This window comes from Sebastes umbrosus, chromosome 5 (assembly GCF_015220745.1).
Source record: "Sebastes umbrosus isolate fSebUmb1 chromosome 5, fSebUmb1.pri, whole genome shotgun sequence".
Taxonomy (NCBI): Eukaryota; Metazoa; Chordata; class Actinopteri; order Perciformes; family Sebastidae; genus Sebastes; species Sebastes umbrosus.
The window spans coordinates 14,527,781-14,671,959 of NC_051273.1; the positions used below are offsets into that span (position 1 = coordinate 14,527,781).

The window sequence follows — 144,179 nt, forward strand, 5'->3', positions numbered from 1 at the left end:
AATTGGTCAAGACTTGTTATACGATTAAGAAGCTAAAATTAACAAATACATTTAATGCCGGTTTACTATCTGTCCTTTCTGATATAGCAGCTTATTTATTGTTTCCCACTTACAGCAACTGATGCAATCATCCCTCCCTATCTGTGTGGGTTTCTCCATATAGCCCTGAGGTAAATCTGATAACGCAAAGTTATGTTACCCTCATTCAGTCTCCTCATTCACAAGCCTTGCTGTATGCAACTTCATAACATTGTTTTTCCTTCACAAAAGACTCCTCTAAAGGGATTTATGTAAGTCGCCGTGTCTGGAGTAGTCTTAGATTGGATCCCATCTGATTAAATATGAACACATATTTTATTATACTTGAAACTACATTCTCTTATCTGTGTCACTTGATTTCAACGGGAACCTACTCTGTAATTCAATACAGCAATGTCACCCAGGGGAGAAAAAACACTGGGAACATTTTAGGAAGTGAAAAAGTTAAATAAATCTATTTTCTGTAGTCTTTCGTGTTTGTACGGTGCTGTTTTATCCAATACAGAAATGCCCTCTAGTGGAAGTGATTCATATCTATGCACCTCCAGATTGCTGAGTTTCTTCTTTGCATACAAAATGAGTAAAAGGCACAGCTGCGAAAGAGAAACTAAATGTCCACAGAAGATTACAACAAGGCAATTTATTAATGGTTCAGTAGGCAAACACATGATATCATTAATACTATAAATGTTGCATCCAAACAAAATGGTCAAAGAGAAGATGTTGATACGTGTACAAGCTCCTCCAGTACAGAAATGTGCAGACTATTGTGTAGTTTAGTAGATTAGGTTGTTTCTTCCCACACTTTCTGTTGTGGAATAATGACATAATTAATATTTTCGCTCCCCGGGAGGGTAGATGTAGTGGGAAGCCTCCCAGCATGCACAAGGGCAACAGATTTATGGACATAAGTATTTGTTTCTGCAGGTTCCTGCAGCGCTACTATTATCATTGTTTTCGACATTTTGTCCTACATTTCATCTGTTGTTATTTCAGTCAGTATTAAGGGCAAAAGGGTTAGACTGTGAGTGCTATTGTCTGTAGGTTTGGTGGAAATACAAACATAATCTACCACTGTGCAGATGCTTTGGCCTGAGAGGCTAATAAAACACAGTGAAGAACTACAATTTTGTCTGTTAGCGTTCTTCTGAAAGGTAACCCCAGGTGGCTCCAATGTGAACAAATAATATGAGTAAAAACACACAAAAAAATGAAATCAAGAGGATAAAAGACCACAATGAAGGAAATGTAAATTTTGATTTTAATAACAATCTATAACAATAATAGGGATATATTGAATAATACTGATATACTGAATAAAAGATAAAAGATAAAGACACTGATGATAATAGTAATATATAAACTAAATTGCTCATGGAGATCTCAGAAAATTGTGGTATTTTTTTTAACAAAATACAAAGTTCAATTTGCAGTGTTTGTAGTTATTCTCTGATATACTGTACAGAGATGTTTATTCCATCTTTATTCAGTAACTAGGAGGTTAAAGTGCTGACTTTGCTGTTTTAAAGGTACAGTGTATAGGATTTGATGGCATCTAGTGGTGTGGTTGCAGATTGAAACCAACTGAGTACCCCTCCACTCACTCCTCCCTTTCCAAGACTGCGGTAACGTGAGCTGCCGAGTGCAAAACTGTTTTGACGCAGTTCGCCTCACTCAGAGGCCATCCTCACCATAATAACACTACTTTAGGAGCAACGGAAGTCAGACGGCGGCTGACGGTACCACAGTTTTGCAGTTTCAAAAGCGTGTCAGAGAATTACGGTGGCCTTCAGGTAACGTAAAAACGTGAAAGCCTCTCTCTAGAGCCAGTGTGTGGTTTGTCCATTCTGGGCTACTGTAGAAACATTGTGGAGCAACATGGCGGACTTCGTGAAGAGGACCCGCTCCCTATGTAGATATGAAGCGCTCATTCTAAGCTAACGAAAACACAACGATTCTTAGTTTCAGGTGATTGTACACTAATGAAAACAGTAAATAATATTATATTCCATTTGTACTAGACAGATCCCCTGAAATGTTACACACTTTTCCTTTAAGGCAGGTCTAAGATGTCGCCATTGTCGTGACTCATAGCCCCTTTTACCTTTTAAGTACCTTTTTAGTTCCTTTTTAGTTTATATGAAAAGGACCACACTGTTACAATTAAACCTAAATGAAAGTTGACACTTAACCTCATAGTTACTGTTCAGTGTCATAGTCATTATTCTGCTTTACCATATTTTAAGGGCATACAGCAGGCAAACAGTTTCTACTAATTTTAGTTTTTGAATCTGTTATTATCTCTCACAAGCATGCACTAACTCACACATATGTTCACACACTGGGTTAATGAATCTGGCCTACTGTTCTCTTCCTGTGCTACTGTCTTTGTGCTAAGGCCTAATTAATGTATTTAACCTTTAGTTATCAGGCACACAACTCTACCAAACACAAGTTCCAGACCCCTCCACCCTGCCACTTCATGAATGGTCCTTGTTTAGCTATAAAGCTCCATTTTGACCTTTTGGAAAGAGTGCAGTAATTTCATCATAAGATAAGAAGATAGAGTACCACTGATGATGAAAAAATAAAGCTGTAATACATAACTTGAGCAGAAGAAACAAGCCCGTACATTTTATTCAATCTACTAGTGTGTCATATAAGTTGCAGACAGGTGTTCATCAATTCTAGATTGTGTTAGATAAAGTTTCCTAAGCTCCTCTCGTTTCTGTGAATGAGACAGAATTTGAAGTCTCGTGGATCTCTGTCTCCCTCTGCTGTAAGAGGGTGTTTGTTGCGGCCAAATTGCCTGATTTTAATCATAACAAGTCAAACAGATTTACAGGAAGACGTTTTTTAATCATTGTCATATAACACATTATTATGCTTACAAAAATTTACATTTATTTTTCATAAATCTTTTATAGCAAAAAAGAAAATCCAGATGAGGCATTTCCACATAATATGTACAGCCTGCTACATCAGCAACATGATAATATTAAGAATATATAACATTACTTTTATTGATATTTGACTAAGGGCTGTCAAAGTTAATGCAATAATAACGTGTTAACGCAAATTTGTTTTAACGCCACTAATTTCTTTAACGTTTTAACGCAACTTGTGATATCGATCTTTTGGAGGTTGTAGCAGTTTTAAAGCTAGAGAAAAGATCATGACATCATATAAAACGAGAAAACCTAAGGAATCCATTGGTACCAACCATGTCATACTAGCTTGTCCAGAAGAAGGCTAAATAACGCTCCAAATCTACACTCAATTTTGGCGAAAAACTTGCATGGCCAATATCAAAGGGGTGCCTTGACCTCTGACCTCAAGATATGTGAATGATAATGAGTTCTCTGGGTACCCACGAGTCTCCCCTTTACAGACATGCCTACTTTATGATAATCACATGCAGTTTGGGGCAAGTCATAGTCAAGTCAGCACACTGACACACTGACAGCTGTTGCTGCCTGTTGGGCTTGAGTTTGCCATGTTATGATTGGAACATATTTTTTATGCTAAATGCAGTACCTGGGAGGGTTTCTGGACAATATTTGTCATTGTTTTGTGTTGTTAATTGATTTACAATAATAAATATGTACATACATTTGCATAAATCAAGCATATTTGTCCACTCCTATGTTGACAAGAGTATTAAATACTTGACAAATATCCCTTTAAGGTTCATTTTGAACAAATGTGTGATTAATTTGCAATTAAATGTGATTAACTATGGACAATCATGAGATTAATTTCGATGAAATATTTTTATCCATTGACAGCCCTAATTTGACAATTTTTTTTGCTAATATTACATTTTAGCCTTTATATAAGCAAATACAGCGTTCAGCATCTTACCTAAGGATCATATAGGTCATATGGCTGCTAATGTGCTCATTTACCATCAAACAAGTGAGCTTTGTCTAAAGTGTTGTTGTTCTTTAAAGTACCTCAGTCTCTGCCTCTACCTCTTGTAGAGGCCTGAGTATGACCTCTCTCCTATAGGAGAAGTGGGTGAGTTTGACCGTCTGGCTCGTCCTCTCCCTGTGTTGCAGCAGGCGGTAAATAGACAGGGTGAACTTAGCCAGCACCACTGTGCAGGTGATCTCCACCAGCAGCAGTGCGGTGTAGATCATCATCTGAGATTTGCACCCCTGAACTTTGTTTCTGTACTGATGCATGAAGGAAGGCGATAGCTCCTGAGTGACCGGCTCCGTGGGGCAGGTGAAGATCACTGCAGTGGTTTGTGGAGGAGGCGTCGTTGTTTTGGTGGTGGTCGGTTGGGTAGTCGTGAGGGTGGTGGTTGTGGGCGTAGTTGTTGAAGGTGTAGTTGTGGTCATAGTTGTTGTGGGCGTAGTTGTTGAGGTGGTGGTGGTGGGTGCAGTTGTTGTTAGAGTTGTGGTGGGTGCAGTTGTTGTTAGAGTGGTCGTGGGTGCAGTTGTCGTTAAAGTGGTCGTGGGTGCGGTTGTCGTTAGAGTGGTTGTGGGTGCGGTTGTTATAGTGGTTGTGGGTGCAGTTGTTGTTAGAGTGGTGGTGGGTGTGGTTGATGTTGTGGTTGTGGGTGCGGTTGTCGTTAGAGTGGTTGTGGGTGCAGTTGTTGTTGGAGTGGTCGTGGGTGTGGTTGTTGTTGTTGTTGTGGGTGCAGTTGTTGTTGGAGTTGTTGTGGGTGCAGTTGTTGTTGGAGTGGTGGTGGGTGCAGTTGTTGTTAGAGTGGTGGTGGGTGCAGTTGTTGGAGTGGTGGTGGGTGCAGTTGTTGTTATAGTGGTGGTGGGTGCAGTTGTTGTTGGAGTGGTGGTGGGTGCAATTGTTGGAGTGGTGGTGGGTGCAGTTGTTGTTATAGTGGTGGTGGGTGCAGTTGTTGTTGGAGTGGTGGTGGGTGCAGTTGTTGGAGTGGTGGTGGGTGCAGTTGTTGTTGGAGTGGTGGTGGGTGCAGTTGTTATAGTGGTGGTGGGTGCAGTTGTTGTCGTGGTTGTGGGTGTTGTGGCTAGTGGTGTGCTGGTTGTAGTTGTCAAAGTGGTTGATGGTGTTGTTGTTGGGAGTGTTGTGGGGGGAAGGGTGGGGCAAATAAATTGCTCCTCTATTAGTGATTTGATTTCGTGTCCTTTTAAATCTTCTGGATACTCACAGACAGCAGGAGCCTGAATCTTGTCAGAGTTTGCCTTCATCCAGATGTGAAGATCTATCAGATTACAGTCACAGCGCCAAGGATTGTCATTGAGGTAAAGCTTTTTCAGTTTTGTTAAAGGCTCAAAAATATCCCCAGGAAGCGTCTGGAGGTCGTTGTGAGCCAGCCTGAGTGTCATCAGTGATTGTAACCCTTCAAGCACATCTGCGTCCAGCGACTTTATCTCGTTGTATTGTAGATTCAGATCTGTGAGCTCCTCAGGGCCTTCAAAGTACTCAGCATACAAGGTGACAAAGTGATTATTAGACAGATCTAACTTCTTGATTTTCTTCAGAGGGCTGAATATTCCTATAGGAAGAGTGCTGAGATTGTTTTGACTGAGGCTTAATACTGTCAATTTAGGCATTTCTCCAAAAAGCACAGGTGGTAGACTAGTCAGTTGATTCTTCTGTAGGGTCAGCGTTTTAAGCTGAGGGAAGCCAACAAAGAATCCTTGAGGTAAACTAGTCAGAAGATTACTATCCAAAAACAGCTTCATTAGTTTGTCTTTATGTGGAAATAGATTAGGTGACAATTCTGCTATTTTGTTTCCATACAAGCCAATTTCTCTCAAGTTCGGTAAATTCTGAAAAATCTCATCAGGAATGGTGGTCAGCTGATTCTCGTAAAGCCGCAGTGTCTGCAGTTTCTTTAGATGTGAGAACAAGTCGGCAGATACAGCGGTGAGATTGTTTTTACCTAAATGGAGCATTTCAAGGTTCTCGAGACCATCAAAGATCCCGTCTTCAATCGATTCGATCTCGTTCATATGTAAATATAGCTTGTTTACTTTATCAAGGCCGTCAAACAAGCCTTTCTCCAAATTACGGAGCTTGTTTATCTTTAGTGTAATCGTCTCCAGCTTGCTGAGGTCTTTGAAGACTCCCACTGGGATGGACATCAATGGAGTGGTGGAGATCTCAATAAACTTGAGGTCTACCAAACCTTCAAAAGCTCCCGGCTCAATAGATGTCGTGTTGGTGTTCATGAACTCCACCTTTTCAAGCAGTGGGTTTTCAACAAAGGCTGCTCTGGGGATTGTTTTAATCTGGCTACCCACAAAGAAAACCTCCGTCACACCTGGTCTCAGGAGGCGTGGGATTTCTGTCGTAGATGAACTGAAGACATCCTGGTTTTCTTTGGGGCAGTCTGTCTCCGTTGTACATGGTTTGTTTTGAGTCAATGAAGACTCAAACAGCAAAGATAGAAAAAAAACGATGACTTTTCCTCTTGACATGCTTATTCACTATAACAAAAGAAACGAAAAATGTGATAACGTACAACTTATAAAATTGAATAGATTCAACTTAGACCTTGTACACGGTTTAAAAAGTAGTTTAAAGGGATAGCTTGGGTGTTTTGAAGTGGGGTTGTATGAGGAACTTATCCATAGCCAGTGTATTGCCTTCAGTAGCAAGCAACGTACTGCTGTGGATGGGGCCGGCAGCCAAATGTATTTTAGCCACCTAAAAGAAAGGCCCACCTAAAAAAATCGATAACCATTTAAGTGTACGTCATATTTAGAATATTTTCACCACTTTATCTTGCCATCAGATAGCCCTTTCCAAAGAGCAACTGAACTGAAAGGGAAATTAACTTTGCTCTCTTCAAAGCCAGCAGACTCTGTTGACAAAAACAGTAGAGATACATACGTATCTCTTTCAGTTCAGCTCCCCATCAGAAGATATTCTAAATATAGCGTACACTTAAACTGATATTGTTTTTTTAGGTGAGCCTTTCGTTCGTCCACAGCAGTACATTGCTTTACCCCGGTACCAGTACTTCTGGCTGGGGGGTGCGCCGACCAACATTTACTGTAGGCAATACACTGACTATGGATAAGTACCACCAAACTATCCATTTAATGTAATTTATTCTCTTTCTTGTGATAGTATATGAGTGGTCAAGTAACAATAATAACACCATAAAAACCTTTGCTATGTCAAGTTATCATTAAATCTATGTGCTGTTACAAACAAATGCCAAAACCTACCTTATTATTTCTTGTCCCAGGATGAAACAGGTTGTTACAGCAGTGAACAGCCACAAACAAGCTCAGTCTCATTAGTTGTCTTCTGTATCGATGTTGGCCAGCAGACCTCGAGTGTTTTGCATCTTATGTGAGGTGTGGTGTAACACACTTCTGCAGCTTGAGATAAGAGCAAGGGCGGAAGGTTTTTAATATTTCAGCCAGTTACTGAAATTTCTTATTTCTATCACTGACATTTCAACAACATCCACAAACTCTTTGTTTTCAATTTTCAGAATATTCTAGATTAAAGTAGAGTTCAAAACAGCACCTTCTGACATCACTGCATACAAAAGAATTAAATAGTAATTTTAAATTTGATGGATAATTAAGTTTTCACTACTGAATCCAAGACTGCAGTACCTACTATCTAATGTGCTATGTAAAGTATGTTATTCAGTAGCGTTATCAACAGATAAAAGCTTGAATATTCATCACTCATGCATATGCTTTAAACATTACCATACTTTGTGGATTATAAACATTTAGTCATTTTGAACATATGCTTCTGTTCCCACATCAGGAAAAGCAGAAACCTCCGTTTCACATGCCTTTAACTCCAGTTTGATGATTATGTTTTGTTTTAAATTCCTTCCCAGAACATTGTTATTGTCAGGCAATAATAAGACATACATACTTTACATCATTTGTGACTTATTTGTTTTGTCTGGCATCTATATTTGCAGGCAAAGCAGAGGGTGGAGTATTTGGATTTTATCTAAATAATTTCAAACATTATTCTGACTTCCTTCATAAGCTAGATAGGTTGGCTGTAGTTATTACCAGTGGTAAATGTACACCATCGCTTCATTATCACTCCATTACAAAAAAAAAGTGCTTTTACTGCTTTTTCCCTTTCCTTTAGCGTTTTATATATTTTTTTGTGCATGTAAAAGGTCTGCAAAGATACAAAGCCCAAAGTCCAGGCCAAAGGGAGTTACTCTCCCCCACAGAAACACTGATCCTAATCTGCCTGAAACGCCTTGCTTGAAGTCCCGCCTTTTCTTCTGTAACGTGGTGATGTCACCAAGTAACGCATAATACCTGCCTAGGGGCTAGTTTGGCACACACTCAAAAAAAGCTGGTTGGAGCGGAGCTGGAGCGGAGTCCGAAGAGTTTGGTTTGGTTGACCAATCACGACAGTGGGCCAGCTGCCCAATCAGAGCAGACGGGGCTTTTCGGGAGGGTGCTGCAGGAGCTCAAACAGAGTGTTTCAGACAGAGTGAAAAGAGGTGCTGCAGCACAGCTGGTATGACAAAAGCAAAGTCTTTTGTGAACAATAAAGCATGTAAACATGTTCTAGTAGAAACCCAAAATACAAGTATGCACCTGAAAATAAGCATTATAGGTCCTTTTTAACCTTAATTACTGGGTAAGCTAATTTTCAGAAGCCTTTAATTGGAGTTTTATCCTCCCATACACTCCTGAATAATGTGTAGATAACAGATAACTTGCTATCAGATTCAGGGAGGCGAAACTTCCATCTAGTACCACTTAGTTCGGTAAATGATTACCACAAAGTAAGATTGCTCCCACTAAAAGTAGTGCATTTATTCAAAATATACATGTAGTAGCATGTTGCATCGTAAGTGTGGAAACCATGGGATGAATTGTGTTACAGTGGAGTCAAAATAACACGTTATGATTTTTCATGGATAGCCATTTTGCAAAAAACGTAAAGCTGTCTCCTAAATGTATTGTTGTTAGCACAAAAAGCCATTGTCAAACTGCAATTACTAATACTGAAAAATGGAAAACAAAATATTGAATGCAGTCTTAATTCTACTATAAGAAGTACACAGTTCAGTGCATCTTAGCTTACATTCAACAAAGTGTCCAGTTTGCCCACAAGATGGCAATGTGGGTGTTTTTACCGTTAGTACATACAATGTCTGTTCTCTTTTTACAGCACACATGAAGAGGAATACTGGCTGGTAAATTTGATCATTAAAAATGTAACTTTGTTCTAGCTGGTACATCTGAATAGAGCTGAAGCGGTTCTTTCTGTTGCCTTTGAGGCACCAAAATCAACTCTGGGCTTCACATTTTCCGAGTAAACCACAGTAATCACTGAGCATTTTCCCTTGGCTTTAAAAGTTCTTGGGATGCTAATATTGTGTGGTCTGATCTACAGCACAGAGTTCTTATTTCTGCGGCCTATATTTCCCCTGCCTTTCTTGTTCCTCCTCCAGCACACACAGCTGATGATGACAGTGCTGATGATGACAGTGGCCACTACTGCGATGATGATGAGGGTGATCGAAGTATCATTAGAAACTGTTCCCTTCTCCCCTTGGCCACCACTGGTGACCTCCTCATGCTCTGCAGTTGGGGGGGTGGTCTTGACAGCAGGCGAGGAAGTGCTTCGTCTCGTTGGAGGAGTGGGAGGTTTCCTCCTCTTCTCCGTTGAGGTCAACACAGGAGGCTCCTTTGTAGTGCTGAGAGGCAGGAAGTTCTCGTCTGCCAGCAGAGCAATCACCTCACCGTTCAGACTGAAAGGTGTTTCACAGACCACAAGAGTTTGGTTGACCTTGGATGGGTGCTGTGTCAGCCAGTCTCTAAGTGGCAGAATATCCTTGTCACACCTCCAGGGGTTCTGCTGCAAGAGGACTTCCTTTGCTACAGTGAGGGCATCTAGACTCTCCTGTGGCAGGTTGGGAAGGGAGTTATTTCGCAGGTCTATCTGTCCCAGGTTGCTCAGGCCCTGGAGAAAACCCAAAGGAAGGGAGCTGATGTCATTGTGCTCCAAGGAAATGTTGACCAGACTGGGCAGACCTTGGAAAGTCCCCGTTTGCAGGGTTGTGAGCCGATTGGTGTGAAGTGATACCTCTCCCAGCTGCTCCAACCCTCCAAAGGCATTGGTGGATACAGAGCTGATCTGGTTGCGACTGAGCACCAGGAGACGTAACTGAGTCAGGTTCCTGAACGTGTCGTCCTCTACGCGGTTCAGCTTGTTATCATACAGCCACAACTCTTGCAGGGCCATGGGCCCAAACACTCCTGGTCCCAGACTCTCCAACTGGTTTTCATACAGGGAGATCTGGGAAAGGAGGGGCAGGTTTAAGAAGATCCCTTGGGGAAGAGTTGTGAACCTGTTGTTGGAGAGGAACAGCTTCTGGAGTTTCAAAGTATTGGAGAACAGGTCATGGTGGAGATGAGTGATTAGATTGTCATGTAGGGATAGTTCCTCCAGGTCTCCAAGGTCGTCCAAACTGCCAAGGGGGAGTTCCTGTAGCAAGTTTTTGTTAAGCCGTAAGGTTTTCAGCTTAGAGAGACCCTTGAATGTCTCACTAGGTAGTTGACTGATATTGTTTCCAGAAAGCAAAAGGTATTGCAGCTCAGTAAGAGGGTGAAAAGATTCCACAGGTACAGAAGTGAAAAGGTTCTTACTGAGGTCAAGGACTTTCAGCCCTGCCAGCCGGGAAAACCAGTTAGGGCGGAGAACCAAGAGCTTGTTGCTCTTCAGATTCAGAGACTCAAGCTTTTGAAGATTTTGGAACAAGGCGTCGGGGAGATCTTGCAGCTCGGTGTTAGTAAACCCCAAGGCTCCTATGTTCGGAGTGGAATCAAATGTGCCGGCACGCACTTCCCTCAAAACAGTGTCTTTAATCACAAAGATGCCAAGAGCATTAGAGAAATCAGTCAGGTCCTCTGGTTTCAGGAAGTAGATACTGCAATTGAAGAAGTAGAGGGTGGTGGTAGATGAGAGCATAGCTGTGGGGAAGTCTGAGAGGCCACTGCAGAGGATTTTGGTTCCTTGACATTTGCATCCATCCGGACACGCCCAAACAACAGCGTTAAGAGAACAGAGAAGTAAGAGCACAGGAAGGCTCAGGGGCAGGTCCATTATTTAACCTGGAACAAAAGAAATGTTACAGTGAAGATTGGTTATCAATCTTGTATCAGATTTACACAGGTGGCAAAGGGCTTTGTAAACATATCATGGTCATTACATACTAAATCCCCCTGTTTTTGTCCTTGAAGGTACAGTGGGTAGGATTTGGTGGCATCTAGTGGTGTGGTTGCAGATTGCAACCAACTGAGTACCCCCCTGCAAAGACTGCGGTAACGTGAGCCGCCGAGTGCAAAACCGTGGTAACACCATTCGCCTCGCTCAGAGGCCACCCTTACCATAATAACACTACTTTAAGAGCAACAGAAGCCAGATGGAGGCTGGCGGTACCATGGTTTGGCACTCTGCAGCTCACATTACCGCAGTTTCACAAGCATGTCGGAGAACTATTGTGGTCTTCAGGTAACGTAAAAAGCGAAAAGGATCTCTCTTGAGCCAGTGTTTGGTTTGTCCGTTCTGTGTTACTGTAGAAACATGGCGGACTCTGTGAAGAGGACCCGCTTCTTATGTAGATATGAAGGGCTCATTCTAAGCTCACGAAAACACAATGATTAGTTCAGGTTTCAGGTGATTATACACTAATGAAAACATAGTTATGAATGTTATATTCCATTTCTGCTAATAGATCCCCTAAAATGTTACACACTGTTTCTTCAAATGGGCACTTCACCAATTTTACACATCAAAGTCAGTTAACTAGTCACTGGGAGTACTTTCACTCAGCCTGTGAATGTTTTTCAGTGTCCTCTGTGACTCTGGAGGACTGGAGTAAAGTCCAAGAAAAGTCCAGGAACACAAAACAATAGAGATAAAGCACTGCAATTTACTACAAAACATAAATGTTTGCAGCTCTGAAAAGCAATTCCCATTTAAATTTGAAATTGTTGGCTGTGTATAAATTAGGGCTGTCAATCGATTAAAATATTTATCATGATTTATCGCATGATTGTCCAGAATTAATAAAGAATAATCAGAAAGTATCGCACATTTTTTATCTGTTCAAAAAGTACCTTAAAGGGAAATCTGTCAAGTATTTAATACTCTTATCAACATGGGAGTGGACAAATATTCTTGCTTTATGCAAATGTATATATATATGTATTATTGGAAATCAATTAACAACACAAGACAATGACAAATATTGTCCAGAAACCCTCACAGGTACTGCATTCAGCATAAAATATATGCTCAAATCATAACATGGCAAACTGAAGCCCAACAGGCAACAACAGCTGTCAGTGTGTCAGTGTGCTGACTTGACTATGACTTGCCCCAAACTGCATGTGATTATCATAAAGTAGGCATGTCTGTAAAGGGGAGACTCGTGGGTACCCATAAAACCCATTTTCATTCACATATCTTGAGGTCAGAGGTCAAGGGACCCCTTTGAAAATGGCCATGCCAGTTTTTCCTCAATAAAATTTAGCGCAAGTTTGGAGCGTTATTTAACCTCCTTGGCGACAAGATAGTAGGACATGGTTGGTACCAATGGATTCCTTAGTTTTTTTTAGTTTCATATGATACCAGTTTGACTGACAACCTCATAGGGTCTACTCTTGCTCATGAACTGCTCCACTCTAAACATTTATTGTGTTTGTTGTTTTCACTTCACTGCACTACTCTCTGAGATTTGATGTGCAATAGTTGTTAGTTTCCAGGACAGCAAAGGAAGAGACTGTGGTCTGTTTTTTTCTTCTCTCACTGAAAGAACAGCCACAAAGGGGATTCTCTGCATTTTAAATCATCACCATAATAAGGCAGTTATACTGAAGGCAACTCTAATTAGTAACAGTGCCTACATGTTGCAGCCTCAGCATTCTTGTTTAAACCAAAAAAGGAGACATTTGCATAAATTGATCCAGTGTTGTACTTTGTTGCCTGTGGCTAGGAGCGTTGCCCGTCAGCATTGCCAACAGGGTTGGCTGGTAACTCACCATGCTTACAGCCTTTTGGCATTAAAACCATTTATTTAGGATTTGCATTCAACAGCATTTTTTGGAGCTCAAATATAAAGTTTGCTGCAGTATGTTTTTAGAAGTAAATCCCCAAACTGCAGAGTATGTTCTCAATGAATGTGGACCCTGTGTTTGGTTTGCTGCCACGTGCAGAATGATTTCTTTGTTGTTTCTACGGTGCATCTAAATATGACAGACTGCCTGCTCATGTTTGAGGCTGTGCTTGCTGTTTGTTATGGCGCAGGAGGCTCCGAAGGCAAAGCTGTGCCAACATAATGACCTGCTTCTCCATACAAATCCATTTAAAGTTAAGGTTGGCAAGCTTGAGTTGTTTCTCTGTGGCTGAGGTGTATTAGGGTGCAGAGAGAGTCTTTCCTAGGAAGTAACTTTCTAAAGAGACCCGAATGAGCTCAGCCACAGAGGTACCAGATTTATTTACTTTCTTTCTTTCTTTTCTTTTCTTTTCTTCTCTTTCTCTAGAGGGTCATAAAATACTTCCTGGTGCATCACAGCTGTTTCCATTTTCAATAAATTTTGTACTCCTGTCTGCTTTCATTCAAGAGGTGGGGTGCTTGGTCCCTGTTGTGAAAGGGAAAATAATGTTTTCCTTGTTAATTAAGAATAAACTATTTTAAAATTGTTTATTCTTTAATCCCACCCTACCAGTACTCCTACTTTACCAGCACTCCTTACTTGTATTAGCCCTAACCCTTAGTAATATTAGCTATACCTTTTTATCATTTGTTTGAATTAGGTTATTGTGTAGGGCAACTCCCACTGCTTTTCTCACTAGCACCACTGCCCTTTTCTTTACTGCTGTGAATGTGAAACATCAAAGTTCACTTTTAAGTCAGGGATGTGTATCTGATTACGCAACTGCTGGAAAACTAAAGGGTCAGATATCCATATTGTGTTATCTGTATAGAGTTCCCCTTCCCTTGAATGTGCTGCAGTGGAAAACATTAGTACATACAAAAACACTGTTAGCAACAATGGATTTAATCAGCTTTAGTAGCTTTCAGACACATGACCCATTCTAGCATCACTGCTTCTAGACATAAAACCTGACAGCTTAACCATGCTTCCTCTCTGGTATATATTATAACATCCCAGTCCAACCAAAACCACCACTGTCTGCTCCAGACTGGGTCAGACTGGAATGCTCTGCAGGACGGTGTAATGGCTAAAACATTTCCAGCTCACCATTAATTGCTTTGATTTTTTCCCCCTTTTGCCATAGCTGAAAGATCAGCACTTTGTCTGTCATGAAAAGACTGAACTAGCAAAGTGGGCATCTGTCCTGCCAGAGACCAGCAGTCAAGCCAGTCAAGTTAATTCATGTTTTATATAAAAGGTTTTTAATTACCACTTTATCTAACGTAGTGTTATTCAAAATAAACCACATTTTCTTTCAAAAAACGTCACTAAATTCAGGGAAAACTAAGAATCCTATGTGCAGTATTGTAGTTTTCACATAAATACACAAAGTATTTAACAAAATAAAAGTTGAATTATGTACTCAAGGTTGTATTTTCAAGATAAAAGTAGCATAGATTACACAGACTTGTTGCTTTTATAACTTATTGATCATTATCCTTATCTTATTTAGGTTCAGATTCATTTCATCCTGCCTCATTATCCTTGACAATCATGTCACAAGTAGCTATCAGCGCTCTGTTAACCAGGACAGGTTGCCGTTTTGCAGAACTTACCTCCCGTGGTGGCAGACGATGCGAGTGAACAGAGACAATGAGGTTGGTTATCTTTTATGCACGTCCTCCCGTCCTCCTCAGCTTCACAAATCCTCTGATGAAACTTTCCAGCACCGTCTGAACTCTCACACCATCACATTTTCCTGCTCTTCGTCATCACTCGATTCCCCCTCACCAACCAGTTTTTTGTTGAGCTCATGAGATCTGTAGGTCCTTTTTCTGAGGCTTCGGTGGCACTGACTGTTCAGACTGTACCCCCTGCCCCCTCTGCTCCTCTCACACACTCACGCTCACATTTTTGGCTAAATGTGGTGGGGGTGAAGCCCCACCCTCTGGAGATTTGTATTTATGGGTGTCTGTGCTTGTTTGAATGCATGTAAGGGGATGTGTGAGCTGTACTTCAACTTAGGGGATCCATATGTTTTCAATAATGTAAATACATGCTTCTTTTGTGTTGGAGGTTAGGGCTATAAGGAGGGTGACAATTTGGTTAAAGTCAATGAAGCTGGTGTCCTGTTTTGGTTTGTGACATTGTTTCTTGTGTACGTACCCTCTTGTTTGGGTGTGTAAATTTAAGTGTCAGCTGCGCATATCTTTGGCATGACGTCCCCGGTATGCTTGTAAGCCAATGGTTTATTGGGCAGTTGGCAGTTTTGGACATTCACAAATCCACTAGGGAATTACTATTTGCAAGATGATACAAATGAACCCTTTTGCAATCATGTTCTGGAAAATGCAGCTTTGAGAGTCGTATAATTCTGGATTAAATTATTTCCCGGTGTTGTGGAGAGCTTCTGTTTGTGTGCATGTACAGTATGTGGGTGTATAAGACTGACTGAAGCATGAATATCTAGATTGAAATCAAGTTATCAAGCAGTATGACAGAAACATGACAGTACATTGCCTCTGAAGGAAATAGTATGAGTGTTTTTCTCAACCTGTTCATGTAAATTCAGTGGGATTTGGTGGCTGCTAAAACGTGGACTAGTATGTTCTTAAATAAACCAGTGGGGGAAAACAAAAGGCTGAGCAGCGAGTGTTCTGCTGCGTTTAACATTCCTGAGTTGCCGTAAGTACATCCATCTGTTTTCAGTAACATGACAAACAAACTCCTCACCACAGAAAACCGATAGCGAGGGTGGAGTTAACGTACAGACAGTCAGTTGCTGCAGCGCACAACAATCACACTGGAAACATGGTGGTTTTCTGGTTTACTGTAAAGATACAGGAAGATAACATAGAAGAGAACATATAGTAATAACTGCTGCGACAGGTCATACTGCACCAGCCACAGCTATTCTTCAACAAAATCATCTGTCTTTTAATCATTAAACTGGCTCTCATTTCAACATTTCCCCTCTCCACTTTCCAAACGTCACTTCTGATATTTATCCTCATTGGACCATAACTTCACTGATAAACTGGGCATACTGGATCAGACTGGGTGACTGGGTGATTGGGTGTTTTGAAGTGGGGTTGTATGAGGTACTTATCCATAGTAGGTGTATTACCTACAGTAGAAGCAGACAGGAGTTGCCGCACGGAACCAAAACAATGTACTACTGTGGACGGGGCCGGCAGCAAAACTTATTTTAACCACCTAATAGAAAAGCCTGCCTAAAAAAAATCAATATCAGTTTGAGTGTATGCTATATTTACAATATTTTCACCAGTTTATGTTGCTGTCAGACAGCTATACAGTCTATGTGTCGGACGGGGAATTGAAGCCGTTATCTCTGCTCTCGCCAAAGCCACCAGACTCCATTGAAAAAAACAGTAATTTTACTTTGTAGAACACGGACGTTGCTGATCTACCGCTGCGTTGATCGGTTCATGTTTTTGGTTGGTTATTGTGTGACTTTGGTTAGTTCTGATTCACCAAAGTTACACAATAGCCAAACAAACTAACCAATCGAAGCAGCGGTAGATCAGCAACTCCAATGTTCTGCGAGGTAAAATTACTGTTTTTTTCCCATGGAGTCTGGTGGCTTTCGCGAGAGCATAGATGGATATAACGGCTTCAGTTCCTCGTCGGAAAGGGCTGTCTGACGGCAAGGTAAACTGGTGAAAATATTCTAGATATAACATATACTTAAACTGATATTAATTTTTTCTGGTGGGCCTTTCTTTTAGGAGCTAAAATATGTTTTGCTGCCATCCCCTTCCAGAGCAGTACATTGCTTTGCTCCCGTGCAGTAACTCCTGTCTCCTTCTCAAAGCTGGGGGCGTGCCGACCGTCATCTACTGTAGGTAATACACTGACTATGGATAAGTACCCTATACTACCACACTTCAAAACACCCAAACTATCCCTTTAAGAGTTACTGTTTTGTTATGAGTGTGTCATTCAACATGCTCTCAGCTCGGACATTGTAAAGTCATGTCAGCTACTTATGACTTATGATTTATGTGAGAAAGCCTTCCTGTGATTTGCGTCAGAAGACCTTGTTGTATTTCCTGGTTGGTGAAACCAGAGAACGCCTTGCAGTCTTACACAAGTTCATGTTCCTTGTCCTCATCTGAGTGAGGTCAAAAGGTCAGATGAAGAAAGTTGTAATAATGTAGTATACCTGACTTAATGTCTTTGACAAAAAGAGAGTTTAGTGTCTGAGTTCCCATGCTTCCCATGTACGTATTCATCCCCTCACATCTGAGGAGCTTTTCAACAGCTAAAAATCACTCCAGGAGTGTTGCAACTAGACAAGCAAGAGTCACGGATTGAAGGTAGTAATGGCTCTAGATTGGTGAGTTTACAAGGGTTACAGTCTTAAAGATTATGATTAATTACATAGTTAAATTGGGCATGACTAAACTTAGAACTCTGTTTTATGACAAAACAGCTCCAGTGACATGAGAACCAGTTGGAGACCAAAGAGAAACACATTACATTAATGTTGTTGTAGCTCTCTCGGGCAAAATGTTTGGCTAGAATTATATTTAGTTCATTCCAAAATGCTTTCTAACAGTTAATTATTGGACATAAGAGGATTATCACTTTACTCTTACAGCTAAGAGTCTGCTAAGAGCGGAGTTACAAATGTGCTGTGGAAAATCACTCCGAATACCACGTTAAAATAAATTCCTCGCAGACAAATAAAGGCTGGATTAAAAAAAACTCCCCTGTTTTGCACTGTGGTCAAATATTCCCGTGACCCCATCAGTATGATTTCCTCACACCATGCTCACTCTCTCTCTCACTCTCTGTGGGTGCGTGTGTGTGTGTGTCTGCCCACTGTTGTGTGAGCTCAGCGTACTGGAAAGGCTTAATCACCCGTTGCCATAGCAATGAACTTGGGTGCTGTTCACCAATTCATCCCCTTTTGTTTGCTGTTTGTTTTAAAGTCCAATCACTTCTCGTGGAATTTGTGGCATCCGCTGTCATTTTGTGCAGGTTTGAAAAAGCTTTGAAAGCTTTGCCTCCAAAGAATAATGTTATTATTATCATTAAAAACATTTGTATGAAAACTTTAGGATTAAATTAAAATTAAATTAAATTAAATAGAAATTATGTTTTTTCAGGCCTTTTCTACGCTTATACTATTATGTCATGTTATGTCATGTTATGTTATGTTATGTTATGTTATGTTATGTTATGTCATGTTATGTTATGTTATACTATGTTATGTTGTGTTATGTTATGTTATGTTATGTTGTGTTATGTTATGTTATGTTGTGTTATGTTGTGTTATGTTGTTATGTTATGTTATGTTGTGTTATGTTGTGTTATGTTATGTTATGTTGTGTTATGTTGTGTTGTGTTTTGTTATGATATGTTATGCTATGTTATGATATGTTATGTTATGTTGTGTTATGTTATATGTTATGTTATGTTATGTTATGTTATGTTGTGTTATGTTGTGTTATGTTGTGTTTTGTTATGATATGTTATGTTATGTTATGTTATGTTGTGTTATGTTGTGTTTTGTTATGATATGTTATGTTGTGTTATGTTATGTTATGATATGTTGTGTTATGTTGTGTTGTGTTGTGTTATGTTGTGTTGTGTTGTGTTATGTTATATGTTATATGTTGTGTTATGTTGTGTGATGTTATATGTTTTGTTATGTTATGTTATGTTATGTTATGTTATATTATGTTATGTTATGTTATGTTATGTTGTGTTATGTTATGTTATGTTGTGTTATGTTATGTTATGTTGTGTTATGTTGTGTTATGTTATGTTATGTTATGTTATGTTGTGTTATGTTATATGTTTTGTTATATTATGTTATATTATGTTATGTTGTGTTATGTTATATGTTTTGTTATATTATGTTATGTTATGTTATGTTGTGTTATGTTATATGTTTTGTTATATTATGTTATGTTATGTTATGTTGTGTTATGTTATATGTTTTGTTATATTATGTTATGTTATGTTATGTTGTGTTATGTTATATGTTTTGTTATATTATGTTATGTTATGTTGTGTTATGTTGTGTTATGTTATGTTATGTTATGTTGTGTTATGTTATGTTATGTTATGTTGTGTTATGTTGTGTTGTGTTATGTTGTGTTATGTTATGTTATGTTATGTTGTGTTATGTTGTGTTATGTTGTGTTATGTTATGTTGTGTTATGTTGTGTTGTGTTATGTTATGTTGTGTTACGTTATGTTATGTTATGTTATGTTATGTTATATTATGTTATGTTGTGTTGTGTTATGTTGTGTTTTGTTATGATATGTAATGTTATGTTATGATATGTGGTGTTATAAATAGGATAGTATTTATATGTAATACTTGGACACACTGTTCTTTGACCACTCAAAAAAGGGCATCGTACAAACTGTAACCGTGTACACATTGTTGTGGTTCTGTTTCATAATGGAGGCTTGTGAAATTACAGGGGCACTGTTTTCCAAAAGAGTCATCTCAACAGTTATTCTGCTCCACGACCTTGTGAAATCTGAAAGATCACTGAATCAGAGCTTCCTGTTTTGAACGATGTTACAGAGATGATGATGTTATACTTCCCACTATCCAAGATGACTAATTTTGGGAATTCACATTTCTCAAAAAGAAACTCAGATAAGAGGGATGTTTACAGAAGCAGCATTTTCAAATATGACTGGTGCCCTGACACAGGTTTATGAAACAACACACTTCAAATATGTGTCAACATTGATTTATTGGTGCATGTCAGCTATGTGATCACAGCAGTGGGCAAGAAAACACACTGCAATGCTGGACCAGGTTACATAAGAGTAAGGTTTTGTAAATATACTTTTAATTTTACTGGTTATATTATATATTTTACAAAATCTGAAAAAAAGAAAGAAAGACATTTCCAAATAAAGCAATTTACTCAGACTAATTACGCAAAAGTTACAGTAAACAATGTTTTTAAGTTGTGATGTCTCTTCATGCAGTTTGAAGCTTTCACCACTAGAGGGAAACAAATCACTTGTGATCACTTCTAACTACTTTGGCTTAAGGTTGCATTATGAAGCTTAACATTGCACTCTACATAAGACAAACAGATACAAATAAAATAAAAATAAAATGTGGAAAACTTAGACATACTGATACTATTCACATTAGTATGAATCACATTATGCATGCAACCTTAAGACAAGGAGATCGCAAAGCAAGGATGACAGAAAGAGTTTTATTTTATGTTTATCTTAAAACTTAAATCTAAGGCAACTAACCATTGTTTTCATTACTGATTAATCTATGAAATATAAAAAAGTAGCGAAACACACTCCAAAAGCCCAAAGTGACGTCTTCAAATTGCTTGATTTGTCCGACCAACAGTCCAAAACCTGAAGCTATTTGATTTACTATCCTATAAGACAAAGAAAGGCAGCAAATCTTCACATTTGAAAACCTGATTGAAAAATTCTCAAAATAGTTATGATTAATATTTTTTGATTGACTTATTGATTAACTGACCAATCCTTACAGCTCTACATAAATTATGTAAAATTATGAACAAACAAGATGAAAAATATAATCTTTACACCAGTTTTTGAAGCTTACATTCTGCATTATATAATATTCAATACTGTATTATCGTACAGTAATTCTTTGCTATCCTAAAATAACTTCTTATTAAACTTGATCAGAATATTTTAAATCCCATATTCCAATTGCTTTTATATAAACATAGAGAAATGTATGAAAATAGAAATAAATGAGTATGTACCATGAAAATTATGTTCATAATGCTATATAACACAGTATATGTAGAGAAACATAAGTAAATAATAAAAATAATAAGAAATATTTGCATTAAGACATACAATATATAACCACAGTGCAAATAAGTAAATGCAAAATGCTGAGAAGTGTTAAAGTAACACTTAAAGATACAACTTAACACAACATCTAGAAAAGCTGCACCCAAGAGGGATCTTTTATGAACTGCAACCTCTGGGAGAGGACCGTTATCTTGGTCTGTTGTACACCAGGCGGGCCTGATAACATGTTCTGTTACGCTGGAGGAAGTGCTCACTCAGCTTTCAGCTCATCCACAATCTTGTTGAGGCGATACATGCAAAACATGGCAGCAAGAATGAGGAACAAGCCTGCGGCCACGAGAAGGATGTGGCAAAACATGAGGAGCCCGGTCAAGGCCGCATCCGAGGGAAGAAACCACACGTACACCAAGCCCTTGTGAAGGTTGTGGTGAACAAACTCGGGCCCCTGTTCAACCACCAGTGTGTCGTAGAAAGTAGGTGACTTGTGATAAGGCGAGAGAGTCTCATTGGCGAAGAGAAACTCTTTGTTGGTGGGAGTTTCGGGAGTTGTTGGTAGGATCGTGGTACGAAAGGAAGATGGTTTTGTAGTTGGAGTGGTGGTTGAGATGATGACTTGCTGGGTGGCTCCTTGTGTGGTGGTTGATGTTGTTGTGGGCGGTGTGGTTGTTGAGATGATGACTTGCTGGGTGGCTCCTTGTGTGGTGGTTGATGTTGTTGTGGGCGGTGTGGTTGTTGAGATGATGACTTGCTGGGTGGCTCCTTGTGTGGTGGTTGATGTTGTTGTGAGCGGTGTGGTTGTTGAGATGATGACTAGCTGGGTGGCTCCTTGAGTGGTGGTTAATGTTGTTGTGGGCGGTATGGTTGTTGAACTTACAGCTGGTGTTTGTCCGCTGGTTGAAATGGTGTTGAATGGTTTCGTTGGCTCATGTGTAGAAAAATAACTTGGCGTGACTCTCGTAGCGTCGCAAAAGTCAAACTCCTCGTCACGCAGGGAGCCAACGGTGCGGAGCATTTGGTACACTGGACTATCACACGTCACATCCTGTCTGTCAACAACCACATGCTCATTATGTCTTATCCATTTGGCAATACCTCTGATACTACAAGTACAGTCCCAGGGGTTGCCACTCAGATTAAGAGCTTTCAAAACTGTATTTGACAAGAAAATATCTCCTGGAAGAGTCTTGAGGCTATTGTTCCTCAAATCAACGGACGAAACCCCTACAAGGCCCTGAAAGATGTTATCTGGTAGGCTCTGCAGCTTGTTGTTATTGAGAATCAGCGTGCCCAGCGTGGTTAGTCCGGAGAACAACTGAGGATGTAGATAATGGAGGTCGTTGTATTTCAATGAGAGCTTCTCAAGCTTGGGAACGCAGCAGAAGAGGTCTGAGGGCAACTCCCTCAGCTTGGCATTTAAATGGAAGTTAAGCGTCTGGAGTCCAGACATGTTGGCGAACAAATTTCCAGGAACAGTGTTGAGGTTAGTGTAATACAGATAAAAGACCGTTATGTTAGGCATGTGACCCATTAGCTGGTCTGGTAGAGATAATAGCGGGTTGTTGTAAATGGTTAGCTGGATCAGTTTGGGCATGTTGTAGAAGCTCTTCTCTGGGATAGTCTGTAGTTTGTTGGAGGACAGCGTCAGGATAATTAGGTTCCTCAGTGACCAGAACACCTGAGGTGGAAGGCTCCTGATTTGGTTTGAATGTATTTTTAGCTCATGAAGGTTGACAAGTTCATCAAAAATCCCAGCTTCTAGCACCTCTAGCTTGTTTTTATAGAGCAAGAGCTTGCAAAGATTAGTCAAGGTGTGAAAGATGGTTGGTGGAAGCTTCTTTATGAAGTTACTGCCAAGGTTCAGAAAGGTGAGGTTGGTCAGTCCGTTGAAAACATCTGAAGATAGATTACTCAGTTTGTTCTGGGTCAGGTCCAGTACCTGCAACTCAACAAGTCCTTTAAACATATCCGGAGCTATGGTCTCCAGCTGGTTCCCATCTAAATACAGCTGATCCAGAGTGGTCAGTGGACTGAAAACCCGAGCAGGGAGGGTAGAGAGATCATTGGACGACAGCTTGACTGATTTGAGCTGTGGCGCAACATTGAAGGCGTTGGGATGGATAGTGTGTAGTTGGCTGTAAGTCAGCATGAAACGCAACAGGAGGTTCAGGTTTGCCAAGCTCTGTTCGTTTATGACGTTTATGTTTGTGGCTTTAAGCTCCAGCTTGTATGTGTGGTCAGGTAGCCGCTTTGGTATATCTGTGATGGTGACGCCAGAACACCGGACAGCACCAGTAACGTCACATGTGCAGCTGCTGGGGCAGAACATGCTGCAGGTGAGGTGTGGCAGTGTGGAGAAGATGAGTATCATCCACAAGGTACCTGCAAAGCACATTTTGACACAAGATATGAATTAAGTAGTTCTCATTAATATCACCCCAAATAGCAAGGTAATGATCTTTCACTGTTCATCCGAAATGCCAACATTTTTCTTCAACTCAAATTCTATTAGGTCAGTTTTTAATGCCAAATCTGGAATTCAATTCTTGACAAAGTTCTCAAAGAATAATTTTAAAAAGATAAAGAAAAACATTTAAGATATTTTTTTTTCTCTTCTAATAACAGTAAAAAGACCAAACCTGACTTGGGGTAAAAAACAAAACAAGTCAAATATTCTACCAACCTCTGAAGTGAGAATCCATCATTGTCCGTTGTCACTGTGATCTGTGCTGCTCTTCTCTCTAGGGCTGTCTTAAAGAGCTGTATCAAGTGCCTGCCCTCTGCTCCGCCAAAATGCCCGCCCAAAAGTCCTCCACATGGTCATTCATCACACTACACCCCTCAAGATGCCCAACCATTGACCTTAACCCACCTACCGTGGACGTAGAAAAATATGACGATATTGGATACATGCGATGACTTATTTCATTAAGCTGCTTTAAGCTTAATATTGTAAATTCTACATTAATATTGGACCCATTATAATCTTATTGTAGGATTACAATTACTCTGTTTTTATATTTTTTGTGTCTTTTTATTAAATAACATTTGTAATTGCTGTCCAGTGACAGACTCAGGCTGTTTGAGGTGCAGGGGCAAAAAATATAAAAAGGGCACCAGCTGCATGCAGTGAGGGCAACCAGCCCACAGAAGGTTTTCTAGCATGTAGGGCAGCCTATATATGGCACTGCATCATGTTTTCTCCATTTAAGGGCATCGGTTAGTGCACTACATCTCTTCTTCTCCATTTAAGGGCACCCTGGAGGGGCACTTTATCATGTTTTATCTACCATAGGGGGCATCCAAGAGGGCATTTTATACCTTTTTCTCCACTAGAAGAGCACCATAGAGGGCACTTTTTCATGTTTTCTCTACTGGAAGGGCACCCTAGGGCACTTTATCACGTTTTCCCCAGTAGAAGAGCACCCTATTGGGCACTTTATCACGTTTTCTCCCCTGGAAGGGCACCCTAGATGGTTTTTGATCATGTTTTCTGGGCTGGAAGGACACCCTAGAGGGCACTTTATCATGTTTTATCTATCATAGGGGCATCCAAGAGGGCACTTTTGCTGTGTTTATTTCGAACATGGAGGCACCCCAGCCCTGAGTCCACCAGTGCTGGCGCCACACGAAGAAGATCTTTGAATTGTCTTTCCTATGGTTTCATCAGTTCTACTTTCCCTATGGCTAAGGTTTTTTTTTATATTTCTCGGCTTGGGCTGTGTCGGAAATGGTTAAGCCTTTGGCAAATATTATTGCTTACTACTATGAGTGACACAGGGGATGCTGGCTCAGTTCCTGTGGACTTATCTCAACAGGTCTGACTCTGCCTGCTCTCCAGTTTATGGACTGAACTGAAACAGATAACACTCATTTCTGTATCGTTGCAGTTATAGGGTGTTTTGTGTCTGTTGCTTGTAGTGTGACAGACAACTTTGACAACTACAGAAGCACTTCTTCAGTGTGTCACCTCTCAGCATGTGGCGTGTGTGTAGGGAGACAACGAAAGTGTTTGTGATTAATTGGCCTCTCCCACTGAGCGTCACAGTTAAACTGAGTACCAGGCAGTGATGATGAACAGGTTTACAGAAGCATCCTATTTTAGCCGAGTTTGTCCAAATGTTGTGGATGATTGTTGAGTCATCTTACACCCCCTTGCAGTTAGGGGCAAAATAATGTCAGCAATAATGCAAAAATAATCTGCATTGTTAACTTGGGACAGATTTTTCAGTCAGAGTGAATTGCAATTGGTTGCTTATTAGTTTTTTAAGTTACTGTTAAGTTTTCCTCATAGTATTTTTTTTCTTTTCTGTCACTTTAAAGTCCTCCGAGAGCTGACAGCGATGGGGACAAAGTGTGTCTTGCTGTAAGCTGCTGAACCGAGGTAGTAAAACCGGATACAATTAAACATAATCCTCTATTTGAAAAAAAAAGTTAATTTTCCTTTTCAATTAATCTTACTGGCTATTATCTTGCAACATGTCATGCAGGAGCAGATAGAGTGTCAAAACAAATACTATAGTAATAATGAGTTATATATGAATTACACTGAATGATTGAAAAATACAAAACAGAAAATAAATTATTTAGGCCTATATATGCCTATATGTAATGAACCACCACAGAGTCGTCTATTGCAGTGTTTCCAAAACTATTTTTCTAGGCCTAATACTGTATCTATAAATCACGACAAGAGCGAATTTGTGCGTAAATGAACGTTCCTGACCATTTTTACTGTCATTTCAGCATCGCTTTATATTGTCTTGAATAGGTAAACCAGCCATTTCGAAGTTTCAAGGTTTTAAGCATGTGTTATTGAAAACATATACATGTTTAATACTTTATAAATGAGACCAAACAAATGCATTTACGCTGTCGTTTGTTTCCTCTTATCAGTAAAACAAACAGAATGTAAGCTAGCCTTTCATATTAGATTCAATGTTATAAGTCGGCTACAATTATCAGAACAATACGGACATTCAGGCTCCCTCATGTGGCACAAAGGTATACTGCAAATATAGATGTTAAATAAAAGACTGGAAGAAATTCTGCTAATTTATTTTGGCGACCCGAATAAAATCTCCTGCGACCCACCTGTGGGTCCCGACCCAGTCTTTGGGAATGACTGCTCTACTGTACCAGAATTGGTTCTTTGTTTCTTTAATTTCAATATCTGAAATAAAAAATAGGAAAATGTGCACATTTATTCATGAAGCACTTACTGATCAAATTATTTTGCCTTCTTACACAGAAGAATGTGTTACCATCCCTCTACTGTAGATATTTATTTATAGGTTATACCATAAAGCACTTGTTAGTTCGTGTGCATGTGTCTATTTTTGTGTCGCAAGTGCATTAATAATCTCTGACTCACTGGTTCAAAGCAAAAGTCAACACTTTTCTTTGAGGCTGCTGTGAATGCAGCTGAGCGTCACATTCAGTCTGGTTTCCCTGAAACCTCCTCTGTTCATCATTCATCCTCTGTGTGATTCACATCTTTTCACAGCAGCTCTCCCATTATTCAGACTAAAGCCTGTGACGCAGCTTCGCCCCCCTCCTCCGAAAGATCCACTCAAATGAACTCCACCGTGCAACATGTGCCACATTCCTTCACTTAGACGTTTATTTTCACTGTTCATGACGTGATATCTGAACTAAATAAAGAATAAAAGAAGGTTTGAGGGAGTATTGACATGTTATTTTGTAATATTTTGTCCTTTTTTGATGGGAAAATAATGCAAATAATTGTCTCCTTTTCAAACCTCTATAAAGAATCCATTCAGTGATCAAGTTATCTTCAATCATTTTCATTTAAATTTTAAAAAAGTACAGATTCACTTTATAATTGTATTTATTTTGTAAAATTAACAGCAGTGCATTTCTAAAAGCAGTGACAGATGTAATGTTTGTTGGCAGCAGTACAAAATATTTTTGTGCCCAATTCTGCCACAAGAGAGCGACATAAACAACAGCAGTAAGCAAATGAAATCCCTGCGAAAAAAAATAATAACATGTTTTTGCAGTCAAGTACATTTTTCATATCTGACCCTCAAGTATTTCCAGTGAGTAGCTGATTATTTACAGATTAAATATGTACAGCCGCAGTCCTTAGATCTCTCATGAGACCACCTCAGTGCGGTGGAAATAATGTTTATTGATGACTTTGATTATGGTACAACTCTATATTGCTGGGATAAATACAGTGTGATTATATAACTGGTGTTGTGAGTCTTAAGGCTATGTTGGGCTTTGCAGCAAAATTTCACAGTGGTCCTCCTCCTCCTGCATCCGTGTCAGACGCAGTACTTCCAGAAGCAAGCTGAAAGGAGATAAAGGCATCTTAACATGCAGAATATTTATTCAGTAACTACAAATATTAATGAGTTTGTATGTTACATTCCAGTCCAAAGTACTGAATTTAACTCACGTTCACCCCTCTTCCTATTTATGGATTTGCCTTCTGCCAAATTGGCTGTGATCTCCCTCTCCAGCTCCAGGTCCTCCCTCAGCGCCCGCAGCTATGAGCAGAGATCAGAGTGATTAAACGCACAGTCACCTCAGTATCCATACACTATCTACTCAATGACTTCTGTAAGGAAGTAGTGGAACAGGTTTTCAAACAGAGCCTCATGTCTGCTTAGAATCGATTCACATTTTTTGAGAAAATAACAAGATGCAAACACCACATAAGTACACTGTGGGACATCATTTTATCCAAAGTTGCATCAAGGTGAATCTGTAGATATTCTTACCTCCTCTAATTCAGCTAATTTATTGGCCAGCTCGAGACCTGCAGATAGAAAAAACAGTCATTGTCAAAGCAAGGAAATGCATTTGTGTTATTTATATTATCTTCATCCTTTTATGTTATTTCTCACCTAGAGGATCATCCTTTTCAACAGAAACTAAGCTCTTGTGTAGCAACAGTGCTAGGAGCTTGCTCTGAGGATCTGTGTCTTCTTTTGGATTAAAAACATGGGTTTCTGCACATACAAAGCAAATAAAAATGCAACTTTAAACACCCTGAATATCACAAAACATAAACAGAAAAAATGTCACATCCATTTCATTCCATAGTCAGGCATCATCTCTTCTTAACCTGAATCATTAAACCAAAAATGGCACTAATTTAAGGGGTGCGGTTGCATGCAACATCCTCAACATTTATCATATATATATATATATATACCTAAAACAATGCCATTTTTACACACTTACCAGGGTTAAATATGCTCCGTCCCTCCACATGTAGCACTCCCTGCAGTAGTAACATACCCAGGAGTCCCAAGCAGTAGTTGACAACTGTAACCCTATCCATAGTACTCATTGTAAGGTCCCAAACTATTGCTGCACTATGACCACTCCCTCAAGCAAGACAAGCAATCCACTGCCTTCAGTCCATCCCGTCAATATATTTATCCTCTCAGGGGCCGGGGGGAGGGGCCACTCAGCCCCTTGCGTACTAAATCAATCGCTAGTCGTCGTGGGTTTCGTCAATAGGCCACCTCTTCACATGGGCCGCGTCAAGTCTGAGTGAAATACGGTGATGTGACGTAGGCGAGGCCAGTAACCCTACATCACTCTGACATCGGGCAAATCAAACCAAGAGAGGAAGCTATCAATCAGCCTGTTGGTTTATGAGAGACCAGAATCAGATGTTCTTGGCACTTGCAAGTCTTTTTCTTTTACATTAATTGCTTCTTTAAATAGATACATGGGAGTGTGTTGGTCGGGGGGCAAGTAGATTGAATCAGTCTCTAAGTGCATCATAGCCGGAGATGAGCTCCTCAGTCTTGGCTAGAAGACTGATTTGAAGGAACATCCATCAGCGCGGCCCGGGCCAAGTACCCAACACCTCCCAAGTCACTATTTTGTGCATCAAGGAAATCACCTCTCATACCTCTGCCACTGTGCTTGAGCAATGTTAGGGGAAATGAGCCGGCTGGCATCTACTGAATTTGGCTGGTGAGGGTCTCATAAAAGCCGCCATACACCCATTCAGACTTGACTTAAAGAGCCCAGTGACGTCTGGTGTCTCGCATCCAAGATCCTTTCAGGAATCCATTACTTTAGTCGCTCAGCTTTTGAATACGCAGCAGCTCAAGGGGATTGATGAAGACTAAAACCAGCAATATGGAGCAACCTGAAAGAGTCTTGGGGATCGAATCACAAATTTTTAGTTTTAGACATATAAGGTCTAATTAAATGTACTGACACCTGAAACAGTTATGTCACAACTAGACGTAATTAGCAATGGTAATCAAGTAAATGTCAGCTGGCATGCACCAAGGCCTTACTTGTTCTCTAAATGATACAGCAATATAAACTGGGAAAAAAAAAAACTTGTGTTTGGTGGATTATTTCTCTGTTGTTACAATGCTAATTGGCATTGTATTTTACATCGTTGGAAAGCCTCTTTATTTACCTTCACAATGATGAAGGTACCAAACTTTTTTTTAGATCAAAAGATTTTGCAAATAATTGAACTAGGGCTATCAATCGATTACAATATTTATTTGCGATTAATCGCATATTTTTTCTGTTCAAAATGTACCTTAAAGGGAGATCTGTCAAGTATTTAATACTCTTATCAGCATGAGAGTGGGCAAACGTGTATAACGTAGCATAAAGTGAGACTCGTTGGTACCCATAGAACCCATTTTCATTCACATATCTTGAGGTCAGAGGTCAAGGGGACCCCTTTGATAATGGCCATGCCAGTTTTTCCTCGCCACAATTTAGCGTAAGTTTGGAGAGTTATATAACCTCCTTCGTGACAAGCTATTATGACATGGCTGGTACCAATGGATTCCTTAGTTTTTTCTAGTTTCATATGATGCCAGTATCTTCACTCCAGCTTTAAAACTGAGCCCGCTGCAACCTAAAAATCCCAAGTTGCATTAATGCTTTGAAGAAATTAGTGACATTAAAACAAATTTGCGTTCACGCGTTATTATCACGTTAACTTTGACAGCCCTAAATTGAACCAATTTGAGTTTCTATTAATGTGTGAGAAATGGATTGGCCGAAGCCTTGTAGTCATCGATCCTGTTTCTGCTCCCAACCGGTCCGCTGCATCACTAATGAAGGAGGTCAGGGCCACGTTGACCTCATATATAATACGTCACTGAAAAATAAACAGCAAGACTAATTCAGCGTTAAGTATGGACACTAAGTATGCACACTTGGCGTCTACTTATGGTGTTATTGACTGGGCCAGTAAATGAACCACTAACACCAGTTCATTATAATTGATGTTAAGTACAGAAAATGTGTTGGAAACAGGCGTGGCGGAGGTGTGGTAGACACCTGCAGGTTGAAAGGCTGAACACTAGAGGGAGCAACTACATTAACTCAATCATAATACCAGCTGTTGTCAGATCACATGACACATGTGTGTATATGTGTGTCCTCTTCATTCAAAAAAGCATGTGTGCAATGTTAGTAATTCTCCTTTAGCAGCACCTGAAGGCATCGTTATTCATTTGGATCATATATAGCCCAGGGAGGTGTGTTCCCTTTCGCTTGTAGCTGAAGACTTCTTGTAGCTGCAGATGTCTCCAGTCACTGAACCTTGAGGAGGGAGCTGCATCAAGTTAACCAGCTGCAGCTAGAATGATACCGGAAGTGGGATAAATCAGTCCTCCAAATTAAATCACGAATTAAGAGCGTGGTAGGATACTATTTAAAAAAAAAAAAAAAAAGCTTTATGACTATCCTTGTGTTTTAAAATAGTGTAACAAATGTCCCTGCAGCTATTGTATGACTTGTGAAATATTATTGTACACTTTTGTTATTTTGGATGCTGTAAACACTCAATATACAGTAAGTCTTGAAATTGTTTGTCTTTTAGCCACTATTTTCTTTAAATAAACTGCAACACTATGTGCATCTTTGTGCCCAGGTAAATATAATCTAATAACATTCAATAAAAAAAATAAAAATCAGGGTTCACTTAATAAATAATATCACAACTTTTTTCTCATTAAGTTATGACTATATTCTCATAATATTACAACTTTTTTCTCGTAAAGTTATGACTTTATTCTTGTAATGCCACGACTTTTTTTCTTGAAATAGCATGACTTTATTCTCATTAAATTATGACTTTTTTCTCATAAAGTGATCACTTTATTCTCGTGATATTACGACCTTTTTTTCTTGAAATAATATGACTTTATTCTCATTAAATTAAGACTTTTTTCTCGTAATATTATGACTTTATTCTCGATGTGGCCCTAATACTCCATTGTAGTTTCAACTAAATCTCACAGCTTTCTTCCGCAAATGTTGGCCAACTTGCTCTGGTGTCTTCATGTTGCCTATGTACAGAATGTCATTTTTTTTAAAATTATATTTATAATTTGACGTCCCTTCAAATTGTTAAAAATTAAGTTCTATAATATATATATATATATATATATATATATATATTTATTATAGAACTTCAACTGCCGCTTCTACAACCCCAGCGACTCGCCCTTCTACCAGTGTGCCGAGGTTCTGGAGACCTTCTTCGTTCAGAAACTCAAAGGGTTCAAAGCCAGCAGATTGTGATGTCAAACTCCTGGGTGCTGGGGTCACTCTTGAAACAAACAAATTGCTGTTTTTACTTGTTTAAAACAGCGTTAAAAACTTTGTAAGAAAGTGCATATATTAAGCCACAAATGAAGTTCTATAATAAATATATATATACAGTACATATATATATACATATACATATACATATACATATATAGTTGTCCTTAGTTGTCTTTTAGCTTTGATATTCAAGAAATCCTATGAAAACAATAAACCCAAAATAGCCCCAAAGTAAACAAATAATGTGTTTTGGGGAGAGAAAAAACATTTAAACAGTATGATATAAAACATGGATTCATTACAAACTTTAATTTAAGACGGTGAGAATAATGTTTTAAACAATTTAAATCTGCAGAAATCCAAGACAATTACAATATAACATTTAAATAATATATGATTTGAGGTGAAAGTCTTAAGGTTCACAGTGATTAAAATGCTATGACATGGGGACATCTCAGCCTATATGTGTATTATAGAACTATATATATATATTCATTCAAAGTCTTTTATTTTGACATGTCTAAGCGGAAGTGACGTGTTAACCCTTTGTAGCTTGGGGGTTGTATCTTCAGAGAGGGAGGAGACGCTCGTAGAAAACACTGCTAGCTTCAGCAGAGGAGCTGCTGCTAGGCAATTACAGCAGCGACGAACCGAGAGAGAGAGAGAGAGAGGAGGGTGGCCACCGAAACTAATCAAAAAGAGCCAGCACCTGAACCATCAATCGATTTCTAACAGATAAAAGGCGATCAATCAATCAGCCGGCAGGCTAACCTTCGGGGAAACGCGGAAGTGTAACTCAACGTCAACGTGACTTATTATCTATCGGTGACAACATGGCTGAATCTACCGTTAGCATCGACAAGAACAAACTACCTGGAGTGAAAGAGGGTAAAGTCACTAACATGTCATATTGTGCTGGCTACATGTGAAGTGAGCTCAATGTTTAGCATCACAGCTGATGTTCACCTGAGCGAGCACAGGTGTTTCTGTTTGGTGTTGTGATGGTTGTTAGCGCAGCTTTGCTAGTTGATGCTAGGTCAGTAATGCTGCTGGAGTCAGGTATAGCCTGTAGACCTCTTAGCCTGGCTCCAGACCTGTGCAGACCTCTTAGCCTGGCTGCAGATCTCTTAGCCTGGGTGCAGACCTGTGCAGACCTCTTAGCATGAGTGCAGACCTGTGCAGACCTCTTAGACTGGGTGCAGACCTCTTAGCCTGGGTGCAGACCTGTGCAGACCTCTTAGCCTGGCTGCAGATCTCTTAGCCTGGGTGCAGACCTGTGCAGACCTCTTAGCATGAGTGCAGACCTGTGCAGACCTCTTAGACTGGGTGCAGATCTCTTAGCCTGGGTGCAGACCTGTGCAGACCTCTTAGCCTGGCTGCAGATCTCTTAGCCTGGGTGCAGACCTGTGCAGACCTCTTAGCATGAGTGCAGACCTGTGCAGACCTCTTAGACTGGGTGCAGACCTCTTAGCCTGGGTGCAGACCTGTGCAGACCTCTTAGCCTGGCTGCAGATCTCTTAGCCTGGGTGCAGACCTGTGCAGACCTCTTAGCCTGGCTGCAGATCTCTTAGCCTGGGTGCAGACCTGTGCAGACCTCTTAGCATGAGTGCAGACCTGTGCAGACCTCTTAGACTGGGTGCAGACCTCTTAGCATGAGTGCAGACCTGTGCAGACCTCTTAGACTGGGTGCAGACCTCTTAGCCTGGGTGCAGACCTGTGCAGACCTCTTAGCCTGGCTGCAGATCTCTTAGCCTGGGTGCAGACCTGTGCAGACCTCTTAGCCTGGCTGCAGATCTCTAAGCCTGGGTGCAGACCTCTTAGCATGAGTGCAGACCTGTGCAGACCTCTTAGACTGGGTGCAGACCTCTTAGCATGAGTGCAGACCTGTGCAGACCTCTTAGACTGGGTGCAGACCTCTTAGCCTGGGTGCAGACCTGTGCAGACCTCTTAGCCTGGCTGCAGACCTCTTAGCCTGGGTACAGACCTGTGTAGACCTCTTAGCATGGGTGCATACCTCTTTAGCCTGGTTTTAGCCTGGGTGCAGACCTCTTACCCTGGGTAAAGACCTCTTACCCTGGGTAAAGACCTCTTAGCCTGGGTAAAGACCTCTTAGCCTGGTTGCAGACCTCTTAGCCTGGGTAAAGACCTCTTAGCCTGGTTGCAGACCTCTTACCCTGGGTAAAGACCTCTTAGCCTGGTTGCAGACCTCTTAGCCTGGGTAAAGACCTCTTAGCCTGGTTGCAGACCTCTTAGCCTGGGTGCAGACCTATTAGCCTGGTTGCAGACCTCTTAGCCTGGGTAAAGACCTCTTAGCCTGGGTGCAGGCGTCGTGCCAGATTGTGCATCTATCCCTGTCAATGCTAGAACATTATTTTCCACTTCATTTTCCACATGAATGTTTGAATTGTGGTGAAATGGTTTGTGGGTAAAGGGACATGCTCTACTACTCTACTCTACACACAATCTGTCAAGACACCAGTGAGTGTAAATACAGTGTGGGGAGTCATGTGATTTGTAGCCTTAGTAACGTTACAGAGTAAAGAATGTGCAGAGCCAGATGCTTTGTTTGTTGTTGTTATGAAAGCAGCATGGACAGTGGCCTCCTCCTTGTGAATTTCATATCTCACATATCCGGTTACACTTTGCTTTTGGCTGTAAAATCTGTCACTGCTTTGAAACATTATCTCGCCTGCAAGAAATAACCCGCCCCCTTCCTTTATAACTTTTATACACTACAAACTCAAAACGGTCTACTGATGTGAAGGTGAGAAAGCAAGCGCAGAGCGGGGTTTATACCCTGGAGCAGGTTTTGGATGGGATGCTGTCGTCGTGCCACATTTTGTATCCCTGTCAATGCTAGAAAACATTATTTTCCACTTCATATTTCACATAATGTTTGAATTGTGGTGAAATGGTTTGTGGGTAAAGGGACACGCTCTACTACTCTACCCTACACACAATCTGTCAAGACATCAGTGTGTGTAAATACAGTGTGGGAGCCAGGTGATTTGTAGCCTTAGTAACGTTACAGACAGGGAATGAAATTAGCACCTGCCACCTGCCAAATAACAGGGTGGCTGTGGCAGGTAACAATTTCAGGCAGCCTGCCACGATGGCAGATTCCTTATATTAAGAAATATTATTTTTAAAAAGCAATTCCTAAATTAAAAATAGTCAGGGATTAAGGTTAAATGATCCATATTTCTACTGTCTGTTACCACTGACTCAGTGTTTACTAGGGTTGGACGAAAATATTGAGTATTGCAATATTATGTTTTGTGATACTGTATCTATCAATTCTCAAAAACTCTGTATTGAATTCTAATTATTAGTTTACATGCCAAGATTAACTCAGTCAATACTTTTTTTTATTTGCAAAGATATGCGCCGTCTGTGATAAATGCAAATGTAGATCCTACATTTCTGATTTCTGCTCAGATTTTATGCATATGGCAGTGTGTTTTGTATACTATGACAGTTTTTCTAAAATTAGATTTGAAAAAAATCGCGATATATTGTTTTGCTTACAGTACCGCAATCTATTGCAATGTTTTGAATTGTAAGCCCTGTATCATGATACGTATGTTATCGCCAGATTCTTGCCAATACGCAGTCCTAGTGTTTACAATTCTAAAGCGTTCTACATAGATTTCAGAAGTGGCAGATAAAACAATTGTGTGGCTAGTAGAAATGTTCAGTGACCTGCCACAGTGGCACGTGAGGAAAAAACTTAATTTTAGACCCTGGTTACAGGCCAAATGGAGGTGTCTTCCTGTAGTAAGGTATGTGCAGAGCCAGATGCTTTGTTTGTTGTTGTTATGAAAGCAGCATGGACAGTGGCCTCCTCCTTGTGAATTTCATATCTCACATATCCGGTTACACTTTGCTTTTGGCTCTAAAATCTGCAATAAATAACCAACACCCACCCCCCTTCCTTTATGACTTTTATACACTACAAACTCAAAATTGTCTACTGATGTGAAGGTGAGAAGCAGGTGCAGAGCGGGGTTTTTACCCTGAAGCAGGTTTTGGATGGGATGCTGTGCTGGTGGGGAAGGACCCGTCCTGTTAGTGTGAAGCAGCTGCTCAGCAGGATGCTTGTTATTCTGGTCAGAGAGAGAGAGAAGGAACGTGCACTGCTTGGCTAGTCTGCAGAGGGAAAGACTGAGAAAGCTGCTGGAAAAGTTTCAATTTCATCCCCTCATGTGCTGGGGAAGATAGTAAATATTGTGAGCTGTCTAGTTGTGCTGCTGCACTGTAAATCACAGATGCATTGTAATTTGCCTTCTTCTCACACGAAGAACAAAGATTTGACTCTTGTGGTCTGTGTGCATTGTGGTGTCATGTCAGGCAAGCGATGGTGTCAGAACTTAAACCATAGCAGCTGTAATCCTTCTGTCACTTGGTGTTGTTGTTGTGAAATCTAGACCAAGTTATGTATTGCATTTTCCAAAATGTTAACTTCCACATGCTTTTAAAGAAACTGTCACACAAACTTTGGTGGTACAGTAGCTAAAACATCTGGTCTTTAAAGTAGGGCTGCCCCCTCTTAGTCGATAAGTCGAGTAATCGGTCGTTTTGGTCTTAGTCGACTAAGATTTCTTTAGTCAATTAGTCATTTTTTTATGCTTCTTTTCATGCTGAATGACTTATATCCAAGGAACTTATGAGCATATCTGCGGTAAACAAGATTTAAAGTGGTGCTTTTGTGTGGTTCTTTGTGGAAAAATGCAGTTTTACAGGTCTGTCCATTAAATCAATTAATCGATTAGTCGACTAACAACTCTGCGTAACATGCAGCGACCGAGCTAACTCTGGCGAAAGCAGCGCAAAATTTTTTCCAGATATACTATGAGCGACGTCACTCTCTATTACATAGAGAGCTCGATATTGATTAACTGTCAATTACTGTTGATTTTTGACCAATGAAAATAGGTTAGTGGTGCGAAAACTTTGCATAAATAGAGCCAGGGCAAGCGTTTTTACAAACAAGCGACATAACGCTGCCTGTACGCTGAGTCGCTGACGCACAGAGCAGGTCAGGACATCTTCATTGGGGAAAAACTGAAACAATCTGATGTTCGCTCGTTCGCATTGCATCCAGTTAGGAAGAGGTATAAGAGTTTCTTTGGTGGAAGACAGCCCTAGTTTAGAGCTATACCAGCCAGAATAAATCTCAGGTTTCTTGGCTAAGAAGATTAAGCATATGGTTGATATTGGTCTTTGTTAATCAAATCCCATACTGGTCCTGGTCAGAGTCAGTGGGGGGGCTTTGTGGAGGTCTCGCCCTCCTCTTCACAGCATCTGTTTAAACCCAACCATCCACCCAGTCGCCTCCCATCGCATTCAACCAGACAATCTGGACCACTCATCAGTGTTTTGTTTGAATCCCAGCTTGCGTTTTGTGCTTGTCAATAATGCACACCAACAGATAGTCATAGACTGTTGCTGGTTATAAATTTTTTATGTGGATGAAGTAATGTTTGTGAGAGCAGATGATGGGCCGTGAGCCTGGCTGTGTGTGGTTATTGAGTGTGGCTCGGCTCTGTAATGAAACCTGAGAGGAGGAGAGCTGTAAATACAAGATTAGCGTCACAAAAAGGATTGATATGACTGAATATATATGATGTATGATTATAATAATTCTTATATCATATCATATATATCAAGAGAAATACTCTGAGTAGGTTAAATTATTCTTTTTGGTTGGTCTTCACTGAACAGACACTGCCAGCAGCAGAGAGTGGTGCGCGGCTGCTTGCAAGATGAAATCATGGCTTAATTTGGTTCTTCTATATTTGATGCAATGAAATTTCCACAAGTTTTGCAGCTGAAGAAACGTTTTCTTGCTGCAGTATTTTAAGATGCAGCCTATGCAAAACAGAGGGTTTGTTAAATCCAACCGTAGACGCAGATACGTCCTCTATGCTATAAGGTCCACATCCATAATTAGCTGAGGTTGTGAGAAAGGTCTTAAATGTCCCCTTAGCTTCTACTGTTTCCTGCACGGGAAACTGTCAGCATTTGTCGACTGGTGGATTCCTTTCACGAATACTCAAAGGAAGAAAAGCTGCCTCATTTCAGAACAGTTCAGATCATAGATTATGTGGTGTGGGTATCAGGTTTTTATGAGGAAAAGTACCCTGCTACAACCGTTTGTACAATTGTTTCTTAGAATGAATGTTCACAGCATTTTGACAATACGTGTAATATTGAAACCATAGATGGAAAGTCTGAAGAATGTTAAGATGGAAGATGGAAAATGAACAGTAAAATATCTCACACTGTGTACAGATAATTGAGATTGAGAGATGAGATATTTAGCCGTACATGTGCAGTTCGAGCCCTCGAGCTTTGAGCTGAGAGTAAAAAATTAGAAGCTGCTTCAGTAAATGTGACTCACTGGTGGATAGGTTTGTTCAAATGATTATGCAGATGTCATGCAGTCCGTAATGTTTAAGGTTTGAGTTTTGATAAGATAACAAAATGTTTTTGGGCTGATTATTGTATTGTAACATCAGCATTTATACATTCACCTGATTAAATACATGTATTTCTGCTTATGCCTTGCTGATACGCACAAATTGTTTTACGCAGGGGGAGGTTTTTACTCATGTACTGTATTTGCCTGCTTGTCACATTTTGTCAACCAGTGCAGGGATTTAAACCGGCAGCTTGTCAGTAGTAAGCCTGCTTCTCACTTCTTAAGGCCCGTTGCTCGCACCCCTAAATAATTTTGAAGAAAAAGCTCAAAAGCTCACACGACATCAGTTCTTATTTAGGCTTTCACAATCGGGGCGAATGATGGTTCCTCATTCACAGTTTCACATCATGTCTTTGCAGACAGAAAATAACTAAACCACATACCACCCGCCAGATGGCCAAACTCTTTATCAGACGGAGAAAGGAACACTGCTTGGCCCAGTTTCTAATTTGTGAAACCTATAGAAGTATGATATGTAAATGTCCCATGTTGTGTCAAACTAGTCATTACATTTTTTTCAGATATATTACGAGCGATAATACTTTCTGTTACATCGTTGCGTTGATTTTGCCCAATGAAATTAGGTTGGAGGTGCGCGAAACTTTGGATAAATAGAGCCAGGACGAGTGGCTTTTAAACAAGCGACACATCGCTAAGCCTGTTCGCTGATAAACGGAGCAGGTTAGGAAATCTTCTAACTGAAACAACTTAATGTGCGCTCGTTCACATCACGTCCAGTTAGGAAGAGATGTCACTCGGCAAATCATTACATTATGTCAACTGATCATATAAAGAGCCGCCGAACATAAAATAAATTCACAGATTAAATCTTCCGAATGAGCTGCTTGTGTGTTCTAGTAAACCCATGAAACTTGGCCTCCTGTTCTTGATAGTGGGTCAGATATCAGCTCATTTTTCTTTGTAAGCATGTGTGTAGGCAGATGGGCCGGATGTTAAACACCCGAAACTGTGAATGTCAGATAGCGATCTAACATCTCAACTGCCTCAAGCTTGACTTGTACCTGTTTAGAGTCTTGAAAATAATTTTAAACTTTGGCTTTCTCAGTATTGTTTTTCAGTTTCAATCTCTTTCTTTTTTTTCAGTGTGCCGAGACTTTGCCGTGCTGGAGGACCACTGCCTGGCCTACAACCTCCAGGAGCAAGAAAGTAAGACACTACAAATTAGCCATGTTTTTTGACTTCTTCTTCCCAGCCCCCAAGTTTCCCCCTTAAAGGGGCTAGATGTAAGAATCATAAATTGCTTGTTAACAGTGAAACCTGTGGCCGTTAAGTCAATGACAGTCAGCGACCACAATATCACTCTATATTTCACATGGCAGTAATGTTAGCTCACCAGTCCAATAGGACTTTTGACAGCTCGGGATCCGATTTGATACCCAAAACCAAACGAAGGTCCCTCCTTGAATCGAACGCCCGGCCGATGTTGAGCCTAGTTTTCCCCTGATGTCAGTTTTGCAACACGGGCCTCACTAGATATAACTTTGTTTTTTTTGTGCTTCGGAGGAGTTTGTGTCGGAGTCTGAGTTGTGGTGGGGGCTGACAGTTTGTTGGCGTCAGCGGACTCCATTTCTAACCAAATGTTAGCTATGGTTGCACACTGTTGGCCCTGTAGCGGAGCTGTAGCTGCGAGTAAAGGCACTCACAAGCACACATGGCTTCACATACATCGATTTTCACGGAAAAAACGGATTCTTCACATTAAAAGCGGTCTACAGGCCGATAGAGGAAACCCAGAAAGTTGCGGAAGGTCTCATTTTTTAGGTTAGGTTACAACCTGTTCACACATTAAAAAAACGTTTATACATGTAAAAAAAATTGCATACAGTCCCTTTAAGAGACTGGTAACACCTACTTATTTAAAACAGGGGTCTTCTGTGTTTAATGTTACTGACCACTGATCTGTGGTCTATTCCAGTCAGTGAAAAGCTTGGCTGCTTTATAAAGATGAAAATATCCAGAGAGGTCATACAGATACTGCAGGTCTGTTTCCTTTTCCAGACCGTCTGTCTAAACACTTAAGTCATTTATCGTTGTAATGTTTTCTGCATCAGAGCCGTTACGTCACTGTAGACTGGTTTATGTCAAGCTGCCCTGCTGCTGCAATCCTCCTGTAGGCCACTTAATGCTTACTTTGCAAAAGAACAAACTATGAAAGATGTTTTCAGAGCGTAGCGGTAGAAAAATGAATGCAGTCCACAATGCTCCTCTTTTCCTCTTCTGGAAAAAATGTGTCAAGTCTAACAAAGTGCAGCGTCAGTGGCTGCAGCCAGCTTTAAGCCTACATAAACCCTGCTTCAGTCACGCAGTTCGCTGTGTGAATGGTGCAGGATGCCACAACAATACTGTATCAGGGCAGGGCTGTGGCAGACTACAGTGGGGCCGGTGCATGTGATTTGTTTGGATCACATTAATTTGTGTGTGCTGCAGAGAAGCTGGAGCTGAAGTTAGACGGCACAGTCAGCTTAGCAAGGGGTTTTATATGAACACACTGTGACATGCTATTGTCTGTGTGTGTGTTTCTGTAAAGGAGAATTCTGTGTGTACATGTCGTGCAAGTATTTGTTCCTGCATGCCTCAATAGATTAGCTGGTGCTTTTATGTGAGCTCACATGTGCCTAATTAACCGTCACCTCTTTCACACGATTTAAAAAGGCACTTTGGAGACTCGCTCACTAAGTGCATTAAGATGAATTGCTGAAATGTCATCATGATTATGACTTTTAAACCTTTGTTTCTCGTATCAAAAGCTTCTTTTAGTTTAGTGTTTCTAGTAGAAATTCTCTCAGGAGCTGCTGGCCCTGTACTGCTGGCACTGTAGGATATCTCCTGCTGAGTTAGGTTGAAAGAAACATTTTCTGACCCAGAAATAACAAAGCTTTTCTTTCATCAGGCACAAATGAATATTTGCAGATGGCTAATGGCCTCATATCCTCCGCCTGCACTCATTCATAAAGAAGTGACAATAGAAAGAGGGGACTGCTTTTAGGTTGTGCAGGAAATTATTTGGTTACCGTTCAGATTTCTTTGGTGAGCTTTTGATTTGAAATAATGGATCAATTTATAGTATAGACTATATACTGTATAAGAAGTGGACGTAGTCACCGTGACGTCACCCATTGGTTTGTGGACTGCCATTTTTTTAGCCTCGAGTTCGGCATTTTGGTCGTCACCATGTTGGTTTTTTGCAACCAGAAGTGACACGAGAGGGTGGAGCTAAGTACAACCGAACGCATAATAAGACATTTTTACAAATAACTTTGAAGAACTGAAAACACACTGTGAAAGGGTTAAAGTTGTAAGACGAAAACCGGACAACGCCGTGGTAGCGACCTGTCAATCATGAGGTAGCCCTGCCCTAAAGCATACCCCGCTTTACGGTCTATTTGACTCTAAATGGGACCATAATTTACTAAATGAACATCATGCTGTATTGAAGAAGACTTGAAACTAGCGATTGAGACCATAAACTCATGTTTACAATGTTAACTGAGGTAATAAATCAAGTGAGAAGTAGGCTCATTTTCTCATAGACTTCTATACAATCAGACTTGTTTTTGCAACCAGAGGAGTCGCCCCCTGCTGGCTATTAGAAAGAATGCAAGTTCAAGGCACTTCCGCATTGCTTTCACTTTTTGCCCACTAGTGTAGACAGTGGAAACATTGCTTTTACTTATCTGCGCTGGACAGTAGTTTGTTATTCGGTTTCCATGAATATGTCACCATAAAAGGGTAAATTATGCAACAAGCTGTGCAAGACGGAAGGCCAGATGTCACGCCGCCATACCCTAAGTGCAGATTAGGCTGTGTTTTAACTGTGATTAAGTTGGTTTTGGCTGGCCTGCCCTTGTGTTGTCATTAACCCTTTTGAAGCCTTAGTGATCCATGAGCAAGGCTCATCTCCTTTGTTGTCACACTAACTGATCTGCTTTGAGCCGGAAAAATCGTTGTTTCACCTTTGACCCTGGAGGTTACTGAGTAGAATGCTGGCTGACGTAGCCTGACTGTCTTTTTTCACATCAACAGATGGCCATCCCAGAAGAGGCTTTTTAGCACATTCACTTCAGGTTAATACGGAGTTAAAGCTGTCTTTTATTTCCATTCGAAATGTTGAGTATGAAGCCTCCAAATTACACATGGAAAACATTTCTTTATGGCTGTGTCAGCAGCACTTGGCGTGTTTGTTTCTGGAATGTGTTTTCTCTATTTCAGCGTGCAGCTCCTCACTGAGGTTCAGATAGATAGAACTTTCTCACCCCAAGTCCCCTTTTTCCTGAATGACGTCACACAAGACCTCTTCAAGGCCGAGTTTGTTGAATGAACCATTGTCACAATGTCTGGTCATGTTTTTGTTTTATTACCTTGAAAGATGAATCAGTTTTCCTGTTGAGAGATGTGGCACTGGATAAATGATAGCCTTATCTTGACTCGTGACATCAGTTTTTTGCCCTCTAAATATTTGTTTTGTAAGGTGTCATAGATGTAAACAATTGATCAGCGTCATCCACAAAAAAAATCAATGTCAACACCTTGACTTTTTATCAAGTCGCTACAGCTGTAACTCAGTTTCCTCTTTCAATCCCACCAGTCAGAAAGCAGAAACTTTATGGCGCCTCTCACGGGTAAATTGGCAAATGTAATTTGGTCCTTTTCACATGAAAGCTGGCAGCAGATCGATAGCCAGGTGAAACAGAGCTGAGGGACTGAGTGATGCTCTCCTCGCTCACCAAGTGCTTGGAGTGCGTCAGCAGGCAGGATTTATCATCTGTTATGGCCCACAACGTGCCATCACACAACCTTGGAACGGCACCTCAGCTGCAAACAGTCATTTCTCAGTGACTAAGACGGCTCCCTGTTTATTAGCGGAGAACTGAAGCGTCTGTGTCCTCGACAACGTTTATCTTGTTCTCTTCAGGCCATCTAAACAACACTACAGCTCCTCAGAGAGGAAAACATCAAGAACGTGTGGATCTGTAAATAAACTCCTCGGTGCTCTGCTGCTTATCACTCCTCTAATTCCTCATCACTAGTGAGGTCCAGCCAGCTGACCTACTACTCCTGGATTGTGTGTACACATGTTTAAGAGCTGTGCTTATGTGTTTGTGTCCAACAGTCGAGAGCCACTTGGCGTCCAACGTCAATAAGAGCCGTCTGGTGCAGACGGACCTGCAGGTGGCCAAGAAGCTGCAGGAGGAGGAGGATCTGAGGGCCAAGGGCCAGAACCAGAAACAGCACGTTGACATGTGGGTGTCACACACACACACATACATACAAGGAATTTGACTTGTTTTATGCATCTTTCTCAATGCACTTACACAGAAATAGAAATAACAGCTAGGGACAAGGACAATAAAGCTGGATAGATTAAAACGTCTATACAAATCAAGGTTTCTGTAAGTTGTATATATGTCTATATCAAAGCACAATCCCAATGGAAGAAATTGACAATAAAACCATACACACAAAAGTAGTTAAGATGTAGAGAAGGTAACCTACAGTATGTGATTACCTGGTAAAAATTGAATTAGTAATGTAAGTACCCTTATTTAAAGGGGAACTACGGCCATTTTCAAAATTCGTACATGTCATTCCTATGGTCTAAGACAGTCCAAAAATATTAGCTAACATGAACAACTCTCCCAAATTCAAAAACTAGAGTGCTTAAACTCAAACTAGTGATGTCATAGGGTATAAAGTGTGGAACTGCTCCATAGACAATGAATTAGGAAAGATGACACTGAGAGCACCCAGGGGAATGATCTTAGTGAATGGGAACATTTTCTTTTTCACTATTGACATTCAGAATAGAATAAATTTCATTTAGGTATAAAGAAAGTAAGACCTCAAAATCAGCCTCCCATTAATTGTCTATAGAGCAGCTCCAGACTTTATACCCTACATCACTAGCTTGAGACTTACTTCTCTGGTTTCTGGCTTTGAGAGAGAATAGCTCATGTTCACAAATATTGATTGGACTTTAGGCCATGGAAATAACACATTGAAATTATTAATTTAAGTACTGTTCCCCTTTTTAATATGATAAATTATATGAGGTTCAGCATTTACTTGAAAGGTGTAATCTGGTTATAATTGTATATAATCATCTAGGTGTAGCTATAGCCATCCTTCTAAGTGCAGGATTATGAGTCTATATTGTTTCTGAAATGAAATGACCCTAAAGGACGTCATGAAGTCATCAGAATACTTTGCAATAATAGCCGTGTACAGTGTTTGTGGACTTTTTGATAGCATCTGTTTCAGATTAGTGTAATCTGGTGTAATTACTCCCAAACCCTGTACCTAGACAGATTAACGCTCCACCAGCGAAGTGATCCATCACACCCACCATAGATGACTCCAAACTGATTTATCGCTCACTGTAGGTTTGACCCCTTTTATCGTCGTAAATTATTAGGTGACGTCTTGCGTTCATTACCGGCGTGTTTATGCTCTTTGTGCTAGAGAGCACATATGCGATGGTTTGGCTCTGTTAGCCAGGTCAGAGGATGAAGAGGATTACTGAGTCATACATTCAGTATAGTAAGATACAGTAAGATGTAATTGACTTCACATTTCTACACTCACTTTGTTATGAAGAGCAACTGTGTGGAGAAGATTTGTGCTGGTAAATTCTTTGCTACACAAGCAGATCATTCACATTTCTTGTGGTCTCCGTGTGGTATCTCCACAGCCCTGAAGTGTAATTATATTTTCTGAGGGGGTTTGGGTGAGCTCCAGCTGCACGTCCAAACTATGCTGCTTCCACACAAAGTTGGCTGACAGCTCCTAAACATAGGGAAATGTTCTGTTGCCTCTGCTTCGCTCCAGTAAAATGTCGCCCTCTCTGCTCTGCAATTTGTATTGAAATAATATTGCTGACTCACAGCTTAGTGACTGTTTCACAAACACACACAGACATATAGTAGTGGGCGCCCCCGGGGAGAGGCCAGATGCTCCGCCATCGATGCAGGCAGGCCAGTTCTGCTGGTCGTGCTGGGAGCTCACACTGCCATCCACCCTACACTTGCCAATGCCACTTCATATACACCCACTCTCAGACGTTTGACCACACACACACACACACACAGAGGAATGCAGCATCACTTGTTTCTTAGTACGTACCGATGAAGGTTTGCCAGCTTAAGTCGTCCTGAGCTGTCGGCTGTTCAGGTCAAATACAGGTGCAGTGCGAGCTGGTTAAGCTGTTACTGTTCCTTTTAGGTAAAGCATTACACTTGTGTATGTCTGCATACACACAAACAGAAAAAAGGATCTTTGCATACCAGCCCTCCAGGCAGATGGTGTTGTCAAAATCACGTCGTTTAAAGTTGTGAGTGAGCCAAAGCGAGCTGTTGAGATCAACAGAGCAGCAGGCGAATATATTCCTGCTCCTGCCTAAAGCACACACGCTACCTCTCACAACACGTTAGATAACTTCATGTAGTACGTTCACTTCGTGGCAAAGTAGGTTCAAATGTTTTTGCAGGCGTGAGATGAAACTACGGCTGCCCCCCTCTTAGTCGATTTGTCGACTAATTGCTTGTTTTGGTCTTAGTTGACTAAGCTTGCTCAGTTGATTAGTTGTCTTTTATGCTTTCTTCATGCTGAATGACTTATTTCCAAGAAACCTATGAGCACATCTCTGGTAAACACAAGATTTAAAGTGGTGCTTTTGTGTGATTCTTTGTGGAGCAACTAATCGATTAGTTGTCAAACTCGTATGAGTGTTAGTCGACTAAGAATTCCTTTGGTTGAGGACAGCCCTGAAGCATCAGCAGAAAGTGCTCATAAAGGGAGACATTGAAGTACTAAACCAATATGTAATAAAGAAATATAGAAATAAAAAAATATATATTTGAAGCATTTCTATTAGACATGCATGTGTATAAAAATCTCAACACTGGTTCATGGTAACAGCATCTTGGCCATTAATATCATCATCATCATCATCATCCATGTCCTTACTTGTATAATTACAAACATCACTGATAAAACATTGTCAGTCAGAGATTGTCATGATCTTGAAGCTATTAACAGTCGTACATATGCTTTAATGTTCTCCAAACTCCTCCCGGTATGCACATCAACCTTTGGGAACCTCAGCGAGCGTCAAGACAATGAGATCGCCCAGGAGATTCAGGATCAACTGGTCCGACAGGCAGAACAACAGCGACAACAGGAAGAGAAGGATGCGGTAAGACACACACACACACACACATACTGACATCCCTGCCCATTCAAGCACAATGTTGGTTCCATCCACCCGTCAATGGCTTCACTTCTAGTATCGATGTACTGTAGGGGGTGGCTCATTCCATTTGAGTCATCACCTTGTTTTTGCCTCCCCATTGTATCAATGGAATGACCTCCTTAGTGACCTGACCTGTATTTCTTCTCAAAGTTTTAATCACAATGATTATGCCCTATAATTGATTTAAGTATATGCTGATGCTACAGTATCTGGATGTATTCGTAAATGTTTCTCCTAATACATTTGCATAAAGCAAACATATTTGCCCACTCCCATGTTGATAAGAGTATTAAATACTTGACAAATCTCCCTTTTAAGGTACATTTTGAATAGATAAAAAATGTTCGATTAATCGTGATTAACTATGGACAATCATGCGATTAAATATTTCAATCGATTGACAGCCCTATTCAAAATAGGTCACATGCCATTGATTATTTCTTGCCTCTACGTTGAGGGTGTGATGGGACTCATTGCTCCATAGTTTTGTGAAAAATTGGCCCGAGTATGGCACAAACATAAGGGGAACAATGCATCTCACTGCCACTGTGATCTGATGTGTTTGAAAGCTACGCTGACTGGCGAAAGAGAAAGAGCTACAACTCAAAACATAGTGACATATTTGTTACAAATCGGCTTTTTCCTTTTTCTCGTGGGACGGCATGTTTACTGTGGCCTCGTTTTGTTTGTTTGTTTGTTTGTAGGCCATAGCTCGTAAGCTGCAGGAGAAGGAGATGAAAGAGGAGAGGAGGAGACAGAAGCAGCTGGAAGCAAACTTTGAGGAGGAGTACTTTGAGGATCACGGAGGTAGGGAGAGCACCACTGGCTCGTGTTAATGTGTGACTGTTCCTGCGTCTTTGTGTGTATCTCCTATCTGTAAGGACATGAAAGAAGATATACCTCCTCCTCTGTGGACTGGATTTTTTTTCCCAGCTCAGGATGTGTGAGGGTGTGCTTTTTTATGCTGCACAGCGCTGGAATTGTCTCTGACTCGAGGCAAAGATTTTGGAATGCATTTATAAGCACATAATTAACCTTGAAGGGAGGCTTACATGTTCCTACAGAGAAATAATTTGTCATTTTGCTCCCATTCATGAGGAAACACGGTTCTAAATGGGTTTAACAGTGCTCCAGTTTTAAGATACAGCTTCGATAGCAGGTTTTTACCTCCGATATTAAATGAATATCCGGTTGGTGGGTAATGAATACATTAAGAAAAGCTTTTAGATTTACCATCTGATGTCACATACCCACAAATCTGTATTTATTGTGCTTCTTTAACATATTGGTGAGCATCTCAGTGTCACATATTGGAAATCTGTTTCAAGGCTTTACATGCACACATCCCCCAAATGCATGATTCATCCAACTGGAGGGCTGTTCATTTTCTACTGAAAGAGAAACAGTGGCTCATTTTAATCTTCTTCTTTTCTTTGACTTCTTTGTAAATTGTTGCCTTGTGTCAAGTAACCTGTGCAGGGGTTCAGTGCAGGTCATTTATAGTAAAGAGTAAAGGGCTATCAGTCCGTCAGCATTAGAAATGTAGCAGCTACCTGACAGTAGTTCCTAGATGGTGGGCAGAGGAGGAAAACATTTTTTTTTTTTTTTTTTAGTTAACTCGATAACTAGGGCTGTCAATTGATTAAAATAGTTAATCGCGACTAATTTCACATTTTTTATCTGTTGAAAATGTACCTTAAAGGGAGATTTGTGAAGTATTTAATGCTCTTATCAACATGGGAGGGGAGCAAATATGCTTGCTATATGCATATATATGTTTATTAGAAATCAATTAACAACACAAAACAATAACAAATATTGTCCAGAAACCCTCACAGGTACTGCATTTAGCATAAAAAATATACTTAAATCATAACATGATAAACTGCAGCCCAACAGGCAACAACAGCTGTCAGTGTGTCAGTGTGCTGACTTGACTATGACTTGCCCCAAACTGCATGTGATTATCATAAAGTGGGCATGTCTGTAAAAGGGAGACTTGTTGGTACCCATAGAACCCATTTTCATTCACATACCTTGAGGTCAGAGGTCAAGGGACCCCTTTGAATTTGACCATGCCAGTTTTTCCTCGCCAAAATTTAAGTTTGGAGCGTCATTTAACCTCCTTTATGACAAGCTAAAATGACATAGGTACCAATGAATTCCTTAGGTTTTCTAATTTCATATGATATCAGTATCTTCACTCTAGATTTAAAATTGAGCCCACTATAACCTACAAATTACAGGTTACATTAATGCATAATAGAAATTAGTGTTATGGCGTTAACTTTGACAGCCCTGTTAATAACACAAAAAACAATCAGTCTTCACTTTCCTTTTTTTGTTTTTTCTGTTCCCAGCACCTTTCTATTCTCTGCAATTCACATATATTCCAGCTTTTACTGCCATGGCGCTGTTGTGTTTACCCGTTAGGGTTATTATTGTTTGTTCACAAGAGGAATTTTAGGTTTTTCCACTCCTTAGGCTTTCAGGATGTGTGTGTAAGTTAAATGTGCAAAACAGGACAGAGGGAGGAGGACAGTTGTCAACAGAGAGTAGCTGCTATGGAGGCGTGGTTTAGAGAGTACAGTGTTTGTGTTTACACTTTGTTGACACTAATACAGTGCCTGTTCAGAGCGGGCCGATAACTTGGCCCCCAAAAGTGCAGTTTGCAGCATTCTCGAGAACCGCTCATCACCTGTTGACTCCAGGAAAGTGAAGAAGAGTTTGGTTGTAACGTTAGTATATCCAGCAGTAAATGTGAACTGCAGTCACTGAGCCGCGGCCTGTCGTCCGCAGATCCCTGAAGCCCCGCCCCCCGCTGCTGCACAGAGTGATATCGCTTATTTTTTCACAGTTTATCAATATTGAACTTTTTGCAAGTCCAAATTGCACCAACTTCGACACTGAACGTCGTGGGGAACCCAGTAATACACCCGCCAAGTGTGAAGTAGATCGGATGAGCGATTCTCGAGATATGCAAAGGACACACACACACACACACACGCACACACACACACACACACACACACAGATTCTTTGATTTCTTGTTAGATAAACATGACTGAGCAAATGTCCTCAGCTGTCAGTCTACCTGTCCTGCTGTGTGTGTGTATAGATCACCAGCTGTCCAGGTGCTTTACCTCTTTCTAAAGATGGCAGGTGGTCGGGATGAAGCCACAGTACGTCCTTGCTGACTGTGCCACTCTGCCCCGCTCTGTTTATACTAGAATATTTGTGCCGCTGCCAGGCTCACGATGTCTGCGGTATTTCCTTGCAAGTTACATAACCACTCACCTATAATGTCCCTGCTCAGCGTGTGTGTGTGCATACATCTGTGGCAGTGTGAATGTACACACAGTAGAACAAAGATTCAGCTCCTTTGTTTAGCCTGCATCTAACGCTGTAAGGGCCTGACGTCACGGCGAGTAACCACATACATTTTATGCAGGTTACCAGATTGTCACTGTGTTAAAGGTGTTTTTATATCCTCCCTTTGTGCATGTACACACATTCCCACTTCTGTGAAATCATGTTGCTTTTCATCCGGCCGTGGTAATTGGCTGCTCCTCTCAGGAAGTGAGGGGCTGCTAGCTGTGTTTGTCTTAATCCAGTGGATTACAAACCAGCGTGGCGGCGGAACCCATCTCCGCTTGACAGATATACAACTGGGAAAAAACTGGGAGGAAGAGAGAAAGTGTAGTGGGACTGAAGAGAGCAAACACTTAAAGTAACCCAGTCGCTCCGAGCAGATACCAGTCAGGCCGTCTTTGTTGACGTTCAAACTTTTGAAAAAGGAGGCAGGTGCAAAGTCCCGCCATCGATTAGACATCGAGCAGCCGGTTAGATAACTTGAATTCCATTGAGCTGACTGAGTGCTGGCCTCTGCTGTGTGCTTTTCTGCTCATTTGTTTTCATTCAAACTTTTGTCAGTCACAGGCCAACTCCCAGCAGGATGGTTCTTACGGAATGAACATGTTGTTCTCAATCTCATGTTTTGTTGAAATACACCATTTTAGAAAAGGCTAAAATAACACATTTATACTGCATGCAAAATACTGCATGGCTTTTGCTCAAAACTGCATGTGATTATCATGAAGTGGGCATGTCTGTAAAGGGGAGACTCGTGGGTACCCATAGAACCCATTTTCATTCACATATCTTGAGGTCAGAGGTCAAGAAACCCCGGTGAAAATCGCCATGCCATTTTTTTCCTCACCAAAATTTAGCCTAACTTTGGAGCATAATTTAGCCTCCTTCGCCAACAAGCTAGTATGCTTGGTACCAATGGACTCCTTAGGTTTATAGTTTCATATGATACCTGTAACTTCACTCTACACCCTCTGAAAGATCAAATAGCGGCCGGGCTCGACGGCAGGCCGTCTGATTTTTAATTTTTAATCGGTTCAGTATCGCACAACGTGATATTGTGATACTCGTGTGTCGATATTTTCTTACACCCCTAGTTGACATGATGAGTGCTGCTATACATATTAGTTTTAATCTGTGTCCATCAAACAACACACAATATTTAAAGGTGTTACATATTGTTTGTTCACTATGTCACATCAAAAGTCTGAAGTGTTTGAGCTTTTCCATTCTTTAGGACAAATCTGCATTAATATTACCGTCTTTATTTAGGCTCCAAACACTTGACTCCACTGTTTAACTAATCCCAGGGTTAGGAACCATGTCTCTGGACATTTTGGGTGCAGCTAATTTCTTACTGCTCTATACATCTATAGCATGTACTTTGTCTTGTGATCATCACTGTCCTCACAGGAGCTGTGTCTAACTCGGTGCTTACTAACCATCTTAGTTTATATCATTCCTGTCTGTGTTGTTTTTTTTGTCACGTTTCCATGTTCTCATCAACCATCTTCATCATTCTCTCCACGCCGCCCTCCTCCCAACCTCGCTCCGTCTTCTCTGCCCGGTTCAGCTGCAAGACAAACCCTTGACTTGGACAAACCCGCCCGCCACAAATCAAGTTCCCCAGGCCGACATGACGCACACGCACATCGTGATAACTCCCCAGATTATAGCTCGACCGAGCCCAAAAGGAGCAGGTACCCAAGGCAGGACCCAGCAGCACCCCACAGCCGATCCAGATACCCTGAGCACCACCTAGTGGCAGAAGGAGGGCGAAGCAGACATGCAGATCCGTACCCAGAGCACCTGGTGCCCCATAGAGGCAAGCATGGGGACAGGTACCCAGACTATGAGCCCACAGAGACCGGCAGAGCCAGGGTCCCACGGGGGGAGGACACAGAGAGAGTGGTGAGGAGGAAAGAGAGACCAACCAGGCCACCTCCACCACAAAGCACCATAGAGAGAGACAAGGCCTGGGACAGAAAAGGGGACAGGCATCATGAACGAGACAGGGGCAGAGACCTGGAATGGGAGAGGCACATGGGAAGAGAGCAGCAGAGGAGAGACAGGGAGCAGGACCCTAGAGTGGGGAGAGCTGGAGGAAGAGAGAGGGAAAGATCCAGAGAAAGAGTACTGAGTGGGGACAGACAGAGAGAGAAAGACAGGCAGAGACAGAAAGACAAAGACAGACAACGAGCGAGGACCAGGAGCACGGAGAGAGTGCTTGAGGAGGAGCCGGGGCACAGCAGGGACTTGCCCAAGGAGGGCAGGTCTTCTTGGGAGGAGGAAGGGGATGCTGGTGAGAGGGAGAGGAGGGCCGGAGGCCGGCAGCGTGTCCACTCCGGCCCCGACGAGGTGTTTGACGAGCTGGATGAGCGGGGCGGGGGTCCCGGCAGGGAACGCAGTCAGTCCCACACCAACGGAGAGACAGGTAGCGCCCTGAGCCCCCCCTCTGGGCTCTGCGGGGGTTTTGTGTGGTGTGCTGGAGTTGCTTAGGTGGTGGGTTGATCTAACATTGCAATCACTAATGAAGACACTAATTTCCTCTGTCCTCATGAGGACAACAACAATCCCACAGTAATTTTTGATGACTGATGTGATTCAGATTTTGATGGTTTGAAAAAACTTGATTAGTTGCTGTTGTGCTGTGGTGTTCGCTCATTCTTCTATTGTCTGGTTGGGGTTGTTGCAAAGGAAAAGACGACACTGTGCTGCTGAGTACTGACATGTGTGCTGTGATTTTGTGGAGGAATAGCTTCATGGAGTTTGATGAGCTAAAAGGGTTTCAGGGCCGATGAGCTGGTTGTGTTATCTGTTAAAAAACACAGTGACAAACACCAGTAGAAATGCACTGCAGCCCTTTTAGGTGCCTTATGGCTTTAATCCAACTACGAATTGTAGTGCTGAAACGATTACTCAATCATTCAGAAAATTATTTGATCATTTCAATCATTAATTTTGTCATTTATCAAGAAAAATGCCCCAAAAAATCAGGCAAAACAAGAAATTTGAAGACCAAGCCCTGGGCTATGGGCTCTCTTCATTTAAATATAATAATTTTCTGATGTCTTGAATACAAAAATCAACAGCTAATTTGATAATGAAAGTAGTTGCAGGCCCTTATCTATTGTTAGTAATATAATGTGCCAACGTCTGCAGGTCGTATCGTGCACCGAGGGAGCGGAGCAGTGATTGCAGAAACTGAGTACGGAGTGAGCGAGGCCACCAAGGGTTTGACGAAGCTGGATATCCGCGAGCAGGAGCTGAAGGACATGGAGGTGGCCAGGAAAATGCAAGAGGAGGAAATCAAGGTGAGGAAGGAAACAGGAAACACATTAGATATATAAGGTTTATACATTTAACAAACCTTCCTCCAGTCAGCTGATGCGTTCCACTGAAAGAGCCCAACATTTTATACCTTGCATTTTAAAAGTGCAAACATCAATACTCAAAATACTGTAAGTCAAGACCAACCGCAAGCACTTAAACATGGTATTACTGAAGGCTCCAAAGATCAACACCCAGCTTCTGGATAATGCTTGAATGTGACGTCAGATATTGAGCTGGTAATAAACCTGATATCAAAAGTCCGACAGTAGGCTGATAGATAACAAGTCTGATATCAAAACAAGAGGCTCAGTGTAACTAGTACAATATCTGTTCTTCACATCATTGACTGGTGGGGGTTAGTCAGCTCTCTATAGAATAAGGTTTTGAGGCATAATAACATGAGATAAATTATAAAAGAAAAATTTTGTATGGTTTTTGGTTTTGATTATTCAAATTATGCGTGAAGTCTACTTTTCATGTGGCATGTTTAACCCATTTGTACCCAAAGACTGTATTTAGTGTGATGAGGAAAACTGCCACAACATTTCCTCCGATTGGTCAAAAGTCTAGACATTTGGTACGGAAATACTTTGGACAAGTATCTAACGGTAGCAGGAAAATCACACTTTTATCAATGGTCAAAATCAGGATTGGGAAATGCTAACATTGTGTTTATTAAATGTTTTCCATATGAAATATTTTTTTTTGCACTGCATATCTTTGCATTGCATACCTTGTTCAGCTGCAAGAAGACCCCTTGACTTGGACAAACACACCCGTCACAAATCAACATCCCCAGACCGACATGATGCAGAGGGGGGGGGGTTCCTATATGTGTTTGAGAGTTTTCTCAAAAAAGCAAGTTCTGAGGTTTAATAGAAGCAAACAGACATATTTCCTGAACGTGCATTGAAACTGATGGAGAATGTTTTCCCTGCTGTATGACATACAATAGTTCTGTGTAACTTTTATTTATGGAATATGTAGATAGGATTCCCTCAAATGTGTGTACTGAAAATTATTTTTAAAAATCCCTACATTTTACTGCTTATTCTAGGGCATTTAAAAACAACAACAATAGTACTATGTGCCCAAAGACTAAATATAGTATGATAAGAAAAACTCACTTTTCAGCCAAACAGTTTCACCGACTTTGAAAATTTCTTCAGATTTTTCAATTCAGAAATTTAAATTTGTCACAGGCACAAATGGGTTAAATAAACATCGCAACAGCTTCAATATCAGGATTAAAAACTGTATGAAAGAAGGGTAACACTTCATTTTACAGGTCCGCAATCATGACATCAGCTACCAGGTTACATTTGTGTACACAATAAGTCTCACAATGGAGAGATTTGTGCCTGATCAGAAGTGTCTTTTAGTTGTGGTTTTCCACCTCCAATGAAGAGCAGCACACAGCCGCTTCTCAGGCCTAAGGGCCCTATTTTTACGATTATATGCTATTTTGGCATATAATTATTAAATAAGGTTTATAATAAAGTCATTTTTGATACATATTGAGGTAAATATTGGGGTAATTTGGCAGTAATTCCAAAGAAATGTCAAATGGGTTACTTGCTTATTATGACCTAATTACCATGAAATTTGCCGACCTGTTAAAATGAAGTGTTACTGAAAGAAGAACTGGAATGGCACAATGTGATAAAGCGATAAACTCTGTTACTCTGTAAATGACTTGAAGCCTGAAAAAACATTGTGAAAGGCCTCGATCTCAGTCATTTCCTACATTACGTAACGTTGGAACAGTGTGTTCCTCTCTGGGGAAAACATGACTTCTTGATTGTTCTCTGGTTTCAGGCCAGCAAGATGCATGTGCGTGCAGCCCAAGTGGCGCAGGATGAGGTGAGTGGGTATGAAGTCTGAAAACTTGTCTTATGCTGTCTGTCTTTTTTTTATATATATATCCTTTCATTTCCTGAGCTGAGCCAATTGAATCAGTGTTATTATCATATAACCCTGAGTATGTAAAAACATTTCTAAGCCAGACTGGCACCCAATTATGTAAGAAAACATAATCTACTGTAAAAGTGGCATTATAGTTATTTAATGCTCTTTTAAATACATATATGGCTGTGAACAACTACAGATCTCATATATACAATATGTATAATACAAATATGTATTGACATGAAACACAGTCGACGTGTCGCCCACACATCGACTCATGTAGGACGTGGAGATTTTTCTGTGGTTGTGTTCAGTTGATGTGGATGTGTCTGATGTCTCGCTCTGGCAGGAAATCGCCCGACTGCTGATGGAAAAAGAGAAGAAGGAGTACAGGAAGAACCAAGAACGGGAGAACGACAGAGAGCGGGAGAAAGAGAAGGAGCGAGAGAGGGAGAGGGAGAGAATGGCAATGGAAAGGAGGCGGCCGGAGGGAGACCATCGGGTAATTTACCCTAACCATAGTCATTTTAAAACGTGTGCTTTGGGGTGAAATATTTTATATAAAAGTGTATTTCCACTGTGGTACTAGAACCATAATAGTTTTTGTTGGTTTCCAGCCAAACTCGGAGGAAGTAGTCCGGCCCAGAACACGAGATGAGCATGAACACCAGAGGCAGAGGAACCACCACAACAACAAACCTGACAGGTACCAGACCCATCATTTCCTAAGACCAAATACTTCCAGTCGGTCAACAAGTAGAGACTCAATTCTGATGTTGTGTCTCTGTTTTCCTCCGTGTTTCTGTCTGTCTCAGGCCTCCTCAGCCTCGTGCACACGACTATGAGAATGTGAACTCTAGCTACGGCTACTCGGACCACCACGCTCCCCCTCGCGCTCCCACCAGACCTGAGGCTGCTCACAAAGGTACCGTGTCCATGTGTATTTCTGTGTTTAAGCACCACTCTGGTTGAGTTTTCTTTTAGCGTATCGGATGTTTATTCTTTTGTTTTTATAACTCGATGTGATTCTTTTCACTTGGTACTCGTTGCTGTGTGCGTCTGTGTTCCTGACTGCACATATTCCAGAAAGGAAGTGTTTATTTAAGTTGCTAAAGTTAAAATATGCAAATAGATTTCCTCAGCTCACCCACCATTCCTATAATATATCAATCCCCAAATAAACTGACAATACTATCTCAATTAGTGCGTTGTGGCTTTCAGATAATGGCATTATTTAGGTTGCTGGTGTTAAAATTAAAATCCTCATTATTTGATGAACTAAAAACTAGAGGGTGCAACAAATTAACTATTTTCTCAATAAATCAACTAATCTATAATAATATATTGTCAAAACAATCACCATCACGGCGTCCCAGAACTCAAAGTGAGCCCAAAATTTGTTTGTTTGCAACTTGTTTTGTCCGACCATCAGTCCAAAACCAACATATTTCTTGACTGTCATATATGTCAATGAAAAGCAGCAAATCCTCACATTTGAGAAGCTGAAAACAGAAAATGTTTGGCGTTTTTGCCTGAAAACTGAGTGAAACAACTAAATATCAAAGTTGCTGAATAATTTGCTTTCAATCGACTAACACATGATCAGCAGTAAAACTGCTCTGTGCCATCGTTCTTCTATGGCGAGAGCGGTACCGCACCGACGAGGCTGAGGCGCTACCCTTGGCGTGGCGCACCGCTCGAAATCACCACCGAGCGCTGCACTCAAAGTTCAAATTATTTAAACTTTGACCTTGGTTACCGCTGAACTTTTAAAGCGCAACCAATGAGATAACAGCTACAGTGGTTGTTGTTACCTAGAAACAGTGAAGTAGCTTCCTTGCGCACTTCTTGAAGACATTATACCTGCACTACGCTTTGCCTCTGCGAGGCTCTGTGCCCTGCCTCGCGGTGAGCAAACAGCAAATTTCTTATCACGTGAAAGCAGCTTAATCGATCAATTGTAGCAGCGCTACTGCAAATGTCCCACTGCTTTGAACACATACATGATCAGTCCATATTCAGTTAATATACACTTTCACATTTGCTGTTCTAAACACCCAGTAAGAAAAGACCAGTGGCACAGCTGCCTTATTAGTTGAGTTGACAGATGAGAGAGAGAGAGAGACGGAGAGAGAGAGAGACAGAGAACAAATCTGAGATGTTGTTGCTCAAAGTCTGCATGCTCTAACCTCCGGCCCAGCAGGGCGCCGGGGGAACTGATGTATTTCATTGAAGCATAAACGGAGCTTGTTTCACACAACTAGAAGAGTAGTTAGCACAATCAGAAGAAACCAGACAGCAGAAATAAATTCCAGATCTCAAAAAAAGACAAACTGATGTCTGAAAAAGTGCAAAAACACTCTGCTGATGGATCTCTGTGTCTCTGTCATCTCTTCCAGGTGCCTATTACAAGCGGTGACTCAGGCTCTCTACCGACATGCTGTCAGTCCTCCTCCATCCTCTTCTTCTTTTTTTAATTTATCTTTTTTGTTTTCAACCATTCGCACTCTGTTGACCAAAAGCCTTGGGACAATCTAATGAGCTGGCAATGGGATTTTTTTGTTTTTGTTTTAATACCCTCCAAAGTCGGCCCAGAGTTTAAGGAAGTTAAGGGCCTGTGAGTGCTGGAACCACACTCATCTTTTCCTTTTTCTTTTTTATTTGTAAATTGTGATTATTTCTTTTAACTGACTCGACATCAAGGCAAGCCAAAACAGCCGCCTTAGTTGTGACATCAACTCCCCTTGATTCTTAGCTGTTGAAACCTCCTGTGGTCATTATGTGCTGATGTTCGTCCATCACAAGGGCTCGAGGCCTCCGCTGGATATAAACCATGCAATCTCTAAATTCCTCATGACTCTTCATGGGACGTGCCTGTCTGGTCCAACACGGCTGCTGCTGCTGCTGCTGCTGCTGCTGCTGCTACAGTGTCTTAGATACCAACATGGCAGCTGCTTTCTACACCCGTGCTGCAGTTCTGTTCTCTTGTCACGCTGTGCAACGAGGCTACTTATCCATGTGCCACGCAGCTACGACTCTGGAGGGATTCTGTTTGCTGTATTCAAACAACACAAAACAAATAAGCCTTTTTATCAAGATGCTGGTAGTTTTGGCTTCGACTTGTTTTCCCACCATGTTCCAGTGCCGAAGGAGGTGGAGCTTTGTGATGATCTATGGACATTTTAGTTGGCTGTTTTCTTCTGCTTGTGAGGGACTTCACCCTTCAAACTGTGGACGGATGATACTCTTGTGTATGACTCACTGTTTCTATGTGCATGCTTACTGAAAGTGTACAACTGTGTACATGCATTTCAGCTCTATATCAAATGATCTTTGTCAGAAAGGGCTAAAGCCACAAAACGCCAATAATCTCTCTCTTTCTCTTTTGTGAATGAACAGAATAGTTCATATCCTGCTGTACAATATATCTGCCGCTCTTTCATATCGGCTCATCATTTACAAAAACCAAAACTGGCCCATAAAAGAACCAGTACCAAAATGAAATGCATGTACATTGCTTGTCTGTGTCAAAAATCTGAATTCATGCTCGTGCTTTCGGCACAGACGTCGCGCGATTGAATATTTGCTCTCGTTTTATTTTAATGTAAATATCAATTTTTTTATTTTTTATTTTTACTTGTGCCACCAAATTATGTTGGAAAATACAAGATTCTCTCTTCAGTCCCTTCATCTTGTGTCCCGCTAGTTATCTTTGTTCAGAAAGGGAGTCTTATATATTATTTTTATACAATATTTAGTTGGTCTTTCCTCAGATTGTTCCCTTAATTTCCATCCCCCCCCATCAAGCAACATCCAGGCCTCTTCTCTTTGTCTCAAGCTTAAAGGCAGCCGACATCACTTCCTGCTTGCAGAAAACACAAACATTCCCACAATAGAAGTGAATCTGGATGGAGGGAAATCGGCTCAAATAGATATATATTACTGCACAAAGGGACCTATTTTTGTGTTTTTACTACTCCGGGATCCATTATTTTCTGTTCATATTGAATAATGAGGATGAAAAGGAAAATGAAGAGCACAGTCGAGCTTTTGAGTCTACTGAAATGTTTAAAAGTGATTCAGTCTTTGAACATTTTAGTGCCGCTTCCAGGTGCTCACGTTGCTAAAATTATAAACTGATTCCCTCCCTGTTCAGAGAAAGAGGTGTTTGTATTGCCGAGGACAAACGCGTAGGTGTTATTGAATTATAATAATGTGCTAATTGCTGTTGACAGAATGAGATTTGTGCCATATGTTTGTAATTTTTTTTCAGGGACTTGAAAATGGGGGAAAAGCTTAAGAGTTGTAGTGGATGTAGCAGAGCTACCACACCCGCAGAGGTGGGACTCCTTATTTATTGTTTGGTGAGAGCACCACCATGTGGACAAATGAAAAAACAGTGTACAAAAACTGACATGATCGGGATGCGTCTTTGTGTATTTGTGGATGTTGTGCATCGGACATGGAGTGTTGTCTACATCAAACATCGAGTGCTTTTTAATTTTCTTTAATCCAGGGCTTGTATGCAATCTACCAATCATGAATCAACACATACTGTGTGTGTTGGCACTTGCTGTAACAGGATTTTTTTTAAGTAAAACGAATTAACAAGTTGCTTTTTCCTATAGCATCTCAAAGTGTAATAAACTGTATCAGCATTTCCACCGTTTATGAACACGACTCGTTCATTCAGTCGCAGTTAGACCACTGAAACACACGATGATGCTCAACCAGTAAGACGGAGAGGCCTCAATTAACCCTCAAGGAACACCTTAAGGTTTCCTCAAGTCACTTATACACACCACACTTGACACATCAGCAACACCAAAGGGAACCCAACCTGTTTGAGCTATGTGTAGACCTCCAGCTGTTTGTGCATACAAATATGAACTACTCTAATTCATGCTAAAAGACTATTGAGACAAACTGATCCAGTAGTAACTGCTGTACAAGTATTTGATTCTCATGTTTATTTGTGATACAGATACACATGTATACATTCAGCCTCCTTTGATGGGACTTTATAGGAAACAAACACCAGGACTAATTAATTCATCTCCATCTTGGACTCAGTCATGTGCTCATTGTGCAATCATTTCCTTGTGTGTATAGTGTCAGGTAGTGTTTTATTGCCAGCATTTTTAATAAATCATGCCACTCTGAAGGAAAGTACAGAGTTACACCCATCATCATTTGAGAACGGCTGAGTGGATCTGGTTCATCAACATACCTGACATACTGATGCCTCGTCTGCATGTGGTAACACCACTGCCATGCCCTCACTGGGATATGTCACAACCAAACTACTGGGAGCTACAGTACGCACATCCACAACCTGAAACGTGGATTAAAAAAGTGTCGAAATCAGACAAGATGTGTTTTGCTCCTTTTTGGTAGCAGTGAATTTTAAAATAAAATGCTCTTCAGATGAGATATCTGATGTATTAAAAAGAAAGATTAGACATAAAGGTTGTCATTTCCAATGCAGCTTTAACAGATATTGGCAAATTCTACAATGATGATGCAGATTTGTGGCTTTCCAGACAGCTGAGCTCAGCAGGGTTTCAGACTGGCATCCATTTTCGTTTTACATTTTTCAAAAGCAAAAATCAATTCTGAAAACTGCAGTCGATCTCAAAAAAAAAAAAAAAAACCATCCAAACCTCCACTGTGGCAGCTCTCTGGTCTCTTTGGATGCACATTACACACACGACCAGAAACAATGACTGAAATTTTTGAGCACAGAAATTCCCAGGCAAAGTTTCCAGCTGTGCGGGCAACAGAAAATGCTGTAAACCAATCCTGTGAAGAGAAACAAAAGTTATTGTTTTGTGTATCAACAACAGCCCCTGTGTATAGTTCTATAGGCCTGAAGCAAGCTCATCCTAAAACACACATACACACACTGATCCTGCAGCTCACTACTGCAAACAAATATTGATTCATGTGCTCAAACTTGTTTGAGTCTATTAATTTGACTCCTCACTAGTGTGCCACACTATCAGTCAGCAACAGGTGCTTGCACTGAAAACTTAAGAACACAAGCTTGTTAACAGAAATGTTGTACAACTGCAAAACAGAACAATAATGTATACACAGGTAAGAGAACTCACCTGTCCTCCAGTCAGTCAGAGTAGCACCAGAGTGATGGACGACCACCGAGAGAGTGAAATGAACTCTGAAGGCGGACTGGAGGCTTTTTTCTGTGTCCTCTCACCTGGCAGGTACAGGAGCAGAGTGCAACTGTCTATCAACTGCAGCACGCCGTGTTGAGACACGAAGACACACCCACTTATTACAGAGACAGAGAGAGAGAGAGAGAGAGAGACTGACTACCAATTACCCTCCACATACTGCAGGTTTCTGTCTATCCAGTTTAAGTGTCTATCAAAATGTAAATCCTTCACAGAGAGAGAAAATAAAAGCATGTGCTCTCTCTTTGAAGTGACTCTGTAAAAGGAAAAGTCACTTACTTTTAATTCAATGCATTGCATGTTGTCTCTCTCTCTCTCTCTCTCTCTCTCTAAGCCTGATGAAGCCTGAGGCGCTCCTTCAGGAAAAACCGGTAGAGGTAGTCTGAGAACTATTTTGTCAGACGCTCAACTGATCCAACCCTCAACAGTGAAAAGCTCTGTCATTACATCAGTTTGATGTGTACATAAAAAAGAAAGAAAGAAAGAAGATTAAATTAAGTTATTAATCACTTTACACATTTAATCTGAGCACTTTATACACTAATACTCTAAGTATTAATCCTACACAAACAGGATTGGCACAGTTGCCACACCTTCACTGTCTTTCCCTACATTAATAAATCCACTTTGCATTTGCAGAACATTTAGTAAATTCACATCACTTTATATGAGGTAGTCCTATAATATCAAACTAATGTGAGAGCTGTGACACTCATGTTTGTGGTCATCTTATCTGTTCATTTGTTTTAATTTACTCAGTCTCTTATATGAACCTAATCAAGCTAAGAGTGGCATGAGCTCTCACAACCACTTTGTAGGAGTGTCTGTCATATTTCAGAGGTTGAAATGGAGCTTCAGAAGAAGGTGCTGGCGTGTGTGTGTGGACAAAAGCAAACATTCTCATCGTGAGGTGTAAAAACTCAGGCAGGCCGTTGGGCCCGAGGCGCTCTGTGCTGTGCCTGATGCAGGAATGGCATCGGACTGGTTTGGAGCAGCACCAAGGCCCATCTTTGCAGGGAGTCACCCTTGTATGCATGCCAAGGCAATCCTCTGGTGCTTTGTTTTAGCTTGCACAAAAGGACACAGTATTACTGGCTTTATATTAACATATTGATCCACTAGTACAGTTGCAGTTATAAAACAAAAGGCCAGAGAAAAAATGAATGATGGCTGAATCCCATTTAGCTGTATCAGTTTCAGGGTCCTGTCACACTGTCATGACTTCCTGGGTCACTTGAATAGAACAGAGCTAAGTGTTTTTCCTGCTATGACAAGTCTAAATGTCTGCTGTGAGAGAGGCCTGATTCAGGTTTTGAATGACTTTACAACAAGCAGCACGTTCTGGGTCCTTGCTGAGCAGCTTTTATGTACCTCACAGGTTTGACACGATTAACTTTTGGAAGGCTTTTGAAAAATGGCATGATGTTCGTTAGAGTAGCTCCTGTTTTAGGGGAATACATGCTGTTAAAATGCTCCGTCGTGTTCATGTAAGGCGTTGCTTGCCTTACCTTAGAGCACCCGAAGGCCCTATGATTTGCTTCCTCATACTTTCTTTAAAATGTGTTGATGAGAAACACATTTTGAACAGATTAATCATGATTAACTATGGACAATGGTGCAATTAATCAATTCCATTGAGACAATTTTCAGGAAGTGACATGATTCTTTTGGAAGCAACTCAAAGGAGTAAAGTAGGTTGAGCATAAACTTTCACTTAACTCTTTCCTCCCCCATATTTCATGATGTTAATCTATGTGTCAAACTCTTAAAGGGACTGTTTGTAAGAATCAGAAATGGGTTGTAACAGCGACACCTGTGGCCGTTAAGTCAACGAAAGTCAGTGTCCTGTTGCTCGGGCTCGTTCTTGTGCTCGCTCTACATAGACATGAACGAGCATTGATCAACACAGTGAGGCGACACACGTCAGCTAAAACCACAAGATCACTCTATATTTCACCTGCTTGGCAGTAATGTTAGCTGACCAGACGAAGGTCTCTCCATGAATCAATGCTGATCCTAGTGTTGGCTTTTCCTGCTTCAGCATCCCGACCACGGCCGGAGGAAGCGGGAGACACCGGAGTTTTGGTCAGAGACGATAACGTTTCTCGCTGCGGAGCCCCGTCACTTCACAAGACACGGAAAAACCTCTGTTGGTCTGGAGGAGATGCAGCATTTATTTCTGCACAAACGTCCGCTGTACATTCACTAGATATTCTCAGAGCTACCAACTCTGCTGCAGTGTGTAGTGTGCGCGCATGCACATGAGGTGGAGCGAGCTGAGTGAAGTCAAGCAGGCAGGCAGAGCAGCAGAGTACAGCAGAGACTCCGTCCCTGGAGACCAAAGTTACGGTCTCCCCCGCGTCCTCCGACCGCATCCAAAACTGTTTTGCAAGACGGGCTTCACTAGAACTAAACGGAGCGTTTCAGACAGAGGGTAAATACAGGTATATTCAGGCCGACAGTATGAGGAAAATAAAGTTGTTGTTTTTTTAACATTACAGCATGTAAACATGTTCTAATAGAAACACAAAATACAAGTATGAACCTGAAAATGAACATAATATGGGACCTTTAAGAAAACAATGTTTAAGTCAAGCCTGATGTTGCCTTACACTTAAAAGAACAGTCACTTCCAGACAGTGAGGCATACAGCTTATTAATTTAACACTGGTATCGGATCGGTACTCGGAATCTGCCGATACCCAAAGCCCAGGTAATCTGTATCGGTATCTGGACTTAAAAAGTGGGGTCGGTGCATCCCTATAGTTAACGTGTTTGACTAGTCTAACACCATGGGTATTGTGACACTAATTGCCTGATCACATGATATCAATGTGACGGTGAGGATGAGATAATGCAACTACTATTTAATTTAATTCTGAAGTAATAATGACTATGAGTCATGAGAGTTAAAAACTTTCCAACGCTACTTGTTTGAGTCACTTGATTACACGTTTATTAATTTACGTTGTGTCTGTACAAAGGGTTTAGTATTGCAGTTATGTCATAGATACTACATGCATGTATCATTTGTGTGAAGAATATTATAGGTGTAAAGAAATGACTGGGATCATAAACTATAAACTACTCCTATTGTAACAGGTGTTACTCTGCAGGACCTCAGTGACACCTGCTCCTGGTGGTTGTCCTGCTCAGAGGGGCCACTAGATGGTGTGTTCCTCACATATTTTCCAGTATAAGATGCATCTTCAGGTTGCAGAGTGTGAAACTGGGCTTTGCTTGGTCAGTGTTTGAAGAGCTTGTTGACTTATAATGTTGTAGGTGTTGGCTGCTCTCCCATTGTGTTTTTTTTACTCATTCTTCAGACATTATAGGAAGGCACATGACTTTAACCTATTTTTCATTTCCTCCTCTCTACTACTTAGCAACTCAACAAACTAAATATTTGGGTGTAATTAACTCTGATGGCTCGCTGCTATTCCCAGAACTGAGATTACACTGTGACTCCTCCCAGACGCCTGTTTCCTCTTTTTGTGTAATGATGAAGAGCATAAGGCCGCATTTGCAGGAAGCCTCGCTAGATTGCCTGAAGAAAGACAGAGAGAGGGACGGGACCACCATCCTTTTCCCCTGTAGCGGGAAACGTCATTTTAATAGTGAGCTATGAAGATAACATTAATTTACTGACATGTGGTCATGAGTTATTTTCCAAGAAATGAAACCTGTTAGCCTTTCATGTAAACTGATAATGACTTTACCATGTATCCACTGAACTCTTCGAAAGAGCTCAGTCGACATGCTCTTGGCATCCAAAGTTGTAAATCGATGTGTAGAAAGTCATGCTCCAATTCCCATGAGGTCAGCTTTGAGTGTCTTTGTTAAGTGTGCGTTTCGTTTGTGATCTTCACTTCCTGTCAAGGCTGATAGATGTGATTGAAGATAATAACTTGAGAGGGAAAACTGGTTTGGTAGCTTGTGCATAAACAGCAAATCATACGGATGACAGAGAATCACACATGAGAGATGTATATCAAAACGTTTCACAGCTCAGTGCATAAAACAAACGCAAAAAATATCTTTATGTTGCAGCTTAACAGTCCTGCTCCAGTTTTATTGAAAGTAATGCTGCTACCTTAACATACTGTACTACCACAGCATAAAACAAAACGCTGGCCACAAAGCTTTAAAGGAAACAAAGAGTTTACAACTGATCTCAAAGGACTTCAGCTTCCTGAGAAAAACAACCCCAATGTGCCTGTTTTAAGCACCACTTTTACACTTTGTGGCCATTTCATGATTCATATCCACAGAAACAACCAGACATGTATTTGTTAGAGGAAACAATCTCAGCCTGCCGATTTTGATAAAGACTGAAATAACTTACTCTTTCTTTGTTTGGAAGGTCAAGTCAAGGAATGTTTTTGCGTGTGTGATAAAGTTTTCTCATTTTTCCTCAGTGACATAGAGTCAGATTTCCTTTTTTTTTATAAAAATGTAAGAGTTAAAATGTGTTTATAATGTCATCTTAGCCATTTGCATTGGCTAAAGTGTGTCCTCTATCAGTTTGGTTAGTTAAGTGTAATTCCTCTGTGCAACAAGAGTCTACATGTTGCAAGCTTTGAGCTAAATGCTGACATCAACATGCTGACATGCAATGAATATGCTGACATGCTGATGCTAAGCAGGAGTGATATTTACCATGAACATCATCTTAGTTCAGTGTGCAAGCATGCTAAGATTTGCTAATTAGCGCTAAACACAAAGTACAGTTGAGGCTGATGGGAATGTCACTATAGTTATCTCCACCAGGAGATTATGTGTTCGGTCGTGTGCGAGCATATATGTGCATCTGTCCGTTTGTCGGTCATAATCTCGCATACTATTGGACCCATCGGCCTAATATTTTTTGTGCTCATTTATGACTGTATGTTCAAGGACCTCTCATGGCTGTGGTGATTCACACTTTTTGAAAAAGGGTTGTCAGGCTGATAGACTCTGACTGTACGAGCCTGTCTTTAGGGAGTGGGTGTATCCGCTGGTCAGGCGTGAGGATCATAGTCACGTTGACAACTTGTCCATAATCTGAGCCCTGTTTTGAGCCACACCAAAAAAAGTTATACTTAATGCTACAGACTAATCCGTACGCCTGCACACAGTCTGTGACTTCTTCCCCTTTTGATTTCTGAAGCAGTTTTTTTTTGGCAGCTAAAAGGGAAGTGCAAAGGTCAAATTTAATTTTAGTTGAAAATATCGAAACATATAATGCCCACGACAATGACAGATCAAGATGATTCACAGCCGTGTCCGTCATGATGATTCAAAGTATTCACAAAGTCCAAAATCGTCAGACTTTTGATTTATCCGGCTTCACCAAGACTGTTCTCACAAAGCAGCTGGAAGAGTTTGTAACAAACAGAAATTACATGCAAGATCAGTTACACTATTAACCACATTCAACATAAGATGTTAGATATCACATTGGTCTTTGTGGTGAAATCAGGTTGTTTCAGTGACTAGAAATGACATGATTCAGTAGGTTACAGGATATGGATGCAAGCAAGAAGGAATTCAATCAGGAGCAGTAGTGAATTGGTTACCGCTAGAAGGTCCTTAGTTCAAATCCAGTGAACCTGACTGAAGCTTTGACGGAGTCTTTCGTAGTCTTTTTCTGTGGTGTTGTGTTATGTGTTCTTAATGTGACTAAGTGCGTTTCCTCCCACACTCCAAAACAAGTTTGGTGAACTGTTAAATTGCCCGTAGGTGTGAGTGTATGTGGCCTGACTGTGACAGATTAGTGGCCTATTGAGGTGATATCTTTCACCCAGTATGAGCTGGGAGAGGCTCCAGCCCCCTCGACCCTGTAAAGGGTAAGCGGGTACAGATAATAAATGAAAAAATTACAATTAAATCATGAAATGATACAGAAAACATTGGGGCTTGGTCACTGGGATTTAATATTTGGTCTTGGCCTTTTCCATGTGCGTTGTGATTAAACCCACAGGAAGAGCGCCGGGCTTTTCGTAGCGGCCAAACGGCGGTACTACAACTTCCGTGTCCGTCACGTGATGCCATCGGGCCCAAAAAGACTTTTCCCCATAGACTTACACTGGGAAAGAGACGTCTGTAACTCGGCAGATGATTTTTTTATTTTTTTTGTTGAGGTAAATCAACTTGAATAGCCCTCATTCAAATCATTAGGTCCTAAACGTTGTAAACTGCAGTAATAGCCGAATCCAGAGTTATTTTTCCTCTCTCTGCATTTCCTGTATGTATCCGTAATATCACTATCAAATAAAGGCACAATTCAGTGAGCTAAACACACCTCTTATAAAGCTTAAAGACAGGAATTGGCCTTCAAAGTTTTTACTGGAAGCGATTGTGATTTGGACAACAGGTTTAATGTCAGGGATTATAACACAGAAAAATATGAGACACCATAAAAAAGAGTTAGGCCAATGGTATTATAAAAAATATTATTATATAGTAAAGAATCCACATTAAGTCTCCATAGGAAGTATAAATCATCAATTAATCTAGTAAACATACACACACTGTGCGTTCCAATACCCATACTACCATACTATTTAGTATGAAAGAAAAATATTTAGTATGTCCCAAATACATAACATGTCAATGGTATGCCAAAAATACCAGGATGTCCTACTGCATTTGGTCACATTTTGCATTGTGCAAGCTAACATGCTTTTCTGGCTATTATGACTCACATCCTTTAACGGATATATGAGCAAAAGGGTCAAAAGTTAAAGTCGTAATGTTATGATGAAGTAGTATGTCCCAATTGTATGCATGTATACTGCATGCAACAGTACGTACTTTGTAAGGTGCAGTATGTACTTAAAGTAAAAAATGCAATTGGGAATGCAGCGTTAGAGTCAACAAGAGTAGCTGAACATAAAAAGAATGATATACAGTTAGCTCAACAGTTAATTACAGTAAGGCTCCTTGGAATGTTGTACGTGACAGCTACTATAATGTTCAACCAACAAAACTACTATAATAAAAAGAGTACCTACAGATAATACTGCAACATGAGTAGTTAAAAGATATCTGTCAATATGTATTTTGTCACAGTAATGTCCGTTAAACTGCTATGGAACTGTGCCAGTAGCTGTTGCTACTAGCAACAGAATGCTCATTTTACACCATCTGCTGATGGCAGAATAAAATATGAACTTGATAAAACGTGCTGTTTTCAATATAAATTGCTAGTTTATGCTTTAATGTTTAATACGATAAAACCATAACTTTCAACATTTTCACCTTTCAACATTTTCACGATAAATTAACTTAATTGTCTTACTTCCGTGAACACCACAGCACCAAGTTCATAATAGTTCTGAATTTTAAATTACTTTTTATCTAAGTTTTAGTTAGTTTCCAGAGTGTGTTTGCTAGTTTTAGTTTAGTTTAGTTTTTTCAGAAAGGTTTTAGTTTTTTATATATTTAGTTTTAGTTGTTTTTGTTAGCGCCAGGTATGATGTCTCAGAACTATGTAACTAGTACATATACATACAAAATACATGGTTGAGAACTGTGAATGGCCATAATGTTTAATGTTTAATCTTTAGTGCCTGATGTGAAGCAATGCGGCATAGCGTCATCTCCCGGAAGTAAGCAAGTCCGTTCAATTTCTGTGGCACGAGAGTTGATGGAAATTTATGCCATCTCCTTTTTTCAGCAGTGATATATTATAGTTAAAAAACTAAAACTGAAATGAATTTGTGTTTATTTTTATTTCATTTTTATTAGTTTTTAACCCAGGCAATATTTCAGTTTAGTTTTTATTTAGTTTCAGTTTACTAACAATATTCTTCACTGCTTTTTTTTCATTTTAATTTAAGTTATAGTTTAATAACCCTGCACAGCACACACCACCTGTTACACATGTTAATCAGCACATTTACAGATCACAACTCATTTTACCATCATTATTATAGGCCTATTATTCTCACGAAATCCTCCCGGGATGTGAATCAGTGATTAGACGTATATGGGGAGGACAGATTGCAGAGATGACAGATGACATATCTTTCCTTCAAGTTGACCTACACAGTCCTCTGGCACAGAGCACACTGTAAACGGAAGTCTGTTTCTACTCTCAGACAGAGGCCACGTGGTTTGATAACTATTTTAATAATGAATGTTACCTGCTGATGAATATCACAGCAGGGAATCACGGGGAAATTATTACACTCTTCCTGATATTGTCATTTGTTTGTGTCATGCCAGCTGCAAACCTACAGCAGGAATTCCTCAGAAATAAAGTTTGACCTGAGCAGACTATTAAAGTGAAATTAAACAATGGCTGTAGAAAAAATTAAATAAATAAACCCAGTGGCTGTGAGGGAGGGAGGGATACATAATGACATGCTTTAGGCAAATTCAGACAGGAGCTGTGACTTTAATTGCCGCACAATGTTTTGATTGAGGCTTATTGCAGGAAAGGGTGGACACCGATCCAATCTAACAGACAAAATGCACAGTGTTTACAAACTGGCATCCCTTTAACCAAATATGGTCAAATAATTTGGTAATTGTCTGGGTAAAATTAAGACTGTTTGTTCACGTAAACAAGAGCTCGCTGCTGCAATTTGCTGAGGAAAGGAATGACAATTGAGCATATTAACCTTCACTTGTTTGGGTGAAAGACCTCCTCTTTACTGATGTTTCTGTCAGTTTGTTTCTCCTTTTTTCTGTTGTTGTTACTGACATGTGTAAGCTACATTAAAGGTCCCATATTGTAAAAAAAATAGATTTTCATGTCTTTTATATTATAAAGCAGGTTTAAGTGATATATAAATACTGTGAAAGTATCAAAACACTCAATCCATGGAGAAAAACACACAGCCCGTATCCAGAAACTCTGCGTTTGAAACAAGCTGGTAGGATTTCTGTCCATTTGTGATGTCACAAATCTACAATATTTATTACATAGTTTTAAACGTAAATATACTAAATGTGTCCCAGTTTATTTCTTGACGCAGTGTATGTGAATGACATCAGCTGACAGGAAGTAAACATGGACCCAAACTGTTGCCTAGCAATGCAATTCTGTTGCCATTCCGTTGAAATGTACTAAAACGGAGTGTTTCAGACAGAGGGTGAATACAGGCATGTTCAGACAGACAGTATGAGAAAAATAATGTGTTTCTTGAACATTCAAGCATGTAAACATGTTCTAGTAGAAACCCAAAATAAAAGTACGAACCTGGAAATGAGCATGATATATCCCCTTTAAGCTCAATATGTAGGATAATGATAGACTCTTGTTGCATGAACCTCTGTCCTACAGTTTTTTTTGACATAACATACTGTGTAGTTAAATTTACACACAACTAGCCTTGCAGTCCAGGCTTACTCCACATGGTGACCAACAGAAAACCCACTTAGTTCCCAGTTTGGTTGCCGCCTTAGAAACAGGGAGCCAATGGAATTCTGTTTATACCATCCCATGTGCAGCAACAAGCGCATGTTGTTTGGGAAATATTGTTTCTTCAGTTGTAATACAGAGGTGAAGTTTAACGTTATTGCATTGCAAGTGTTGCTTATAGGCTGCAGTAAGCCTACTGACGGAGGAAAGTTGTGGATTCTGGGAATCTTGAAAGTGTAAGCTCATCACTTTAGTTAATTTGTATGTAATTCATTCTGATTTGGAGTGATTTTAAAGGTACGATATCCAGAGCATTAATATAGCAGCAAACAACTGTTTTCTATGTAAAGATACAGAGGAGTAATGTCTACCTGAGCAGAGAATGAAGTCGCTCTCTCTCTGTGTGTGTTGTAATCAGAGCTGCTCCGTGCTTTGTTGACATATCTGGGCCAGCCCTGTGTGCTTTTAGTGCATGTTCATGAGCATACTCCACTGCTCACAGCCTCCAGTCTGCACTGTGTTTACAGATAATAACGCCGTCCCGACTGACGGCGCTATTGCGGAAGCTAAGCACCCACCCTCCGGTTCTGTTAGCTCTGTCAGTAGTGTTGATGTTGTTTTCGCTGTTAGCACCGTTAGCTACGAGTCACTGGCTGCTCGTGTCTTGAAGGGAGCCCGTGGGGAAACTCTTGCGAGATTGTCAGGGTTAGGCATTGACCTCGAATAGTTAAGGTTAGGATAGGTCATTGGGCAGCGAGTCGCACAAGAGTTTTTGCAGATCAGATTTTGCAGTCTGCAGGATCCCTTCTAGACACAACTCCGCTGGCTCAGCCGTCGCCATGTTGAGAGCCGTGCGGAGGCAACAGAAATGCTCCCAATCTTGCATTTAGCACCTTTAAAGCTGATTTTATTGTTGATGTTGTATTGTTGTTGTATGCAAATGATGGTAGTATGGTGCATCAGTGCTGTTGAAGTGCAAGTTGAAAGGCACATATTAATAATAAAAATAATAATCATAATAATTTTACAGGCTAACTTTTTTGTTGTTATATCAGATTTTTTTTCTTTAGAATAGTCTATATTTGCATGAGGATGCATGTGTGTGCCCATGTAAATGATATTACTATATATTTTCTATTAACTTATTTGTTGATTTCATTTCTTATTACTCTGGTATTTTTGTATTATTATTGTTTGTTTGTTTTGTTATGTGTGTTTTTTTTGTTTGTTTTGTTTTTTTAACTCTATTCTTTGTTTTTATCATTATTATTATTTCTTTTCTTAATTTGATTTCAATTTTGAATGTTGAAGTTGTTTTCTCTAGTGTACTTAATGAGTTTGTCTATAAGCTCATCTACTTAAAAATTGGTTTATAAACTATTGTAATTATGAACTTTAAATTGCATAAATGAAAACAAGGTTATATAACATTCTTACATTTGCTGATAGAAAAAATATATTACTACAGTGGATCAGTGATAAGAAACCATCTGTCCAAGGCTGGCAAAAAGTCATATTTGAGATGGTCCCCTTGGAATATCTCACAAATATTCTACATGCCAAGGTAGATCAGTTCCACAATATTTGGCAGCCCTATCTGAATTATATTGGACCTGATCTCTCTTCCATTATCTCACAAGGAGTCTCTTGAACATGAACTCATATATCCTGTGACTTCAATGCACTATGGATTATTTCCTATGACCTCCTATATACTTTTTTTTTTATCTGAGCTGTACCACACAGTAAAACAAAAAAGTGTAAAATAATGGAAATTTTCCAGCAGCAGGGGCGCCAGAAAATGTCTGTTAAAAAACGGAAAAATACTGTCCGTTAAGTAACATAAATAAACTGTAAAAAAAAAAAAAAACAGTAATTATCTTTATATAATTAGCCTTTATTACTGTAATTTTACAATAAATATTTTACTTTTAACATATATTTATTGTTAGAATATTCATACACCGTAAATCTAAGACCATTTACATATAAATCACAAATGAAACTTGTAATTTTACGTTGCAAAAGCCCAAATTTACATGAACTCTCAGAAGTTTTGCAAAAAAAATCTGTATTTTTACAAGAAATATTTTTAGCATTCCATGAAATCCTTTTCTTCTAACATAAATTAATTGTTAAAATAGAGTCATAAACCTCTAAAAAACAGAATAATTATCTTTAAAAATGATCAAGAAAAGCTTAAATACACATAATTACGATTGTGACAAAAAAATAAAAAAAATACTGTAAATCTAAGACCATTTACATTTAAATCACAAATGAAACATGTAATTTTTACATTTTTTTTCTCTGTCATTTTGAAATGTAGACAAAAAATGTAAAATTTCTAGAAGAAAAACTGTAAAAAAAAAACAAACAAAACAACAACAAACAAACAAACACTGCACTGTAAAAACAAAAAAATGTTTTTTTACAGTGCAGTGTTTGTTTGTTTGTTGTTGTTTTTTTTATTCTTATTGTGTTTGTGAAAATAAGAAAACCCAATAAATATAATATAATATATATATATATACAGTAAAAATAAAAAATAGAATAGTCTATATTTACCGTAATTTATTAAATGGTCTAATAAGACTTCGGAGGAAAGTGTCTTCCCATCATCCACTGCAGGTGGAGTAGAGACCTCCACGTGCGTCACGCGCCTTGGACCTTAAATAGCGGGTGCAGAGGAGCGCGCAGAGAATAACGGTCTGAAGGGCTGCGAGGAGGACACACCTATAAAGGGACATCAACTACTAACTTCAACTACTTCTGATCACTTATAGATCTTTTTTTCTCAGCTCAGTTTCTAAATCAAGTATTCTGACTTTTTTTTTTTTATTTCATCCGCTCACACGATGGCCAGCTCTGGACTGCAGCTGCTCGGGTTCTTCCTCTCGCTGGTCGGCCTCTTCACCACCGTGGCTGCTACTCTGATGGTTGAATGGAAGAAACAGTACCAGGGAAAGACGCACCGAGTTTTCGAGGGCTTGTGGATGAGCTGCAGCGGCAACGAGAGAACAACCTGTGAGTTTCACCAGTACCTCCTCAAGCTGCCAAGTAAGTTTTTATTATCTCATCTGCATCTCCTCTAAAAAACCAGACGCTGCTCGTTGAGATACCTTCCACTCACAATAAGTTACTATAATTAGACAGAAGTCTTTGTTGGCATGTCTGATATTCATACAGGGTCATATGGGGATTTTTTTTTTTTTATTCTTGTGGAATTATACTGCTAATCTTCTAGTATATTTTGTAGAATTATAATCTTTATTTCATCTTTATATTCTATTATTTTGTGCTGTTTAATCCTACAGAGTAAACCAGAAAAAGACTACACATTTAATTACAGAGAGAAGTAATATGAGATGTATCTTCTATATAGAAAGCAGAGATCATGTCCAACAATCATAGACTGTCTTGTGGAATTATACTGCTAATCTTCTAGTATATTTTGTAGAATTATAATCTTTATTTCAGCTTAATATTTTATTATTTTGTTTAATCCTACAGAGTATACCAGAAAATGACTACACATTTAATAACAGAAAGAAGTAATATGAGATGTATCTTCTATATGAAAGCAGAGATCATGTCCAACAATCACAGACTGTTTCAATGAGAAGTTTATTTTATGTGTACTAACATTCCCACTTCTGCTCCTCCAGCTGAGGTCCAGGTCACCAGGGGTGTGATGCTGCTCAGCATCTTCCTCTCCGCTGTGGCTCTGATGGTCTCCACCGTGGGGATGAAGTGCACCCGCTTCATGGACGACAAAGCCGAGATCAAATCCACAACAGCCATGGTCGGAGGAATCATGTTCCTGGTTGCAGGTGTGTTCAGTGTCAGCAGAACCTGACCGGCTTTCACAGGCACACAGACTGGATAATTTGTCAAATACAACCGCGAGGAGTCTCTGAGCAGCTGTCAATCACTCACAAACTCCGATCAAACGGTCAAACTAGGCTACGCTGATCAAATATGAATCAATATTCTGTTACTGTAATGCCTATTTCTCACCGCAAATGTTTGCGGAAACATCTTGTAGTGTACTGTTTAGCTGTAAAATTAGAAAGTTTGTGACCTGGCAGCCACGTTGAGATCAGTTGAGGAAATACCAAGCACCGCCCACCAGCCGGAGCAAACTTTCTCATTTTACAGTAAAACAGTACACTATAGTGACAGGTTATAGTTTTATAACTAAAGCTTTTTATCATATTTGCTGAAAGATACTGACTGCAGCTTTAACCTTTATTTAACTTTAGGAAAGCCTCATTAAAATCTTAATTTAAAACTCTGTTTTCTCTTGGCCAAGATAGGCAGCAATAACAGAAATACACCACAAAACTAGAATTAAACAGAAAAGCGATTATAAAATCATGAATAACATTTCTAATACAATCATGTAAAAGATTTCATCTCATAAACAACCTAAATGGCACTTTTAAAACAATGCAAGAGCTACCTCCAGGTCTGAAAAGTGAAGCCAATGCGGAAGTGATTTAAACCTGCATTCTTTCTAATAGCCAGCAGGGGGCGACTCCTCTGGTTGCAAAAGAAGTCTGATTGTTTAGAAGTCTATGAGAAAGTGACCCTACTTCTCATTTGATTTATTACCTCAGTAAACATTGTAAACATGAGTTTATGGTCTCAATCGCTAGTTACAAAGTCACAAAGGAAGTCACTCATCATTCATTTGACTTATCCTCCATCTGTACTGTCTGCTGTTGGTTTTAATTATTATTATTTTTTAAATCTGTCCCTAAAATAAACAAGAAAAAAAATTACAGTAAAAGTAATGTTTTCGAAAAGATTTGCAGGACTTAAATGAGCACTACTGTGATGAATAATATGATGTGTTTTCTTTTGTTCAGGTTTGTTGACGATCATCATAACCTCCTGGTACGTCAACAAGATTGTTCAGATCTTCAATGAGTCCCACAGCCTGCAGAGGTATACACACACACAAACACACACACGCACACAGTTGATTCTGTACATACATGTGCATCTCTAAACGTGTGTGTTTTTCTCTGCAGCTTTGAGTTTGGTAAGGCGGTTTTCGTCAGCTTGGCTGGTGGCCTCCTCACTATGGCTGGCGGTGCTTTCCTGAGCTGTCGGAGATGCTCGCGGTCTCAGTCGAATGGCTCCATCAGCTCCAACCACCTCCTCCCCACCACCCACCCCAAGTCTGACTACGTCTAGTGGAGGAGCACCAAGGAGAGGCCTTGATACAGTCAGTCCAGCGGTGAATTTAACAAACTGGAGCAGGTTGTGTTTCTACGATGAGGAAAAGTCTCACTGCAGGATTATAAATACTGAACATAAAGTCAGTAACCAGGATCAGGATTACACACAAGATCAGGCTGTTTCTACTGACTTTGAATCCCATTTTATAGCTTGAAAACAACTTCCTGTATGTCTGTTTGATACTTAGATGCCATCAGTCGTTAGTAGTCAGCATTTTTTTTTCCATTCAGAGAAATAAAAGAAAGGATTACATTTTAATTATTTCAGTAAAATAAAATTACACATGAAGGAATCAATTCTTTCAGGTCTAAATGTCCGGAATGTTTTCAGCCTTTTTGTGTAATCATGAAGTTACTCTTCACATCTACCAATGATGAACACTTGTTTCAATACACTTGTTTACAGTGAAGACTTTTGTTTTGACAGTTAATGGCAAGATTTTCTTTTACGGTGTAAATTGCTGTACAATTCATTCCACTTCAGTTTCACACTGATGTTAATATAGATTTGTTTTTATATGGTGTTAATTATATGACTGAAGTTGTATATTTTCATATAATGTGGTTGTTGTTATTGTTATGCGCCACATATGGCAGTTTGAAAGTATGTATATTTTGAAAATAAAAATAAAATTGTGTTTTCTTCACTCTGGTTTAAGTGATGTTTTATTATATTACACACAGTATTACACAAGCTTAATTTTTGTGTATAACTCAATAAATCACAGCTTACATGGTAAATACTTATCATTCCAATTTATATAATCATATTGTGATTATATAATCGTAGCATGTTTGTTTTGTAAAATGCTGTTGTCCAAATTGTAGGATTACAAGCAAATTGAAATGATAAAAAAAACAAAAATGATTAAGGTTTTTGTTCTAAATGTGTGAATAATTTTGTCTGATGTGATGCAACAATAGAATACCGTTCATTGCATTTGACATTAATTTGCTTATTTTATACTTTGTGATTTAGCATACGTTTGACTGATATATGAAGATTTACTGACACAGGTCATCGTCAGTGAAGGAAGGAGTACTCAGAACATTTGCTTAAGTAAAAGTAGTAATACCACACTGTAGAAATACTTTGTCACTCAAGTAAAACTACAGAAGTGTTGGCATCAAATACTAAAAGTAAAAGGACTCATTATGCACAGTGGTCCATTTCAGGATAATACATATTAAATATTATTGATGCATTAGTGTGTAAGCATCATTTTAATGTTGCAGCTGGCAAAGGTGGAGCTAATTCTAACTACTTTGTATACACTGTGTATCTTAATCTATGAATGTTAGATTATATCTAGAAAATTATAAAAAGTACAATATATCCCTCTGAATTGTAGTGGTAGAAATTTAAAGAAATGTAAATTAGCATTAAATGGAAATACTTTTTAAGTACCTCAAAATTGCACTTAAAAACAGTTCTTGAGTAAATGTACTTTGTTATTTTTTGGTTCAGTTTAAATAGATGCCAGCAAGATGTTGCTGTTTGTGACAAAGTGGATCCTGTTGCCTTAAAAAGGCCAGCGGTGCTCAAGTAATGAGAGCTTTCCTGGCGCTGAAACCGTTTCCTTCCTCTCATATCTGCCGTCGTTTTACCCTCCAAACACACACAGCTGCTGCCAGAGTGAACTCAGAGTAGAGAACTGATTGGAAGGAGATTACGAATTTCTGTGCAGCGAGCTGAGTCGATGTTATGAGATCAGAAACAGGAGCGTTACCTCAAACTGGGTAGACGCAGTACTTTTCACATTTTGTTACGAAGGATGCAAAAGACAGGAGATAACTACATTAGAGAATACATGACCTTTAAATCAATCGATCAAGTCTGAACATATATAAGCATTAATAGATACATAATGTAAAGCCGGGAAACGACAGTTGGTGTAGCTCTATCGTCGTCTGGGTGGAAAGAGTAGGACACGAAAAGGAAACGAAAAGGAAAAAAGTGTGAAAAGAGAGGAAAGGAGAGGGCAATGAAAACCGGGAGTCTCCTGGGAAAATCGGGAGGGTTGGCAATTATGCGTCTCAGTATTTTCTGACCTGACCCAAAAGAAAACTGTCAATTGATCTTGGAGCCTAGACCACAAAATCCCATCACCTTGAGTCTTAAAGGTGCTCTATTCGATATCCAGAGCATTAATGCAGCATCAAACAACTATTTGCTATGTGAAGATATAGAGGAGTAATGTCTACCTGAGCAGAGAATGAAGTCACTCTCCCTCTGTGTGTGTTGTAATCTGAGCTTCTCTGTGCTTTGTTGACATATCCGGACCAACCCTGTGGGTATGTTAGTGCATATTAGTGCATGTGAACGTGCCCCACTGGCTCGCTCACAGCCGCCGCTCTGCACTGCTCTCATAAGGCGGTTAATGATAACGCCATCCCAACTGACGGTGATGTTGCGGAAACGTAGCACCCACCCTCCAGTTTCCCCCAATGTCAACACTGTTATCTCTGCCAGCACTGTTGCCGTTGTTTTCACTGTTTTCACTGTTAGCCTCGTTAGCTGTGAGCCGGCGGCTCAGCCGTTGCCATGTTGATAGCCATGCAGAGGCAAGAGAAATGCTCCCAATCTTGCATTTAGCACCTTTAAGCCTTGAACACATTACAACTACAGTTGTTTTTACAGTTAATTTTGTCAAACGCCTTGTTTGACAAAATTACTTTAACGATATTAAGTGCAGAATAATGTGTGGTACAGGTTAGCCATCCTGGACAGGATCAAACTGAAATGAGAAACAACATCATTCTTCAGAAACACAATAAAGAACTGTTGGTGTTGTTGTTGCATCCTTTGCGGATGTAAACCAAGGTAGGAATCTCTCATGGGACTGCCACATTGCTGCCCAGACTCTTCCTGCACTTTCAGAGAAGAAGTGAAAGTAAAATGGGAGACAATAGCAACCTGCATGATGGATGTTTTGTAGCACTGGAACAAACATACTGATATTTACCGTCTTTACATTCTTTTCTTTTGAAAGTGGCTTTTTTTTTTTTATAATAGTGAAAGCAACGTGACATTTGCTCGCCTTTTCATCATTTCAATAAACCTCAAAAAATTGTTTTGATCACTCAAAGTTTGGACATTTTGTCATGTTGTATCAACATACTGTTTTACACATTTAACCCTCTTTTCTTTGAGAAAAGCGCATTATAGTTTTTGTACTTGGCTGGAGTTATTACACTGAGTTTTATTAATTAGACTCTCTCCGTCTAAAATACATTCCCCTAAAAAAAAACTAAAAACAAGGATATCACTTACATGGAAGTGGGATTAAAGAGCACTTACACAGTCAGTTTATGCATTACTGACTGCAACAACCACAAAGTTAAACAACGTGTGTAAGTGAGGAATCTTCATCTTGCCGCAATAGTATTTACATACAGATCATTTTGGCCCATCATATATAAAATGTATGTATTCTGGGCAATAATAAAACCTTCAGGACTAAAAGACAGCAGACTGAACAAAAACACGTGGGTGGATCTTTGTTGTAGTAACTTCATTACAGCAACAGTTTATTATGTACTTCTACATGAGTGCACGTATTAACAGGAACATGTAGTCCAACAGCCCTACGATAAATGCTACTAGTGTGAGTTGTTGGTTTGACTTGTGCTGGTCTGTTGACTTTTTTGCATTGCATTGCCTTAATTAAGAATTTCCTGTTGTTTTGTTATTTGTTTTGGACTTGTACATTATCTGGATTTTGCACGAACACACAGAGACTCTCATACTGAGGTCTCTTTTGCTTTAATGTGTTACACCCTGCTGCACTTATTCCACTGAGTCATACTGGTTGTGGGTAATTAAAAAAAAAAAAAAAAACCTCATTGTCCATATTTTATTTCATTCTGAAGTAGCATTATTTCTCTATAGCCGTTGTGCTTAGCTACATAAATTATGAATAGATGATAGAGGAATGTAAATAGATCACACATTCATACATCCCTGTTATGCGAATATAGTCTTTACAAATAGAAACACCGATATCTGCATTCATCTTTACAGTAAAGTAAGTAATATTTTGTGATTCTTCCACATACTTCATACACACATTCACTTAGTTTATTTATCAAATGGTGTACCACACAAATTTAGATCTTACAGGTGGATTTCGATACAAGGTGTGGCTATTCAGGATGCCTGTAAAGTATATATGGTGTATTTACTGCCCTCTAGTGGTCTATTTGTATAGCTTTTACATTTTGTTTTTAGATTACATTTGAAAAAGCTTTTACTTTTTCAAAATAATACTTTAAAATGCTTTCTTTTTGCTTTTTCTGTACAAATGGTAGACATTTTTCTTTGGTTCGCATGTACAAAAAAACTGCTATTAAAAGGGTACATTAAAACAACATATCACATCCAGACATGGCACATTAAAACACATTCACATAAAAACACAACACACCAATAGAAGCTATATTAAAATTAGCACCAGGTACTGAATCAAGGTTAAATAAATAGATACAAAGTGCTGTGTGCTGAGGAAGCAGGCTGGATTCAGAAAGTGGCTGTCCTTAAAGAATAAGATGGCAACAGGAATTTTTTTCTTTTAATATTTATTATTTATTCTTTAAAAAACTATTGAAGATTAAAAGAAACACCTGAGATTATTTCCACATAACGTTTGTCTACACAAACAGACCTAAACCAAGTTCACGTTCCTCATGAAGTTTAGCTGTTTGCGCTGTGATTTGTTGCATTGAGAGATGTTCTGCCATCAAATCGAGTCATTGTGACATTGTTATTTTGTCTCTGTAATTCAAGGTGTGTTTTTTTGGCAATGGTCTAGATGATAAGTGGTGTTGTGGTATTTGTTTAGGTAACTGCTGGGTGTAATGTCTTCTAAGAGGCAGAGTGCAGGGGAAAGTGAAATTGGCTCAGCAGATTTGTGAGATGGTTATTATGTTGTTCCACAAGTTTTGAGTTGGTGTGCGAAGCCATACGGAGTGAAAGTACTTGTCTGTGGTGTTGAGAGTGCATTGAGGACATAATGTCAGTGTCTGCGAAACCCATTAAATGCATTCTGTGTTGAGTTATGTGTGTATGATCTTGTATTGATGAACTACATGAGCTGTAATCTGGGGTTGCTGGTCATCGAGAAGATGTTACTGCAAATCTGTTTCCAGAGGGTTGCATCGATATTAATTGATAAATCTGCGGTGGGGACGTTTATGGTGGCGTCTTGGGTTAATGAGAGAAGTCTGTATCATTTTGACAGTTGTTTCATGGATGTTGATATTTGTAAATAGGTCTTCTACTGTTGGTGGTGGTTGCAAGTTATTATGTGTGATATCAGTTAACTTAATACCTTGATTTAACTAGGAAGTCATATTGAGATTAAAACCTCTTTTACAAGTGAGACCTAACCAAGACAGGGTCAAATAGCAGCATCCAACACATAACAAGACAACGACAATGAATCACGGCAGCAACAATAGGTACGACAAAATACATTACATCATATAGTGCATTAACAGGGCAGCATGTTGGTCATGTGTTTGTTATTTAATTGAAGCAACTGCAACTATAGCAGTGACCACTTCCTTTATTCTAAGTTTAAAATCATTTAAAGAGATAAGGGTAGACTGATAGAAGGCACAGTACAGTATCTAAATTAGTGCATTAGTTCACAGGAGTGCTTTTACCTGCTTGACTACATACCTGTCACCTGTCTGTACTTTATTGGATTAACTGTTGCTCAACATGTTGATTGTTTATTTTTAGTTCAGATTCACACGTCTGTTTGTCCTGAATAAAGAGCTGAGAGAGATCGGATCTAAAACAGTCTGCTGATTAAACTGCTATCACTTTACCTTTATTTACCTTTATATACTTTACATTTACAAACTGTTACACCTCTGTCTATATACTGTATATTCATATGTATTACTTCTATACATACTATAGTCCTGTTTACACCTCTGTATGTATATTTTTAGTACTTCTCATTATTGCATACTACATTCTCGTTTACATTCAGTTTTCTCATCTGAAACACTGTCTTCAACAAAATTAAACTGCAATATTTTATGCCTTATATTATCATTTTGCTTTTACTTTTACTTGTGTGATCTTCCCTTTCATATATATATTTTATGAGCATTGTTGAAGGAACCTCAGACCAAAGATTTTTATTGACTGCTTTGCTGGAAATGACAAATAACAAATATACCTTGAACTGGAATATCCTCCAGAGGGAGACATACTCCTTTAAGTAGATTCACTCTGACACTACCGTGCTACCGGGTCCATGAAGAGAACTCTCTTTTTAATATTTGGTGCCATTTCTTTTAACAGGAAAGTTTATTTTTTCAGGCATTTTTGTAGTAACATTATCCAGCCTGAGAAGAAGAAAAACACACTTTTTTCTTTTTAAATTTCCTCATATCTGCAGACTTTTGGAGATTTAATATTTTTCTTATGAAACAACAACTAGTTTGGTGAAATTAAAGTATTATTTCTCATATTTGAGGCAGGTTTTTTTGGCGACCGATCAAAAGTTTTATTAATCTAATCAAAATAGTTTAAAATAGAGGTGTAAGAATATATCGATACACATGAGTATCGCGATATTGTGTTTTACGATACTGTATCGATTTTTAATGAATCTCTTAAAAATTGAAAGGCCAATATATTGAATCGTAACCCCTGTATCATGATAGTATCATATCACCACATTTTTATTAAATGTATTGCTGCCTGGTCTCTTTTTAATATTTATTTTTTCAGGCATTTTTGTAGTAACATAATCCAGCCTGAGAAGAAGAAGGAAAAACACACTTTTTTTCTTTTTTAAAATTCCCTCATATCTGCAGACTTTTGGAGATTTAATATTTGTCTTATGAAACAACAACTAGTTTGGTGAAATTAAAGTATTATTTCTCATGTTTGAGGCAGGTTTTTTTGGCAACCGATCAAAAGTTTTATTAATCTAATCAAAATAGTTTAAAATAGAGGTGTAAGAATATATCGATACACATGAGTATCGCGATATTGTGTTTTACGATACTGTATCGATTTTTAATGAATCTCTTAAAAATTGAAAGGCCAAAATATATAATCGTTACCCCTGTATCATGATAGTATCATATCACCACATTTTTTATTTAATGTATTGCTGCCTGGTCTCTTTTTAATATTTATTTTTTCAGGCATTTTTGTAGTAACATAATCCAGCCTGAGAAAATGAAGGAAAAACACACTTTTTTTCTATTTAAAATTTCTCATATCTGCAGACTTTGGAGATTTAATATTTGTCTTATGAAACAACAACTAGTTTGGTGAAATTAAAGTATTATTTCTCATGTTTGAGGCAGGTTTTTTTGGCGACCGATCAAAAGTTTTATTAATCTAATCAAAATAGAGGTGTAAGAATATATCGATACACATTGGTATCGCAATATTGTGTTTTACGATACTGTATCGATTTTTAATGAATCTCTTAAAAATTGAAAGTCCAATATATATAATCGTTACCCCTGTATCATGATAGTATCATATCACCACATTTTTATTTAATGTATTGCTGCCTGGTCTCTTTTTAATATTTATTTTTTCAGGCATTTTTGTAGTAACATAATCCAGCCTGAGAAGAAGAAGGAAAAACACACTTTTTTTCTTTTTTAAATTCCCTCATATCTGCAGACTTTGGAGATTTAATATTTTTCTTATGAAACAACAAACTGAAGTGAAATTAAAGCATTATTTCTCATATTTGTGACAGGTTTTTTTTTGGGAGACTCCCTGAAGGACCCTTGTGGTCCCCCCCCCCCCCTCCTCCTGAAGGAGAGCCCTGATTGTGCTCCGGCCATTCATGTCTTGGATGGGAGGAGTTAGAGGAACCAGAGAGAGAGAGAGGGGTCATAACAAAATGTGTGTCCCCGACTAAAGCAGCATTCTTTCCGCCCTGCTCCTGCTCCTGCTCCTGCTCCCGGTCCTGGTCCCGGTCCTGGTCCTGGTCCATCCTGAGTGTCTCTGTGTGAGGAGGTTTTTAAATGGACTCTAAAAGGAGTCAGAGCTGCTTGTGACTGACTGTCCTCTCCAGTCTGAACCGAAGCACAGAGGATGGATGGAAACGTCTCACCGGCTGCTCTCTGCTCGCTCGTCTTCCTCTCCGTCTTCTTGTCATCCTCCTCTTCTGCTGCAGCCTTCCTGCAGCCGTACGACCTGCTGTACGACAATGCGGTGCAGGCGTTTTACAGCAACGACTACAGCGACGTGGTGCGCTACATGGAGGCGGCTCTCAGCAGCTACACTGAGGTCCGGAGCACCCGGGTCCGGTGCCGGCTGCAGTGTCAGGACCAGCATCCCTTTGACGAGACCTACTCGGACCTGCGCTTCTCCGACGTGGTGCTCCGGAGAGCGGCGTGCATGAACGCGTGCATCGAGGAGAAACTGGGCTCTCAGTCTGTGCACAAAGTCAGCGAGGATGTAGTGCAGGACTTCCACAGGAGGATCCCATACAACTACCTGCAGCTGGCTTATCAGAAGGTAAGGTAGGGGGGGAGGGGGTCTGCAGAGTCTAGTAAACACCATGTTGTTCACTTTACCTGTTTATTTGTTTATTTAATTATTTGTTTTGCACAATTTAAGACTATACAACATAACACAAATAAATGATATACAGTGCAGGGAGAGGCAAAAAACCCACTGGGCTTATCTGAAGCCTCCACCTAGAGACAAGATTAATATAAAGAAATAATATGACTATATAATAGTGATAACAAACAATTAGGACAAGATATATATAATAACAACAATAACAATACAGTAAATATATCAAAAAAGACAAGTGTGAGACCTGACCTGAGAGGTCAGCTGCAAAGACAACTGTAGAGAGCTACTGCTGCTCCTTGGGTTTGAATGGGTGTTACCGCTAGTACAATTCAGTATTTGTACACAAAATTGGATATTTACACATAATGTCAGTACCTCACTCCTGTAGGCTACACCAGACATGGATATAGTATTTATTTACAACTCAGAAGTAGAACCTTACCAATCAAATTTTTCAAGGTCCTGATATTGATATTTAAAAGGGACTGTATGTAAGATTTTACACACATTTGATTTCTTTTTTGTGTAGACAGGTTGTAACCCAACTTAAAAAGTCCTTCCGCGACTTTATGGGTTTCCTCTATCAGCCTTTTAAAGGGTCTATTTGTAAGAATCAGAAATGCTTGTTAACGGCGACACCTGTGGCCGTTAAGTCAACGAAAGTCAGCGTCAGGCTTGTGCTCGCTCTAAATAGACATGAGCGAGCATCGCTCAAAACAGTGAGGCGACACACGTCAGCTAAAAGCACAATATCACTCTATATTTCACCTGCTTGGCAGTAATGTTAGCTGACCAGATGAAGGTCTCTCCATGAATCAGTGCTGATCCTAGTGTTGGCTTTTCCTGCCTCAGCCTCCCGACCGCGGCCGGAGGAAACAGGGGAGACATCGGCACCCGGTCGGAGACGTTAACGTCACTCGTTTCGGAGCCCCGTCGCTTCACAAGACGCGGGACACCGACCCGGATTGATTTAACCACGTAAGAAGTTACAAACAGTCCCTTGAAAAAAGTCCTTCCGCAACTTTCTGAGTTTCCTCTATCAGCCTTTTAATGTGAAGAATGCGGCACGTTTTTTTTCCGGGAAAATCCGAGGGATGTGATGTCATACACGCTCGCGAGTGCCTTTATTTTCAGGGCTAACAGTGTGCAACCATAGCTAACGTTCGATTAGAAATTGAGTCCGCTAATGCCAACAAACGACAACTGTCAACTAAGACCAAAACGACCGATTAGTCGACTAAGAGGGGGCAGCCCTACAAAAAATATGTACAAATTTGAGCAAAATAATTGTGCAATGAACATCAAAATGCAGGAATAACATGAATGTACCACATATCTGCCTTTATACTGTATGCTGTATACTGATATATGTGTGATAAGCCAATAATGGCCGCTAATAGTGGCCTGCTGATAACATCAGTCGCACTCTGTGCAGAAACCTAAATAATATACGAGCTAAATCTTTTTATCCTAGTTCTTTAAAAGTTAATATTACATAAACGTGATGTTTTCAGTCAACAGTGTGATGTAACATGCACAACATGTATCACACACATGTCAAAGACTACTATGTTGTTGTTGATATTATAGTTACAGGTAGATGCAGGCCCAGCAGCCCAATCACAGCAGGTTGACTCTACAGATGTCTGTGCACTTGTTTCAGCCGCGCTTTGGTTTTTATGGCTCCTCTGCGTGTGCAGTCAGTGTTATTGTTGAGCAAATGTTTGTGGATTTTTCTATTTTGGCAGCTCTGACTTTGTTCTGTCTCTTTCCTGCTTCATCCACCGTGGTATCAACACTCTCGCTAGATGAGAGAGAGAGAGCGCGGTCAGATGATAGATTCAGTGTGCTTTTTGCATCATTGCAACACACCTAAACTGCCACAACTCCTCGATCTCTACACATTAGAAATCTTTTGTCATTCGCTCTACATTCATACAAATTTCCAGAGCAGCTTTTCCCATGAGCTCCATCCTTTTGGCTGCGACGATGTTGAGCGCTAGGCGTGGGAACAATCCAAGAGACAGATAAAACAGGAGAGCTGGGAGCAAAGCGTAATTGCTGATTCAGACTCTGTGGGCTATATTTGTCCCTGAGGAGCGAGTGATGTGTCTGTCGAATATTTCCCATCAGTTCAGTTTTGTATTTGTAGTATCGCAAATGCATGAACAACTCCCATTTGATGGATATTTTTATCCAACGCTCCTTATTTAGAAAGCGTTGTTATGAATTGATCTATTCATTAGTATTACTGCAGGTTTTTTATTGCGTGTTTTGTGTGGAAGAAAAAACCTGTAACAGGAACTTCCTGAATGTCTCCCAACCTCCTTCCATGCTGACTATTATTTTGGACTTCCGACAGATGAAAAGAGTGGAACTTGAGCTTTACCAACACACAATAAGATGTGTGATTACAACAATGATACAACGATTCCTGCAGGGAAATTGTCTTTCTGCATCCGTCCCTCAGCACTTCGGTCAGGGTCAACTTCAGGACACTTTGGTGGGGGCAGACACTTACAGTTTCAGTGGCTATCATACAGTGGTGACTAAGTTAGTATGTGCAAATAAGTAACTCAGGCAGTTAAAGGGACTGTATGTATGTTTTTACATGTATAAACATTTTAAAATCATTTTTTATTTTTAAGTGTTAACAGGTTGTAACCTAATCTAAAAAAATTACACCTTCTGCGACTTTCTGGATTTCCTCTATCAGCCTGTCAACTTCTTTTAATGTGAAGACTAGAGACAAGGCCGAGACCTGATCTTGAGTACTACAACACTGCCTTCATGTGAGCAAGAGAGTGACATTTTAACCCAGTTGGAGCTCCGTTGGGAAGCTGGCACCACCTCCTCACATGAACCTGAAACCCAGTCGACTTCCACAGTCGCTGACCTTAGACCAGTTCCAAATGCCAGGGTGATGACACGCAGCTTCCACCACTCTGAGGTTGTGGGAAGTTAATCGACCCTGTTACTGTCTGCTGCTGGGTAAATGGTTTCTCCATTTTTGTTCTGAATCAGCATAGAAATACTAATGTGATCCTCTCATAAAAGTGCACGCTTCTGTCTAGACATGAGCACAGACACACGGCCCTTACACACCCAGCTGTAAAAATATGACTAATCTTTTGCGAAAAGAATTACGATTTCTCTAACATCTGTTTGGAGAAGAAGTGGCCCATTTAGTTTTTTCTGTCACGACAATGCAGAAACCGAATGCTCTCACGAATGTTTTAGCGGATCTTGATCTCGGCCTCTGCTGTGTCTCGTGTTGACGTCTTTATGAACTGAGTACATGGCAGCGCATCAAGGCTGAGGGCTCTGATGTTGATCTTACCACAGGTAAGGAGAGGCCGAGCCGGAGTGCTCCCATTGGCCAGGCCGATCAGAGCACAAGACCAGTCAGTGTGTACATATGCACATTAGTATCTGAATGTGTGCAGGCACCGTCACGTGTGTGTTGGTATGGGGGTACTTGGTGGTGTTTGCGAAAATAAATAACATTCCTGCACATTCCAGCGTCACACAGCCTCCTCCTGACAGCCGCTGGCACAATGCTGCCATTGGGCCTGTTAGAAGAGGCTCCACAGTCATCAACTGTTCTCCTCACTCAGGCTGCTGCCTACGTCCTCAGCTCGCCCATCATTTAGCCGGGCAAATATTTTATTTTCCTGTTGTGGTCTGTTTGCTTTTCTAAAAAAAGAGAGACACGCCACCTTTTGCGGGTATTAAAGGGAGACTTCTGTAGCTGCCGCTGGGCTGCTGAACCCTCATGGCCTCCAGTGATCTCTGGCTCTGGCCACGGCTCTCGCTCCCAAATGCAGAGCTATCAAAGGCCCTGAACTACCCTCAGAGGCCAGAAGAGATTCTATCTCTGGCCTCTTTATCCATAAAGAGGATCTATTATGCTCCTTTTCAGGTTCATACTTGTATTCTGCTAGAACATGTTTACATGCTTTAATGTTCAAAAGACGCTTTATTTTTCTCTTACCGGCTGTGCTGCCGCACCTCTTCTCACCCTCTGTCTGAAACGCTCTGTTCTGAATCTGAATATTGGACAGCAACAGGTCCCACTCCTTACAGCATTCTTCCTCGTCCGATCTTCAATTTGTAGGAGCTTTTCATCCATACACTCTGGCTCAAATAAAGACCTCGTCCACATTGTCGAAACCATCTTAACATTCAGCCATGACATTGAAAATCTTTTAGATAACAATAAGCTACACTTTCTGTACTCAAACACAACAAACTCTGCCCGGCTGGCACAATGTAAGTATTACACTAATTCACTGTTGTCTTCCGGCAACACGTCACCTCACCAGGTTTCAGAACGAGACTACTCCTTGAGCGAGACTCTTTCCATAATGTCAGAGCCTGTCATGGCAAAAACAAGCACTTTTAGTGGACGTAAATGACGGTGTCAGCTTGCCCCAATAGCAACTTATTACAGCCCGTGAGCAGCTGCCGTCTACAGCGCTCTCCCTCAATACTGGACCAATTGTCCCTATTAGTCAGTTAGACACAAAAACATGGGAAAATAGGGTTGAAAAATACAGAAGTTACCTTTTTAAAGCTTCGTAATGGGAATTTAAATTAAACTGGATGTTAAAACTGGGTTTCAACATGTACACCTCAAAGTACCAACAAAGCTACATAGTACTTTTATGTAAAACAATCTCACAATCTACAAAACTTCACCTTCTTTACCAAAATAAATTCTTGCGCTGGGTATGACAAATATTGTGTCGCATATATTTATCCATTATTAAACCCCGTGGAGAAATGTCCTCTGCATACGACCCATCCAGATATTTCAGAGCTTGAATGCCCAAGGACGGCTACACACACTCTTGTCATCTAGTGTGTGTATTTGTGCTCATCTCGCAGTACATCTCATATAACCCGGCCATAATGGGGTTTGTTTGACAGCTCGCTTTATAAGACTGCCAACAAATCTATCCTTTTTGATAATGATGTCCCGATGAGTTTGGGACAGCGATTACTAGTAATGAAGGGGGTTGATGATGCTCCATAATGACTTTGTTGACATGCTCAGCATGTGCGCCCAGTTTAACACGACTTCTGAGGCCACATGAGACTTTTGGAGCCATCGGTGTAAATGTAGAGGAACAAGGATTTACAAGCTCCATGCTGAAAGTTGCAAAATGTAATGATTTGACACACACAGGGCATTTCTTCTAATTGCACTGACTAAATGGAGAAGTCTTAGGGAATTTGGGACACATAACTCAACAACTCTCCCATCGTCATTTTGTTATGAGAACTTCCCTGTGTCTCCCAGCACGATGTCAAAAGGCGACAGTGGGTCAGGACGGTCTCTGAAGTCTTCTGGTGTTGTGAGCCTCCTCTGGTATTTTTCTCTTTGAAAGTCATTCATGAATCCACTGTGACTCTGATGATTTGATTACAACACAGCAGGCAGCTCATGGCTCGAGCACAGAGTCTCACTTCCACGTGGTGAGATGAGATCTGCTGGCACGGTTGTGATTAGAGGATCGGCGTGTGTGAAGGGGGGCTGGGAATGACCGCAGCGTTTTGGTACATTCTTGCTGTGATTTGTTTTATCTTCCCGTTCCAGCTTATTGAGAGAAACTGACAGAATTAGCCAAACACAGCAGCATGGAGGCGACATCCAGCTTGAACCCCAGCGAGGAATGCTGGACGAAGGGAACATTTGAGTGCAAAATGAAGAGATTTTGGACAGACGGCGCTCATAATGGTGAACGTTTTATAGATGATGTTATTGTCATCTGCAGCTGATAATAAGGGGATTAAAGGGTTTTGGACAGAGGGAGAGTGATACGCCTTTGGATTGGATAAAGCAAGTAGTAACGCTGCCATTTGCTCAGAGGCAGGCAGGTTGCTCGCCGCCAACTCAGATTTATGTGTTTGATGTCTCGGCGGGGTCGTTTTGCGGTTATCCTATTGGCAAAGTGACAGCGAGCAGGACAGGAAGTAGTGTAGGAGCAGATGACGTAGACGTAGAAAAACATATGCTTGACTGAAGGAAATGAAGACAGTGACTCACAGGTCCATTGAGAGATTGTGATACATAAAGTTGCTCAGCATCTGGGTCATGAAGCGATAATATACTGTGGTAAGTTTTAGCATCTTCAAGTCAATTAAGTGTTTCATTTCATTAGACATGTTGGGACCTGGAGTATCCACTGGTTGCATGGCAACCTCATGATGATGACAAGACTCGAGCGCCTGGCCAAGAAATAGTCCTGCTGCTGCACATAACTCCCCACCACAACATGTTGTTTTCACACTTTAATTTTTGTACAGATTAAACAAATGAGATGCAGCATTTTAATTATTGACCGACACAAGAGTGTTATCAATCTGAACAACTAACAAGAAGCAAGAATGTGAATAAAAGTATTTACAAAAATGTCAAACTATTACTTTAATGTACTGTTTGATTATCTGTCAATATGTCTTAAACTTTCTACAAAACAAAGCTAATATATCTTACCAAAGGAAGCCACCTGATACCACCTGATTAATCGCATCATCATTGTCCATGATTAATCGCAAATAATCGCAAATTTATCGCACATTTTTTATCTGTTAAAAATGTACCTTTTTAAAGGGAGATTTGTCAAAGCATTTAATACTCTTATCAACATGGGAGTGGGCAAATATGCTGCTTTATGCAAATGTATATATATATTTATTGTTGGAAATCAATTAACAACACAAAACAATGACATATTGTCCAGAAAACCCTCACAGGTACTACATTTAGCATAAAAAATATGCTCAAATAATAACATTGCAAACTCAAACCCAACAGGCAACAACAGCTGTCCGTGTGTCAGTGTGCTGACTTGACTATGACTTGCCCCAAACCGAACCGGCTAGTGGTCATAGAGTTTTTATTTTTCAATTTCTGATGTCAGTAGTTACTATGTGGTCCTCGGCCGTGGCGTGGGCCAGCCTGGCCCTCGCAGCCGCAGACAGCCCAGAGCAGAACGCTGCCTGTCAGACTGGACCAATCTAATACATTCAATATTGAAAGGGGATACAAGCGGCCCCTCCCAATTTGGACTGATCCTTGTTTTTGCTGAAATCTGATTCAGTCATTTTCATTGTGAACGTGACGAACTGTGACAGTGGTTGCAGCTCACCTCAGCTTGCCTGGTCGGTCTTGTTTTGATTCAGTAACAAAACGTAACACAAGCGAATAGAGCAATTAAGTTTTTGAGCGGCATTGCGCCCCACAGCTACCAAAGGTGAAGTAGCACTCTGTAGTTCTTCCTTGCCTCCAACGACGGGTCACTGTCACGTCACTGGATGCGGGAAAAACAACAGATTTTGCATGGGGCGCAATGCCGTGGCGACGTGCTCATACAAACTAAGGAGGCAGGGCATCCTTATGTGTCTTGCAGGTTTTCAGCATCATCAGATTGTCTTTATACCATAACAACTGTATTAGTGTTTTGTCAAAAAATGTTCAGTTCGAGCCATCCATCCTCGCATAGAGGCCTCTCAACCTCAAAGTCCTGGGCTGCATTTAAGTCCCTGTACGTCCCTGCTTGCTGGGCAATAAAACATCAAGACAAAAAAGTCTTTATTATTTAAGTATTAAGTATTTAAATTTTCAAGAAAATAAATCATATTGATAAAAAAGAAAAAGTGGGATTGGTAGAGATACGACACTGGATACTGTCTTTAATAAATGTAAATGATCCCCATCACCTTCTCCTCTGCACACACCTGTAGTGCCAACACGCTGCCCTCCTGGCTCTCCTAACCTAGCGTGCAGCGCTGTGCTTTGCCCAGACGGCCAGACATTGTGGCACTTGGCTGTGCCAAAGGCCTTCTGCATGACTGGGTTTGAGCGGATAACGCACTACAGGAATGTGGGGGCACGCTGTGGCGTAACACACCGATATTGTTCTCGCCCTGATTAACAATTAAACGGCTGCAGGAGAGGAGGCGGCGGGAGGCTGATGGGTCACTGCAGTGGTTTGTGAGCTGGGACGAGGCAGCAGGTTGTGGAGAGCTGGCTCGGAGGTGACTGTCGAGAGCTGGCGTCTGTGAATGTGTTACTGAGGCCGAACAGGACGGCAATCAGAACATGTTTGATTCAAGTTCCAAACTTTGATTAATTGAGGAATGTTTATCACAGTGACAGCATTTTGATCACAGTGTATTCTCAATTTATGGAAGATCAGAATATCGCGTGTCACATAAAAAGGGAGGATTTGGACCCAGATTCACTTTCTTGATCCAACCAGCTGGAGAACAGCGTTTAGATATACGTATATGTGCGTGTGTCTGTCTGTATGTCAGTAACTGAAGCTTTTGAAGCACGGACAGATTCATTTTGTGTGTGTGTGTGTGTGTGTCTGTGTGTGTATGAATTCTTTCTATTTGTTGATTACCAGTCTGGCCAAAGACTCCCGGGTGTCTGAGTGGAGAAATCAGGGCTGGGATGGAAAAAACAGAGTTTGCCAGGCATCTGTTCAGCTTCACTAGTGACTTGAACTATGTGTTGGCTGCTGTGGGGGTGCAAGCAGAGAAACCGCTTCTATCTGTCATGTTATCTTCTACACAGCAGGACACGATCACTTTTTCTTTTCCATCACATCATTAAAAAGCACAAAATATTTATCAGAGTCAAGAGTAACGCCCACACAGTACACACGAACTGAGACAAAATGTGTTTTCCTTTGCTGACTTTCCGGGAAAAATACTCAAGTCAACTTTGGTCCGTTTTCGAGGATGTACTGCTTCTGACAAACAGTTCGACTTATTCATACACTGTAAACCTAGCTTTTAAAATAGGAGCGATAGAAAGGGCCACTGTACACTGACTAGTGGTGTTGTTAATTTTCTTTTTTCCAAAATGTTTGTTCACCTGAAGCCAGTAGCCAGGTCAGGAACTATTCTGAGTGTGACTAAACACACATTCGGCCTTGACAGAACTGTTGGCACATATTTAAGCTTTTAGTCTACACAAAGAATAAAATGTTCCACAGGTTTTCTGAAGTATATCCTATATCCACCTCACAGCCTGTTCCACACAACCGTGAGCTATAAATTGTGCTAACGTCTCGGGTTGCTTCTGTCCTCAGCAGATCATTTCTAGGAAGGGGAGAGCTGTGGGCTTCGGGGTGGAAACCACAAAGAGGTTAGAGGGTACAGGAAGTCAAATCTGATGTGGAAAATTAAGTTTTCTATGTTAGCAGTTTCATTTTAAGTTAAAGTAAAGAAGATGTTTATCATTTTGTCTTTCAATAGCTTCAAAGTACACAGTATATTTAATAAATATTGAATCAGCGGTGCACAGTCATGTATTGAAGTGAGAGCTGCTCTGTTTAATTGGTAACATTTCTGTCCTCTATGGCAGAGGGGTTTGTGGTATTTGGTATGTGGTCCCAGCAGCAGGGAGCCTAGCAGGGTCACATGTCTCTTTTGCCCCTTTTTCCACTGGCTTGGTGAGGCACACATTCGTGATCACATGATGTGATTGTATGCATTTCCACTGCGCCCTCACAGCAGGGGGATCTGATATTGATCTGATGTTATGATTCTGCTTGGTAGCCGGGCCAAACAAGAACAGTCTGCACTCTCAACTGAGCTGTGCAGGCGGTTCTCATCCATGTTTGTAGCGATATGAAATGTAATGCACTGTTATTTGTATATATCCTACAAAATCAGTTTGTATGTAATCCGCATTATCGGGAGGTATAAAGAGACACAAACGCTGTGTAGGGAGGAGGTCGGGGTGGACGGGTGGGTCAAAAAACACCAGACATTCGCCCAGGAGACCGATGTTCGTACCCGTGTGGAAGAAGTCAATGTTTATCATGTAACTTCTGTACCTAATTTACACCACTTTCATAGATATTTTAACCCAAACCATGACATTTCCTAACCCTAACTAAGACGTTTTGTTGCCTAAACTTAACCAAGTTGTTTCCTGTGAAGACGGAAGTTTATTTTAAAAAGACTGTGCATGTGAATTAAATAGTAAAAAATAAACTATTCCCCATTTTTTCTGGGGACCCCCTGCAACTCCCTCAAGGGCCCCTGGTTGAGAACCACTGTGTTTGATAACTCTATAGCTGATTCCAGCTTCTCAAATGTAAATTATTGTAGGCTTTCAATGCTAGTAAATCTAATATCTTTGGGTTTTGGGCTTTTACAAGCTACATGAAAACACCACCCTGGGTTGGGGAAACTGTGAGGAGCATTCTTTACTATTTTCGGACATTTGGACCAATCATTGAATTGATTAAACAAAAAAATATTCTGCAGATTAATCAATCAAATCATTTCTTTTAATATATAACAAGAACCTACAGAGGAAAATTAGCCATTTGGCTAAATCCAATACATTTACATAAGTTTGATGTTAATTAATGTGCATTGTCCCTGATAAATAAATCAATTAAAGTAAATTAAATTTACCACGTCTTCTTTACAAAGACCAAGATTGTCAGTCTTATTATGGAACCTGTGCCAAATCATCTGGTACTCCTCAGAAGTGAGACTCATTCATCTTTTGAGGGCAGTTTGTTTGCCTTTTTGACCCCACAGCTGTTTCCTGTAAAATTCAATTAGAAGCGTTGATTGTTTATCCAGGCGCTCTCCGCTGTCGTCGGCCTGCAGGGCGATGGTCCCAGGGTGACTCTGTTGTAAGTGTGAGCTTATGTGGCACTGTTTATATGTGTGTACTATATGTGTGTTTTAGTATGTGTGATAAACTAAGATATGTAGTTGAATATCAGAATGTGTCGGGCCTGAGATGCAGCCTCCTTCTGTCTTGTGTTAGAAATGTTCCAGTGCAGATGTCTTTATTTCACACCATGAAAAGACAACACTACAGCTAGCTGATTCCACCCTCTACACACCACCAAGTTAAGTTTGACAGCTGGCATAGAGAAAGGGGACTATTTCCAATTTACACACACCCCTATTCCTCCCTCCTACCTACGACTGCCAAAGAATAATTCATCTTAGCGGTGCATAACGCCAGGATTTCCAACTATTATCCCCTGCCGCTATGCGACCTGCTTATCTTTGTTGTTAGATCTCAGCAACCCCTCTCCCCGAGAGCTTTTTCTCTGCAGGGAAACAGGTAGTATTACACCTATTAAGAAGGCAGGAGAGAGTGGTTTTCATGATCCCATGTTGACCTGACCCCTGGCCGACACTGACCTCGCAGCAGCGTGTCCACATCTGGTTCAGATCTCTGCGAATTACAGCTAATAACAGTGCTAAACAGCGTTAGACACAAGGAGCCAGGCTTATCTACTTTATCAAAGTAGTGTGGAGAAAGTGAAGTTGAGGCTGAAATGTGCTCTAAGGCGCTTTTCAGTCATTTTCTTGTCATCTTTATCCAGTAAGAGGTCCTTCTGAGTGGCTCAGGTAATGAGACAATGAGGTCATGGCTCTCAGCATACTGCTGGTCTGAATATTTGGGGTCAGCCCTCTATCAGCTGTATGAATGACTTATCTAAACACAGTGGCCTTTATTTCACAGAGCTGCTATATAGCCTCAACCTGGCTCTTGATTATTGTGCATTATCCATGCTGCTTGAATTGAACTAAGACAGTTATTTAGAGAAAAATAATTCATCCGTTTCTGAAATAAATCCCTTAAATCCCCCAAGAAAGCTGAAAGTAGTTTTGGACTGCCGACACGTGGATGTGTCATATCTCATGGCTGCCAGAGATCGTGATCAAAGAGGAAAATAACACAGAGAGTGTGTATGTGTTGATCTTCTCTCATAAGAGTCAAATGTCCTTAAAAGATCTTTGCAGTAAATTTAGGACTTGCCCCGAGCAGCAGGAGTATATCATCTGCAAAGAGTTAAAGTGAGGTCAGTTCTGCTTCATCTCCTGCTGGCTCATACAGCAAGGTTTTAAGATAAGCTGAATTGATTAATAGGACAGAAAGTGAGACAGGATTTACTCAGGACTGAAAGTCCTTGACAGCTTTTTGGATTGGAAAATATAAGCATTCAAAACAAATTAATCATTTGTCTAATAGAGTTAGAACCCATCTGCTCGAAGCAGCGCTGCAACAAGTTATTATCCGAATCTAACAGTATTTCTGGTTATTAGTAATTGACTTGCCAGCTTAAACCTGCATTAACATGGAAACAAGCTGTGAATGCAACACCATGTTGTCAATTTATTAGCATACAGTTCCCTATTTACATATCCAGCAGTCACTGAGCAACATTATCATTAATTATGAGTCATGTTTATGTCCTCATGAAGTCTAATATTTACCCTCCTTTTAGCTCTGTTTTGGTCTCCACCAACTCCTGGGAGAAATATCTGACTCTATAGCTGCTAAATGTTCCACTATGTTCACCAGCTTATCACAAACTGTATCTGTCTGCTGTTTGGTGCTGAGCAGGTAGTGTTCAGTGGGTTTTTAGAGCTTTTTTTTTTTTAAAACTTTAAACAGTGGCCTGCTACCACCGAAAAGCAGTGACCACTGCTCTCGTAGTGAAGCCAATGCAGAAGTGCCATAAACTTGCATTCTTTATAATAGCCAGCAGGGGGCGACTCCTCTGGTTGCAGAAAGAAGTCTGATTGTATAGAAGTCTATGAGAAAATGAGCCTACTTCTCACTTGATTTATTACCTCAGTAAACATTGTAAACATGAGTTTATGGTCTCAATCGCTAGTTTCAAGTCTTCTTCAACACAGCATGATGTTCATTTAGTAAATTATGGTCCCATTTAGAGTCAATTAGACCATAAAGCAGGGTATGCTTTAGGGCGTGGCTACCTTGTGATTGACAGGTCACTACCACGGCATTGTTCAGTCTGGGAGTTGTCCACGTTTTCGTCTTAGAACTTTAACCCTTTCAGTGTTTTCAGTTCATGAAAGTCAATTATAACCTTTTTGGTCGTCTGAAAATGTCTTATTCAGCGTTTGGTTGTACTTAGCTCCACCCTTTCGTGTCACTTGTGGTTGCAAAAACCAAAATGGCGACAGCCAAAATGCCGAACTTGAGGCTTCAAAACAGCAGTGCACAAATCAGTGGGTGCCATCACGGTGACTACGTCCACTTCTTATATGTATACAGTCTGTGTATGAGAGCGGTGAGAGTGAATCCAAACAGTTCAGTTGCCGGCTGTAAAATCAAAACAATGACCTGAGAAAGCTAAAGCTATTAATTCTCACAGGGTTTGTCACTACAAGCGACACCTTTAACATCCAAGTAGTCACATTATCCATTGTCATTATGAAAATATTGATTATAGATGCTTTTAGAAGAAGTTGTAATGTTGCTCACATTACATTTTCATCGTCCTGTCAGTTCACTGAAAAAACTTCAAACTAACTTTAGAACAGCTGCTATTTAGCAGTTAAAGAGCCCCATGCTAACATTTGGCATTCAAAGTAGCGTACATATACAAAATTAAACTCACATTATGTTTTAGTGGTAGTTTGTGCTCTGTGTCTTGCCCAGAACTGTAACAGCACAGTTTGAAAATGCCGTGTGTATTTTTAAGTGTTGCCAAATGAATGTTTTGATGAATACACAGAGAAAAACAACCCCCTTGGCTCCAACCCTGATAAGCATTGACCGAAATTGCAGGATATACAAACAAATCATGGTTTTATGGCTCCTCTATGTGGTAAAAAAAGGATTTTCCTTCCTTGTACGTAATCTTTTTACAAGACTTGCATCCTCTTCTAGGGGATAAGAATCACTGCACTGTTGATTAAAAGCTTTAATTACAGCTTACAGCTCTGGCCACACCTGAATCAGAGATGCCAGTTGAAGTGTTTCATGTTTGGCAGAGTCAAATGATTTGTGATTAGAAAGTTCTTTTCCATCCAAAAGTATATATTGATTATATCTGACATGTTGCACCACTTTAGGTCCGCTTATGTCTTCAAAAATGAGCTGCAACCATGGGTTTATTCATTATGTAAGTAACAAATACACCTTTAGACATTCAGGATGATGTAAAATGGTTTACTCATAAAGGCCCATCCTGAACTACGCCTGTTTAAATCCCTGAAGGCTGCCGTCAGCTAACGCTACGTGTCCAAGTTGCAATTTATTTTACAGCAGAGTTTTACTGTTGGCTTCTGCTTGAGGCTAGTGTTTGTGTTCAGCCACGTTTGCCAATGTAGTAATGAGTCATTAAAGTGAGGATTTGGAAGTTTATGAAAAGCGTTCAGAGGACTGTGATGTCACCCAGCGGGTGAGCCCCCGCAAAGAATGTAACCCTTTTGGCTCCAGTTATGATTTTGAGAGAAAACAACCTACGCGCTGCCACTTCGAGACGAATTACCCCATGACCACATGCACTCAATACAGAGGGAAGGCATCCGTCTTCTTGAATGTCTACATGCAGAAGTAATCATTTAACTTGTGGAGACAGAGGAATACGGGAAAATAAACTCTTCCGCCTGCTGAAATCATAAACATTGTGACACAGCCAAGGCCAGACACCCGTTCAGTTCAGACTTCTAGGAAGTTCACAGACGGTTTGGTGTTCATGCAGAGGGTATCCAATGTCATCCTGATTATTGTCTGCTTTGTATAATAGTGTGGCATGTTGACAATAATTTATCGTTTTGTCCTTGAAGCGGTTTTGTTGTACTGTCTCTGGTTCCTGTTTGCTAAAGCTTTGTTGTTTTAGTTGTGGTGGAAATCACTGTTCATTAAAGAGGCCTTCAGAAAGAAAGGAATGATGTGCATAATATAAACAAAGAAGAAGATAGTTAATTGTTTTACTCACTCCTTGCTTTCATTTTTGTGTTTAGTGACGAGTTGTATGTTAAGTTTATGATTCTTATAGCCTGAATTTTAGTCCTACTGTATATTAGTATTGAACACATTTTTTAGCAAATATGCTGATTTATCCAGCAATTGTGTGTCATGGTGTGACGAGTCCAATGTCCAGCTAAAGGCAGAGATGCTCACTAGTTATTTTTTGCAAGTCCAAGTCAAGTCTCAGTCAAGTCTCAAGTCTTTGAGGGGCAAGTCCAAGTCAAGTCTCGGGTCTTTAAGCTAGTGTCCAAGTCAAGTCTCAAGTCTTTGAGGGGCTGGTCCAAGTCAAGTCTCAAGTCTTTGAGGGGCAAGTCCAAGTCAAGTCTCAAGTCTTTAAGCTAGTGTCCAAGTCAAGTCTCAGGTCTTTGAGGGGCAAGGCAAGTTTATTTATATAGCACATTTCAGCAACAAGGGAATTCAAAGCGCTTTACATAAAACATTAAAACACATTATAAAATATTAAATTAGTGACCTAAACAATCCCCTAAACAGCAAACTGTGGGTTCCTCACTCTACATCAGTCCATCTTAGGCAAGTCCAAGTCAAGTCTCAAGTCACTGTGTGTGCTACTTAAGAGCGACTTGAGTCCATGTCCCAAGTCCAATTCCCCATCTCAGACTAAAGGTAGCAAAAGATTCCAGCCCTATAATGACTGAGGGTGAGGACAGTCAAGCTGGGGGAACACTACAAATATTTGGCTGCTGTTCAGGAGAAAAAAACTATTTTGATTTTAATATACATGACATTTAAACAAGGGCAGCTGCGTTTTTTTCCTGCTTTGTCAGCTCTGATTTATAGGAATTTAATAGAAACAGGATTACCATCTTTTATTGTTGTCTGGTATGGAAATTTTAGCATGGCCGGTAAAATAAGCTCGACAGGCTTCTTAAATTAGCAGCAAAATACTGTGAGGTATTTACAGAATGTGAGTCCTGTGGAAGGTCGTCCTAGACGGTCCTGTCCAGCTCTGTTTTGAACGTCTGCCATCAGGCCGCTCCTGTGGGTCAATAATGCTCAACATGGAATAGCTCATGCACATTAAAAGCTGCCCTCTAACTCCTTTCGCACTGTGAAATTTCCACTTGCACATGTATTTGCATGATATTCTTCCTCACTTTTCATCTTATCTTCCGATCTGTGATCTTTTACTACCTTCCAGTTTGGTGTGTTTGTTTGTTTAGCTACTGTTGGACTTGTCGGGGAGTTGTTAAAACCTGCTGGTACATTTCCTCTCTGGGACAATTCAGATGGACCTGATAAGACATGACTTTCACTTGAGTTTTAGACTTGAATCTGTGTTAATATTTACTTAGTTACTTCTTCTTAGTAACTGGTCTAATGAGTATTATCAATATTATTGTATCACACTGTCAGATCATGGTGATGTAATGTTTATACTTGGAGATAGGGGTTGTAACACTGTGTTTATTGTTGCTAAGTGCAATCATAGATGCTTATCATAGAGAGTAAACAGTTGATACTAAGTTAATTATATTAACACTGGCCAAGTTTATACTAAAGTCCACTGACTCCATGATAAAACTCTTAAGTGTTATCTTGTAATAATAATCAAACCACTGCATTCCAAACTGATGATGAACTTTTATTATCTTTATTGGCACAGACTTCCAAATACAAAATGTGGCAGGCAACATCCACCATTGTGTCTTCTTAAAAGATAGCACTATTGTGTTAATAGGGATGTTAAAGGTACAGTGTGTAGGATTTGGCAACATCTAGTGGTTTGGTTGCAGATTGCAACCAACTGAGTACCCCTCAGCTCACTCCTCCATTTACAAGACTGCGGTAACGTGAGCCGCAGAGTGCAAAACCGTGGTATTGCCGTTCACCTTGCTCGGAGGCCTTCCTTACCATAACAACACTACTGTAGGCAGCCCAGTCGCACAGAAGTTTGTGAAATAGTCTCGTAAGTTACAGCACTTCTGGTGTTATTAACCCAAACCGCAATCTTTTCCGAAACCTAACTAAGTTGTTTTATTTTGAAAGGACTGGAGCGGAAATTGACACGTGCGTCAAGTGTTGGTGGATCTTCGTAGGAAAACGCACAAAAAGTACGTGGTTGAAAGTCGTGCTGAGCATCACGAAAGAAAATGGAAATTTGTGTCTATGTACATGAATCAAATAGATTAAATTTTGTGACTATTTCACGAACTGCCGTGAGACTGTGTTGCTTTAGGAGCAATGGAAGTCAGACGGCGGCTGGCGGTACCACGGTTTTGCACTCTGGGGCTCACGTTACCGCAGTTTCACAAGCGTGTCGGAGACTACGGTGGCCTTGAGGTACAGTAAAAAAGGCGAAAGGCTCTCTCTAGAGCCAGTGTTTGGTTTGTCCGTTCTGGGCTACTGTAGAAACATGGTGGGCAACATGGCGGACTCCATGAAGAGGACCCGCTCCCTATGTAGATGATGTATATGAAGGGCTCATTCTAAGCTAATGAAAACACAACAATTCTTAGTTTCAGGTGATTATACACTAATGAAAACATATTTATGAATATTATATTCCGTTTTTGCTGATAGATCCCCGATATGTTACACACTGTTCCTTTTAAGTGGTGCAGCAGATCGCGTAGCTTCCTCTCTTCAGTACACGTGAGTTGAGATACATTAGTCGGAGTACTGTACATTTTCCTGTGGAAAGGTTATAGAGCTGAGGTGCTGACGCATTAGAAATCCACATGACTGATATTTCCTTTCATGTTGCTTTACTGGCAAACCCCAAACTCTTGTAAAGTTAGACCCAAATGTTTGCTTTTAATGGTCTAAATAAAGCTGTGCGTGGTAGTTAAAGTGGCTTTAGTTAATTATAGGTGTTAAGGTCTAAGAATATCTCACATGTTTATGGCATATGTTTGCAAGGGTGGGATGTTTTTTCCTTGGCGCTGCTGAAAAAAAATCATAAACTGTGTATTGTAATTAAATAAATTCCTCACTTTACCTGCGGTTAACACAAACTGAACCACATCTAATTAAGATGTTGAATGCCAACAGTGTTGAGAAACATGTTTGCCATTCTTTTGTTACTACTTCCTCACAGAAAAGGCTGCTAATGAATTAAACCCGGTGCAGTAGCTCTCACCTTGTGGGCTTGTTTCTAAGCAGCAGCAGGGATACAAACAGAGCCAATGAGAGGCTGCCCTGTGGTTTGGTGGCTCGTAGCATCTCTTCACCAAAGAGGAATTTTTACATGGTTTGGGCAGAAAGCTAAATCTGACTGTGTCATTCTGAGGAAATGAGCGGTTAATTCCCCAAGAGTCTATGGATTGAGACTAGAGAGATGAATATGACTCTCTGTACACTGGGGCCATTGTAGAGTTGTAACTGCTTCATGACATCATGTAGATGTTGGACAGTAAACAACTATTCTTTGTCATACACAGTTTGAGTGGGAAAATGTTGCTACGGGTTATTAGAATAGTGTAGTTTCTCTGAAGTGAAGTTTTATTGGTTTTACTACTGGCAGTATGTCATTTTATCTTGACGGCTTTTATTAAACATCAGACCACAGCTGGCTCTAGTTTGACCTTCTGTCATGAAACACCAGATCATCTTCATCAAGGGATCTTCTCAAATATCTCAACAAATCAGTTTTTTAATGCCAGAATCAATATATTTGCTTCTTTTGAGTCTATGCGGAGGTAGAGGGAAGTTACCGCTTTTATTGTTGTAGTCTGAGTAACGTGATGTCCGTTCCGAATCCGTCAGCCAAAACAAACCGCAGTCAGCCGCAGCGAGTCGAAACAGGAAAGTAGAAAACTGCGGATGGTCCACGTGGATACGGACCTGCACCCTCACATTTTAAATCCAAAGTGATAAACACTACACATAAAGTTAAGTACGGAAACACTTTGGGTTTCACACATTAACAGGAAAAGCAGAGCTATACATCATGGCTAAAGCTGCATGTTAACTCTGTCATGGACAGGAAACGTTATCGTATTACGGTAACGTGCGGTCAAGCCAGCCGTCGCCCTCAACTGTAGAGTACCCATATACTGACATTTATTTTAAATGCATTCAAACTCCCCCGATGGAGCTGACCATGGATATATAAAGAGACCGGAGCAATGGACTTGGCAAAGTTAGCGGAAGTATAGACGCGTGACTACGTCCGGTTTTCAAAATAAGGTGTTAACAAAGGGAGCTGTATATATAAAATACATATATGGAAATAAGATTGATTGGATTATATTCACCAGAAGTATAAAACATCTCATGTCCGTTGTACATTTAAAAGAAAATACCACTAAATTGTGAGGGAAATGTTTTTATTCTATGATTTTTTTGGTTGCTGGAAAAAATGCAATAAAAAATGCCAATATATTTGACTTCAGGACATCTCTGACTACATGCATGCTGAAAATCCAAACCTTTTTTACTGTATTAATTTAGATATTTTCCTAAGTAAATGTCCCTAGAAGTGTATTATTCAACTTTTTCCCATGGTCCAGTGTTAAAAAAGTTAATAATAATAGCAATAGATTGTAATATCGATTTGCAATACTTGTAGAATCGCAATACATAAAAATTGCAATACATATCGAATCGGTAGATATGTGTATCGTCCCAGCCCCAGTATGAAGCAGCCTCCTCATCCTCTGTACCTCCTCACTCTTTGAGTCCTGTGTGGGCCTGTACTCACACTGGCCAACAATAATAACACAGCCCTTTTTGTCCTCTCACTTGCCGGGTGCAGTGTGGTTTTCAGTAACGTGTAGACATGTCATACATACTGTACACACTGAGGCCTCCGTGTTTCATGTTTTCCATGAGCTGCTTGCCTCTACTGTACAGCACGGCTGTGGTTTATGGCCCAGGCGGTAAGGTTTTAGTGCACCGTCAGCCTGTAGGAGGCTTCAGCTCGGGCTGCACGTGTGGTGCGAGAGGCATAGCCGAGAGGCTCAGTAATGGGATGCACAGGCGCTGACTTTGCCTCAGACGTCGCATCGCTGCCAGGATGAGCTCATGTGAATTAGTGGTGCTACAATAGAATTTTAAATGTGGAATGAATGATGCATATTGTGAAATCAGTTTTTCCACAATGAATTTTGTCTCTTCTTAATAATACAGGTGTTCCACCTTCACACCGAACATGTCTGAACAGAATTACTCCAACTCTGGAGCAGTTATTGCTTTAGTTCAGTATGTGTGAGTGGATATGAACACAAAACTAATGAGGCACCAAACTGTATCAAGATGTTTGTGACTCTTACTGTCAGTCCTGTTCAAACAAAATAAGTGTAATTCAGAACCAACCAACATGCTTTTATGGGAAGGTATAAAGAGTGTTATAGCACAACCATAACTAGATATTTGAGGCTGAAACTAATATTGATCGCTGAGACAATATGGTGATGATACTGTATATAAGCTAAGCCACAATATCACTATACTTCACCTGCTTGGCAGTAATGTTAGCTGACCAGACGAAGGTCTCTCCATGAATCACTGCTGATCCTAGTGTTATCTTTTCCTGCCTCAGCCTCCCGACCGCGGTCAGAGGGAACAGGGGAGACTCCGGAGTTTTGGTCGGGGACGATAACGTTTCTCGCTGCGGAGCCCCGTCACTTCACAAGACACGGGAAATCTCTGTTGGTCTGGAGGAGCTGCAGCATTTATTTCTGCACAAACGTCCACTGTACATTCACTAGATATTCTCAGAGCTACTAACTCTCCTGCAGTGTATATTGTGCGCGTATAAACGTGAGAGTGGAGCAAAATAGCGAGAACGAGCGCGGCGTGTGAGTGAAGGCAAGCAGGCAGGCAGGCAAGCAGGCAGAGGAGCAGAGACTCCGGCCCTGGAGACCAAAGCTACAGTCTCCCCCGCGTCCAACGACTGCAGCCAACACTGTTTTGCAAGACGGGCTTCACTAGATATAACTTTGTGGTTTTGGTGCTTCCGTGTCGTTTGTGTTGGACTCTTGTCTGAACAGTGTATCCACAGGCGAGCGCGCATGGGACACCGACCCGGATTGATTTATACGTGTAAGAAGTTACAAACAGTCCCCTTTAAGCTACAGAATGATTTAAAATCCCTAAAAAAAAAACAAATAATAGACCCGCCCTTTAATTAGTTTTTTTTAAGAACTGTGACCAAGATACATAATGAGCAGGACATTTTACAGTTGAAACATAAACTTAGGTGGACAAACTATGCGATGACGGCACTTTTTCTGAATTACTTTTTGAATTGCTATACTTTAAAAGTTGATACTGGTCCGGCCAATTCATTGGTGTAGCTCTAAAAGAGATGGTTGTTCATGTTTGAAGCATTACAACGAGGTCAGACCACATTCTGGTCTGTTGTTCATATTCAGCTATGTCCTCTGGTGTTGTTTAAGTGGTACGAACCGTGACAGTGGATACTCTGTCATAATATCCAGTGCCTGAAGATGAGGTATTAGCTGTGGAATGGAAAGGGCTTCTGTGCGTATTGGTACAGATCTCTTATTGTCTCTCTAGTTAAAATGGATCACCAGTGTCAGAGTGAAGTATTTGGGGAAAATAACCCTGTGTGTGTGTTTTCAATCATGGTTGCTTGTCTCTAGATCACCCTCACCGTTGCTCTAACTTCACATCTATGCCCTGAGGCAAACACACATTCCTAGATCATCTGAATAACTAAGACAATGGTTGCTTTCTAGTGCATCTGCCTCTGTTATGTAAGAAGAAAAACACCAGAGTACTTTGTCACTTTCACTCACCTGCTTGAGATTAAAAGGTAAATGTTTGAAGGTCTCAGTACCACCACTTACAGCTGTCACGGCTTAGTGTAGAAATTTACACTCAAAACAACACTTTATCCTTGGTTATCCTGCTCGCCTTAGAAACACTACAGTACGTATAATTTACTGCTTTACAAGCGGATTATTCCAACACTTTGTTTGCACATACCTTTGTGGATTGTTCAGTAAAAGTTTAGGCACATACCACCCCATGATGTATAATTTATGGATTGTGTTTCGGGAATCACCCCTATTTTGTAAGCATGTTATTATGATGTTTTCAGCCGCTAACACATCCATTATAGCGTCTGTACCTCCTCAGGCTATCAGAAACATCAAGTGAGTCTCTTTTTCCAATGACGTGATGGTAAAGAAAGTGAAGCTTGGGTTTTATAACTGTGATTATTTCATTTTCTGCCTGTTTCCAGCTATTACTCTTCCTCACAGCGCCGTACTTAATACAGATCACAGCAAATTCCTGGCATCGCAGCCCCACAATAAAACCCAAACAAAAGAGCTGTCATTTGGAATATTGTGTCTGTGGATTGCGGTCTGCAGCTAATGAAGTTAATGGAAACAGCAGTTGTGGCTTAAGTGTTGGATGCCGTGTCGCATATCTGTCCCTGGTGGACGGAGGCAGGAAGATGAGACGAGGGAAGATGTGGCTGGTTTCAGTCTCAGGGGCTCCGTACGAGCCAGCTGTGAACGGGGAGGAAATGAGGTCAGCCCCCACTCAGGGAGTCACATTGTTGGAACTGCCCACACCAATAAATGACGATGCATTTCTACAGCTCTTTTCATCATCCCCCTATATTTACATACATCTTTACGGGACACTGGTTGTCGAGCAGAAGAGTTCAAGTCGTAATAGAAGATGTGGTGGTCGAGCTCTCCAGAAAGCTTTTGTTTTTCGCAGGTCTGGAGGAGTTTTCCCCCTCCAGATTGCCGGGGATTTCCTCTCCTCCCCCGGGGACATCCTGTTATCTGAGCTGTGACTCAGTGGAAAAACCTGCTTTCATTGACTGGACCTTTTCTCTCCTCTAGATTACTACATTTAATCGATGTAGGCCATTTTTTCTAATCTGAAACTCCATTTTGCAGCATTGTACTTCACATTATTTAATCAGTTTAGGGAATATAACCACGAAGGTCTTCAATTGATATTCATGAAAGGAAACGAACCAGAAATCAATCATTCTCTCCTATAACTTTAGCAGCTGTGTGTGGGATGACTCAGGTCTGGACAATAGGAAATTAATATAACAGCTCAACTCTAAAACGTCTTTTAGAGGAAGGAAAAACTGAGTTGTGAAACCATTTTGTGTGGTTCAAGAATGTATGAGAGGGTTGAAAATTCAAAGTTCATTTCCATCCATCCATTTTCCTCTTATCCGGGTCTCGGGGGCAGCAGGCTAAGCAGGATATTCCAGACGTCAAAGTTTATCTGTTCTGACCAAATCGTTTTTATGAACATACTGTATAAAGGACATAAAAAGATTTTAGGTAAGGTAGTGCAACAACACTAGGACTCGAACCACCAGCTCAACTTTGCAGTAGTTAAAGAATATTAAAGTGAGCAAACTTGGCACTAGGGATGCCAGTCGGTCCAACATCTGACGCCCCAATCAATTGGATGACATCATTTGTCTTTGCCTCCCAAACCGTTCATTCAAAATCACTGTTCAAAAATGAATCAGTTTCATGATGTGGCAGCGCTCTGGCTAAGGTTTGGTTTGGTATAGGCAAAGTTCAGGGTTTGAGTTAACATAATTACTTTGTTATGGTTAAAGAAATACTGTGGTTTGGGTTAAAACAACTATTTGGTTATGGTTTATGGAGCTTCATCGTCATGGTGACAATAATAAACACATGGTTATGGTTAGGGAAAGATCGTTGTCATGCTTAAAAAAAACAGCGCTGGCTGTTGGTAGGAAACGGGAAACAAACAGCGATGTTAAAGTCAACGGGCAACCTCCGATTCTGAGAAGTGAGTTGTCTGTGTTTTTGTCTTACAACTTTAACCCTTTCACAGTGTGTTTTCAGTTCAGGAAAGTTAATATCAACATTTTGGTCGCCTGAAAACGTCTTATTCAGCGATCGGTTGTACTTAGCTCAACTCTCTCGTGTCACATCTGGCTGCAAAAAAACAAGATGGCGACAGCCAAAATGCCATCCACTAATAACATATAGTCTTTGTTTAAAGTCCAACATTTTGTTGACCCAACTACCTATCCCGACCTCTTCCTTACATGAACTCTATAACGTCACCTGACTTCCTCCTTTCCTCCCGTCATAATCTCTACAGCCATTAGAGGGCTTTGTCACTTTAACATAATCATATGTAGTTTTGGCGTGCTTGCTGAAACGACTGATGCTGTCGTTGTTGTTGGGAAGGCGGTCTCGTCAATCTTTGATCCAGACTGATGATGACACCTAATGGTATTGGTCCTTTGACTTTTCATCTGAAGGAATTCCCCTCAGGGAATCGTCACCTTCATGCGTGTTGGTTTATCTTCTAGGCAGCTGCAAGCTCAGAGTTAAAATCATAAAAGATTGCAAATTAGGTTAAATCAGTATCAATTTATTCCGCAGATATATTCATCAAAGTTGCAAAGAGTTATTACAGAAGTTCTGGATTCATCAATGTGTCCCTGATAACATGTAATACAGTTTTCAGTTCGCAGTGAATGAACCCCGAGCTTTTCTTTACATTTGCTTTTATACACAGCAACAAGCATTCTCTGAAGAGGGCAGAGTTTTGATCCGTCTTAGTACTTTTCCACAATATCACTGTAGTACTTTTCCACAATATCTGACCTTCCTATTATCTGACTCCATCCTTAGACAACGCTGTCTACTGGTCATATCATTCTGTCCTCTCCCCCCTATCTGTTTCTTCCCTAAGGCTGAGTCCTTGAGACTGTTCTATCTACACAAAAATATGTTTATGCCGTCTCACCCTTGAGACTCTGCACGAGACGTCCCTCAGACGCCACAGTATTCATCTTCTAATTCTAGTCTAAACATCTTCAACCCACTGAACTCGTAACATAATAGTTTAAGCATTTGCCATATTATTCTTCATGATATATTTCCAACAGACCCTCTTTTGAACTTGTCTAAGTTCACTTCACAGAAATATATGACATGAGGTTCAAGTCATTCCCGCCCTCTGAATCGGGGTCGGTGTCACGGTATTCTAAATTAAGCCTTTCTACCCCTTCTTCCGCTGTGTGCATGCTCATCTGATAAGCAGGTGGGTTGTCAGGCTGTCTCTTTTCTATAGCAGTAATTATTACTCTCTCACTGAGATGACGAATACATGGAATGCAACAACAACCACATAATATCAGGCATGCAATGGCAACGAGGATAGAGGAAAACAGAGAAATTATCATAGACTTCCATTTCCCAAAAGTACGGTCTAACCAATCATTTATCGGGCTGTCAATACCAGAATCCTCATGCATTTTGTCAGATAATGTCCTAAGTCCTTCTAATGCTTTGGTCACTGTCCCGTCAGGTGCTGTATTGTTGGGGATGAAAATACAACAGGAATCTTGGAACATGGAACATACTCCGCCCTTTTCGGCTAGCAGCATATCCAATGCCATTCTATTTTGGATCACCATCAGTGACGTAGGAGCCATTTGTTCAGCTAGTCCGGCAATTGCATCACGGGTTAAATTAGTCAAACGGAGAACATTATAGTGGATGTAGTTAATGCGGTCAACATTTTTACTGGGTGTGATAGGAAACAAAGCGGACACCAGGGGCAAGTTTTCAAATCCTGCAGCTATTTGATCAGCTAATTTAAACTCATTTGGCACTCCCCGAGGTACACCAATAGCATCTATGTATGTGGGATTATTTGCAGAGGTGTCAAAACTCCTCTTTTGGCGTATATTTTGTCTTTTATCTAATCCTATGATAGTCATAGGTACTGCCAACCGGACTAATGAGCATACTCCGGACCAATTAGCTGGTAGCATGATTCTTAAGATTTGATTTCCACAATACCAGAAAAGATCACCTCGGCCCTGAGTCCAGTTATTAGAAGTTTCATTTCCTGTTACATCATAGGATACGTTACACCATTTAGCGGTCCCCTTTGTTACACTAATTTGGCCTGTTCTATTAAAACATACATAGTCCCCTTTCCGTATAGTAAACATTGGTGGCTGGATGTCTTTCCTTAGGGGCGGATATATTTCATCTAGTCTAGTACATGTGTCGGTTATATTGGATCCGGATGTTATAAGTTGCTGCATGCATTCCCACCCCTCTGGGTCGTCCATATGTATCGGTCCGGGTACCATAAATAGAGTGGGTCGTGCAGTTGAGCAGGCAAAACAATTACCTGCCTTGTATTGTTTTGCAGTATACGTCATCCAATCAAGCCAGATGTTTCTATCCCCATATCCCGTGGCTAAACGTATGATGTCATTTGTATTTAGTTGGGTAAAATCTATTTTTATTATTCGGGGATCGGTCTGTTCTGGGGTTTGTGTTGAGGTGAGTGATGGGGGGTTTACTGAGGTTGCGGTGGACGTTTGACTTTGTTTTGGTTTTGGTTTTGGTCTTGTTTCTGGTTTTGCTTTTGGTTTTGGTTTTGGTTCCGGTAAGAATTTGAATCTAATTACCCCCATTTTATCAGTTCCTGATTGATCTACCCCTATTATTATACGTCCTGTGTCATTGGATCCGCAATCCCCTCCACTCAGTGGGTTTTGTTTAAGATTTTTAATAGTGATCAGCATAGGGTTATTTTTGTTGTTTGATTGAGTGTTCCGACGCTCTCGCGGTATGCCAGACTGTATTTGACCTCTCATAACAGAAACATGGGAGGAAATGCAGAGATGATTAGCTGGACACTTCCTCCCTGGATTCCAGTGTGGTCCTGTATAGGCCCACACCGCATCCCATGACGGACACCATCTGTATCGGCTGTTGAATGAGCATGTGTACAACGCATAACCACGCCATTGAAGGCCCCCATCTGACCCCCCGCAGTCAATAATGTCGCATAAATCTATCTGATAGATGGTGTTGCTACCAAATGTATATGTTAATTCGAATTCTTTAGAAGTACATTGACTCGATCTTTTAGTTCTACGTTGAGGTATGTCTCGTTTTGTTCTGGTCAAAGTGTGATTGGGGTGTGTCTGGTTGGTTACCTGTTTGCTCGCTTGTCTTGGTAAGAAGTCTAGAAAAATATAGAATAAGACCCCCTAGTAGTATTGAGCCCAATACCACTAGGGCTTTATTTACCCATCCCATGGTTAATGTCCTGATAACCCTACCCCTCTACCCGATAGATGAATAAAAAATAAGCTATTGTTAACGTGATATATAAAGCAATAATTAATACAACATATAATATATAAGACTTTCACTGAGTCACCTTTTCCTTACGTTTAAGCCGTGTTTTATCTGTAAAACAGGCAAGACCTTGAAACCTTCCGTCCCTTAATTGTGTCTCATACAGCTCACTTATATTTTTTACAGTGATATATATAAAAAATTCAGTATAGAAAACAAAAAATTCAGTCATTAGCTTCAATGTTTACGTGTCTTCTTCTGTGCTCTTCTCTGGTGTCCCTGCAGAGATGCTTGCATCTACCCCTGGTGCTGTTCCTTTGTCCGGTTCATCTGGGTTGTGCGCCCCTCCGCTGATGAAGTCTGCCGTTGGTTTTGGATTTTTTGTTGAGCTGCACTGGGTCAAGTGCCACCAAACTCCGCCTTTCCCTCCAAGTTGTACTGCCGTTGTTGTCCTCGCTATCACTCTATAAGGCCCCGTCCACCGTGGCTCCGACCACTTCCTCTTTAACACCTTCAACCAAAGGTGTTCCGGGGGGCCTTCAGGTGCTGTCAGCAACACAGGCTTCGGAGCATGGGGGGCACCTGAACAGGAGAGAGCTGAGACAAGAGCATTCACCTTCTGATAATACGGGCGGTAGCCTACAGCAGGTAGGACACACAAAGGCACTGTGGGACCTGGAAAAGGTCGTCCACAGTTGAGTTCAAACGGTGTTAAACCTGTTTGCCTATTGACTGAGGATCTCATAGCCAGAAGAGCAATGGGAAGAGCCTCAGTCCATGGCAAACCTGTTTGCTGACAAATCTTCAGCAGTTTCCCCTTAATGGTCTGGTTCGCACGTTCAACCTTTCCTTGCGATTCGGGGTGGTACACTGTGCCAAACTTGTGTTCCAGACCCAAAACCGTCTCCACTTCTCTCAAATCCTTATTTTTGAAATGAGAGCCATTGTCGGAGCGAATAAGTTTGGGAAAACCATGATATGGTATATAATTATTCACCAAACATTTGATGACTGTTTTAGCGTCCTCTTTTCCAGTAGGATAGGCCTCAATCCACCTGGAAAATGCATCCACTATGACCAACAAAAATCTTTTCCCTCCCGCCCGGATCCCCATATCCGTAAAATCCATAACTATTTGTTCGCCAGGACCCTCAGGTTTTGGGTATTTTCCCAAAGGAGGTTTTTCAGTAGGTCGAATGTTGCATGCCCGACAGGTAGTACAATTTTGTACGAAATCAATCACGGTTTTCCTCTTTTGTGGGAACCACCATGCCTCCAGAGCATACATCATTACCGCCACTCCCCCATGATGTAAGCCATGTGTTTGTTTTAACATGGATGGTATCCAATCTGACGGCATTACCGTCTTCCCATCTTTCTGCCACATTCCTACAAAACAATCCGTAGCACCTGCATCATCCCAGGATTTTTTCTCATGTGCAGGAGCGTCCTCCTGTGCCTTTTTTACATCATCAATAAATGCTCCTACTTCTTCGCCAAGCATTAATATACATTCAACAACATATCCTGCAGCAGCCTTGGCTGCAACATCCGCAGCATTATTGCCAATGCTCTCTAGGTCCTCTCCCTGAGAATGACCTTTCACTTTTAAGACAGCAACCTTTTTAGGAAGCTTAATGGCAGACAACAACTCTCTCATGAGCACCTCATGTGCCATGTTTTTGTTTCCGCTTGTCTTGAACCCTGTTTGTACCCAACCTGACATGTCCCTGTGAATAGCATTACACACATATGCCGAATCCGTGAAAATATTTACAGCTTTACCTTCAGCGAGTTTAAGAGCGGATACCACAGCAGTCAACTCAGCAGCTTGGGCAGATTGTTTTCCGTCTAGTGTAGCGGAGCACAGTGTGATAGGTTTTGAGGTGACATCAGGAACCGACACTACAGCATATCCAGCTTTTAACCCCTCTATGGGATGTCTAAAACAGCAGCCGTCTGTAAATAGACTGAGATCACATATTGTTAAGGGGGTGGTTTCTAAGTCTGCTCGTAGTTTTGTGAATGACATAGATTTTTCTGCGCATAAGTGCTTTTTACCCTGACCATCCCCCATTTTGTCAGCCATATTGCAACCCTCGTGGAAAAAAGAGATGTGTGGCTTTGATAGTACTTGTAGAATCTTCGTCTGTCGCAATGGAGTGAGAGTGAAACACGCTGATGTAACGTAGGCTACAGTACTATGGGAAGTGAGAATTCGGAGTGGGTGGTGCATGACGATATGACCCACTTTCTCCACTATTTTAGCCAGTGCAGCCGCATACCTTACGCAGGGGCTGGCTCTCTGTTCTTGGGTATCTAATAATATGCTACAATAATATAACACATTTCTGTCTCCTCTTTGCTTCTGATACAAGACACCATGGGCGGTAGACAGCTGTTCAGATACGTCAAGATGGAACGGCTGGGAATAGTCCGGAAGGGCTAAAGCAGCCGCTTCGGCCATCTTCTGTTTTAGGCGGATGAACCCCTCTTCCCCCTCCTGTGACCATTCCAGTTCTGCCGTAAGATTTCTCATTCCTGCCATAGTTACCATCTGTCTAAGCAACTGTGTATCTCCGGCGTAGTTAGGAATGTACTGTCTGGAATAACCAGTGAGTCCCAAGAATGACAACATTTCTTTAACGATTAGTGGTTTTGGATGGTGCAAAATCGACTCTCTGTGTGCAGGTGACATGGCAGTGCCTTTGGCTGTAATTATTCTTCCCAAGAATGATACCTGCGCTCTGCAACACTGGAGTTTTTCTTTAGAGACCTTATAGCCACAACTATATAGTCTTAACAAAAGAGCATGCGTCATAGACAGACACACCTCCGCCGAGGGTGCTGCTATGAGCAAGTCATCAACATACTGGACAATAAAACATCCGTCCGGAAGTTCCAACCCTTTTAAATGTTTTCTTAGGGTTTCATTAAAAATTGAGGGCGAAAGAATAAAGCCCTGTGGTAACACATTATATGTCAGCCTCTGGCCTTCATATGTAAACGAGAAAATATCCTGTAAATGTTCTGCTAAGGGTAGACAAAAGAAAGCGTTAGCTAAGTCTATACATGTAAATGAGGTGTGGGCAGTGGTGAGCATGGAGAGAGCAGAGTGGGGGTTAGGCACTGGTGTAACAGGGGTCGAAACCAGCTCATTTATGGCTCGTAAATCATGAGCCATTCTGTATGAGCCGGAGGGTTTGATTACTGGCAAAATGGGAGTATTCCACTGAGAATAAGATTTTTTTAATACCCCTGCTTTTATTAGTCCCTCAATCGTAGGGGAGATGCCCTGGGCTGCTTCTGCTTTATGTTTATACTGAGGTCTCCAGATAGGGCAGTAAGTGTTCATTTCAAATGTTACTGGTTCCATGCTGCATCTTCCCACATCAAAGGGGCCCTTAGACCACAATGAGGAAGGAAGAGTGTTCAACATGGAAATGGCCCCTTCCCCATCCGTCATTTCACAGCCGTGATGACGTGTTAGGGACACATTCTCACATGTGCCTGTTACTGTGCTGAAATGTGATATTTTATAATACTTTCCCTTTTCTGCCACCCATATTCCTTTTAATGTTGTTTCTTCCCACCCTGTTACGTTACCCGCTTCTTTACACATGGTTCCTAGGTCTTTTGCTTGATGTTTTGGAGCGAGCGCTAATGAGATATGTGGGACAGCGTATGAGGATAGTTTGTACCATAGTTTTTGTTCTGGGTTTAGAGAGACTATGGCTGCAACGCCTTGGGGTCCTATTACAATGTCCTTGACTTGTAGTGACCACGATCTATCAGCTAACTGTTGCTGAAACTCATCCTGATATTGCATCTCATTTTCCCTATCATAGTTTAGGGTACAGTGGGGAGGATCAGGTACAGGAAGGTAGGGGTGTAGAGCTCGGATCCATGGTTGCCACAGGTTGTAAAAGTCAATCAGTGGATTGCAGTCTTCCAAAAGAACCCAGTATATTTCAGCAGTGGGTGGACTCTGTTGAGGATCGATTATTTCTTTTAATAACATTTGATGTCCAGGGGCTCCTGACCCGGAACATCTGACAACACTTCCATTTGGGAATTCCACCGATATGCCACCTTTTGAACAATGCACAGAAGCCCCTAGGGCTGCCAGAACATCTCTTCCCAAAAGATCTTTTGGACAGTCAGGTGCATATAGAAAAGAATGCATTAGTCTTTGAGTACCATTTTCCACAGGTATTGGTTCAGTAAATGGTAACTGTTGTTCTCTGCCGGAGAAACCTAAAACAGAGACATAGTGAGAGGATAACCGGCATTCTGGCTCCGCTAGGGTGGAATACCGAGCTCCGGTATCCACCATGAACCATCTTTGTTTTCCATTCACTATTAGTTGTAAACAAGGTTCGGCCAGTCCCTGCTCCCCTCTGCTTTCTAGGCTTCCCTATAGTCCCCATTGTCCTGGAGGTGGTCCTGGTATTTGGTATTGGGGAGCCTGGAGGGGTGCGTATTGCTGATTGGGTGCCTGTGGAGGTGGGGCTAGTCCACCCTGAGGCTGCTGGTTCTGCTGATAATTTGGGCACTCCCTAGCCCAGTGATCTTGGCTGCCGCAGATAAAGCAGGCTCCTCCTCTCGGTGCTCCTCCCCTTCCTCGGCCTCTACCTCCTCCCCTTCCTCTCCCCCTATTCTGACCCTGCGGCTGTTGTTGATAGGGTGGGTACTGATATTGAGGGTTAGGTTGTGGTGGGGCATATTGGGGTGGATAATATGGTGGAACTGGAGGTGGGACAGGTGGGACAGGTGTGGGTATTGGGGCAGGTGTCTGGACCATCTGTTTGTGCAGGTTCTTCTGCTTCTTTCCCTCTGTTGCACTTTCTCTAGCTGAGGCTAGCTGAAGCTTCGTTAATTTAGCTACCATGTCTTTCATTTCCTCAATTTCATCATCTTTTTTTTCCTCATGTTTTCGCATGTGGTGTAGGTAATGTGTCTCCCATTTACTAGATTCAGCTGCTTGCATGTCAGGGTTATTATCCATTGCTTCTTTTACGGCTGGGGGAGAGTGTTTTAGAATAGCATTCCTAAAGGGATGTTGATGATTTACTTTGTCCGGATTATATCCAGAGGAATCAGCCCACTCTCTCTTGCACCTGGCCAAAAAAACACTCCCCGTCTCGTCATTCTTTATTTTAAATACCAAGTTATGCAGTTTTCCTGCGGGAATGGGATACTTAGCCCGTATGGCGTTTCCCATGGGGGTAGCATATCTACACCAAGGTTCCTCATCCCTTGATTGAGTGGTGTGTGCATTCTCTTCCAATTCTCTCTGTGCCCATACTGACACGTTTCCTGCTCCCAACAATGCTCTCACGTCCCCTAATGAGAGGTTCGTGCCCCTGGTCTGCTCATCCAATGCTCTAAGCCATGCACCGCCTCCTTCTTCCAATGGGGGCAACCTAGCTGCTATGGCACCTTTATCTCCGGCCCCAAAGGGTTGATATCTCTGACCTCCGGTGGTCTGAATGATAGGATACATGCCTAACGGTTTTGTCTGACCACTCTTTTGTTGCCATCCCGGGGTCTCAAATTATGTCTATGACCAAAGTCTGTGCTACGCTCTGCAAACTGTTGTAGCTGTTCTTCCCCATACTCCTCGTCTAGTCTCTCTCCTTCTGGTCTTTCCTGCTTTGTTCTACCGTGTGCCGTGAACTGTCCGGTGAAGGTCATACAGGACCCATCTCTACCATGACCCATTTCTCCGTCCTGTGAACGTCTATCTGACCTAGTCCAATGGAACGCATCTGGTTCTTCCCCTGTTTCTTCCACTTCCTGTCTTCTAGATCTTTCCCTCTCTCGACTGGACTCAAACCGTGGCCCAGTTCGTCTACAAAGACTGGAGGTGTTGGATGTACCCTCATCCTCCTGATGGCCTGATGGGCCTCCTCCACATGCTCCATCCCGCTCTCTGTCACCCTCCCTCCTGACTTCCTCTGTCCTTCTTTCTAATTCTACCCATAGTAGTCTGTTCCTCTCCTGCTCTTCCTGTTCCTTTTTCCCTCAGGATCTTCTAGCCACAAATGTCCTCCCTGAACAGGAAAGTGGGGCATCTGGGCAGATACTGGTTTGGGACTGGAATGTTGTGGAGGGTCGGATTCAGGGCTATGTTCAGGGAGTGGAGGCGGTGGAGGCAATGTTTGGGTGTTATCGTATGGTGGGGGTACCGTAGGTGCTATACCTGTCATTACCATTTGATGATGCGGTGGTGGCGGATCGGGGAACGGACCAGGATAGTCCCCTAAAGCTGGGTACAGCCGGTTGTATCCGTCCGGGGTTTTATTTGGTTCTTTTTTAGTCTCTTTTTTTACTGGCCATTGATGTCCTAATTCAGTTACAGATGCAAGATAAATGCCGTTTATTTTAGCTAAAGTTTTTGCTTGGTTCTCAACGTCTTTTTGGGCTTTCTTTTTTTTAAAGATACCGCTTTGTTCCACCGTTTTTCTACTTTGGGCCAAGAGTTCCTGCTGTTTTAGTATGGCTTCTCGTACTGCTGGGGTAAAAGCTGATATAGAGGAGTTTTCCGGGAACTCTTTATTCTCTATCATTCCTTTAAACCATGCATCCATCTCCTTTGTCTCTTTTCCCCTTCTCTCTGGGTCAAAGGTACATATCGCATTCGTTCTTACTTTCGCCCACTGTTGGCCGAAGGTTAACCCACTTTTGTTACAACCGCCTTTTTCCTCACAATCTTTGTCAAATTCTCCATCCATTCTGTCCAGTACTATTTCACACAGGTTTATTCAGTTTATGACAGTAACTAGATTCAGAGTAAATTGGTCGCTATGCCCCTCGCTGTGATCCTACCAACATAAGCTTCTACTGGACACTTTGATGTTCCAGCGATGTTGGCCCAGTATCAACAGTAAGTTTTAATTTTCCTCTGAATACTAGTTATTAATGTACACTCATACAGGCGCTCCAAGCGCTATTTTTACTATTCTCTAACGTCCCAGACGTTACTAAACTAGCGCTCCAAGCGCACTACTCTAGCGCTCCAAGCGCAGCGTTCCAAACGCTTTTTTAACGTCCCAGACGTTACTAAAAGGGCAACTTTCCTCCTTTTAGTTTTCAAACAGTAGTGATATCAGAGTAATTGGGTCGTTATGCCCCCACCACAGATCCCACCAACACAAGCTTCTACTAACGGTCTCCCGTCAGCGGTGCTGGCCCGGTATCTGAGGCAGTTTTAAATTTCCTCTGATGTACACTATCAATACAGTTTTATTAGTGTTCCAAACACCACAGTACGGATCCCAGATCCTTATAGGATCCCAGATCCTTTTAACTAAGATCCCAGATCATTAGCGGATCCCAGATCCTTTTAACTAAGATCCCAGATCATTAGAGGATCCCAGATCCTTTTAATTAGTGTTCCAAACACCACAGTACGGATCCCAGATCCTTATAGGATCCCAGATCCTTTTAACTAAGATCCCAGATCATTAGCGGATCCCAGATCCTTTTAACTAAGATCCCAGATCTTTAGAGGATCCCAGATCCTTTTAACTATGCAACTTGATTTATCAAAAGTCAAACAGAGATGCTTCAAACTCAGCCAGAGAGATAAATTTAGATCCTATGCCAATATGCAGATTTTGTTTTAACAGGTTCTGCTTACCTTTTTTCCTTGTAGTCAGGGTACCCTTATCTCTCTCTCACTGAGTTGTCCGGTCTCTGGCTCGCTTCGCTCTTTCCGAAGATCACGTCGGGGTCACCAAATTGAAGGAATTCCCCTCAGGGAATCGTCACCTTCATGCGTGTTGGTTTATCTTCTAGGCAGCTGCAAGCTCAGAGTTAAAATCATAAAAGATTGCAAATTAGGTTAAATCAGTATCAATTTATTCCGCAGATATATTCATCAAAGTTGCAAAGAGTTATTACAGAAGTTCTGGATTCATCAATGTGTCCCTGATAACATGTAATACAGTTTTCAGTTCGCAGTGAATGAACCCCGAGCTTTTCTTTACATTTGCTTTTATACACAGCAACAAGCATTCTCTGAAGAGGGCAGAGTTTTGATCCGTCTTAGTACTTTTCCACAATATCACTGTAGTACTTTTCCACAATATCTGACCTTCCTATTATCTGACTCCATCCTTAGACAACGCTGTCTACTGGTCATATCATTCTGTCCTCTCCCCCCTATCTGTTTCTTCCCTAAGGCTGAGTCCTTGAGACTGTTCTATCTACACAAAAATATGTTTATGCCGTCTCACCCTTGAGACTCTGCACGAGACGTCCCTCAGACGCCACAGTATTCATCTTCTAATTCTAGTCTAAACATCTTCAACCCACTGAACTCGTAACATAATAGTTTAAGCATTTGCCATATTATTCTTCATGATATATTTCCAACACATCTCGTTCCACCAACAAGCTAAAATGTCCACTTGTTCAAACTTCCAACATCCAACTTAACAACTCCAAACTAATAATTTTCAAACGAAATCTTGTCAGTGTCAACTGTAATTTGAGATAATGCTAACATATCTTGTCTGTCGCTGTCTGTCTCAGCGTGTTGCACCTATATTCATGTGGATTTGTGTCTTTTCAGGAAAAAACTGTATAAACACTGCTGCCGTTATTTTTGAAAAGACCAAACCAGATGAAGTCATGCTGTCTTTATGAATCCCTGCTAATGTTTACTAGCTGTGAATACGTTTTGACAGAATGATCTCATGCTGTAACAAATCCGTCCACGGGGATTTCTCTTGTGTTGTACCTTTTGAGTGAAGTGCACCCCAGTGAAAGATCCGACCTTTGCCCTCATCTTCTAGCCCGGCCCTGATTATTTAGACAACAGCTTGGTCAAGCCTGCTTTGTGTCATACAAGGTTTCTCCAAAGAGTAATTAACATCACTATGTCCTGCGAAGAAGGATGCTGATAGAAATATAGGCCAGTTGTGCCCGAGGGCCTCCAGTTAAACAGCTGGGTGGGGTGAACTCTGGCCTCCCTGGCCCGTACTGTGGTTAACATGTTAGTGTGTCATTTTCTCCTCCTCCCTAGAAAGACTCTTATTAATGCTATTCCTGCAGTCACACCCAAAATGTGCTTTTATATACTGCAGCAGAGTGAGTATGTAGTCATGATGAAAGATGCTGTGAAAGACAAAGTTTCAATTATAATGATAATTCTCTGACATCAGTGGGATTCTGGGTGTCCTGCACAAAATTGCATTTGAGTTAAACAGAGTGAGACACAAACGCCTCGACGCCAACATCAACGTTACAGCTGTTTGCACCTTGTTTGCCGCCTTCTTGTCCAAAAACTCAACAGACGTTTTCCTCTTTTCATTTCCTCCTCAGCACAATGATCTCATTTTCATGTCTGTAGTAAAGGAAGTATTACAGGGGCAACAGCTTCTCGGGTCTGGATCAGGATGTTGGGATCAGCATGTGTATGTGAAGAATGTGAGTCTAGAGTTTACTAATGAATCCGTATCAGGTTCAAGACAGAGACAAATGTTTATTCACCAGTTTGAGAGTTTGAAGACACCAGCTTCAGGGGAATGAATCATAGACTGTATATAAGAAGTGGACATAGTCACTGTGACGTCACCCATTGGTTTATGGACTACGGGTTTGAACTCTTGAGTTCTGCATTTTGGCTGTCGCCATCTTGGTTCTTTGCCGTCACTATCTCTTTTGCAACCAGAAGTGACACGAGAGGGTGGAGCTAAGTACAACTGAACGCTGAATAAGACATTTTTAGGCGACCAAAATGTTATAACTAACTTTCATAAAATGAAAACGCACTGTGAAAGGGTTAAAGTTGTAAGACAAAAAACGCGGACAACTTCCAGACCGGACAACGCCGTGGTAGCGACCTGTCAATTACAGAGTAGCAACGCCCTAAAGCATCCCCTGCTTTATGGTCTATTTGACTCTAAATGGGACCATAATTTACTAAATGAACATCATGCTGTATTGAAGAAGACTTGAAACTAGCGATTGAATTGAGACCATAAACTCATGTTTACAATGTTTACTGAGGTAATAAATCAAGTGAGAAGTAGGCTCATTTTCTCATAGACTTCTATACAATCAGACTTCTTTTTGCAACCAGAGGAGTCGCCCCCTGCTGGCTGTTAGAAAGAATGAAGTTTAATGCGCTTCAGCATTGGCTTCACTTTTCAGACCCGGAGGTAGCCGACTGGGTTGTTTTACCTCGTTGTTGGTATGTGTGGAAAGTGTCACTCGCCAACCAGATAATCTGAGGGTGAATTACTGAAGTATTAAATTAGGGGTAAATCTACAAAACCTGATTTGGTATTTCTCACTTTCTCCATAATCTTTAATTCGCTTGGTCTTGAATGGATTTCATTGTGTGTTGTGTTTTTTCTTTCTTGCTGAATCAAATCAGCTGTGTTTTTAGATGTTATGTAGAGAATTTCTTAATTCAATCTTCAGGATGTTTTTGTGAAACTAAGTCAGATGTTAAAGGACGGGTTCTGTTGACCACAGTCTGCCAACTACAACCATGATTTCTCTGCAGAAGAGAAACAGACTTTTTTTATAATGAACAGATGTCTAATTCCAGACCTCCTGTGTGCCCTTCTTTGCCAAACCAATTTCTCACAGTAGTTTAACAGGGCAGTGAGTCCAGACCCGAAACTGAGACCTTCGAGCCTCTCACCTCTGTAGCTACAGGTGACATCCATCCAACAAACGTCTCAAAACACCCACACAGGGTTTAATAGTCGCTGAGGTCCAGAAGCCTCTCTGTTAGCTATTTTAAATGGCAGCTGGCATTGTTTCCTGCCAGTGTCACAGACCTGAAAATATGTTTTTAAGTGAAGCGAAGAGTGTCAGAGCTGCCAGAGTCTGAGTGTTTGAGATTCTTGGAGGAAGAGATCCTCTTAGCCTGTTGTGGTGTTTGGCAGAAGAAAACCAGGACTGTTTGTCTCTGCATTACTGGGGAGGGGGAGTTGTTCGAAGGGTGCATCGAGAGAGCATCTGTGCCCTTTTGGAGGGTCAGCGCTCTTCATTATTTATTCTCCCTGCTCAATTAGACCAGAGAGTCTGTGAGCTCTCAACCCCAGCGGGGAGATCGGAGCGCACACGGGCGGACGTGCGGATACACACTCTTATGCATGAGCACACAGATGCTCAAACAAACCTCACATGCAAGGCTGCACACACAGGCAGGGAAGCCGATACAGGTGTGACACATCAACAAGCAATAATCCGACACATGCATCCTTCTGCCCACACACATCTTTCCTACCGCACACCAATCCACGCTGATCTCATCGTGGCTCTTGTTTAACTCCGACAGGTAATCTCTGCACATGTTTTTATTTCCCGGGGTGCTATTTGGAGGAAGGGGGCCGCCAGTGTTCGATCGTACTGTAGAAAGTGTGTTGATTTCATTGCTTGTGACCCAGCATGACCGCAGCAGAAAGCATTGCCAGGTGGGCTGCCCCACAAGGATGCAGATGGATATCTCTGTCTCTAAGTGTTTCAGGATGGCTGTGTAGGGAGGCATTTTAGCTGCTGTCAGTCACTCACAGTCACGAGAAACAACACATACAGAAACACTTATTCTAAATGGAGTGCGGTGCTGCTGGTAGTGCTGGTGGGTTTGTTGTATCGTTTAGTCATCCGGACAGTCTGTCCATCAGTGAAGTGAAGCTGGGTTCAAACTGTAGGCCTTCAGTGCTCAAGGCCTTTTTAACGTGTTTGCAGTATATTTACCCTGAGGTTTAACCGAACGCAATAAAGATTTAAAGAGCAACAATTAAAACAAGACCATTTTTAGCCTTGCTTGTGGCGTGACTATATGGACGGTCAGTCGGTCGGTCCAGACTGAAATATCTCAACAACTGGTGGATGGATTGCTATGAAATTTCATACAGACACGCCTACTGAGTTTGTTGATCCTCTGACTTTTCCTCTTGTGCCACCATGAGGTTGACATTTTTGTTTTTTAGTGAAATGTTTCAACAACTGTCTAATGGATTGTCATGAAATTTAGTACAGATATCCATGGCGCCCAGCGGATGAATCCTAATGACTTTGGTGATCCAATGAGTTTTCCTTTAGCGCCACCAGCAGGTCACAGTTTTCACTTTTCCAGTGAACTATCTCAACATCTACTAAATGGATTGGTGCACATTCGTGGTATTGAGTAGGACTGGAATTACAATACAAGACAGTACCAATATACCAGTACCCTTAAAGTGATACTGATACCAATAGAGTACTTCATGTGATACTTTTTTTTCTACTACATTCAATACCCATCATGTGAATGGAAGCATTGAGTTGCGTAAAATGCCGTCACCATGTCGTATTTATTTTGATCTCCACAGTCATGTATTATAGCCATATTTTTGAAAGTTTTAATGGCATCTTGGCACACTAAACTGCCAACCCCGTCAAATACACCTCAGCTTTGCCACACCACAGGCTGTATGGGTTGTAGCTGCTGCCATAGTGGGTCAATCACTCGTCGCATTAAATCAAAGAACGTTTGCGGTGATTGGCTGTGAGCAAAACCATACAAAAGTCATTTTTTTCTAGATCTGGCTACAAAAAGGACTGAATGCAGGTATTTTTTGACTGGAGAAGTTTTGATACCAGTTGGTATTGGGTTATTTCGGTCAATACTTTAAAGGTATCGATACCCAGCCCTAATATTAAGTGAAATGTTTCTACAACTGTTGAAAGGGTTGGTTTGGTACAGACATTCATGCCCCCCTCAGGATGATTTGTAGTCACTTAGATGATCCCTTAACTTTTCATCTGGCAGCGGGTCAAATTTTTTATTTGTCCAAATGTATAAGTAATGACATTCCCATCATCTTCAGATATACTTTGTGTTAAGCGCAAATTAGCAAATGTTAATATGCTGAGACGCAAAATATTTTCATTGTTTTATGAGCCTGGAAGTTTTGAACTGAAGTGTTTCCTTAACTACTAGTTGCATGAACTCTGTTATTTTTCTTCCATTGTGTCTTGCTGGGCGTCAAACTATTGATGGCTCAGCCAAGCTGCCATAGTTGCCAGTGTTATAAACCATTGTTTCTTTTAAATAATACTGTCTTGGCAGTGCTGACAAGCTCCAGTTTGAATGGTCAAATGCCAGTTGTTTAAAGGCTTTACTAGATGTGGGGAAAAAAGCAGTGTGCAGCTTTTCATGCTGATTAGAATTACGTACCATCTGTTAAACTTGTGTGGGAAAACATCAAAATAAGGACATTTAACATTTACAGTGTGATTGTATCTGTAGGTTGTCAGTCAATCATATGCTTCATTGAGGTGCAAGTTTTCTCCAGGGACGCTCAAGGCTCCATCGGCACAGGATATGAGATATTTCTCAGGGAGATGGGGAGGATTATTTTCATCTCCCACAGAGCTTTACTCTGATAGTGGCCTCAGGTGCTCGTGTTAGTCTGTGGTAAAGTCTCTTTTTTTAAGAAATATTTTTAATGTTTTGTGTAGCCTCTGTGATTAATAGACACTAAGAAAAACAACTATAAAAGTCACATTTTGTACAGCTAAATCTGCTCTGGTTGTTTAATCTGTCTAGTTTAAATTGTACTTATTTTTTCTTCAACTTCAAAACATTCTTTCTGAGTCTCACTGATAAAAATGCAACTTGTTGAGTCTATGATGTAGAAGTGTTTATCTCATACTTTCTCTCTCATAAACACTCATAATGTGACGCTCACACAGACACTCAAGTACACCGGGCCTCTCGCTGTGTGGCCACACAGGATTTTCTACAACAGGAAATAGAATCTAAACGATGTTATCAACAGACAAGCAAATAGTGTACGATGGTAAACAGACTGCCCACATCTGGACCAGCTCCCTCCTCTGTCCCTTTTTTTCTACCGATCTATCACACCGTGGAGAATTCAAGCCTGGACTCAGTTTCTGAGACTTACGAGAGCTCAGTTTCCCTAAATCGGCCCAATCATGGAAACACAGACTTTTACTTTTTCTTTAATTTGGCATGGAATGAAAACCAAATGGACTGACTTGGACTCAACTGGGGTCAATTGGTTTCCATTAGCTTCCACCCACATTGCTAGCAGTCCCAGTACCCCTAGCAGCTGAGGCATGTGAGGGTTGCCCTTGTAACAAAGAACAATGGAGGGCCGTAGTAAAGTGGAAGCAGCTTTTCATAATGAGGGATGGAAATCCTCGCTGGAACCGTATTTAAGGTCTCAAGGGAAAAACACATGGAGCATATTATTGCCAGGTCTGAATTTATAATCGTAAGAGATTAATGTGGCTTAAGTGTTGTATGTTTTTATTTCTAGGTAAGATTTTGACTGTTGTCCTCTGATTCTGTTTGTTTACTTTTACCAACTTGGTCAGGAAGGTGTATAAATAGCACAACATTACAAGGACATTTTTAGGATTTTTGCATGTCATTTGTACGCCTCTTTTGTGTATCTTTTTCACGCCACGCAACAAAACTATGGTAACGACCGTAGTTAGGTTTAGGCAAGATATCCACTTAGTTAGGTTTAGGAAAGACATCATGGTTCTGGTTAAAATAAGTTTGTAAACTAAAATATGTACGTAAACAATGTAATATAAGTACGGAAAATGCATCACAAACTTGGGACAGAAACACCGGTATTGAACACCGATCTCCGTGTAGAAAGTCCTCTGTTTGTTGGAGCCACAAATTCACAGACTGACCATACACGGTCCAGATATACAGTATATTCTGTTTTGACTGAGTCTTGTTCTACGTCACTAGCTCTGAGCGTAGCATATTTACGTGTGATGCTTTTCCAATGAAGTCAATACGGACTACATAGCGTACAAATGACAAAAAACAAGAATGGCGTTTTTATTAAAATTACTACGATTACCTTCATTCATACACCATTTAGTTCGACCCGGCTGCTTTTACATATGCAATGTGTGTGTTCGCTGACTCTCTGAAGTGGCAGCAGCAAAGACGAGCCACCAGCATCATTGAAATTACAAGCAGGATCAAACTCCTGACTGTTTCATTCATGTTGTACAAAACCACAACCTAGATTACATAGTGCAGTCAAGCAGTCCTACCCCGCCCTATTATCAGCCCGACACACAGAGTCTTCTTTATGAAGCAAGGCAGTACTGGGCTGTGCCACTGTCACTGACTATACTCACCCCTTTAACCACACTTTGGGCATGGTGAAGCTCTTGATAATATATCTTATGCATCCAGATTTCCAGATGGTATAGTAAAACAAACCCACATTTAAAGACTAAAGGAAATAATTAATGGAATAAAAGAAAGTCCTTAGCTGAGTTTTCCACAGTGAAGAGTCTCTTAGGACTCGTATGAGCGTGAGGCTAAAATACTTTTATTGTCTAAAAACAGAGTCTGAAAGTCACATTGATGATTGTCAAATGTTCCTAGGATTTGACTGTGGTGGACTAATTAGTGAGGGTCACTTCAATGCTGCCTGATTATAACTTATAAAACAACTCGGCCTCTTGGGAAGGCGTATAAATAGCACAACATTATAAGGACATTCTGCATGTCATGAGGACGCATTTTAGGCTTTTTCCGTGTCATTTGTACATTGCTTTTAACATGTCATTACTATGATAACATTAGAGGTTAGGTTTAGACAACAAAACCACTTAGTTAGGTTAACGAAACACGTCACGGTTGGGCTTAAAATAAGTACGGAACCTAAGTTACATAAGTACGGAAAACACGTCATAAACATCACAAAAACAGGAAAATTGTCACTTGCGTAACTTACAAAACAGAACACCGGTCTGTTGGTTAAAAGTTGTGTGTTTGTTGGACGCATCCACCTCTCCATCCACCCGCAATAAGCAGTCTTTATTTAATATAGCTGAGGCTGATGAGAATGTTATTAGTTTTTGGTCATAATCCAAAGTGTTGGACTGATTGAAATTTTAACCTGATGATGGCGCTAGGTGAAAAGTCAGAAGATAACCAAAGTTTTTACAGTTCATCCTGAGGGAGTCATAGATGTCTGTACCAAATGTCATGGCAATCTATCCAGTAGTTGTTGAGATATTTAGTCTGGATCAAAGTGGTGCAGAGACCAACATTGCCATCCATTGAGCCACTAGCACAGTACAAAATATGTGAGCACCTTGATTCTTTTTTTTGGGGGTATTTTCCTGTCCCCAATCCTGTCCCCGCCTTCCACTGTACATGCTGACTGACTGTGAGCCAATCAGATCTAAGAAACGCTGTGGCTGTGTATCAAATTGACTCTTGACTGGCTGTGTGTTACGCTGCTCTGTATATAATTGTTTACATTGCGGAGCAGCTGGATTTTCACGATATCACAAGAACACACAAGAATTGCGGGATCACATATCACACGAAAATCCATCTTGTCAGGCTTCAAGTTATGCGTTTGTGTCTGGCAATCCAGCTATGGTCGTGGCTTAGATATGTGTGACGCGACGACACGGAGAGGCGACTATTCGTTCAATACAACAATGTTGAGATGCTGCAATAGCATCAGTTATATCAAAACTGCAGAGTAATTCTTCATTGAAAGAGCCAAGAATGGCACTGAAGGCTTTTCACTCTAACTGCCAAGTATTTTTTTAACAGTTTCCAATGACGACTTCTGATGCGTCAGGTTACTAAATGGAAGCATCTTATTTTAAATGAGAAGTAAAGAAGTAAATATATGTCAGAAAGCAAAATCAGAACTCTAAATCTGTTCTTCTTAAAAGCCTGTTAAAACTTTTCAAAGTAAAAGACTTTGATCGGAGCGATGGTGACTGAATGACACATCGTATAGGTCATCTTCAGCAGTATGTCTCGTCTACACCGCGGCTCCTCCATCACTGCTTGAGAATGTGAGGCATGCTGGTTCCTGGGACGTCTCACCACTAAGTCATCAGCCTGCCACCCACATGACTCCTGTCCAGCCACTCACAACCAGTCACATCAAAGGAAAAGACAGTGGAGGGGGGTTGAACAGTAGACAGGAAGAGGTGGACAGGCGCAGACTTGCTTACTTATTTCTCTTACACAACTCTTATTTATCGCTGAGTCTGTAAAACTGAGAGCAAATAACATTTTCCCTTAAAGTAAACGCAGCACAAACTGATCGTTTGGATTTTGCTGTTGTGGAGAACATCTGCTTATAGATATGACATAGAGATAGCACAGTCCCAACATCCTCAGATCTTATTGGATCTTAGAAAAATGTCAGGTGATCAATATCATGTGATCTGAAGTGTGTGTGTGAGTTTATGTGGACTGAATTCCAGTCAGCATGCTGTGTGTCAAGAAAACTAGATTTGTGTAATGTGACAGCAGCAACAGGAACATGAAGGGAGTAGAAATCACTTTTCGAGGCCTTTGAAGAGATTTAGCTCCGTCATCCTGTGGGTGGTTCTTAATTACCTCCAACAATTAAGCTGAAAAGAAGGTTATTTGGATAAGAGCTTGAGGGGGGCCAAACTCTTCTCGACCGTTCTGGGGATCGCCCTGTAGAAAACTGGGTTATGCTGTGTTTATATGTTGGTAAAGAACAATTCCTCTGCAGATTTGAGTTCTTTCTCTACATTTGGAAACGTTGACATCATTATTAAATATCAGAAAGACGATCAATGATTAATTGAGGTCTCTCATATTGAAACAGACTTTGCAAAGTGCTTCACAACTGAGGATAAAATGAAAAGAGCATTTAACAGGGAAAATATGGCTCGAATGTAAGCACTCATAAGTAATTCATTAAAATGAAGTCAATAAAAGCGACTTTGATTTTATTCGTAAACTACGAATAACAATTGCTCAATCCGTGAAACTGACAAACAACCCTTTATCCTCATCTGGCTCTAAAAACAGTGTGTAACCAGATCAATTTTGTGTAACTATAACAACCAGAGAACAAGAGATGGAGGTACATATGTCCCCGTTACATTCAGAGTACATCCACCTTTATGATTATGATTTTTGTGAAAATCTAAATATTGTACAGTAAGTTGCCAAATGGATGCCTTTCCCACCTATTGTTTTATTCAAGTTTCACATTTCCCTCTGCACGGTGCCTGAATTGGACCAAAAAAGGTGCCAGTACCATAATTCAGCAGTTGCATGACTTTGTTTTGTATATATTTATATCTATACGTATATACTGGTAACATATCCCACTTCAAATGTATTGTTGTATTCATTTCATTACATATTAGGCCTACATACGTCATACATTTCCACAGTTTGTAACATAAATGTATATTTGGTTAATAAAAACTTTTTGTGTAACTATTGATACAAATCAAATTATACGTAAATGTGATATTGCATATACGCTATAATAAAAATACTTAAAATATGACATTTGTTGTCCTATGGATTAAATTGGATATTGAGAAGGAATACCAGCATTATGCTAGCTATGTGTTTACATAGAGACGCTGTTACGCAGGTGTTTCATGACCTGCCCTACTCTGATTGACTAGTACTCGTTTCCTTTGTTGGTTGGGTCGGTTAGGTTTAGGCAGTGAGGAATGAGTTCGGTTAGAGTTGGGGTGAGAATATCAGAGTAAGCCAATCAGAGGCAGAGTAGGGCGGGTGATGCCTTTTATCATCCTAGGAAAAAAATATCGTTGGCGGCAAAGAAGCAAGGAGTAGAAGGAATCATTTCAGACACTGTCTCTACAAGAGAACAGTGTCTCTCGGCTCTCTGCAGTAACTTCCCTCATGTTCTCGTGTGCACGCGCTCGTATAGAAGAGTTACGGCCACTCGCTCGCACACCCGCCGACAGACATGGCCTCTCACACGTGCAAACAAATTCACAAGTTTGGCTTTTTCTCAAACGTGTGTGCACACACTCCGACCCACAGCGAGTGTGTGTGTGTGTGCGTAAAAAGCCATATGAAATGCGGCGGTGTGTTGACCCCCTGACACGGCAGCGTGGCCGGGTTTTTGAAAACAGCACCCCATAGGGAAGTGGTGATGGGCTGAGAAAATGTCTGAAATGAGGTCTTGTCAGCTTTTTCTCCCGACACTTTCACTGAGGATTTATGTCTTCGCTGCATCGTCTCATTATGTGCAGAGTTTGACTGTTAAAACGCACTTGCGATAAATCCAAGTTATTGTTGCTGTCATATGAACTCGGTCCGTGCCAAGATCTCCCAGTGGGTGGATGTAAAAAGTGTGTGTTTGGGTGTGTGAGTGTTTGTGCACATGTTCATGTAATTGTCTTTACAGTTGGACCTTAAATCATCTCTCGCTTGTTGGTTGAGTTTCCAACAATGTTAAGAATTTGTTCTATCCACACTAATGGATCCAGCCTGTCAATGCAGTTAATTAACAACACTTTCTCACTTTATGTCAAGTTATATATTTCTCCTTTCACAGTTGTTGTTGTTTTTGCGGTTTTTCTTTTCTTTTTGGACAACACATCACAGACAGCCTCTTTCTATTGTCCCTGATTTATGAGAGGCCAGAGGCCAGCCTTAAATAAGCTGTTGTGTTTGCTCTGTCATGAAAAACAACATAAATCATCTCAGCTGGTGATGGATGACTCCCACCTCATCAGTGAAGCAATGCAAATGGCCAGCAGGCTGAGAGGTGAATGACCTTAAGCATCAGGTGTCCTATATTTCGCTGTAGGAAGAGAAGAAGTTTGTCTCTCGCCATTGCAGCCAGAAGTCCCACTGCTTATATCTTCTGAGTTGAATCCATCTGTTGCCTCCCGCTGAGTGTTTACACAACCAACATGACTCTGCATATCTTGCCTCCCTTTTGCAGCTGAGCACTAAGCTCCTGTCCTTCCTCTCCCCCATAACGTCTGACTGTTCAACCCCGCAGGGAGCACATCCTAGATCCGGTTGCATCCTCTCTAGCGGTGGTCTCTGCAGGGGAACCAAACTGCGTCCTCTAATGGGAGGTAGAGAAAGGGAAAGACTACGGCTGCAGCTAATGGTTATTTTCAGTGTCGATTATTTTCTCGATTAATCGATCAGCTGTTTGGTCTATAAAATGACAAAAAAAATGGTGAAAAATGACGATCAGTGTTTCTCAAAGGCCAAGATGACATCATCAAAGGTATTGTTTTGTCCACAACTCAAAGAAATTCAGTTTACTGTCATAGAGGAGTAAAGAAACCAGAAAATATTCACATTTAAGAAGCTGGAATCAGAGAATATTGACTTTTTTTACTCAAAAAATACTCAAACCTGATTAATCGTTGCAGCTCTATGAAAGACACTGTAACTCTACACCATCTTACCTGTTCAGTGCATTGGAAGAGGAGGTTTATGTTATGGGCAAGGGACTATTTTATCATTCGAAACACTTGAACTGGCTCTCAATGATGCTGAGAGAGGCTTCATATAATGGGTCATTTTAGCCCTTATGCTCTGCTGTGGATCTGGGTAGCTTAGTCTCAGCTTGCATACCACCAGCAGCTTTAATAAGAGACTGAGGGAGGTGCATTCCTCTCTCCTTTAGGTAATCCTTCAACCATGAAGGCTTGACTGTTTTTGCTTACTTTCGTGGCCATTTCTTGACCTTTTTCCATACATTTGTCTGAAGTACGCCTGGGGAGGTTTTTTCTTTTTCCAGGTCTTGATTGATGGGCTGAATTTGTGATGTAACATTGGACAGGACTGCTCTGTCATTGTTTGATTTAGAGAAAAAGGTGTATCCATTACCTCACCAGAGAAGGGAGGCTGAACCAGGAAAGAGTCCTTCAGGGCACTTGAACCTTTCATACTCTAATCTTCTGACACTCAGTGGTTTAAGTCCTTTAGATGATGTTTCTGTCATGACAGCCGACTCACTCATCCTCGACTATGCTGAGTAACATTTTCTAGTGTCGTGGTAAGTTGCTCTAAGTGCTCACTTTCGTGCAAAAAGAACAGTTTATGTAGATTTGTGTTCCATTAAAAGGACACATGTTTGATGGCTTCCAATAGTTTCCAAATCCCTTGTTAAAGCTTGACATATTAGTGAGCTTCGCATCCATCATCAGTTCTCAGATCCATTTCAGTCTGAAGCTGAGTGTTGTGGGCGTTGTGTGTAATGCGCTTTGTGTTTTAAAAGTGGCTCATTGCTACAACACCAGATTGATTTCAACATGAACAAATATATTTTATATTTCTCTGGGGTATTCGGGGGCCGGACAGGGTGAGAACTGAGCGGCTGGATGAATGCTGCCATTGTCTGGTTGGGCACACATACTCACTGCCTCACACACACACACACACACACCTACACACAGTTCCTCATAGCGTCCTCCTTTGTGCTGTTGTGTTTGAACTAAACATTTGTCTGCTTTAGATTTAACACTTAAACACCACATCATGCTCACTGTTTCTTTTTTTTTCCAGCCCGATGTCTTTACAGTGGAAAAACTGAATGCGCCCACGCTCCTGTGAGAGGGCGACCTTTGACCCCTGTCTCTGAGTGGCGTGCCCGTAAATGTTTCCTTCAAATGTGCTGTTCCTCGTAATGTTCCTCTCAGAAGGGAAATTCCCTCATGTCTGGAGCTTAATAGGGAAATGGTCTACACAGTATCTGACGTGGTTTGGCCTCCTGTTATCTCCTCTGAGATAGTGGTGAATTCTGAGAAAAACATTTTAAAGGAATAGTTTTGGGAAATATGCTTATTCGCTTTCTTGCCGAGAGTTAAGCTGGAATTATGCTTCTAGAAACACGGCTAGTGTAAACACATCACAATATACGTGAAACAGACATGAAAAGATTTGGATTTAACAGCGTAAATGGACATGGCAATGACAAGATGGGCAACGATATTAAGGGCCGTGAAGAATAATTTACACACATGAGGCACGTAGACACGCCGTAACTCTCAGCAAGATAGCAAACAAGTGTATTTCTCAAAATGTTAAACTATTCCTATAAGCTATTGCAACACAGTAGAGGTTTCTGACTGCTAGTATCTGTGGTATAACATGTGTGGGCCGCAGTTCCAGTCTGTATACACCTTCGATACACACACCACATCCTCAACCAAAGGCAAAGTTACAGAGACAAAACACAACTGTTAGCCACATTTCACATTACTGGGACCAGTCAGAGTGTTTATCCAGTCATGAAAAAGGCACCTTTATGCGAGTGGAAACTGGCGGAGATCAGAGGATTGTAGCGTAAAAATAAGACGTAGGTCAGTGGGCAACTGGGCGTACGCAGCTGTTTTTAGAAGCTCCTGAGAGAAAAGAGTGTGTGTGTTACTGTATTTTGGGCAGAAGGGAACGTGAGAGAGGTGTCGGGAGGAGGGCATGTAGGCGGCAGGGGAGGAGGAAGACATTATAGGTGATTTTCCACCCCGTCTGCACTGCTTAAGGCGTACACACCTCGTGTTTTCGAGGTTTCCACACAAAGCTGGCCTTGTGCTGAAGCTGCCCAGGAAGCGAGATCAGACATGGGAAAGAGCGTGATGGTTGACTAAGGATACAGTAGCTGACGTGGTGTCGGGTGTCCTCAGGATAGCTTAGAGAAAAAGGTTGTGTAGTCTCTCAGTGTTAACACACAAAGCTTAACTGGGCTGTCACTGGAGATGGAGAGAATAATGGAAGCAGTCGTTTCCTTCTACACCCAAATGATGTCAGCCACAGGGCAGACACAACTACAGATGTACAAACAACAAGTGTCCTGATCCAGATTATCTCATGATGGACATGAGCTGTGTTTTCATCAGGGGTGGGAATCACCAGAGGCCCCACGATACGATATTATCACAATACTTAAGTCACGATAAACGATCTTATTGCGATTTTAATCATTTTGCGATATGCTGAGTATTTTGATAAGATATATTGCGATATATTACCTTTATTCAACTGCACATTATGCAGTTTGTGAACATCTGTTTTATCTAATAAGATACAGTTTTCACTTTGTTCATCTCAGTGTTTTCATTCACATATCTTGAGGTCAGAGGTCAAGGGACCCCTTTAAATATGGCCATGCCAGGTTTTCCGCGCCAAAAAATGTAGCGTAAGTTTGGAGCATTATTTAGTGTTCTTCCCGAAAAGCTAACATGACATGGTTAGTACCAATAGCTTTAAGACTGAGCCCGCGATGGCCCCGCAGTCTAAGAGGTTAATGTAATAAAAGATCGATACTTGACGTCCGTGTGTCGATACAGTATTGCCACGCAAAATATCGCCATGCTATGCTGTGTCGATTTTTTTCCCCACCCCTAGTTTCATAACATCGAAATAAAAGGGTCATTGTTTGCTGTGGTACTTTGACTAGTACAAAAGAAAATTACGATTGTTGTTAGTTATTATGGTGACAACAGAACAGACGTCAGTGGGGCTGTAAAGAATGGTTGCAGCTCCCGGAGACAGCTGGCTGGCTAGTTAGCTAAAAGTAGCTTTTCCACAGTCAGAGGGACCGTTTAGTCCCGGCGCTGCCGCTGGCCCACCAGCCAGCTGTTCGGCTCATTTTCCGTAATCAGTGCAGCACCAAAGCCTGGCGGAAACAGCCCAAGAGCTAACCAGCCAGCTGTCCGCTAGCTGGCTATTCCAACATGCTTCAATGCCACACTGCTTACAGAAAACAAGCCGAACAAAGATGTCACTCATCTGTCCATCACACATTTGCTTTTCTCCGCTGTGACAAGAATGTGTAAATGAAGCATTCAGTTGTTCAATTTGACTAGTTTACATTTTCTGTGCCTTGTAATGTTACTACTCTACTGGTCGTTTAGTCATCGTTACTGCAAAACTTCACCTCAGCAGGAAAAGGGATCTGCAACTATGGCAGCGGTACATATAAAAATAGCCGCCACTCTGACCATCCTGCTACGTTGATTTGAACGGGAATGTCTGTTCTACTCCTATATTCTATTTTTATGTTTTATAACTTATTGATTCTGTATCATGAGCGCCTGTTCCACATTCTGGGTTCCCTATGAGTTCAAGTCACTGTGGTCAAGTACATTCACTCATTTCCCCCCTAATCAAAGCCAGCAGCTTCGGGCATGCAACACTAAAGTCAAGCCTCGCTCCAGTTTACAGTGGCATTATTATTGTTCTACCACTGTTTTCTTTTCAATGTAAAGTCTCTGCCTGCCGGGGATTTTCAAAACGGATTACGGATGGAGGCCGGTGAAGGAAGGAGTGAGCGCCGTCACGCCTCCTGTGCCTATCACGGGGTAATGAAAGAGGCTTTTTAGCAGCGACAGCGGTGAGGCTTTTTCAGGCATTCCTTTGACATGACCTTATAGGAGGAACATGCTGTGGCCCAGGGTGGGGCGAGGACGGGCATAAAGAGGTCACTGTGCTGATCCGTCAGCAGGATGGACAGATGAGAGAAAGAGGTGATGGAGAGAGCAAGGAGGACATCAAGGGGGACAACTTTTAACCATGACATCACTAAGAGGAAAAGCTTTTTTTTTCCACAGCATGTGCTTAACGTGTTAGCCATGTAGCGTGTAATGTACACGCTGACCGGCTGACTGGTTTCCTGACTGGCACGACAAAAATCTGAAGTCTTGTGTTAAGGTGTTATTTGATTTAGCAGCAGAGCAAAAACAAACCCTTGTCTGGTTCATTTAGCTGAGATTATAAAGCAACTCCAGCGTACAGTGAAGACACTATGTGGCCTGTGTGTACAGTAAGCATGCGCTGAAGCAGCTTTTTGTCCTTCAAAGCGACAGAGTTAATGAAACGAAAGACTTAAAGGGAGCATGATGGAGAGGTTAATTTGTAGAGGCTGTAATGTTTTCCTGTCCAATTAGCGTCACACATACATCATGAGCACCTTTTGCCTCTGTGGATTTCAGTGTCCGAGTGAGTCCACCACGATGTCGTCTTCTTCATCTCGTCAAACCCTATTTAAGTCTTGTTGAATACATATTGTCTTACAGAAGGGGATCTTCCAGTGTAAACACTCAAAAACAGACATAAGTTGTTTTCCAGACTTCCAAGAATTTCTGAAGTTCCTCGAATCGTCAATCAAAGCGCTCACTGTTTGCCTTTGAAAGGATCCAGAGTGGAAGGAAGTGGGGCGCTCGCCTCATGGGGAGGTAATCAGCCATTTAGACAAGCTTTCCTACAGTGAGTTCCTCGTGCCAGGCGGTGGTGCCAATAGCTCCCCTCAGAGCATAGCTGCTGCGGCTATCACTGGCAATAAAAAGCTCAGTTTGATAGAGACAGGGGGCCTATACAGCTTTTCTCGCCAGACAAATGTAATCCCAATATTGCTCTCATTTGTTAATGATTTACAACTATTGTGAAATGTACTCCAACCAGATGCTCACTTTAAAGTGCCAGGCTCTTAAAGTGCCACATGTTTTCTCAAGCTGAAAACTCATTAATTAAATGGACCTCGACTGTGGAAACCACAAAGACACATTGTTGATACGAGTAGAGAGACTACTGGGCGTCCCATGTCAGTATTCAATTAGTTGTTCGGATAGATGTACTTTTTAAATCAATACTAGTGCTGCAACTAACCTTGAATTTTATTATCAATTATGGTGCTTATTATTTTCTCAGTTAATTGATTCATTTTTTGGTCTGTAAAACATCAGAAAAGAGTGAAAAATGCCATCACAATATCGTGGAACAGAGGTTTTCAAAGTGTGAGGCGCGCCTCCCCAGGAGGGCTCCAAACTGTTTCAGGAGAGGCTCAGTGAATGGAAGTGAAAAAATATTGCATTAGTTATCAAAAGAATCATCACAGAATAGCTTATGTGTGTGATTTGGTTCAAGAGATAGTTCAGAGATGCAGTGGTTCTTACTGATTTTCCCAGAATCAGAAACTAAACTAAATTAAACTTAGGACGGACTTTTTTTTATGTATTTGGTGTAGTCTGAAGTTATGTCAAACAGCAATATTAGTCTATCTTGGCTCAACTGTTCAGTGTCTATGGGATCAAATAACATAATCGTGATCCAGAGGCATCCAGGAATTGAGCAAAACTAAGCAAATAAACTAACAGGGGAGGTGGGAGGGAGCCTCTTTCCCAAGCTTTGTCTGCAAAATGTTGTTTTCACTGTTAGCACTGTTAGCTATGAGCCGCCGGCTCAGCCGTTACCATGTTGAGAGCTGTGCAGAAGCAACGGAAATGCTCCCAATCTCGCATTTAGCACCTTTTAAATTTTGTCTAAACACATGCCGCTGTACAAGAACTCTAATGAAGGTGTCAGTACTTGACAGTTGTTGATGCTGCGGACACAGTTTGTGTGCTACCAATAAAGTGTTGAGTCTGGATACCCAATCATTCTAATAAACTTGCAGCCAAGCAAGAAGCAACAACCCCTTACTAAATGTATTTCCTGCCGCGATCCATTTCATATACGGACTTTCTTCTCTTTCTTCACCTCACGCCTTGAGTGTCTAAACTGCTGAAATGTTTGGCCAAACCAAAGACAGATGATTATGTGGTTTACTTGCTTGTTTGGAAAATAAATACCTTTGTCACAAATATGCCTCAAACCCTCCACCTCTTGATACAAATATGGGTTTAATGACAGTAAACTGAGCTATTGGTCTGGTCAGAGAAATGACTACTGTATTTACAGAGGAGTAAATATTCTTCCCATTTAAACACTCCCTGGATAGGTACAAACTGTGCTCCTCAGACAGATGGCTGGATGTTTAAGGTCCAGCTGTGCAGCAAAGATGTATGTCCATAGTTTCAGATTGGTAAGAGCTCTTGGCAGTTATTATCAGAGTTCCACTTTAATTTGATTTAAAGACAAGCTGTATTTTCTTTACATCCCGTTCCTTTAATAATTTTTATAAGCTCAGGTTGAGCTGAAATCATTTTTTGTTTTGTGTCCTATAATTGACAGTTCCTCCGCAGTACATTCCTAAACAGCTGTATCACGTTGACCTTTCGAAAGCAAACAGACACCACCTCTCCCACTTCACTGGCCTTAAAACCATTATTGGCTGTATAAGGACGCAGTTATCACGCTCGCAGATGTTTCAGCTGGAATGCTTTCAATGCAAAGTGGTGCCATAGTGTACTGTAGGTAGCCAAAAGCCAGTAATGATTTAATGCACTTTTTCAGGAAGGGTCAGTCAAGATTTAGCAGGTTAAATGGTTTATTTAACTGCAGCTGTGAGACATAAGTGATTAGCACTGAAGTGGAGTTCAGACGGAAACTGGCTGCAGTGGTGTGTGTGTGTTCGTACAGGTTCCAGTGAGAAGATAAAATGTGATCTAGGAAGTCCAACCTGAGTAGTACATCAAAGTGTTTTAAGGCTTTTTCATTGGTCTGAACACATCCTTAAAGGTACAGTGTGTAACATGTGGCGGCATCTTGCGGTGAGGTTGCAGATTGAAACCTCTCCCGTGTGCCAAGCGTGTAGGAGGACTTCGGTGGTCGAAAATGGGTTCTCTGGGTACCCACGAGTCTCTCCTTTACAGACATGCCCACTTTATGATAATCACATGCAGTTTGGGGCAAGTCATAGTCAAGTCAGCACACTGACACACTGACAGCTGCTGTTGCCTGTTGGGCTGCAGTTTGCCATGTTATGATTTGAGCATGTTTTATGCTAAATGCAGTACCTGTGAGGGTTTCTGGACAATATTTGTCATTGTTTTGTGTTAATTGATTTAAAATAATACATATATACACACATTTGCATAAAGCAGCATATTTACCCACTCCCATGTTGATAAGAGTATTAAATACTTGACAAATCTACCTTTTAAGGTACATTTTGAACAGATAGAAATGTGCGATTAATTTGCGATTAACTGTGGACAATTATGTGATTAATCGCGATTAAATATTTTAATTGATTGACAGCCCTAATTATATTACATTTCTGCCAATAGATCCCCCTAAATGCTACAGACTGTTCTTTTAAGGCAGGGGTATGCTCGAAACTAACTAGTTCGTATGACATGACGGTCGATGGTGTAGGAAGGAAAAAGTTCTTAAATCTGTTTCAAACACTTGAAGGCGACCATCATAGAGAATATGGAGGTTACAGCACACGCTTTCAGTCTTTTCTGGAAAGCATTTATTGTGTTGTTTACACAAAAAGTCAAAAAATGACAGTAACAAAAGAAAAAAGCTTGAGAGAGAAGTACAAACCCTGACATTTTTCTCACCTCCCCACATCTGGCCAATCACAGCGTGTGGTGGGTGTGAATATCAGATTGTCAGTTTCGGAAAGTCAAAAAAAATTGTCGGACGCAGCTCCCCCTCAAATCTTACATCAGAAAGCCCTGGGTGGAGGAGTTTCAGACACAACCACAAGCACGTTTGGTTGGAGCATACTGCGACTTTTAGACTCACAGCCGGAGGTCTGAAGGACACTCTCTCTAACCTTGAAATCCTCCCTGCTGATGGACGTCTTCTGATTTATTGCAGCTGTTCTTGTGTCCACTGTTAACCTGAACACTAACCCCTCTCTACTTCACAAGAGTTTCCTAGCCTCTTGGGAGCTGTAGAAACTCTTTGAAACAGCTTGTCACTCAAGTATTCAGGACTGCGGTTGCCAGGTTTGACACTAGTTGACCACTTGTTGCCAGCTCCTCTCTCATTTTTTAGGGTGGTAGTTCTGCCTCTGACAAGCCATCTGTATGACTGTTTCCAGGCTTGCTTTGGGATACGTGCTTTTTGTCACAACATCATCTCTGCATCTGTGGCGCCGGCCCAAGCCTATTTACATACCTGTGAATCAGGCGGGAGGCCCAGAGGAGAAAGGCATGCAAATGAACGTTTGCCTTGGCACTCCCCAGTGCCCACATCAAGAGTGCTTCTCTCAGAGTGGCAGGGCGGTCCAGCAGCTCTTAACACAGGCTGCTGTTTAGAGAGGAGGGCAAACTGAGGGCTCAGACTGAGTGGTAGTTATTCACCTCCACAGGTGCTCCTTTGAAATTCATGTGAGAGGAAAAATGTACTCATGTGGTACAAGATGTACACGTCTGTGATGTGTTCAAGGGTTTGCTTTTAGTGGCAGAGTTTTAGTGTCGCCGGGATTTTAAAATCTTGTCCAGTTTAAAGTCAGAATCATAGACTGTATATAAAGATAAACGACACGTCTCAGCTTCCTCCCACTGTACAAAAGTGAAGCCAAAATATCCTGGACACAGGAGCTGCCATATTGAGATTTTGACGTCATTTGGAGTCTGAGCAGTACTGATTGGGTGGCTGGAGCCGTGGTATCAAGGTCCTGCCCACACACCCAGTTAGCCAATCACAAGCCGAGCACGGCTGCAGCTTGCTAGCGTGAGCAGCTTCACTCAGAGCAGCTGTCAATCATGACGTCTCACCCCCTTTTTATAGCATCAAATAACTAATTAAAACCAAACTTATGAGAAAAATTAACGCTTAAAACAAACACCAGCGTGAACAACTACCTGAAATCATAGAAACCGTCTTTGGGAAAAATGTATTTGAGGTGTACTTTGACTTTTTAGTTTGGCCCATGTCCCATCCACTAACATGGAGGGGGCGGGATTTATGACCTATAGTGCAGCCAGCCACCAGGGGGTCGATCGACATGTTTTGGCTTCACTTTTGGGGAGCTGTCATGTCGACCACTTTTATATACAGTCTATGGTCAGAATTCACTGATAGAGTTCATATCAAATATTTCTATTGTGTAGTTCTACTTCAATAACATTGACTTGCAAGTTGAAAAACAATTGAACAAATATATTGATTTCATCCATACCGTTCACTCCTATGGAGAGAAGTAGAACAATGGTTAAGGTTTACACAGAAGACAACTTTCTTGTCTCCTCTGAGGCAGACACAGGAGAGACAGTCCTTTTGATTTACCCATACACTGCTGTTTCTAGGCTGTATTGTTTTCCATTACACCATTCAGTATAACGGTAATCTCACTTTAAACCCATGATTGATTTCTGCTCCGTCATCCTGAGGGGCTGTTGCAACCCTTCACTCCGCTCTGGTTGATATATGAGCATGTGTTTTCAATTCACAATCTCTTGGACTGTTTGGGGGTTTTTGACAGTTTGATACAGCACTCAGACTCCCAGAAATCCTCAATGTTGAATTATCTGTCTCCATTAAGTAGAAGTGACCATCTTGTATGTGTGAACTCAGGTGCTGTTAAGAAATATGATTGTAAATCTATTATCACCCATGTGTGAGCCATGTACTGAAACACACACTGGATCTGGTCTTTTTTGTTCCAGATAACTCCTGAACAGGATTTCTTTTTACTTGTCAAATGGAAATTTACGGTTTAGGTCATCGTATATTTTTTTTAATGTTAGCCGTGGCTAGGAAAACCCCTTAATAGAAGAGGAAAAATACAACGAGTCTGCCATGTTCAAGGCTTCCCCAGGTTTTGAGATGTCTATTCTCGGGACAGTATATCTGGCAGTGGCCGACCACAGCTGTGTTTGTGCTGGGATGGTGTACTGGAGTAATTCCCCTCTTCCTCCAGTTGACCTTCTGGCCTGAGCCAGGTTGTCCCCGAGGGGCTGAGGAGGTGGAGGAAGGTGAGTGCAGGTATGTGGCTGCAGAATAATATAGGGCTTTTCCTTAAGTACTTTTTGCCGTGCCGAGTCAAATCGTGCCCGCTGATTTGTGTTTCTATTATCAGTTTTAGCCCGCAGAGCAGCGCTTAAAATGGACTTTCTCCAGAGTCGGGCCAAGCTGCGCCCGACCCGCCTCCAAGCGGGTTGCGGTGATGTCTCGCCGGCCGCGGCCAACCTGTGGTGATCTTCCTTCCCTCCCTTAAACAAGCCTGTGTTGCCGAGACTCAACTCATGTCTGTGCAGGAGACCAGAGGTCATTGTGTGTGTTCAGCTCTCAGTACTTTCGTAGCTTCTAACCGATCTGTGGTTTGAGGTTTAGTTTCTCTCGTGCGTCCCTGTTTGTGCTGTCAGATATCTGCTTTATTTTACTGTTTCGCTTTCAGCTGTAGGCTGTAAGAGTTGTGTTAAGTTGCTGATGATGAAAACCCAACAATCCTGTTTTTGCTTTATTCCCCCCCCCCCCCCCCCCCCCCCCCCCCCCCCCCCCACACACACACACCCAGCAGCTGTGATAGTTGCTGTTTAGTCTCCAGGAGACTGGACTGAACATATCAGCAGATTATTATCAAATCCAGTAAAGCCAAGTCGTTAACAATGTCTTTAAGGAGGATGTTCCTATCTCAATAACCTTGGGGTGCATATTTAGGAATGCAGCAGATGAAAGCGCCGGGTTGTGTCTTTGAGGTTGCGCCATCAGTTAGAGGGAAAACCCACCCTCACATACACTAACACTGATTTCATCAGCGTTTAATGCATTCCATGTTTTATTGTGTGCTAAATTGTTGCAACTGGGTTTTTGGTTTACTCAGCTTTCCTCAATGTGCAGTCTATTATACTTTACTTGATTGTGATTTACATCTGCATATTTCATAAGAACTCAGTCAGCGAATTGGTTTTAACTCAGTGCATTTACTTTTAAATGTGCATGTCAGTGCAGTTCTTCATGTTTTCTGTCATGGATTTCTTGCTATATGATAATGCACGAAAACATTGTATGAATGACATGGTAATGCGCAAGGCTAAAGCATGTAATAAGAACACCATTTTTGCTTTTGGTGTGTCATTTGTACGCCATGTAGTCTGTCTAACTGCAATGTAAATGCATATGCTACACTCAGAGATAGTGAGGTAGAATAGAAAGCGAGAAAGATGGCTTACTGGGTCCAGCAAACATAGGACTTTAAACCGGGAGGCCGTTTTGTAAGTTAGTGACGTTTGTGATAGGTTTCCAATACTTGTTGCCTAAAGGCCCAGACACACCAAGCCGACATCAAAGAACTAGCGGCGATGAAGGCCAACTGCTACGTCGCCTCACGTCACCTTTATCTTGGCCGACAATTTCTTTCGAACACACTGCAAAGACTACAGCAGACAGCCAGTTAGCACGTACGTTCTGTGCCTGCGTGAGGAAAAAACTCTCCACACCAGCAGGTCATGGTTGTCTGTATTTGTCATTCAAATAGAGAAACCGGAAGGCCGAGGACGGCGGATATACAAGTCGTTGTTATGACGCGTACATGAAATAAAGCGGCATTTGCAGTTATGAGAAGAGCCTTCTGTGTGCGCCCTCTTGACTTTACTCGTTGGTTTGCTTTCCTCACTTCCGTTTCTCTTGTTGTGTACTGATTCGTTGAAGCTGAACAGCCAATCAGATTGATTTCACTCACTGACGGGGTCCGCTGTCGATTCAACATGTTCCGACACGGGCAGACTAGAGCCGACGGTGCGGGACACACCGCAAAAACCAGGCCGACAGACGCTCAGTGACGGCTTCAAACTGTCCGTCGGCTTGGTGTGTCAGGGCCTTAAACCTAAAGTGAGGTGACACCTATGTTTTTTGTTGCCCCCTGCTGATTCTGGACTTTCATATACGTGTGTCATATTCACGCCTCATTGAAGTAAAACGTGACACTGACAGGCTATCCTCTGGTGGACAGACGGGTCTAGTACACTCTTTGGTGTGATACCGGGTTGGACAAATTGAAGGCCTCAAAACCTGACAGCTGTTGTTGGTGTTTCAGAAAGCTGCATATTGATCTCCAATTAATAGCAGTTGTAGTTGCACTGGAAATCTAGCAGCATGGCACCACATTTACTGTGTAGGGCCGGTAGTCCATGTGAATAAAACAAATGACACCACAAAGCAACATGGAACAGGAAAACCCACTGCAAGTATTTAATGAGAGTCAGGAGGGATCTGCCCTGTTGTTTGGATTCGATGAATCATTCACAGAACAAATGTTATACCCTTATTTGTCAAGTAAACTTATTTTTATCTGAACTCTGGCCTGGCTCTTATGAGAGTCATTCTTCAGCTGTCACATACAGTATTTCATAAAAATACTGCAATGCACATGACTGCACAAGAAGCCATAATAGACCTTAGTCGTCAAGCTGCGTCTCCCAGTGGCTTCAGCCAGGTGATCTGACCAGGAATGCCACCTCAACTCTTTCTCTTTGGCCTTTTACGGGAAACCATGTGTGTCCAGCTGGGCTTTTCTCTCTCCTGCCTCTTCTGCTACCACGTGAAAGAGACCCAATTGTGTGTCAGGGGAGTCATTCTTCACGAAGAAGTGGGTTGTTTGTG

The 144,179-nt window shown here is 41.0% G+C and overlaps 6 protein-coding genes across 7 annotated transcripts in view; 3 read left to right on the top strand and 3 right to left on the bottom strand.

Moving 5' to 3' along the window:
* Nucleotides 1-8,759: 8,759 nt before the first annotated feature.
* Nucleotides 8,760-23,786, bottom strand: LOC119488486. Its single transcript, XM_037770206.1, has 3 exons — nucleotides 23,644-23,786; nucleotides 21,218-23,342; nucleotides 8,760-11,086 (listed from the first exon to the last, which is right to left on the bottom strand). The coding sequence occupies exons 1-3, from the start codon at nucleotides 23,663-23,665 to the stop codon at nucleotides 9,367-9,369; spliced, it is 3,867 nt and encodes a 1,288-aa protein (XP_037626134.1). The 5' UTR covers nucleotides 23,666-23,786; the 3' UTR covers nucleotides 8,760-9,366.
* Nucleotides 23,787-26,793: 3,007 nt separating this feature from the next.
* uts2d (urotensin 2 domain containing) lies at nucleotides 26,794-28,583 on the bottom strand. Its single transcript, XM_037770750.1, has 5 exons — nucleotides 28,179-28,583; nucleotides 27,839-27,943; nucleotides 27,713-27,750; nucleotides 27,388-27,478; nucleotides 26,794-27,279 (listed from the first exon to the last, which is right to left on the bottom strand). Exons 1-5 carry the CDS (start codon nucleotides 28,285-28,287, stop codon nucleotides 27,254-27,256), a joined length of 369 nt encoding a protein of 122 aa, XP_037626678.1. The 5' UTR covers nucleotides 28,288-28,583; the 3' UTR covers nucleotides 26,794-27,253.
* Nucleotides 28,584-32,088: 3,505 nt separating this feature from the next.
* Nucleotides 32,089-59,573, top strand: ccdc50 (coiled-coil domain containing 50). Of its 2 annotated transcripts, XM_037769966.1 has the most exons (12): nucleotides 32,089-32,429; nucleotides 39,130-39,192; nucleotides 43,157-43,286; nucleotides 46,147-46,237; nucleotides 46,999-47,101; nucleotides 51,237-52,097; nucleotides 52,826-52,977; nucleotides 54,815-54,859; nucleotides 55,254-55,406; nucleotides 55,522-55,610; nucleotides 55,720-55,829; nucleotides 57,304-59,573. In XM_037769966.1, exons 1-12 carry the CDS (start codon nucleotides 32,375-32,377, stop codon nucleotides 57,321-57,323), a joined length of 1,872 nt encoding a protein of 623 aa, XP_037625894.1. In that variant the 5' UTR covers nucleotides 32,089-32,374; the 3' UTR covers nucleotides 57,324-59,573. The 2 variants fall into 2 exon arrangements, with proteins under 2 accessions (XP_037625894.1, XP_037625895.1); XM_037769967.1 differs by lacking the exon at nucleotides 51,237-52,097 and having other exon boundaries at nucleotides 32,098-32,429.
* A 13,569-nt stretch (nucleotides 59,574-73,142) lies between these two features.
* On the top strand, nucleotides 73,143-76,346 carry LOC119487878 (claudin-1). The gene is made up of 4 exons (XM_037768941.1): nucleotides 73,143-73,510; nucleotides 74,119-74,283; nucleotides 75,325-75,403; nucleotides 75,490-76,346. The coding sequence occupies exons 1-4, from the start codon at nucleotides 73,309-73,311 to the stop codon at nucleotides 75,653-75,655; spliced, it is 612 nt and encodes a 203-aa protein (XP_037624869.1). The 5' UTR covers nucleotides 73,143-73,308; the 3' UTR covers nucleotides 75,656-76,346.
* A 7,051-nt stretch (nucleotides 76,347-83,397) lies between these two features.
* The window catches only part of p3h2 (prolyl 3-hydroxylase 2), a 90,956-nt gene continuing 30,174 nt past the window's right edge, over nucleotides 83,398-144,179 (top strand). The window contains exons 1-2 of the mRNA XM_037769540.1: nucleotides 83,398-83,631; nucleotides 83,668-84,211. Coding sequence (XP_037625468.1) covers nucleotides 83,786-84,211 — 426 coding nt within the window. The 5' untranslated portion in view covers nucleotides 83,398-83,631; nucleotides 83,668-83,785. The remainder of the gene's footprint in view (nucleotides 83,632-83,667; nucleotides 84,212-144,179) is intronic.
* LOC119488171 (endogenous retrovirus group FC1 Env polyprotein-like) lies at nucleotides 108,569-121,857 on the bottom strand. Its single transcript, XM_037769541.1, has 2 exons — nucleotides 121,846-121,857; nucleotides 108,569-111,496 (listed from the first exon to the last, which is right to left on the bottom strand). The coding sequence occupies exon 2, from the start codon at nucleotides 110,644-110,646 to the stop codon at nucleotides 108,940-108,942; it is 1,707 nt and encodes a 568-aa protein (XP_037625469.1). The 5' UTR covers nucleotides 110,647-111,496; nucleotides 121,846-121,857; the 3' UTR covers nucleotides 108,569-108,939.

Bases quoted from the DNA above. Each gene is read 5' to 3' on its own strand.
- uts2d (XM_037770750.1), bottom strand. From the start codon at position 28,287: ATGAGTACTATGGATAGGGTTACAGTTGTCAACTACTGCTTGGGACTC. The intron at 27,944-28,178 runs GTAAGTGTGTAA...TTGTATGTGCAG, and splicing joins ACGGAGCATATTTAACCCTG to AAACCCATGTTTTTAATCCA. The intron at 27,280-27,387 runs GTGAGTTAAATT...ATCTCCTTTCAG, and splicing joins AAATAGGAAGAGGGGTGAAC to CTTGCTTCTGGAAGTACTGC.
- ccdc50 (XM_037769966.1), top strand. From the start codon at position 32,375: ATGGCTGAATCTACCGTTAGCATCGACAAGAACAAACTACCTGGAGTG. The intron at 39,193-43,156 runs GTAAGACACTAC...TGTGTCCAACAG, and splicing joins CAACCTCCAGGAGCAAGAAA to TCGAGAGCCACTTGGCGTCC. The intron at 52,978-54,814 runs GTGAGGAAGGAA...CTCTGGTTTCAG, and splicing joins TGCAAGAGGAGGAAATCAAG to GCCAGCAAGATGCATGTGCG.
- LOC119488171 (XM_037769541.1), bottom strand. From the start codon at position 110,646: ATGAGAGGTCAAATACAGTCTGGCATACCGCGAGAGCGTCGGAACACT.
- LOC119487878 (XM_037768941.1), top strand. From the start codon at position 73,309: ATGGCCAGCTCTGGACTGCAGCTGCTCGGGTTCTTCCTCTCGCTGGTC. The intron at 73,511-74,118 runs GTAAGTTTTTAT...CTGCTCCTCCAG, and splicing joins GTACCTCCTCAAGCTGCCAA to CTGAGGTCCAGGTCACCAGG. The intron at 75,404-75,489 runs GTATACACACAC...TTTTCTCTGCAG, and splicing joins GAGTCCCACAGCCTGCAGAG to CTTTGAGTTTGGTAAGGCGG.
- LOC119488486 (XM_037770206.1), bottom strand. From the start codon at position 23,665: ATGATGGATTCTCACTTCAGAG. The intron at 23,343-23,643 runs GTTGGTAGAATA...TGTGCTTTGCAG, and splicing joins GATGGATTCTCACTTCAGAG to GTACCTTGTGGATGATACTC. The intron at 11,087-21,217 runs GTGAGCACTTCC...TCCAGGTTAAAT, and splicing joins GTGGATGAGCTGAAAGCTGA to AATGGACCTGCCCCTGAGCC.